The sequence below is a fragment of the Coregonus lavaretus genome (assembly GCF_964263955.1).
Source record: "Coregonus lavaretus genome assembly, chromosome: 10".
In the NCBI taxonomy this organism is placed as follows: domain Eukaryota; kingdom Metazoa; phylum Chordata; class Actinopteri; order Salmoniformes; family Salmonidae; genus Coregonus; species Coregonus lavaretus.
Window position 1 is genome coordinate 19,137,424 of NC_139997.1, and position 144,179 is coordinate 19,281,602.

Sequence of the window (144,179 nt, forward strand, 5' to 3'; positions counted from 1 at the left end):
AGATGAAACGTGGCTGGGTCTTTCAGCATGACAATGATCCCAAACACACCGCCCGGGCAACGAAGGAGTGGCTTCGTAAAGAAGCATTTCAAGGTCCTGGAGTGGCCTAGCCAGTCTCCAGATCTCAACCCCATAGAAAATCTTTGGAGGGAGTTGAAAGTCTGTGTTGCCCAGCGACAGCCCCAAAACATCACTGCTCTAGAGGAGATCTGCATGGAGGAATGGGCCAAAATACCAGCAACAGTGTGTGAAAACCTTGTGAAGACTTACAGAAAACATTTGACCTGTGTCATTGCCAACAAAGGGTATATAACAAAGTATTGAGAAACTTTTGTTATTGACCAAATACTTATTTTCCACCATAATTTGCAAATAAATTAATAAAAAATCCTACAATGTGATTTACTGGAAAAGAAATTCTAATTTTGTCTGTCATAGTTGACGTGTAACTATGATGAAAATTACAGGCCTCTCTCATCTTTTTAAGTGGGAGAACTTGCACAATTGGTGGCTGACTAAATACTTTTTCCCCCCACTGTATATGGAAAGGTGTGTGCCTTTCCAAATCATGTCCAATCAATTGAATTTACCACAGGTGGACTCCAATCAAGTTGTGGAAACATCTCAAGGATGATCATTGGAAACAGGATGCACCTGAGCTCAATTTCGAGTCTCAAAGCAAAGGGTCTGAATACTTATGTAAATAAGGTATTTCTGTATTTTATTTTGAATACATTTGCTAAAATTTCCAAAAACCTGTTTTTGCTTTGTCATTATGGGGTATTGTGTGTGGATTGATGAGGGGAAAAAATAATGTAATCAATTTCAGAATAAGGCTGTAACCTAACAAAATATGGAAAATGTAAATGTGTCTGAATACTTTCCGAATGCACTATATATATATGTATATATATATATATATACAGTGGGGAGAACAAGTATTTGATACACTGCCGATTTTGCAGGTTTTCCTACTTACAAAGCATGTAGAGGTCTGTCATTTTTATCATAGGTACACTTCAACTGTGAGAGACGGAATCTAAAACAAAAATCCAGAAAATCACATTGTATGATTTTAAAGTAATTAATTTGCATTTTATTGCATGACATAAGTATTTGATACATCAGAAAAGCAGAACTTAATATTTGGTACAGAAACCTTTGTTTGCAATTACAGAGATCATAGGTCTTGACCAGGTTTGCACACACTGCAGCAGGGATTTTGACCTTCTCCAGATCCTTCAGGTTTCGGGGCTGTCGCTGGGCAATACAGACTTTCAGCTCCCTCCAAAGATGTTCTATTGGGTTCAGGTCTGGAGACTGGCTAGGCCACTCCAGGACCTTGAGATGCTTCATACGGAGCCACTCCTTAGTTGCCCTGGCTGTGTGTTTCGGGTCGTTGTCATGCTGGAAGACCCAGCCACGACCCATCTTCAATGCTCTTACTGAGGGAAGGAGGTTGTTGGCCAAGATCTTGCGATACATGGCCCCATCCATCCTCCCCTCAATACGGTGCAGTCGACCTGTCCCCTTTGCAGAAAAGCATCCCCAAAGAATGATGTTTCCACCTCCATGCTTCACGGTTGGGATGGTGTTCTTGGGGTTGTACTCATCCTCCTTCTTCCTCCAAACACGGCGAGTGGAGTTTAGACCAAAAAGCTATATTTTTGTCTCATCAGACCACATGACCTTCTCCCATTCCTCCTCTGGATCATCCAGATGGTCATTGGCAAACTTCAGACGTGCCTGGACATGTGCTGGCTTGAGCAGGGGGACCTTGTGTGCGCTGCAGGATTTTAATCCATGACGGCGTAGTGTGTTACTAATGGTTTTCTTTGAGACTGGTCCCAGCTCTCTTCAGGTCATTGACCAGGTCCTGCCGTGTAGTTCTGGGCTGATCCCTCACCTTCCTCATGATCGTTGATGCCCCACGACGTGAGATCTTGCATGGAGCCCCAGACCGAGGGTGATTGACCGTCATCTTGAACTTCTTCCATTTTCTAATAATTGCGCCAACAGTTGTTGCCTTCTCACCAAGCTGCTTGCCTATTGTCCTGTAGCCCATCCCAGCCTTGTGCAGGTCTACAATTTTATCCCTGATGTCCTTACACAGCTCTCTGGTCTTGGCCATTGTGGAGAGGTTGGAGTCTTTTTGATTGAGTGTGTGGACAGGTGTCTTTTATACAGGTAACGAGTTCAAACAGGTGCAGTTAATACAGGTAATGAGTGGAGAACAGGAGGGCTTCTTAAAGAAAAACTAACAGGTCTGTGAGAGCCGGAATTCATACTGGTTGGTAGGTGATCAAATACTTATGTCATGCAATAAAATGCCAATTAATTACTTAAAAATCATACAATGTGATTTTCTGGATTTTTGTTTTAGATTCTGTCTCTCACAGTTGAAGTGTACCTATGATAAAAATGACAGACCTCTACATGCTTTGTAAGTAGGAAAACCTGCAAAATCGGCAGTGTATCAAATACTTGTTCTCCCCACTGTATATATACAGTGGGGAGAACAAGGATTTGATACACTGCCGATTTTGCAGGTTTTCCTACTTACAAAGCATGTAGTGGTCTGTAATTTTTGTCATAGGTACACTTCAACTGTGAGAGACAGAATCTAAAACAAAAATCCAGAAAATCACATTGTATGATTTTTAAGTAATTAATTTGCCTTTTATTGCATGACATAAGTATTTGATACATCAGAAAAGCAGAACTTAATATTTGGTACAGAAACCTTTGTTTGCAATTACAGAGATCATACGTTTCCTGTAGGTCTTGACCAGGTTTGCACACACTGCAGCAGGGATTTTGGCCCCCTCCTCCATACCGACTTTCGACAGATCCTTCAGGTTTCGGGGCTGTCGCTGGGCAATAAGGACTTTCAGCTCCCTCCAAAGATTTTCTATTGGGTTCAGGTCTGGAGACTGGCTAGGCCACTCCAGGACCTTGAGATGCTTCTTACGGAGCCACTCCTTTGTTGCCCTGGCTGTGTGTTTCGGGTCGTTGTCATGATGGAGGACCCAGCCACGACCCATCTTCAATGCTCTTACTGAGGGAAGGAGGTTGTTGGCCAAGATCTCGCGATACATGGCCCCATCCATCCTCCCCTCAATACGGTGCAGTCGTCCTGTCCCATTTGCAGAAAAGCATCCCCAAAGAATGATGTTTCCACCTCCATGCTTCACGGTTGGGATGGTGTTCTTGGGGTTGTACTCATCCTTCTTCTTCCTCCAAACACGGCAAGTGGAGTTTAGACCAAAAAGCTATATTTTTGTCTCATCAGACCACATGACCTTCTCCCATTCCTCCTCTGGATCATCCAGATGGTCATTGGCAAACTTCAGACGGTTCTGGACATGCGCTGGCTTGAGCAGGGGGACCTTGCATGCGCTGCAGGATTTTAATCCATGACGGCGTAGTGTGTTACTAATGGTTTTCTTTGAGACTGTGGTCCCAGCTCTCTTCAGGTCATTGACCAGGTCCTGCCGTGTAGTTCTGGGCTGATCCCTCACCTTCCTCATGATCATTGATGCCCCACGAGGTGAGATCTTGCATGGAGCCCCAGACCGAGGGTGATTGACTGTCATCTTGAACTTCTTCCATTTTCTAATAATTGCGCCAACAGTTGTTGCCTTCTCACCAAGCTGCTTGCCTATTGTCCTGTAGCCCATCCAGCCTTGTGCAGGTCTACAATTTTATCCCCGATGTCCTTACACAGCTCTCTGGTCTTGGCCATTGTGGAGAGGTTGGAGTCTGTTTGATTGAGTGTGTGGACAGGTGTCTTTTATACAGGTAACGAGTTCAAACAGGTGCAGTTAATACAGGTAATAAGTGGAGAACAGGAGGGCTTCTTAAAGAAAAACTAACAGGTCTGTGAGAGACGGAATTCTTACTGGTTGGTAGGTGATCAAATACTTATGTCATGCAATAAAATGCAAATTAATTACTTAAAAATCATACCATGTGATTTTCTGGATTTTTGTTTTAGATTCCGTCTCTCACAGTTGAAGTGTACCTATGATAAAAATTACAGACCTCTACATGCTTTGTAAGTAGGAAAACCTGCAAAATCGGCAGTGTATCAAATACTTGTTCTCCCCACTGTATATATATATGTATATATATATATATGTGTGTATGTAGTAACCAAAAAATTGTTAAACAAATCAAAATATATTTTATATTTGAGAATCTTCAAATAGCCACCCTTTGCCTTAATGACAGCTTTGCACGCTCTTTGTTTTGATTTGTTTCACACTTTGTTGGTTACTACATGATTCCACATGTGTTACTTCATAGTTTTGATGTCTTCACTATTACTCTACAATGTAGAAAATAGTAAAAATAAAGAAAAACCCTTGAATGAGTAGGTTTCTAAAACTTTTGACCGGTATATATATATATTTTGTATACATATATTTTTTTTGGGGGGGGGCATAAAATACTGTAAATACACCAGGCAAATCAGCTCCAAGTGATTTTAATTTGGGAAATCTGTTCCAAAGTATTCCCAACCATAATAAGTGGATATGCACTGAGTATACCAAACATTAGGAACACCTTGTTGACTCCAATTCTTCCGAACAGTTGTGTCAAGTTGACTGGATGTCCTTTACATTTTTCATATTTCAGTTGAACATTTCTCTATTTTTCTTTGTCATTGAGGACTCTCATTATGCTTTACATTTGACTTATTTGTGCGCAACTTCACGGAATGACTTGATTTACTGTTGTAGTAGAGAAGTGTGCCAGGAATGATGTGTGGGTCAGTGACGGCACGCGCCCCTCGCTCATTAGAATATCAATGCACGAGCGAACATCAGTGGCCCTTCCCCCTCTAAATCACACACACACACGCTTTGGAGTGAAGCACTTTTTTTTTTCGATTGGCGCTGCTTGGTAGAAGGGTTCGTTCTCAATAAACAGTAGACTTCAACATCTCTGCGCACTTTACCATTAATTATGAGTCTACTCTGCGTAAAACGGCAGTGCACTCAATAGACTACCCATATTGTTAAGACGTGATTGGTAGGAGATTTTAAATTAATACTTTTAAATTGACTGTAGTCCAATATCCAACAGTAACTGTTTGGGTAATTAGTTAATTTTAATAATACAGGACAAACATATTATCTGAAAGTGGTCAAGGATCTTAAAGTGCATGGTCTAAAGTAGCCTAGTCCTATAGCTTCTAGATAGCACCTTTTTTTCTAAGTGTATAGGCTATAATGGCAATAGGCACGACAGATGCTGGAAATACCCCTGTTGATACCCCCTAAATCAATATGCATTAAGAAAGTAGTGTGCAGTTGCGAAGGACGGTTTGAGAAAACAAAAGTGTGTGGGGACACCGCACGATAGATCATGTGCCATTGATTACCATACAGCTGTTCACATGAAGTTCACACAAAGGCAAAAACTCTAGCCCGCTGCAGGGTCCAGCGAGAGTGCCCCTTCCCCAACTCAACCTCAACAATAAACCCCCGAATATCGCACAATGAAAGGTCTCATCCATAACCTACCCGCACGCGTCTGAGCAATTACAAATTTGGGACTGAAGAATGGGCGGAACGTGCTTTTCTTCCGTACTTCCTTCAGATCGATATTGACCCCCCCCCCCCCCCACACACACACACACACACACACACGCTCGAAGTATAGGCCTTATGTTTTTTTTGCTAATAAATTTAATCAGCAACAAATCCACACACATGATCCGACGTGTCCTGGTTGTCCCTTGGGTCTTACCATGCCCCGCCTCCTGACGCGTGACAGGGGTATAAAACACATTCACTTTCATTAAACACCAGAACCAAAACAAGTGAAGACTTGCGACAAGGACATATGGAAGAGCGAGGCCTTTGCTTGGACTGCTATACCTTTTCATACTTATTTTATGGTGTGACTGCAAGGATTTCTTCTCTCCAACTTTAGCTATTTTAGTTTTTGGGAATACGCGCCTATCACATTTCTATTGGACACAACACATGCAAACACCTGTGGATTGTTGTATAGCTACCAACCAAACACCTGCCAGAAATGGCCTCGCTGCCTCTTAGATGTGTCTTGGCTTTGGCTGTAATGCAAGTGGTAAGTACGAAGTGTAACAATAAGGAACCATTCAATATTGCCTTGCTTTATGCACAGCAGATCTATAATGTCAATTCGCTCTTCTCTTGGCAGGTATCCTCCTCTGGTGTGTTCGAGCTGAAAGTCCATTCGTTCAACACTGCTCACCGCATATGCAGAAGGCATAGGGACTGCCACATCTTTTTCAGAATTTGTCTCAAACACTCAGAGGATGTCATCCATGCGGAGCCACCATGCACTTTTGGAACAGGACACACCAACGTCATCCGGGCAGATCAGACCTCAATTTCCAGCAGCGCTCCTATTAGAATACCGTTCCATTTCAAGTGGCCGGTAAATAATATTTTATACATAAATACTAATGTTAGACAAGGAAATAGAAGTGTTATGTTACTGTATCATTCTTGCATAAACTTTAATCCAGGATTTACCTCTATTCCAGGGAACATTTTCGCTGATCATTGAAGCATGGAACGCAGAAACCCCTACAGAATACACAGGTAAGGTGTTGTTGCAGTAGGCTTATTATAGCCTTTTTTTAACAGCCTACCTTTTACTTTCAAACATTCAATATGTCAATAGGCTACTACAATACTATTTTTCTTATATTTTTCAGACAACCAAAACAACCTGGTCAGCCGCTTGGCTACCAGAAGAAGACTGGCCATAGGCGAGGACTGGTCTCAAGACGTCCACTTCGGAGAGCAGAGCGAGCTGCGCTATTCCTATCACGTATTCTGTGACGAGTACTACTTTGGCGACAGCTGCGCCGAATACTGCAGACCCCGCGACGACACTCTGGGCCACTACACCTGTGACGTGGAGGGGAACAAACAATGTCTGGAGGGCTGGAAGGGAAACTACTGTTCTGATCGTAAGTTCAATCTACTTGGTTAACATCATTGACTTTAGGCTACATTACTGTCCAGACTCAGATGCTGTCAACCAGGTTGTCTCGGTCTGCACTGTATAGGCCTATTGTAAATAGACTGCACAGTGCACGCAATGATTAATTGATGAATGAGGCGAATGTTCTTTTTGGCATTCTCCTTAGTGAAAACAATGAATGCAATTAGAAGGTATCACAAGGGCAGCATATAGACCTGAATGATTGGTGGCAATAATTTTTACATACAGGCCTATATATAATCACACCAATAATTAATCATATGCAACACATTTTAATTCCACATTTTATGAAAATGTTTGTGCTGAGTTATTTCTAAAGTAAGATTACTCTGCCTCAAGGATTTCAATTGAATCCCTTAACCAGCCGTTCTACTCCTTTAGACAGGCATAATTGCATGAGTCTTAAAAGAGCCTTAAAAGTATCTACTTTTATCTCAGAAAGCCCCCTGTAGCGTTGCTTTATAGACTTTATAGTAAGGAAGGCTTGTGGCGTTGGATCTGCCTTTTGTTCCCCTGTAACAAAGGGATAAAGAACCGTGACACACCAGGGACACATGTTGGAGATGCTGTGTGTGTGTGTGTGTGTGTGTGAGTTGCAGGTGTGTGTGAGGCAGAGGGAGAAAAGAAAGTCCTGCTGTCTGTTTCTACGGTGACTTGCTCACCAGCTGCTTGGTTTAATACTTAACAAACAGTTGAAGTCTGAGACGGGGGGCGGGAGGGCCGGGGGGTGGGGTCAGACAGAGTTGGGTGTCTGTGTGTGTTCTGTGATGTAAAGCGGTGGTGGGGGGTGCATTCCCAATCTGCCCATTCATTGTAATCACACCCTCTCCCCCCTCCTCCCACCAGCCATCTGTTCGGCGGACTGCAGTACGAGGCACGGCTACTGCGAGGCCCCTGGGGACTGCAAGTGCAGAATGGGTTGGCAGGGGCCCTTGTGCAACGAGTGTGTGCGCTACCCGGGCTGCCTCCACGGCACCTGCGGCCAGCCGTGGCAGTGCGACTGCAAGGAGGGTTGGGGCGGCCTCTTCTGCGACCAGGACCTCAACTACTGCACCAACCATCGGCCGTGTGCCAATGGTGCCACCTGCACCAACACAGGCCAGGGCAGTTACACCTGTACCTGCCGCCCGGGCTACGGTGGCACCAACTGTGAGCTGGAGACCAATGAGTGCGACAGCAACCCCTGCAAGAACGGAGGCAGCTGCAACGTGAGTAATATTACAGCTTGCAGGAAATAGGGGTAGTTAAATATTGGCTAGGATTTTTTTTAGATGTTCAATTGTGTGTTAATTAAACAATATTTTTTCTCTTAGTTAATTTGGCATGCCATGTTATATATTGTTTTTTTTTACTTAATTGTCCAGTCCATTTGAACGTAAAATGGAAATGTGTCCTTGGCACAAACACAGTGTAACATAACACATTACAGTAATAAACATGTTCAAATAAGACACAATGTCAGAAACATGATCAGTAATCATGGATCATCTATGGATTGTAAAAAGCCAAAGCTCAGTCAAGGTGTCTGCAAGAATTCTCTCGACGTTATCAAAAATACTCGAATGTCAATACTCTCGCTCTTTAGGACCTGGAGAACGACTACTCATGCACCTGCCCCCAGGGCTTCTATGGGAAGAACTGTGAGATCATCGCCATGACGTGTGCCGATGGGCCCTGCTTCAATGGAGGCACATGCATGGAGATGCTGACGGGGGGCTATACTTGCCGTTGCCCTCCCACCTACACTGGCTCCAACTGCGAGAAGAAACTGGACCGCTGCAGCAACAGCCCCTGTCTGAATGGTGAGTCTGACTGCAGTGGATCACGCTCAAATTCAAGTATATCGTTTATTTGCCATTTGCAGGTATTAAAGTAGTACCTACATTGGAATGCTTTGTTGGAGCTCTCTCACATATAGTACAGTACATACACATGTACAGTAAAAAGATAATAAATAGTCATCAGAGAGCACAGCTGAACACTGTATGCTGGAAACACTCGGTTTGATATTTTAACCAATCTTTCTTAAACATAAATACCGAACTTGTTTTTGCATGGATAGGTTTTAACAGCTAGGACTGCTATTTCTTGTCCCGGAATCCCGCTTAACTGACAGGTTAAAGTCTGCTTGAAAGAGCCGCTAACCAAGCTAAGCTGCTAGCCATCAAGCTAACTAAGTTAGTCCCAGATGAGTTTTCCAATGGAGCCCTCTTTGTCTGGAGAAGTAAATGAACGGTTCCAGCGTTGTAGGAGCGCTATCTACTACGCTTTTTTTTGGGACAAATTGGATAACTCAGATATCCAATGCGGCAATTGTTTGCTTGCCGAGGATTATAGGCTTGAGTTGGCTTACTTGATCATGCAGGTTGCCATCCTACGTAAGAAACTGTGGAAAACGCAGAGTGGAATGTTTACCTTTTCTACTCCGATATCTAGACGGCGTTCGCGCTTGTTGGATGCATCTCCACCTTGTCGTTTGTCATTATCCGACTGGCCGGTGTGGCACGGAGTTTGTTCGCCAGGGGAGCCATCTCGTGCCTCTCCATCTGATAGCGGAGTCGAAGGAGTGCAGCTAGAGGAGCATGGTAATCAACGATTTCGAAGTCGACATCGGCAACCTTCCGTCCCTGCTCTGGATCGAGTTGGGCTTCTCCATCTGTCAGAGGCCTGCGCTGGGAGCTACGGGCTCAAGTTATCCTGCCTCTGGCCCGTGCTTAAAGGGTTCTCCGAATCCTGTGAAATGTGGGTGGATTTCCTCGTCTTTCTCGCCAGCTCCATGGTAAGAAATGTGACTGCCTGGTGCAAAAACAATGTCCTATCCCGGAGCTCGAGTAAATTACATTACTAAGCTGCTTCCGAATGTACCAAGGCAGGACATGGACATCGATTCTATCATAGTCCATGTGGGTTTTAATGACATTATGAAGGGCAGCTCTGACCAGTTGACACATATTATTGCAGCTCAATGGGTGTAACTTTTGTTGACAATTTCGATACCTTTTGGAAACAAAAAACGTTTTATAAGGAGGATGGGATCCACCCAAATAATTTGGGTTCCTGGATCCTTTCACAGCATTATAAGGCTGTGTTGAGGCAATGACTTATCAATGACCGAAGCCCAGCTCAGTTAATTCCTACCATTGTGTCGCTGAGTCATCATAATGCTTTAGCAAACGTACAGTGTACCAGGGGCATTGGTAGACGCAATGTAAATAAAATAATTTATGTCCATCTAAGTGCCCAGAATGCCTCTGCTGATCCTACAGCTATTGTATGCAGCAATCATGTGCCTATGAACCAGATTTATGCTGTTAGCACTGAGGCGGTGTGCCCTAGTAGGAAGTCCACAGAGTGCAGATCACCCTGCACTAACATAAATAACATGAGAATATCTACTTCTGTCAAGCTTCCCAGTAAAGCAATGAAAACAAGCAAGCATCCCAGAAAAGTGCTCAAAATAGCCCACATTAACATATGTAGCTTAAGAAACAAGGTTCATGTCATTAATAACTTGCTAGTAACAGATGACATTCATATTCTGACTATCTCTGAAACTCACTTTGACAATACCTTTGATGATACAGTGGTAGCAAGGTTATAACATTTACAGAAAACACAGAAATGCCAGTGGTGGAGGTGTTGCTGTTTATATTCAGAAGATTAGAGAGGATCTCATGTTCAATACTGTTGAAGTAATATGGCTACAGGTTCATCTGCCTCACCTAAAGCCCATTCTTTAATGATTTTTTCATTGGCAAGATTAGCAAATGTAGTCATGACATGCCAGCAACAAACACTGACACTACACATTCAAGTATATCTGACCAGATTATGAAAGACAAGAATTGTAATTTTGAATTCCATAAAGTGAGTGTGGAAGAGGTGAAAAAAAGTATTGTTGCCTATCAACAATGACAAGCCACCGGGGTCTGAGGATAATAGCGGACTATATTGCCACTCCTATTTGCCATATCTTCAATTTAAGCCTACTTGAAAGTGTGTGCCCTCAGGCCTGGAGGGAAGCAAAAGTCATTCCGCTACCTAAGAATAGTAAAGCCTCCTTTACTGGCTCAAATAGCAATAGAAAAGCTTTTGACATTATCAATCATAGTCTGCTGCTGGAAGAACGTATGTGGTATGGCTTTACATCTCCCGCTATATTGTGGATAAAGAGTTACCTGTCTAACAGAACACAGAGGGTGTTCTTTAATGGAAGCCTCGCCAACATAATCCAGGTAGAATCAGGAATTCCCCAGGGCAGCTGTCTAGGCCCCTTACTTTTTTCAATCTTTACAAACGACATGCCACTACGCTTTGAGTAAAGCCAGTGTGCCTATGTATGCGGATGACTCAACACTATACACGTCAGCTACTACAGCGACTGAAATGACTGCAACACTTAATAAAGAACTGCAGTTAGTTTCAGAATTGGTGGCAATGTATTAGTTAGTCCTAAATATTTCAAAAACTAAAAGCAAATGGGACAAATCATTCACTAAACCCTAAACCTCAACTAAATCTTGTAATAAATAATGTGGAAATTGAGCAAGTTGAGGTGACTAAACTGCTTGGAGTAACCCTGGTTTGTAAACTGTCATGGTCAAAACATATTGATACAACAGTAGATAAGATGGGGAGAAGTCTGTCTATAATAAAGCGCTGCTCTACCTTCTTCACAGCACTACCAACAAGGCAGGTCCTACAGGCCCTAGTTTTGTCGCACCTGGACTACTGTTCAGTCGTGTGGTCAGGTGCCACAAAGAGAGACTTAGGAAAATTGCAATTGGCTCAGAACAGGGCAGCAAGGCTGGCCCTTGGATGTACACAGAGAGCAAACATTAATAATACGCATGTCAATCTCTCCTGGCTCAAAGTGGAGGAGAGATTGACTTCATCACTACTTGTATTTGTGAGAGGTATTGACATGTTGAAAGCACCGAGCTGTCTGTTTAAACGACTAGCACACAGCTCAGACACCCATGCATACCCCACAAGACATGCCACCAGAGGTCTCTTCACAGTCCCCAAGTCCAGAACAGACTATGGGAGATGCACAGTACTACATAGAGCCATGACTACATGGAACTCTATTCCACATCAGGTAACTGATAAAAGCAGTAGAATCAGATTTATTTAAAAAAGATACAAATACACCTTGTGGAACAGCGGGGACTGTGGAGCAACACAAACATAGGCACAGACACATGCATACACACATATGCCCCGTGTAGCTCAGTTGGTAGAGCATGGCGCTTGCAACGCCAGGGTTGTGGGTTCGATTCCCACGGGGGGCCAGTATAAAAAATAAAAAAATAAAAAATGTATGCACTCACTAACTGTAAGTCGCTCTGGATAAAAGCGTCTGCTAAATGACTAAAAAAATACATTAAATGTTTTAAAAAAGAACAAAAAATATGTATATATATGATAACATAACGCACTATACACACACGTACACATGGATTTTGTGTTGTAGATATGTGGTAGTGGAGTAGGGGCTCGAGGGCACACACTTATTAGTGTGTTGTGAAATCTGTTATGAATGTATTGTAATGTTTTAAAAATTTTATAACTGCCTTCACTTTGCCGGACCCCAGGAAGAGTAGCTGCTGCCTTGGCAACAGCTAATGGGGATCCATAATAAATACAAATACTAATAGAAGTGGTAAGATAATAAAACAATGTGCACAAGTGCCAAAAGTAGGAGAAAAACAGCAGCCAGGTTGCTTGGTTTAAAAGGCGGATTGCACTGGGATTAAAGCTATTCTTGAACTTGGTAGTGGAGGTCTTGATGCTCCTGTAACCAGCCCAGATGGTAGCTGGGAGAACAGAGCACTCGCAGGGTGGCTGGGGTCTTTAGTCTTTTGGGCCCTAGTAAGGGATCTGCCTACATAGATGGCCTTGATGAAGCGGAGGGTAGTGCCAATGATTCTCTCTGCAGTGTGCGCTACCCTCTGAAACCTTTTGCAGTAATTTGCATTGGTGTTACCATAGCACACAGTGATGGATCCAGCCAGGATGCTCACTACTGTGCATTGGTAGAAGTTGACTTGAGTGCCTGTACTCATGCCAAACGTCTTCAGTAGCCTCAGGAAATAGAGCCGCTGCTATGCCTTCCTGATCACAGCATTTGTGTTGGCTGGCCATGTCAGATCAGATGAGATGGTTATGTCAAGGAATTTAAAACAGTCCACTAGCTCCCCAAAAAAGTGGAAACAGGTGAAAGTGGATGGAGAGGAGCTTGCCTTGGTTCTGGCAACATCTAGTGGTTGAAGTACGCAGCTGCACTTGCTTGGTAGCACAATGAATGAATACATGTTTTCAGGGTATATCAATTAATGAAGTCATGAAGTGCCAACAGCGTGATATCCCATGTACCCCATCTTGTACTACTTCAGAATGTGGTAGGCTGCAGTGTACTAAGTGGAGCCGTATGATATGTTGTCTTCTAGGTGGTGAGTGTCTAGACCTGGGTCAGAGCGTGCTGTGCCGCTGCCGCTCCGGCTTTACCGGTGCCAACTGCCAGGTCAACATCGACGACTGTGCCTCAGCGCCGTGCCAGAATGCCGGCACCTGCCAGGATGGCGTGGATGATTACACCTGTTCGTGCACGTTGGGCTACGCCGGCAAGAACTGTAGCGTGCGCTCAGATGCTTGCGGCCGCGGTGCCAGCGCCCAGCCCTGCCAGAATGGCGGCACCTGCTTCACCCACTTCACGGGGCCTGTGTGCCAGTGCCCGCCGGGTTTCATGGGACCCAGCTGCGAGTTCACGCTGCAGCCCAGCTTCCAGCCCGCCCCCCGACTGACCAATAAACCTTCCTCCACCGCCCTCACAGCCTCCTGCGTCTTGGCGTTATTTGCCCTTGGCCTGGCGACGGGCATCGTGGTGCTGCGGCGGCGCCGGCTGCGTGGCAGGAAGCAGCTGAACGACACGGCGGTGTTCAATGACCTGGAGACAGGGATCAACCGCTTCCCCAGCGAAAGAGAGGCTTTCATGGCGGCTAGCGGCCTGTTCAAGATCAGCAACAGCGACCCACGCCTCAGCATGGCATCACTTGAATCGCTGAGACCCCCAGACGACAGGACGGGCCGGGGACTTGGGGGGGAGCGCCACTCTTTCTCCCCTGGACAGGACTACCTCTGGAGGGGGGACAGCGGGGTTGGGCTGAGATGAGACACTGGCCTGGACCCAAGAAGGACAGAAAGAGGAGACGGGACAGCCACACACCTGGGAAGGGAGGGAGAGACAAAAACTGGGAGGAAGAACAGGGGATCATTAGCACTTATTTTTTTCTCTTTTGAAATGTTAAGTGAATGAAGAAAAGGACGAAAACGGAATGAATGGTTGGAAATTATTCCTCTCATTCTGAAGATAATTTTATGTTGCAAATTTAAACAATAAAGAAAAAACATGTTGGAAAACAACCTTGTGTCGTGAAGAAGAACAGAAAATAACCTCTTGAAGTATGGGAACTTTAGGAAATCTCCTCAGAGAAAGGTCTTCCATGTCAAATATCCCAAAGAGATGACTACCAATACCACATGAACACTGACGTTGGACACTGACCTATCATTGAACTTGCTGCAACACAGTCATATTGACCAAATGACTCTGGAAGAACCATTTAAACCAAATACAGGAAGACCTGATTCTCTGACCTGTACCTGTTGGAAGACAATAGACTGTTATCAATGACCTTCAAGGAGATGAATATATTTGCTGTATTGACTTTTCCCACTGTGTTTTTGTTTGTAAGCTCATTTCACCAGAACTCTGATATTAGCAATTCCAAAAGATAAAACATATATACACTACCAGTCAAAAGTTTTAGAACACTACTCATTCAAGGGTTTTTCTTTATTTTTACTATTTTCTACATTGTAGAATAATAGTGAAGACATAAACTATAAAATAACACATATGGAATCATGCAGTAACCAAAAAAGTGTTAAACAAATCAAAATATATTTTATATTTGAGATTCTTCAAATAGCCACTCTTTGCCTTGATGACAGCTTTGCACACTGTTGGCATTCTCTAAACCAGCTTCATGAGGTTGTCACCTGGAATGCATTTCAATTAACAGGTGTACCTTCTTAAAAGTTAATTTATGGAATTTCATTCCTTCTTAATGCGTTTGAGCCAATCAGTTGTGTTGTGACAAATTAGGGTGGGTATACTGAAGATAGCCCTATTTGGTAGGAATGGAAGACCTAGTTACCTCTGCTGCAGAGGATACGTTCATTAGTTACCAGCCTCAGAAATTGCATCCCAAATAAATGCTTCACAGAGTTCAAGTAACAGACACATTTCAACATCAACTGTTCAGAGGAGACTGTGTGAATCAGGCCTTCATGGTCGAATTGCAGCAAAGAAACCACTACTAAAGGACACCAACAAGAAGAAGAGACATGCTTGGGCCAAGAAACACGAGCAATGGACATTAGACCGGAGGAAATGTGTCCTTTGGTCTGGAGTCCAAATTGGAGATTTTTGGTTCCAACCGCCGTGTCTTTGTGAGAGACGTGGTGTGGGTGAACGGATGATCTCCACATGTGTATTTCCCACCATAAAGCATGGAGAAGGAAGTGTTATGGTGTGGGGGTGCTTTGCTCGTGACACTGTCTGTGATTTATTTAGAATTCAAGGCACACTTAACCGGCATGGCTACCACAACATTCTGCAGCAATACGCCATTCCTTCTGGTTTGGGCGTAGTGGGACTATCATTTGTTTTTCAACAGGACAATGACCCAACACACCTCCAGGCTGTGTAAGGGCTATTTTACCAAGAAGGAGAGGGATGGAGTGCCTCAACCAAATTGAGATGGTTTGGGATGAGTCGGACCACAGAGTGAAGGGAAATCAGCCAACAAGTGCTCAGCATATGTGGGAACTCCTTCAAGACTGTTGGAAAAGCATTCCAGGTGAAGCTGGTTGAGAGAATGCCAAGAGTGTGCAAAGTTGTCATCAACGCAAAGGGTGGCTATTTGAAGAATCTGAAATGTAAAATATGTATTTCTTTGTTTAACACTTTTTTGGTTACTACATGATTCCGTATGTGTTATTTCATAGTTTTGATGTCTTCACTATTATTCTACAATGTAGAAAATAGTTAAAAATAAAGAAAAACCCTTCAATGAGTAGGTGTTCTAAAACTTTTGACCGGTAGTGTATATTTTTAATTTTTTAATTAACTATGATTTTGTCAAACATACATTTCCTAAGATGAAACTATCAGTCGTTATACCATCATTTTATTTATGTTATGTTATTTATTATGTGTAAAAGTTTTGTCCAACATTTTTGCCTTTATTGCCACAAATTCAGAGATATATTTATGTGATCCTAAATAAACAACTTGTTCTACATCTTTGTTATTCTGTGCATTCTAAATACACCAGGAATATTCCGGGGAAATTATTTATGACCTGAAATCAATGAACATGTGACTTTGATACACGGATCATGAGTATTGCTGTTTCTGAAGAACAGCCAGTGTAATTTTATGTTCATGCCAAAGTTTGTTTTGTCAGGCATTTGCTCTCAAAAAAATTATTGTTTGAAGTTTTATTTCGTTGCTGTAAATGTTTGTGATGTGTTGAATAAAAACGATAAAATCATCAGCTTTTGTCACCTATCGATTGAGTATCAACATACAGCAAGCTGTCCCTATGATAGATAAAGGCATACATGTAATTCAATTCAAATTCTGTATTACCATATGCATATTTGGCTGGGTTTGAAAAAAGCCTATAATGAGGGGTTTATGTAAGACGATTGGAATAAAATGTGAGAAGTAACCTGCCATTGCACAATGCACGCAAGGTAGGCCTACCCAATGAGCAAAATTATTCTAAAGCTTGATCAAACACATTTTTCTATAATATTAGCCTACCAGAATCTGTCCCAATTTTTGTCTATGTTGGCTTACCAATCTACAACAATGTTTCGGTCACTTTTTACTACAGTGGTTTGAAAAAGTATTCACTCCCCTTGGCATTTTTCCTATTTTGTTGCCTTACAACCCACCCACCAAAACTCACAGACCAGGCAAGGAGGGCATTAATCAGAGAGGCAACAAAGAGACCAAAGATAACCCTGAAGGAGCTGCAAAGCTCCACAGCTGAGATTGGAGTATCTGTCCATAGGACCACTTTAAGCCGTACACTCCACAAAGCTGGACTTTACAGAAGAGTGGCCAGAAAAAAGCCATTGCTTAAAGAAAAAGATAAGCAAACACGTTTGGTGTTCGCCAGAAGCCACGTGTGAGACTCCCCAAACATATGGAAGAAGGTACTCTGGTCAGATGAAACTAAAATTGAGCTTTTTGGCCATCAAAGAAAACGCTATGTCTGGTGCAAACCCAACACCTCTCATCACGCCTAGAACACCATCCGCACAGTGAAGCATGGTGGTGGCAGCATCATGCTGTGGGGATGTTTTTCATCGGCAGGGACTGGGAAACTGGTCAGAATTGAAGGAATGATGGATGGCGCTAAATACAGGGAAATTCTTGAGGGAATCCTGTTTCAGTCTTCCAGACATTTGAGACTGGGACGGAGGTTCACCTTCCAGCAGGACAATGACCCTAAGCATACTGGTAAAGCAACACTTGAGTGGTTTAAAGGGAAACATTTAAATGTCTTGGAATGGCCTAGTCAAAGCCCAGACCTCAATCCAATTGAGAATCTGTGGTATGACTTAAAGATTGCTGTACACCAGCGGAACCCATCCAACTTGAAGGAGCTGGAGCAGTTTTGCCTTGAAGAATGGGCAAAAATCCCAGTGGCTAGATGTGCCAAGCTTATAGAGACATACCCCAAGAGACTTGCAGCTGTAACTGCTGCATAAGGTGGCTCTACAAAGTATTGACTTTGGGGGGGTGAATAGTTTGGCACGCTCAAATTTTCTGTTTTTTTGTCTTAGTTCATGTCTGTTTCACAATAGAAAATATTTTGCATCTTCAAAGTGGTAGGCATGTTGTGTAAATCAAATGATACAAACCCCCCAAAAAATCCATTTTAATTACAGGTTGTAAGGCAACAAAATAGGAAAATGCCAAGGGGGGTGAATATTTTCGCAAGCCACAGTATATGAGATGCATATACAAGGTGTATACAATATGTATGTTATGAGAGGACATAGTGTCCGTAAAAGGAAGAAGATGCGAGGTGCACTGTGGACTAAAGCTCCGTCCTAAATGGCACCCTATTCCCTATAGTTCACTACTTTTGACCAGGGATCTATGGGTAGTGCACTAGGGAATACCGTGCCATGTCAGATGTAGCCACCACTGCAGCAGCAGCCTCCTGACAGAGACACATGGAGACATGGTGGCTGGGGGATGCTAACTCACTGCCTTACATGGCCACTTGGAAAAAAGGAACGGAACAGAAGAGAGGGAATGAGGGATGAAGGATGAGAAAGAGGAAGAGAACGTGCAGAGGAGGGAGAGTACCCCAGGTGTGGGGGTGATAAGTGATGGGGTTAATAATCCTTGAGGTAGGGTAAACATGCTGCAGCTGGCCATGTGACATCACTAGCTAGATGTTCTGCTCTCCTGGGATGTTTAGGGTATGGGGATACAGGTAACCCAGCGGTAAAGAGCGTTGGGCCAGTAACCTAAAAGTTGCTGGTTCGAATTCCCAAGCCAACTAGCTGAAAAATCTGTTGATGTGCCCTTGTGCAAGGCACTTAACCCTAATTGCTCCTGTAAATCGCTCTGGGTAAAAGCGTCTGCTAAATAATTAAAATGTAAAAAAATGTAAAATTCTGCTCCAAGTTCTTGTCTGCATCTGAAATGGCACCCTATTCCTTATGTAGTGCACCAGAGCGCTATGGTCAAAAGTAATGCACTATATAGGGAATAGGCTGCCATTTTGGACACACACCTTGTAACAAAACTGCATTGACGCTGGCACTAAGACCGCACTCAATGAGCTGCAGTGGTGTAAAGTACTTAAGTAAAAATACTTTAAAGTACTACTTAAGTTGTTTTTTCTGGTATCTGTACTTTACTTTACTATTTATATTTTTGACAACTTTTACTTTTACTTCACTACATTCCTAAAGAAAATAATGTACTTTTCACTCCATTTTCCCTGACACCCAAAAGTACTCGTTACATTTCGAAAGCTTAGCGGGACAGGAAAATGGTCCAATTCACACACATCATGAGAACATCCCTGGTCATCTCTACTGCCTCTTATCTGGCAGACTCACTAAACACAGCAGCTTCGTTTGTAAATTATGTCTGAGTGTTGGAGTGTGCCCCTCGCTATCCGTAAATTTAAAAAACAAGAAAATCGTGCCGTCTGGTTTGCTTAATAGAATGAATGTGAAATTATTTATACTTTTACTTTTACTTTTGGTACTTAAGTATATTTGAGCAATTACATTTACATTTAGTATATTTAAAAACTAATATTTTTTGACTTTTACTCAAGTAGTATTTTACTGGGTGACTTTCACTTTTACTTGAGTAATTTTCTATTAAGGTATCTTTACTTTTACTCAAGTATGATAAGTGGGTACTTTTTCCACCACTGACGAGCTGTATAAGGCTATAAGCAAACAAGAAAATGCTCATCCAGAAGCGGCGCTCCTATTGGCCGGGGACTTTAATGCAGGCAAACTTAAATCTGTTTTACTTAATTTCTACCAGCATGTCACATGTGCAACCAGAGGGAAAACAACTCTAGATCACCTTTACTCCACACACAGAGACGCATACAAAGCTCACCCTCGCCCTCCATTTGGAAAATCTGACCATAATCCTATCCTCCTGATTCTTGTTAACAAGCAAAAACTAAAGCAGGCAGTACCTGTGACTCACTCAATAAAAAAGTAGTCAGATGACGCGAATGCTACGCTACAGGACTGTTTTGCTAGCACAGACTGGAATATGTTCCGGGATTCATCCAATGGCATTGAGGAGTATACCACCTCAGTCACCGGCTTCATCAATAAGTGCATCGACGACGTCGTCCCAACCAGAAGCCATGGATTACAGGCAACATTCACACCGAGCTACAGGCTAGAGCTGCCGCTTTCAAGGAGTGGGACACTAATCCGGACGCTTAAAAGAAATCCCGCTATGCCCTCAGATGAACCATCAAACAGCAAAAGCGTCAATACAGGACTAAGATTGAATCCTACTACACCGGCTCTGATGCTCGTCGGATGTTGCAGGGCTTGCAAACTAATAGGGACCACAAAGGGAAACCCAGCCGCGAGCTGCCCAGTGATGCGAGCCTACCAGACGGGCTAAATGCCTTTTATGCTCGCTTCGAGGCAAGCAACACTGAAGCATGCATGAGAGCACCAGCTGTTCCGGACGACTGTGTGATCACGCTCTATGTAGCCGATGTGAGCAAGACCTTTAAACAGGTCAACATTCACAAGGCCACAGGGCCAGACAGATTACCAGGACGTGTACTCAGAGCGTGCGCGGACCAACTGGCAAGTGTATTCAGTGACATTTTCAACCTCTCCCTGACCGAGTCTGTAATACCTACATGTTTCAAGCAGACCACCATAGTCTCTGTACCCAAGAAAGCTAAGTTAACCTGCCTAAATGACTACCGCCCCGTAGCACTCACGTCGGTAGCCATGAAGTGCTTTGAAAGGCTGGTCATGGCTCACATCAACACCATCATCCCGGAAACCCTAGACACACTCCAATTCGCATACCGCCCCAACAAATCCACATATGACGCAATCTCAATCGCACTCCACACTGCCCTTTCCCACCTGGACAAAAGGAACACCTATGTGAGAATGCTGTTAATTGACTACAGCACAGCATTCAACACCATAGTGCCCACAAAGCTCAACACTATTCTAAGGACCCTGGGACTAAACACCTCCCTCTGCAACTGGATCCTGGACTTCCTGATGGGCCACCCCCCAGGTGGTAAGGGTAGGCAACAACACATCTGCCACGCTGATCCTCAACACGGGGGCCCCTCAGGGGTGCGTGCTTAGTCCCCTCCTGTACTCCCTGTTCATCCACGACTGCGTGGCCAAGCATTATTCCAAAACCATCATTAAGTTTGTTGACGACACAACGGTGGTAGGCCTGATCACTGACAATGATAAGACAGCCTATAGGGAGGAGATCAGAGACCTGGCAGTGTGGTGCCAGGACAACAACCTCTCCCTCAACGTGAGCAAGACAAAGGAGATGATCGTGGACTACAGGAAAAGGAGGGCCGAACACGCCCCCATTCACATCAATGGGGCTGTAGTAGAGCGGGTCGAGAGTTTCAAGTTCCTTGGTGTCCACATCACCAACAAACTATCATGGTCCAAACACACCAAGAAAGTAATGAAGAGGGCACAACAATGCCTTTTCCCCCTCAGGAGACTGAAAAGATTTGGCATGGGTCCCCAGATCCTCAAAAGGTTATACAGCTGCACCATCGAGAGCATCTTGACCGGTTGCATCATCGCCTGGTATGGCAACTGCTAGGCATCCGACCGTAAGGCGCTACAGAGGGTAGTGTGTACAGCCCAGTACATCACTGGGGCCAGGCTTCCTGACATCCAGGTCCTATATACTAGGTGGTGTCAGAGGAAGTCCCAAAAATTGTCAAAGACTCCAGTCACCCAAGTCATAGACTGCTCTCTCTGCTTCAACACGGCAAGCGGTACCTGATCGCCAAGTCTAGGTCCAAAAGGCTCCTTAACAGCTTCTACCCCCAAGCAATAAGACTGCTGAAAAAAAACCCTGCCGGATCTCCGCTAAGCATTAGATCAGATAAACAATAATGTCACCAACTAAAGGGGGACCAGTCGGATCATTTTAGGATATTCCCTTAAGAGAGAATTTTTATGGATTTATGACTGTAAAATCCAGCCACCCAGAAGTTGAACAGGTATCAGGCAGGAAGTTCGATTATTCAGACTACAGAGGAGTTGTGTGGAGAGGAGGCTGATCTTCAACTGGTCTGGAACAATAGAGCTCTGTTCTGTCTGGCTAGGCCACTGATACAGTTTGGAGCAGTTAGATACATGGACATTGATGTTATTACTTTTCTACTCTGATAATATACAGTATACATGTGTGTGTGTTTTTAATATATGTGTGTGTTTTGCAGGAGGATGCCATGCCAGATGAGGTAAACATTGATGACCTGCTAGACCTGGCTAGCAATGAGGAGCGAGTTAAAAAGTTAAAGGTAGGCCCCGCCCACACACATTTGTTCTGATCATGGACTCAGACCAACCAGACTTTGCCAGAGAATTTTACTGCTGGAATTTTGATACAATGAATTCTCTCTTCTATAATCTCTGTTCATCATCAGGAGATCTTTCAGACATGCAGCAACAACACAGAGGTATGTTTTACCCTAATTCTTTATGATATGGAATAATCATGCATATTAAGTCACACCTTTTTATTTAGTCTCTGTACACACGCACACACACTCTCTCTCTCTCTCTCTCTCTCTCTCTCTCTCTCTCTCTCTCTCTCTCTCTCTCTCTCTCTCTCTCTCTCTCTCTCTCTCTTCTCTCTCGCTCACACACACAGTGTCTGACAGCAGCAGTGTCTGACACCTCCTTCCACTGTCACTCCACATGCCTTACAATGACCTTCTGTCCTAGCCTTCTCTCTCTTCCCTCTTTCTTCTCTTCTCTTTTTCCCTCTGTTTCCTGCTGCAATAAATGACCTATTTTGACAAAGGATAGGGCCCACAGTGGCCTGCTCAGGCCCAAATACGCATGCACATGCATCAGAGCATGTGAGCAGAGTTGAGCTGTTGGAAATCCCGCTCATCACTCATACTTTCCTACTGCTCAGCTAAAAACCGCTCCACACTCACAGGAAAATAAACTCCCGCTCCAAATTCGCTCCATTCATTAAATTCACAATTTAAACAACACCCATCTATTTTTGTGACTACCTGGACCTACTAATTGGGTTTTAAGTATTGAAACCAAACCATATGGATTTGAATGAAAAGTATTTGAATAAACATGAAAAGGTGAATGTAAGAAGCGAACATAATTTCAAATAGGCTACATGTCATACTAAACAGCATATAAACACTCTAAATAGGTCAGGAGGCAGACAGGGAGCCTAAGAAGGAACGAAAATGAATTATTTAGACTATTATTAAGGTAAAAGCCTTCAAAGAAATACATTGTGAAGCATTTGCGAGTGCGACACAATAGGCTGGTAGGGACATAAAGGGCTCAGCATTTAAACAACATTTTGTTGTATTAAATCATTATAGTCTATAAATTGCACATATAGGCTGTGACTTAGAATTGAATACAAATTAAACGAAAAATGACTTATTAGTGCCTTTGAATTCATTTTTAGAATTCATTTTTAGAAACACGAGTTTGGCCAGTCTGTGGCTTCAGGCTCATGCCATGGTACCTGGAGAGCCGGCCAGCAGCGGAGAATATCCTCTCCACACTTGCAGAGCCACTGGGGATGCTAAACACCCCTTTGGCCATCCTTGCCAGGTTTCAGATTCCACAATGATTCTTTAGTTGTGGACGCTACATCACCGCACTCCCTCTCTTGCTCTTGGTCCTCATCTTTGTAAGTCACCTTGATGTAGCACCTGTGTGTTTGATCAGTTTTTTATGAAAATATTTAGCGACAAGTAGACTGCCCTGAGCTCATGAAGTGAGCGCTACTGGAGCGAAATTGGAACAGGCGAGAAGGCCAACGCTCCAGCCTTTGGGATGCTTGCTCCACGCTCCAGTCAAATTGGGCACGCTCCAGCTCCGCTCTCATATTCTGGCACGCACGCACGCACGCACGCACGCACGCACGCACGCACGCACACACACACGCACGCACACACACACACACACACACACACACACACACACACACACACACACACACACACACACACACACACACACACACACACACACACACACACACACAACACACACACACACAACACACAACACACAACACACACACACAGAGAAACAGAGGCAGAGGATCTGTATGACTGCTGGGTCATCTCCTCCAGGCTCCAGGCCTAGCTCCAGCAACCCTGACGGGGCTGGGAGATGGAGGCCTTGTCACAGAGTAGACACATGTTGGTTTCAAATCAATATCACAAATGATTGAAGAACAATAAGTGCTGGTTTCCTGGACACCGATTAAGCCGAAATGCTCCATTGAACATGCTTTTTAGTCCAAACCTAGAGCGGCTGGTGTTGAGACTTCAGAGTGCTCTATTTTCCGTCTCCCACTCTCATTCCTATCTATGTATTATCCTACTGAACAAAAATATAAATGCAACATGCAACAATTTCAAAGATTTTACTGAGTTACAGTTCATATGAGGAAATCAGTCAATTGAAATACATTTATTAGGCCCTAATCTATGGATTTCACGACTGAGAATACAGATATCAGGAATACAGCATCTGGGCACAGATACCTTAAAATAAATGGGCCTCACAATGGGCCTCAGGATCTCGTCACGGTATTTCTGTGCAGTCAAATTGCCATCAATAAAATGCAATTGTGTTCGTTGTCCGTAGCTTATGCCTGCCCATACCATAACCCCAAAGCCACCATGGGGCACTCTGTTCACAACGTTGACATCAGCAAACCGCTTGCCCACACGACGCCATACACATGGTCTGCGGTTGTGAGGCCGGTTGGACGTACTACCAAATTCTCTAAAACGACATTGGAGGCGGCTTATGGCAGAGAAATTAACATTACTTTTTCTGGCAACAGCTCTGGTGGACATTCCTGCAGTCAGCATGCCAATTGCACGCTCCATCAACATTTGAGACATCTGTGGCATTGTGTTGTGTGACGAAACTGCACATTTTAGAGGGGCCTTAACTGTGTAATGGTCATGCTGTTTAATCAGCTGCTTGATATGCCACACCTGTCAGGTGGATGAATTATCTTGGCAAAGGAGAAACGCTCACTAACAGGGATGTAAACAAATTTGTGCACAACATTTGAGAGAAATAAGCTTTTTGTGCATATGGATCATTTCTGGGATATTTTATTTCAGCTCATGAAACCAACACTTTACATGTTGCATTTCTATTTTTGTTCAGTGTATGTATCTAATGTGAAAGGGAAAAATACAAAACATTACCGATCACAGGAGGTTGGTGGCACCTTAATTGGGGAGGACAGGCTTGTGGTAAAGGCTGGAGTGGAATAAGTGTAATGGTATCAAATACATCAAACACGTGTTTGATGCCATTCCATTAGCTCCTTTCCAGACATTATTATGAGCTGTCCTCCCCTCAGCAGCCTCCACTGGTACATACATGATGCTACTATGTGTCCCCCCTGCCAGGCCTTCATCGGAGAGCTGTTAGTCAAGCTAGTGGGCCTTCACAAGCAGGAGGAGCTGGCTACCGAGGGCATCGAACACCCCTCCCTCTACAACCACGCCCAGCACCTCCATGAGCCCTACCACTTTAACGGCCTCCACTGCCCCCGCACCCACACCCACCAGACCCTCTGACCTCAACAAACACCTGACATCTGACCTCTGACTAGGGTCGTAAAACTCCGGAAATGTTCCCAAAATACCCAGGTTTTCATAAATTCTGGTTGGCGAATTTCTGGAATCTGGAGGGAATAAGCAGGGAGGAAATCCTCCAAGTATTCCCGGGAATCCTACAATCGGGATTTCTAGAAAACCTGGGAATTTTGGGAACGTTTCCGGAAATGTGTTTCCCAGTCACCTCATTTCATCCCAGTCATCTTGGCAGTGATGACCCCCAACCAGTTTGTCCTCTTGGTTTATACTGCCAACTTTATTTTTGAGTGATTTTCAATGAATTCATCATATTAAAATGGAGGTAAATAAAACATATGTCAATCACTATAGGGCCAGTATTGTCGTTGTTGTTGTCATTCACAAAGACGCTGTAGATAGGCCATTTAGACAAGGTTTTAAAATAACAGCATGGCTAGCCTGGTCTCAGGGCCTGTATTCATACAGCGTCTCAGAATAGCAGTGCTGATCTTGGATCATTTTTGTAATAATGAATAAGGTAAAATGGAGAGAGGGACTTGATCCTAGATCAATAATCCTACTCTTGGACGCTTTATGAATACGGGCCTGGAGAGCTGTATGGGCTTTAGCCAACTCCTCTTTCTATGGTTGTCATGCTTCACGTGCACTGTTCTAAGCAGTTTATCTATGGCTCTAGTTCAAAAAGAGGTGACAGTGTTACTACTCAGGGCATGCATGTGACGTAGCCTACAGTATGTCCTTCCTTCTTATGCACAGGTTTGTCTGCATGACAGGCCAGGGCTGGGTCAGGTATGCACTCTTTTAGGGGGGAATTCCTATGGAGCCAGATAGCTGCCAAAAGGTTGAACGTACGTATTGTTAGGATCGTAAGAAAAGCCATGAGTGAAACATGAAACGAAAACATGACATTTCATCTAAGAACATATAAACACCATGTTACGATTACGGACTAACATTTTAGGCTTGAACAAATCTTGTGCTGCAATTCTGATGTACAATAATACCTTTCACTGTTTTGGCAGATTCATCTCATCAACAAAAAAAAAGTACACTAAATGGCCTATGAGGAGTGCTACGTGAACAAGCATGACACAGTATTTAAAAAAACGGAAGTCAGGGAAACCGGAAAGAGAGATCCTACACATATACAAGATAAAAGTCTCCATTCTCTATTACTCCTCAGTTGAGTTTACTTCACATTTAGGTACAGTGAGGGAAAAAAGTATTTGAGCCCCTGCTGATTTTGTATGTTTGCCCACTGACAAAGAAATGATCAGTCTATAATTTTAATGGTAGGTTTATTTGAATAGTTATGTTATAAATTGATTTGCATTTTAATGAGGGAAATAAGTATTTGACCCCCTCTCAATCAGAAATATTTCTAGCTCCCAGGTGTCTTTTATACAGGTAATGAGCTGAGATTAGGAGCACACTCTAAACTGGGACCATCGTCACCAAGAAAAAAATTGGTAACACATTACACCGTGAAGGACTGAAATCCTGCAGCGCCCGCAAGGCCCCCCTGCTCAAGAAAGCACATATACAGGCCCGTCTGAAGTTTGCCAATGAACATCTGAATGATTCAGAGGAGAACTGGGTGAAAGTGTTGTGGTCAGATGAGACCAAAATCGAGCTCTTTGGCATCAACTCAACTCGCCGTGTTTGGAGGAGGAGGAATTCTGCCTATGACCCCAAGAACACCATCCCCACCATCAAACATTATGCTTTGGGGGTGTTTTTCTGCTAAGGGGACAGGACAACTTCACCGCATCAAAGGGACGATGGACGGCGCCATGTACCGTCAAATCTTGGGTGAGAACCTCCTTCCCTCAGCCAGGGCATTGAAAATGGGTCGTGGATGGGTATTCCAGCATGACAATGACCCAAAACACACGGCCAAGGCAAGCACATTAAGGTCCTGGAGTGGCCTAGCCAGTCTCCAGACCTTAATCCCATAGAAAATCTGTGGAGGGAGCTGAAGGTTTGAGTTGCCAAACGTCAGGCTCGAAACCTTAATGACTTGGAGAAGATCTGCAAAGAGGAGTGTGACAAAATCCCTCCTGAGATGTGTGCAAACCTGGTGGCCAACTACAAAAAACGTCTGACCTCTGTGATTGCCACAAGGGTTTTGCCACCAAGTACTAAGTCATGTTTTGCAGAGGGGTCAAATACTTATTTCCCTCATTAAAATGCAAATCAATTTATAACATTTTTGACATGTGTTTTTCTGGATTTTGTTGTTGTTATTCTGTCTTTCACTGTTCAAATAAACCTACCATTAAAATTATAGACTGATCATGTCTTTGTCAGTGGGCAAACGTACAAAATCAGCAGGGGATCAAATACTTTTTTCCCTCACTGTAGCTAATGTAATGGATTTGTTTGCCAGCGCAAGTCTAGATAGCACTAGCGGTATTATGCCTAGAACAGTAAAGTTTCAGTCCTCTAGGTGTATCTCTACAGCATGGGCATATCTCTGGGTGACGTGGACATACCCATGCATGCACCTTATCAAAATATGACTTATTCAATATTGCACCATCCCATTCTCTGGGCTCTGTCTGCAATCATAACCAGTAGTATATACCAGGAATAATGAAACATGTATAATGAATAATAATATATGTTTGGTGAATCTATGAATTATGTTTGACCACTGGAGTCTTTGCCACTCAAAATATTTTTTTATAGAATATTTTGAAATGTATTTCATCACTCAAAATCTTGCCTAAGCATATTCTGTAGTAGGGGTTCATATGAATTTAAAATAATTTGACATGATTTATATGAATCGGGTCATGAACATATGGACTTTGAAATTAACAAGGGACAGGTTAAACGTAGGCTAAGTCTGGCATAAGCTTATTCCCACACTTTACAATAACTCTGTTGCAGTGGTCTTAGGTAGTCTCCGTATAGGCTATTCGAGACACTGCTGCCCAGTTGAAGAGCTTGTGATCTCCATGCAGCACCACAGCACCATGCGCCTTCGGAAAAGCACCCCTCAACCTCAGAATATGCCCTTCTGGAGGCATGCATCCATAGAGTCATTATACCCTAATGTAGGCCTATTTGCCTACTAGCAGAGCATGCATGATTCGTGCAACTCATCATTCCAACATATTTGAACATTTAATTAATCCTTCAATCAGTTCAGTCAGTATATCATCCATTCTGTCATGTCTGAGTTGCAATAGGAACTAAATCAATGAGAATAGAACAGTCTTATCTATTTGTTTATTGAAATTAATGTGTATTCAAAATGATCTAAATTCTCCAAAGTTCTTTAGCCTATCACTTTAATAATTCAATGTTTAATTCAGGCCTATCCTAATAAAAAATAGGCCTTCAACTTGTAGGCATTGCAATTTAGACCAACATTTTGGGTACTGGGGTCTTGCGGAATAATTTTAGAAGTCTATTTGTGTTTTACAACTGTTTTTATTATAGGCCTCCCCTTAAAGCTCACATGCCTCTAAATATAGCCTCAAAATACATTTTAAACAAAATAGTTGAAGAAGCACATACAGTGGCAGATAGGGAAAACAGTACTGGCAATAAGAATAGGCTATAGATAGTCTTGGCCATTTGATAGATGTGCAAAAGATGATGTGCAAATAGAGATACTGGGGTGCAAATTAGCAAAATATATAACAATATGGGGATGAGGTAGTTGGGTGGGCTAATTTCAGAATGGCTGTGTACAGGTGCAGTGATCGGTAAGCTGCTCTGACAACTGACGCTTAAAGTTAGTGAGGGAGATAAGAGTCTCCAGCTTCAGAGGTTTTTGCAGTTCGTTCCAGTCATTGGCAGCAGAGAACTGGAAGGAATGGCGGCCAAAGGAGGTGTTGGCTTTGGGGATGACCAGTGAGATATACCTGCTGGAGCGCAGACTACGGGTGGGTGTTGCTATGGTGACCAGTGAGCTAAGGTAAGACAGGGATTTGTCTAGCAGTGTTTTATAGATGACCTGGAGCCAGTGGGTTTGGCAATGAATATGTAGTGAGGGCCAGCCAACAAGAGCGTACAGGTCACAATGGTGGGTAGTATATGGGGCTTTGGTGACGAAACGGATGGCACTGTGATAGACTACATCCAATTTGCTGAGTAGAGTGTTGGAGGCTATTTTGTAAATTACATCGCCGAAGTCAAGGATCGGTAGGATAGTCAGTTTTACGAGGGCATGTTTGGCAGCATGAGTGAAGGAGGCTTTGTTGCGAAATAGGAAGCCGATTCTAGATCTAACTTTTATTGGAGATGCTTAATGTGAGTCTGGAAGGAGAGTTTACAGTCTAACCAGACACCTAGGTATTTGTAGTTGTCCACATACTCTAGGTCAGACCCGCCGAGAGTAGTGATTCTAGTCGGGTGGGCGGGTGCAAGCAGCGTTCGGTTGAAGAGCATGCATTTAGTTTTACTAGTGTTTAAGAGCAGTTGGAGGCTACGGAAGGAGTGTTGTATGGCGTTGAAGCTATGTTTCATTATTCCTGGTATATACTACTGGTTATGATTACAGACAGAGCCCAGAGAATGGGATGGTGTAATATTGAATTAGTCATATTTCGATAAGGTACATGCATGGGGATGTCCACTTCACCTAGAGATATGCCCATGCTGTAGAGATACACCTAGCGGACTGAAACATCACTGTTGTAGGCAAAATACAGCTAGTGCTATCTAGACTTGCGCTGGCAAACAAATCCATTACATTAGCTACCTAAATGTGAAGTAACCTCAACAGGAGTAATAGAGAATGGAGATTTTTAACTTGAAAACATGCACAATACCTCTATCTGGATTCCCTGACTTCCGTTTTCTTTATACTGTGTTATGCTTGTTTGAGTAGCACTCCTCACAGGCCGTTTGGTGTAAAAAAAAATTGTTGGTGAGATGAAACTGCCAAAACTCTGAAAAGTATTATTGTAAGTCAGAATTGCAACACAAGATTTGTTCAAGCCTAAAATGTTAGTCTGTAATCGTAACATGGTGTTTGTATGTTCACAGATGAAATTTCACATTTACGTTCATGTTTCACGCATGGCTTTTCTTACGATCCTAACAATTTATGTATGGATTTTCTTACGATCCTAACAATACGTACGCTCAACCTTTTGGCAGGTATCTGGCTCAATAGACCAACTCCATTAATGCCCATGATTTTGGAATGAGATGTTCGACGAGCAGGTGTCCACAGACATTTGTTCATGTAATGCAGGGTTCTTCAATTCTGGTCCTGGAGGGCCGAATCACCTCTGTTTTTCATCCTCTCCTTCTAATCAGGGGCTAATTCAGACCTGGGACATTTACATTTACATTTACGTCATTTAGCAGACGCTCTTATCCAGAGCGACTTACAAATAGGTGCATTCAACTTATAGCCAGTGGGATAACCACTTTACAATGTTTTTCTTTTTTTAAATTGGGGGGGGGGGGGGGGGGTAGAAGGATTACTTTATCCTATCCCAGGTATTCCTTAAAGAGGTGGGGTTTCAAATGTCTCCGGAAGGTGGTGAGTGACTCCGCTGTCCTGGCGTCGTGAGGGAGCTTGTTCCACCATTGGGGTGCCAGAGCAGCGAACAGTTTTGACTGGGCTGAGCGGGAACTATGCTTCCGCAGAGGTAGGGGAGCCAGCAGGCCAGAGGTGGATGAACGCAATGCCCTCGTTTGGGTGTAGGGACTGATCAGAGCCTGAAGGTACGGAGGTGCCGTTCCCCTCACAGCTCCGTAGGCAAGCACCAAGGACTTGTAGCAGATGCGAGCTTCAACTGGAAGCCAGTGGAGTGTGCGGAGGAGCGGGGTGACGTGAGAGAACTTGGGAAGGTTGAACACCAGACGGGCTGCGGCATTCTGGATGAGTTGTAGGGGTTTAATGGCACAGGCAGGGAGCCCAGCCAACAGCGAGTTGCAGTAATCCAGACGGGAGATGACAAGTGCCTGGATTAGGACCTGTGCCGCTTCCTGTGTAAGGCAGGGTCGTACTCTCCGAATGTTGTAGAGCATGAACCTACAGGATCGGGTCACCGCCTTGATGTTAGCGGAGAATGACAGGGTGTTGTCCAGGGTCACGCCAAGGCTCTTCGCACTCTGGGAGGAGGACACAACGGAGTTGTCAACCGTGATGGCGAGATCATGGAACAGGCAGTCCTTCCCCGGGAGGAAGAGCAGCTCCGTCTTGCCAAGGTTCAGCTTGAGGTGGTGATCCGTCATCCATACTTATATGTCTGCCAGACATGCAGAGATGCGATTCGCCACCTGGTTATCAGAAGGGGAAAAGGAGAAGATTAGTTGTGTGTCATCAGCGTAGCAATGATAGGAGAGGCCATGTGAGGATATGACAGAGCCAAGTGACTTGCTGTATAGCGAGAATAGGAGAGGGCCTAGAACTGAGCCCTGGGGGACACCAGTGGTGAGAGCACGTGGTGCGGAGACAGCTTCTCGCCACGCCACTTGGTAGGAGCGACCGGTCAGGTAGGACGCAATCCAAGAGTGAGCCGCGCCAGAGATGCCCAGCTCGGAGAGGGTGGAGAGGAGGATCTGATGGTTCACAGTATCAAAGGCAGCAGACAGGTCTAGAAGGACAAGAGCAGAGGAGAGAGAGTTAGCTTTAGCAGTGCGGAGAGCCTCCGTGACACAGAGAAGAGCAGTCTCAGTTGAATGACCAGTCTTGAAACCTGACTGGTTTGGATCAAGAAGGTCATTCTGAGAGAGATAGCAAGAGAGTTGGCTAAAGACGGCACGCTCAATAGTTTTGGAGAGAAAAGAAAGAAGGGATACTGGTCTGTAGTTGTTGACATCAGAGGGATCGAGTGTTGGTTTTTTGAGAAGGGGTGCAACTCTCGCTCTCTTGAAGACGGAAGGGACATAGCCAGCGGTCAAGGATGAGTTGATCAGCGAGGTGAGGTAAGGGAGAAGGTCACCGGAGATGGTCTGGAGAAGAGAGGAGGGGATAGGGTCAAGCGGGCAGGTTGTTGGGCGGCCTGCCGTCACAAGTCGCAAGATTTTATCTGGAGAGAGAGGGGAGAAAGAAGTCAAAGCATAGGGTAGGGCAGTGTGAGCAGGACCAGCAGTGTCATTTGACTTAACAAACGAGGATCGGATGTCGTCAACCTTCTTCCAGGTGAGTGCAATTAACTACCAGGTAGAAATAAAAAACAGAAGTGTTTCGGCCCTCCAGGACAGGAATTGAAGAACACTGATGTAATGTATCAACATCCTCAACTAATAGAAAGAACAGACATCACCTTCCTCAAGACATCCCCCTTGTGTTGGTTATAGGAAATGATCCAGATGGTCCACAATTCCACCACTAGTGGGCACAGGAGGACAAAATTGATCACTGGTGGTCCAAGAGTTAGAAGCTTACTGTTGTTGAAGTTTGCATGGAATCAACCTAACAGTGATGTTATGCTAAATTGTAAGTATGCACTAAAGTTAACATCTTTCCACTGTAAAGGTTTCTAAGCAAAGCAACCATCTTAAGAAATGTACCCAGCATCTTTGAATATTATCTAAATGTTAGTTCTAGATGTCTGATTCATGACATACTGTGGGCCTCAAAATACTTTTGATTTGTCATGTAAGATATCAAACACACCAGCCCATTATCTGTTCACATGCTCTCTTCTATATTACAAACAGTTTTTAAAAAAATCGGTGTCTTGTATGTTAGACTGACCTCGTGTCAGAGCAGTGAAGGTGATTGTTGAAAAGCTTCACACAGGAAATTTGCTTTGAAGTCCTTGGAAATATTCTCTGTTACTCAGGTCAACTCAGAATGTAGAAGCACAACACAGACTTATCATCTGACCCTCAGACAGACATGAATCTACACACACACACACACACTAAAAAACGTGTGCTGAATAAAAAAAAGAAAGAGGCTTTGCAGAAGAATGTGCTGCTATAAAAAACAGTCTTCCTCCAGTGGTCATGCAATTAGTATAATTTGGAGTCTCCCAGAACATGCGTGTGGGTGTATGTGTGTGTGTGTGTGGGGGGGGGGGGGGCTACAATACAGCCAGAGTCAGGAAGTCGGGTGAGCACAGTGCTCTTCTGAGCCACAGAGGAGATAGAAACACAATCTCGCACACACACACACACTCTGCCACACATACATACAACACACACCGGGATGACATTCCACTGAGACACTACACTACACAAGGTAAGAGGAATTCAGATATTTCTCATATTATGAAAAAGGGTGGCGTACATTGTACTTCTGATTTCTGTACCTCTTGCCGTCCTTTCTCAAAATCTCTAAACGCCTATACAATAATGTATATGTTCAGGTTAGCTTTTTTGTACCACAGTGTGATTGTCTGTGCGCATGTTCTGGTTTTCTCTGAAATACTATGATAAAATACTGTGTCTTTGAGTTTATGAGATATCAACACTTTTGATTGAGAAGGATCCCTACTATAGACTGGAATACAAATGGAAAAACAAACAAATATATGTTTTATAATCAATATGCATTATTTCTAGACTGGGCTGGTAATTCAATTATTTCCATTTGCCTTTCATGTTTCAATCTCCCAAGACTTTAAGAACTAGATACCATATATTTTACTTACCATGTTACATAAAATGTATGCAAGCTTTGGATAAAAGCATCTGCTAAATGGCATATATATACACTGAGTGTACAAAATATTAAGAATACCTTCCTAATATTGAACAACCTCAGTTCATTGGGGCATGGACTCTACAAGGTATCGAAAGCATTCCACATGGATGCTGGCCCATGTTGACTCCAATTCTTTCCACAGTTGTGTCAAGTTGGCTGGATGTCCTTTGGGTGGTGTACCATTCCTGATACACACGGGAAACTGTTGAGTGTGAAAAACCCAGCAGCGTTGCAGTTCCTGACACAAACCGGTGTGCCTGTTCAAAGGCACTTCAATATTTTGTGTTGCCCATTCACCCTCTGAATGGCACAGATACACAATCCATGTCTCAATTGTCTCAAGGCTTAAAAATCCTTATTTAACCTGTCTCCTCCCCTTTATCTACACTGATTGAAGTGGATTTAACAAGTGACATCAATAAGGGATCATAGCTTTCACCTTGATTCACCTGGGCAGTCTATTTCATGGAAAGAGTAGGTGTTCATAATGTTTGGTACAGAGTGTATGTTTTCATTATTATATGTTATATTATGTATTTGCATGGGTATTTTTGGACAAAACTTCTGTGTCCCACTTTATAATAAGTGTACATGACCTAATCCTGTGCATTATACAGTAGTGTATGGTAAACATTGTTATATACAGTGAGGGAAAAAAGTATTTGATCCCCTGCTGATTTTGTATGTTTGCCCACTGACAAAGACATGATCAGTCTATAATTTTAATGGTAGGTTTATTTGAACAGTGAGAGACAGAATAACAACAAAAAAATCCAGAAAAACGCATGTCAAAAATGTTATAAATTTATTTGCATTTTAATGAGGGAAATAAGTATTTGACCCCTCTACAAAACACGACTTAGTACTTGGTGGCAAAACCCTTGTTGGCAATCACAGAGGTCAGACGTTTCTTGTAGTTGGCCACCAGGTTTGCACACATCTCAGGAGGGATTTTGTTCCACTCCTCTTTGCAGATCTTCTCCAAGTCATTAAGGTTTCGAGGCTGACGTTTGGCAACTCGAACCTTCAGCTCCCTCCACAGATTTTCTGTGGGATTAAGGTCTGGAGACTGGCTACTCCAGGACCTTAATGTGCTTCTTCTTGAGCCACTCCTTTGTTGCCTTGGCCGTGTGTTTTGGGTCATTGTCATGCTGGAATACCCATCCACGACCCATTTTCAATGCCCTGGCTGAGGGAAGGAGGTTCTCACCCAAGATTTGATGGTACATGGCCCCGTCCATCATCCCTTTGATGCGGTGAAGTTGTCCTGTCCCCTTAGCAGAAAAACACCCCCAAAGCATAATGTTTCCACCTCCATGTTTGACGGTGGGGATGGTGTTCTTGGGGTCATAGGCACCATTCCTCCTCCTCCAAACACGCCAAGTTGAGTTGATGCCAAAGAGCTCAATTTTGGTCTCATCTGACCACAACACTTTCACCCAGTTCTCCTCTGAATCATTCAGATGTTCATTGGCAAACTTCAGACGGCCCTGTATATGTGCTGTCTTGAGCAGGGGGACCTTGCGGGCGCTGCAGGATTTCAGTCCTTCACGGCGTAGTGTGTTACCAGTTGTTTTCTTGGTGACTATGGTCCCAGCTGCCTTGAGATCATTGACAAGATCCTCCCTTGTAGTTCTGGGCTGATTCCTCACCGTTCTCATGATCATTGCAACTCCACGAGGTGAGATCTTGCATGGAGCCCCAGGCAGAGGGAGATTGACAGTTATTTTGTGTTTCTTCCATTTGCGAATAATCGCACCAACTGTTGTCACCTTCTCACCAAGCTGCTTGGCGATGGTCTTGTAGCCCATTCCAGCCTTGTGTAGGTCTACAATCTTGTCCCTGACATCCTTGGAGAGCTCTTTGGTCTTGGCCATGGTGGAGAGTTTGGAATCTGATTGATTGATTGCTTCTGTGGACAGGTGTCTTTTATACAGGTAACAAACTGAGATTAGGAGCACTCCCTTTAAGATTGTGCTCCAAATCTCAACTCGTTACCTGTATAAAAGACACCTGGGAACCAGAAATCTTTCTGATTGAGAGGGGGTCAAATACTTATTTCCCTCATTAAAATGCAAATCAATTCATAACATTTTTGACATGCGTTCTTCTGGATTTTTTTGTTGTTATTCTGTCTCACTGTTCAAATAAACCTACCATTACAATTATGTGGTCCTCTGTAGCTCAATTGGTAGAGCATGGCGCCTGTAACGCCAGGGTAGTGGGTTCGATCCCCGGGACCACCCATACGTAAAAATGTATGCGCACATGACTGTAAGTCGCTTTGGATAAAAACGTCTGCTAAATGGCATATTATTATTATTATTACTAAGTTATGTTTTGCAGAGGGGCCAAATACTTATTTCCCTCATTAAAATGCAAATCAATTTATAACATTTTTGACATGCGTTTTTCTGGATTTTTTTGTTGTTATTCTGTCTCTCACTGTTCAAATAAACCTACCATTAAAATTATAGACTGATCATGTCTTTGTCAGTGGGCAAACGTACAAAATCAACAGGGGATCAAATACTTTTTTCCCTCACTGTATATATTTAATATATAAAATATATATATATATATTTAAACACTACCAGTCAAAAGGGGTTTTCTTTATTTTTACTATTTTCTACATTGTAGAATAATAGTGAAGACATCAAAACTATGAAATAACATATGGAATCATGTAGTAACCAAAAAAGTGTTAAACAAATCCAAATATATTTAATATTAGAGATTCTTCAAATAGCCACCCTTTGCCTTGATGACAGCTTTGCACACTCTTGGCATTCTCTCAACCAGCTTCACGTGGAATGCTTTTCCAACAGTCTTGAAGGAGTTCCCACATATGCTGAGCACTTGTTGGCTGCTTTTCCTTCACTCTGCGGTCCGACTCATCCCAAAACATCTCAATTTGGTTGACTCACTCACCCTACTTGTAGAGAAATGCCAATGCCATCCTCCTCTTTCATGTTGCCTAAACAGTCTATGACTCTGTCATACAGTACACACGTTTCGATTTTGTTGTCCTAGGCTACCTGGCTAAAATACTTGCTCACTAGCCTAACTTCCATTCATGGGCAACGATACGCCCGGCCAGCTAGTTAACATTAGCATACTACATCTAGCTACATGTTGAACTTCCATCCTCTCAGGCCAGGGGCACAATGTATGATTTATGGTTGGATCAGAATCACTGTTATAATCATTGGCCAGTACGGAGAATTAAGTAAAACCACAAGTCAAAAATCCTTATCTCCATCGATGGCTAATTTAGGAAAGGGCCGATTTTAGCTAGCTACTTAGTCACAGGAGGACAACAACACAACGAGATGCAACCATTCAAGTTTTGTTCTGTCAATAATGACGTTTGTCTTGGGATTTGATTAGTCTGAAGCCAAATCCAAACAGTCTTCCCTTGACACTTTTTTTGGTGTGCCAGGACCATTCACAGCTGAGCTCACTCAGTTTAGCTTAACGCTGATTGTCTATTCTTTTTTTTACCAAGGGAGGCCAAATGCTCGCTGGATTCCCTTGCATTCAATACTACGGGTGGCAACAATGTCCTACTCTTTTGAACCAGACAGCATCAGATAGATACGGTGCACATACTGAGACAGAGGGGCACTGTTTAGTTCGATCGGATGCTTTCTCCGGTGAGATACATTCAGCTTCTTGCGAATTGAAGGACTATTTTGAAACACAGAGATACGAAAGATACATTATTTTCTTTCTTTTTTTCTTGGTAAATTTTTTGGGGAAGCCTGGCTTCCCTTGGCATCCAAGAATACATGCCTCTGAGTATATGATTGGTACCATGCCCAACTTAGGCACTACATACAAAGCATGTGTGGTGGTCTACGGTGTCCATATTAGTACAGCCTCTGTCTCAGTAGGACTTCAATACATAGTGGTCACCTATTTGTCTGTCCTTATATGTTGGTGGAGGGCAAGTGAGTTCAATCAGTAAACACTGATTATGAGAATTATATGTAACTTTGAACCACTGCTCTCTAAAGACGTACAGAAACCTAAAACAATTGAAGATCTTAGAGCATTAGATCCTACATAATGTACATGGGTTAAACAGGTGGTTGTAAATGTACTGTACAGGTGAGAGTCATTATGTACTGTATTGAATATCTACTGGTAACTGCCAAAATAATGGAAACACTTGAGTAAATGATAATAATAATAATAATATGCCATTTAGCAGACGCTTTTATCCAAAGCGACTTACAGTCATGCGTGCATACATTTTTTTTGTGTATGGGTGGTCCCGGGGATCGAACCCACTACCTTGGCGTTTCAAGCGCCGTGCTCTACCAGCTGAGCTACAGAGGACCTAAATGAGGGATACACAGTATATTGAAAGCAGGTGATTCCACACAGGTGTGCTTCCTGAGTTAATTAAGTAATTAACATCCCATCATACTTAGGGTCAAGTATAAAAATGCTGGGCAGGCCACTATTTTGGCTACCATGGCTATGCCCCCATATGATAACAATGACCCCCATCCACAGGGCAAAAGTGATCACTGAATGGTGGGATGAGCATGAAAACGATGTAAACCCTAAGCCATGGCCATCTTATCACCAGATCTCAACCCAATTGAACGCTTATGGGAGATTCTGGAGCGGTGCCTGAGACAGCGTTTTCCACCACCATCAACAAAACACCAAATTATGACATTTCTTGTGGAAGATTGGTGTCACATCCCTCCAATAGAGTTCCAGACAAGGTGCATTGGAGGTATTCTAGCTCGTGGTGGTCCAATGCCCTATTAAGACACTTTATGTTGGTGTTTCCTTTATTTTGGCAGTTACCTTTACATTACTATAACACATGTTGTACTGTCGTAACTTGAAAGAGCTGTTGGGTAAACATCTGTGTTTGTATTTTAGCTCTGAGTAAAGTCTATACTGAATAGTATAATTGCAACAGTTCCTATGCTATTAGAATATTCTGTAGATCTTCGAGTACAACATTACTCTCCCATTCATTCTGGTTTTAGCTTTAATTTTCTGTTCAACCTTTTCCAGCACACTCCTATTGAGCTCTTGGTATTGGTAGCCTAACTAGCTTGTTCAAATGATCTGTGATCTCATTCTCTGTTCTAACTAAGTGGCCTTGTGTCTTTGCAGTATTTGATTCCTGAGCACAAGCATTTTAATGCCTATCCTTAAGAACCTCCCGGGGAGAAACCATGGGAATGGTGACCTCATCCTGCCCAGGTTAAACTTGGACCTGAACCCCTTCGAGGAGGTGGACCTTGAGGAAGAGAGGAATGAGGGTGACCCCCCCATTTTGGGGGTCCGTGGAGGAAGAATCTTCCAGCGCAGGTCGTCACGTGACGGGGAAGAGGAGGAGAATGAGGTGAACACGGAGAGGCATGGCCCCGAGGCCCCTAAAGGAGGAGGGGGGAGGCCCCTGAGGGGAACCCTCGAGCGGCTGTGCGGCTCTTCGCCCCTGAAGACCCTGGGGAAGCTGGGGAAGGGGCTGCGTATGTCGGGGTGCAGCGTGTGGGGGACCAGCCCATCCCAGCGATGCCACACAGACCCCCACTCGCCCCAGCCAGAGAAAGAGAAGAGGAAGGGCCTCCGCAGGAGCTCAGAGGAGATCATGACCCTGCTCCGGTAAGAGGGAGGGGTTGCTGATCTAGGATCAGTTATGCCTTTTAGATCACAATGAAGATTGCATGGACAGGGAGAACCTGATCCTAGATCAGCATTCCCACTCTGAGATGCTTTATAAATATGGGCTCAGAGCTACAGATTAACATAAATGTAATCTCTATATATAATATGACTCAGAAACTATTTTAATTCGTCATGTCTAGACCAAAGAGCTTTCGTTGTGTTCCTTTAATTACTGATTTGCTTGGCTATCCAATCCCGGCAAACTGATTTTCCTGTTACCGGGTAGGACTGAGACCCCCTATCAAGCCGTAACAAAATGACGGAAATGCTCACAGCATATAGCATAATCATTTCCTAATTGGTTATGTAATATAACAATTTTCCATGAGTTACCATGTTAATGCACAGAACTGCCTTTGTTTGCTAATACTATGGTGTGTACCTAAGCACTATTTATAAACATTGTTTTCACTTTGACTGCTGCCCTCAGGTAGAGCCAGCAATCAAATATACCAATCTGGAATGCTTAGAGCTACAATCACCTCTCAAGCATTTAAATACCTGCTTATTTATTGCATATGATGCCTAGTCTAGATATGGTGGTCACATGTTAACATTGAACTCTACAGTATTTGGTAACAATTATGTATCACATTCCCTTTATATTTTAGATGGTACCTTAATTTCCACACAATATCTCAGACTCTGGGAATCCACACATAGCCATTCTTGCCCTTCAAAGTCCTACTGTGACATAATATAGTTCCGATCCTCTCCTGATGGTTCTCTTCTGCTTGTAGATTTGCAGGGCGGCGGAAGCAGACGCAGCACAGAGAGAGCCTGCCCTGTGGTGACCTGAGCACCGACAGCGAGGCTGAGTCCTGCCACCGTCCCTCCTTCCTCAGGATGGTCAGCCTTGCCAAGCTGAAGAGGGAGTCCCTGTCGGACCACAACTCCCAGGAGACCGAGGAGGAGCTGGAGGAGGAGCCACCAGTGGTAATACCCAGGGAACCTCTCTCAGGTATACAAGGCGCTCCAAAACAAACCAATCGGGAGGGGAGATATGGTATGTTTCCTGCAGGTCCAACCAATCACAGCGCACCTAATCTGAAACATCTGAATCATGGAAGGGTCAGTGCAGGTTACTTCTGTCTGTGGCATGAGCACCTTAGACCTCCAACAGTAAGTGTTTGTAAGTTTCAGTGTTTACTTTACGAGTCAGGAACTTCCTGGTCAGGTCCTGCAGTACTTCTTCCCCCAATCCCACGCTGCTTTCTGATGAGCTGTGAGCAATCCCCGGACCCCGAGTCATCGGGCTCAATCAGCACCAGACTGTGAAAGACGGAAATGACTGACTTCCTCCCACTGCAGATCCCTTTAGATAGATCTACATCCAGAGCTACTGTTCGTGGAGCTCAATATGGACCAAAACAGACAAGGGACAATCAAAGGACAGTGTAGTACATTGCATGTTCACAACAATCCAAAATGCCAGGTCAAGAGATACTCAATATCACACATATCACCACCCTTCAATTTGTCAATGTTGATATTTCACACACAATATAGCCTTTTTCTCTTCACTTACCCCACACGTTTATACCCATACAGTAATACTCTGTACAAACCAATAGACTAAACAGTATGACATTGATTCCTCTCTCTCTTCTTCCCTCTCTTCCCTCAGTTCTGGAGATCCTGCAGCTGGTCAACCAGAGGGACCTCCTCCTGGCCGACACACACATCCAGGAGCTGGAGCGTGAGTACGAGCTGATGGCCCTCCTGCCCCACCCCCCCACACCTCCATCCACTCTTCCCAGAGTGACCCATCACGGGTCCTTCGACGACCCCTCCAGCCCCAATGTGTCACGGGACGCCAGCCGTCGCAAGGCCAAGGATGTGGAGTTGCTGTACGAGGCCCTTCAGAAGGAGATGTGGGACGTCGTGAGGGAGTCCCTCCGACAGCCAACGGCCGGGCCCAAACTGGGGCTGGTGGTGCTGGTCATCCAGCAGGAGGAGCAGGCCGACACCGCCCAGGCACAGAAAGAGGAGACCCAGCCCCTGAGGGAGGACCTCCAGCCCCATCCTAGCCAGCGGCCTCGTCAGTTCAAGCTGAAATGGCGGCAGGCGGTGGGGGAGGCATCTGACTGGAGCCTGCCCCAGCAGGTGAAAACTCAGGCAGGGCAGCTAGCCTCGTACCTGGAGCGGCTGAGGGGCCGCATGGTGGACGACCTTGATGCGGCGCGGAGGAACGTTGTGTCGGTCTACCCGGAGGAGTTCCAGGCCTTCCAGGTGTACGTGCAGAGCTACCACCGGGCGGTGGTCCGACGCCTGAACATCATCACCAGCTCCCAGCTGCAGATCACTGATGTCTACTCCCTGCTGGACTGGTTCTACAACATCTACAACAGGTCAGTGTCAGAACTCATATTATAACAACATTAAGCGAAAACAGATTTTTATACATTTTTGTACATTTATTAAAAATAAAAAACTGAAATACCTTTTTTACAAAAGTATTCAGACCCTTTGCTACGAGACTCGAAATTGAGCTCAGGTGCATCCTGTTTCCATTGATCATCCTTGAGATGTTTCTACAACTTGATTGGAGTCCACCTGTGGTAAATTCAATTGATTGGACATAATTTGGAAAGGCACACATCTGTCTATATAAGGTCCCACAGTTGGAAAAACCAAGCCATGAGGTCGAAGGAGTTGTCTGTAAAAAATGACTGCAGCATTGAAGGTCCCCAAGAACACAGTGGCCTCCATCATTCTTAAATGGAAGAAGTTTGGAACCACCAAGACTCTTCCTAGAGCTGGCCGCCCGGTTAAACTGAGCAATCAGGAGAGAAGGGCCTTGGTCAGGGAGGTGACCAAGAACCCAATGGTCACTCTGACAGAGCTCCATAGTTCCTCTGTGGAGATAGGAGAACCTTCCAGAAGGACAACCATCTCTGCAGCACTCCACCAATCAGGCCTTTATGGTAGAGTGGCCAGACGGAAGCCACTCCTTAGTAAAAGGCACATGACAGCCTGCTTGGAGTTTCCCAAAAGGCACCTAAAGACTCTAAGACCATGAGAAACAAGATTCTCTGGTCTGATGAAACCAAGATTGAACTCTTTGGTCTGATTGCCAAGCGTTATGTCTGGAGGAAACCTTGCACCATCCCTATGGTGAAGCATGGTGGTGGCAGCATCATGCTGTGGGGATGTTTTTCAGCAGCAGGGACTGGGAGACTAGTCAGGATCAAGGCAAATATGAATGGAGCAAAGTACTGAGAGATCCTTGATGAAAACCTGCTCCAGAGCGTTCGGTACCTCAGACTGGGGCGAAGGTTCACCTTCCAAAAGGACAACGACCCTAAGCACACAGCCAAGACAACGCAGGAGTGGCTTCGGGACAAGTCTCTGAATGTCCATGAGTGGCCCAGCCAGAGCCCGGATTTGAACCCGATCGAACATCTTTGGAGAGACCTGAAAATAGCTGTGCAGCAACACTCCCCATTCAACCTGACAGAGCTTGAGAGGATCTGCAGAGAAGAATGGGAGAAACTCCCCAAATACAGGTGTGCCAAGCTTGTAGCGTCATACCCAAGAAGACTTGAGGTTGTAATCGCTGCCAAAGGTGCTTCAACAAAGTACTGAATAAAGGGTCTGAATACTTACATAAAATATATTCTTTATTTTTATTTTTATAAATTAGCAAAAATGTATACAAACCTGTTTTTGCTTTGTCATTATTGGGTATTGTGTGTAGATTGATGATGAAAAAAAAACAATTTAATCATTTTTAGAATAAGGCTGTAACCTAACAAAATGTGGAAAAGGTCAATGGGTCTGAATACTTTCCGAAGGCACTGTAAGAACATTTAGTAAGTCCATGTACGTGTATATGAACATATAGATCTTTACAGGTATTCAATCAGATCTGAAATGTGAGACTTTAATGAATAGTGACACACAGTAGCACTTCTTCACTTTCCCTCTCGTCTTTTCAAGGGATGTCCTGGGCACCGTTGGCACGAAAACCCCTATTAACTACTCCCCACTGGAACCCCTACTGCATCGAGATACAGTGGACCGACTGGAACAGGACTGCCTGAACACTGTCAGGGTAAAATCATACTTCCTTTAATACTGAACACTGTCAGGTGACAACTTTCCCACTGATAGAGGTAATGTTTCTGGCACTAATCTAATGGTAATGGAACTGCCTATGCTTGGATAGACAGTGGACTTCATGGTTGTGTGGGTTCTGTTGTTTATCTCAGGAGAAGGTGACCACAGAGCTCACTCAGGTTCTGGATGAGGAGGAGAGGCGGTGGGCCCAAATGCTGCACGTAGAGGAGTACCAATCCAATCTGGCCCGCTCCATCATCCAGGTCTGTCACACTGTCACTCAGAGACACTACTGTACAGTATATCTGTAGGTCACAATTACCAAGCCAGTATGGTGACACCAGAATGTCCAAATTGGACATTGTGGCAAAGAACTCTAAGACATTTGTAAATCTCCCATGAATATTCAGGAATTACCTATTTTGGCTGGTTGGATTTTGAAGTTCCTACCCTTATCAGTGTGTATGTGTGTGGCTGTAACAGAGACTGAAGGTGGACCTGGACAGATCCACAACTGTAAGCCCGTTTCTGGGGGCCAGGGTGGCCCGCTGCAGTCTAAATGGACTGTCTGACTTCCTGTACAGGTGAGGAGAAGATGTACTTATAGAGACATGGACAATGAGTATATTCAATCAACAACCTGTATGTAAATCGATATATGGATTTAATTTCATAATGTTACTGTGTGTCCAGTTTCCAGAGAAAAGTGGAGATGTTCCATGAGACCCAGGCTGAGTTTGGGGACCGGGGTGATGGATACATCTCCAGGACCATCGCTCTGGTCAACTGTTGTCCTCCTCTGAGGTAGATACCAAGACAGAGAAGTCATCTCTTGTGGCAACTGTGTTGACTGATGCTCCATTCAAATGCTCATTGAAAACGTGTATTTTCCAGTTGGTGAAGTCGTAAATGCGACAAGAGAGCATTCAAGTACATAGACCAATGAGTTAGCTAGATAATCCAGCCCGCTAGCTAAACTTGCTAACATTGTGAATAATAAGTTAACTATCTTGCTAAAGTTAACATGGTCAAACTAGGTTATCCACATGATTAAGGTTGTAAATGGTTCAAATGGTTTTTACATGTCAGAAATACGATCATTCCGAGACCAACAGTGTTTGCATTCCAATTTTTGTGTAGGTCCTTTGTACGGCGCTGCAGGCAGTGTGACCCACAGGGCAGTGAGGAGTCCACACAGAGCGCTAACTCCTCCCTGGACAGGATCGTTAACCAATCAGGGAGGGTTCTGACAGAAAAACTATTTGAGCACATCAGGGTGAGGCAATGTGCTTTTTAAAGTGTTACATCCTCTTTTGGTAGAGTGGTAAAACTGTTTTCCTTACAATTTATCGATACAAAATATTTATAAATTTATCGAAACATTCCTTCCCCAATACACAACTCACCAAGTCCACACTTATTCATGACTGATCAAACACAAACAAACATGCTCTAACGTTAGCACAAATGTTTTGCAATAGGAGAAGCTGTTCATGTGAATGAAAGCTGTGCATTTCTATTCCAGCCGTTCTGTGACAAGCTGGTGAAGAGGAAGTGGCTAAACAACACTGAGGCCTTTGAGGCCATCGAAGCAAGCATCAAGCAACACTTTAAGAAGTTCAGAAGAATGGACTGCCCACCTTATCAGGTATCCACCAATGACCACATAACTGACACGATAACATGTTGCGGGAAATACATAAAATAATACATATTTGCCCTTTTTATCCCAATATTCATTGTTTATCAACACTTATATTGCAATTGAGGGACTGAATGGTTGATTAGTTGATTATTTGATTGACAGATACTGGTAGGGGAGGTACACAGGCGGGTCCTGGTGGAGTATGTGCGTGCGATCATGCGAGGACGGATCATCTGCACATCATCGAAGATGAGGAAGAGGATGGCGTTCCGACTTCAGGACGAGGCCAAGCAGCTCAAAGGACTCTTCAAAGACCTGGTCAGTCATCCCTCTGATTTATGGTCATAATGACCACAAACGTATAGTTATGAATATAACTACTGTTCCCTGAGGGAGGGAACAGGGTATAACAAACTATGGGGAGTCAACGACCAATCTAATTCACCTGAAGAAAACTGAAATCTCGCCCAACGGGCCAATGAATGCCAAGCCCTCCCTTGGAAGCCCCGCCTTCCTGGCTATAATACCGGGGCTTGCATTTATTTCCTCAATTCAGTACCGCTCTTCAGCGAGCCCAAAACCCCTGACGGCGCAGGGCCAAAATGTGTTATACCTTGTTCCCTCCTTCAGCGAACAGTAGTTATATTCATAACTTTATGTTCCCTTTCAGTCAGTCACTCGTTATAACATACACGATATATACAAAAGTATGTGGACACCCCTTCAAATTAGTGGATTCGGCAATTTCAGCCACACCTGTTGCTGACAAGTGTATAAATTTGAGCGCACAACCATGCAATCTCAATAGTCAAACAATGGCAGTAGAATAGCCTTACTAAAGAGCTCATTGACTTTCAACGTGGAACCGTCATAGGATACCACCTTTCCAACAAGTCAGTTCGTCCCATTTCTGCCCTGCTAGAGCTGCCCCGGTCAACTGTAAGTGCTGTTATTGTGAAGTGGAAATATCTAGGAGCAACAACAACTCAGCCGCGATGCGGTAGGCCACAAACGCTCAAAGAATGGGACTGCCGAGTGCTGAAGCGCATAGCGCGTAAAAACGACTCAGTCCTCGGTTGCAACACTCAATACCGAGTTCCAAATTGCCCCTGGAAACAATTTGAGCACAAGAACTCTTAGTCGGGAGCTTCATTAAATGGGTTTTCATGGCCGAGCATCCGCACACAAGCCTAAGGTCACCATGCACAATGCCAAGCGTTGGCTGGAGTGGTGTATCACACTTCACCACTCTGGAGCAGTGGAAACGCATTCTCTGGAGTGATGAATCACGCTTCACCATCTGGCAGTCCGACGTACTAATCTGGGTTTGAGGATGCCAGGAGAACGCAACCTGCCCGATAGCATAGTGCCAACTGTAAAGTTTGGTGGAGGAGGAGTAATGGTATGGGGCTGTTTTTCATGGTTTGGGCTAGGCCACTTAGTTCCAGTGAATGGAAATCTTAACGCTATAGCATACAATGACATTCTAGACGATTCTGTGCTTCCAACTTTGTGGCAACAGTTTGGGGAAGGCCCTTTCCTGTTTCAGCATGACAATGCCCCTGTGCACAAAGTGAGGTCCATACAGAAATGGTTTGTCGAGATCGGTGTTGAAGAACTTGACTGGGCTGCACAGAGCTCTGACCTCAACCCCATCGAACACATTTGGGATGAATTGGAACGCCGACTGCGAGCCAGGCCTAATTGCCCAACATCAATGCCCGACCTCATTAATGCTCTTGTGGCTGAATGGAAGCAAGTCCCCGCAGCAATGTTCCAACATCTAGTGGAAAGCCTTCCCAGAAGAGTGGATGCTGTTATAGCAGCAAACGGGGGACCAACTCCATATTAATGCCCATGATTTTGGAATGAGATGTTCGACGAGCAGGTGTCCACATACTTTTGGTAATGTAGTGTACTATGGGGACATACAATCACGCCCCAAGCCATCTCTCGAGGGTACCAAACTAGGATGCCCAGGGCAGCCCAAGCACAAAGGTTCCACCACCTCAAAAAGGGGGTACAGAAGCCACCTTTTTCCCTAATACTTACCCGAGAAGTCTGAACTGTCAGAGCCCCATATAGGGAACCAGAACCTGCTGCAACTTGGCTATACACACTTACATGATTCCCCTGCAGCCCAGGTCCATAGACCCCATGGTTCCAAAAACAATACTTACCTTGCAAGCCTGAAATGTCAGAACTCGTACAAGGAACCGAATGTCCAAAACAACAGACCACCTGTTGTGACTTGGTAAAGTGCAGACGTGCTGCATAGCATTGACCAGAGTTGATGAACTACGGCAGCCCGAGGCTCAATCCCACAGAAAACCTGCTGTAACCTGGAAACTGTATATTTGTGCGCTGCCACGGCAGCCCAAGGCTAAAACCCACAGGGTACTGTGGTAACCTGGATAAATGCACAACCTGCGCGCTGCGTAACTGTCACGCCCTGGCTCTGGGGACTATGTTATGTTGAGCCAGGGTGTGTAAGTCTATGTTTAATTTTCTATGTTGGTCTGAGTGACTCCCAATCAGAGGCAACGAGTGTCAGCTGGGTGTCTCTGATTGGGAGCCATATTTAACTGTTTGTCTTGCACTTTGTGTTTTGTGGTTTCTTGTTCCTTTTGGTTTGTTTATCGAAGGACTTCACGTTTCGTTCTTTGTTTTGATCGTGTGATCTAGTCAATAAATATAAATATGTTCACCCGCAACGCTGCGCCTTGGTCCTCCTCCTTAAGCGATCGTGACAGAAGAAACCACCAAGACCAGACCAAGCAGCGTGTCCAGGAGCCATCGCTAATAGATCTCCGTGGCAGCTTCGACTGGGTCAAGCCCATTGAGGAGCTGAGTGACGAGGGTTGGAGACAGAGGAGCGAGAGGTGGGCGAGAATGTTGGAGGCCTGGTCCACGGGGAGGAGAGACCCCCAGAAATTTTTTAGGGGGGGGCTCACGACGTCGGGGCAGCAGGAGGCCGCTATGGAGCGGTCCAGCGGGGTTGCAGAGGAGGCCGCCAGGTTACGGGGGCCACTGGTAGAAGAGGGGATGGAAGGTGTAGAGGCACGGCGAGAGGTACTGGCGTGTGTTGCCAGTCCGGTCCGGCCCGTTCCAGATCCCGGTGTAGAGCCAGTGGTGTGTGTCCCCAGTACGGTCCGGTCTATTCCTGCTCCCCGCACCAAACCTACGGTGTGCGTCGACAGCCCAGCCCGGCCCGTTCCTGCGCTCCGCACCGAGTCTGTGGTGCGCGTCGCCAGCCCAGTTCGGCCCATCCAAGCTTCCCGCACCAAGCCAGTGGTGTGCGTCGTCAGTCCGGCACGGCCCGTTCCTGCTCTCCGCACCAAGTCTGTGGTGCGCGTCGCCAGCCCGGTCCGGCCCGTCCAAGCTCCCCGCACCAAGCCAGTGGTGTGCGTCGTCAGCCCAGCCCGGCCCGTTCCTGCGCTCCGCACCAAGTCTGTGGTGCGCGTCGCCAGCCCAGTCCGGCCCATCCAAGCTTCCCGCACCAAGCCAGTGGTGTGCGTCGTCAGTCCGGCACGGCCCGTTCCTGCTCTCCGCACCAAGTCTGTGGTGCGCGTCGCCAGCCCGGTCCGGCCCGTCCAAGCTCCCCGCACCGGGTCAGTGGTGCGCGTCGTCAGCCCGGTCCGGCTCATTCCTGCTCCCCGCACCAAGTCAGGGGTGCGCTTCGTCAGCCCGGTCCGGCCCGTTCCTCCTCCACGCATCAAGCCAGGGGTGTGCGTCGTCAGTCCAGCACAACCCGTGCCTGGGTCATGTCCGGAGCCGGATCCGCCGCCGAGGCGGAGTGCCCACCCGGTCCCTCCCCTGTTGTGGTTATTTGGCGCGGCCGGAGTCCCCGCCTTTGGGGGGGGGTACTGTCACGCCCTGGCTCTGGGGACTATGTTATGTTGAGCCAGGGTGTGTAAGTCTATGTTTAATTTTCTATGTTGGTCTGAGTGACTCCCAATCAGAGGCAACGAGTGTCAGCTGGGTGTCTCTGATTGGGAGCCATATTTAACTGTTTGTCTTGCACTTTGTGTTTTGTGGTTTCTTGTTCCTTTTGGTTTGTTTATCGAAGGACTTCACGTTTCGTTCTTTGTTTTGATCGTGTGATCTAGTCAATAAATATAAATATGTTCACCCGCAACGCTGCGCCTTGGTCCTCCTCCTTAAGCGATCGTGACAGTAACACTCACAGCAGTTACATCCAAGCGATAAAACCTCACGAAGGTATGTCGGGAACCCCAACTTGCTGCAGCACAGATATCACCGATCGTCATGCCCCTGAACAATGCCCAAGCAGTCGCCACACCCTTAGTGGCGTGAGCACGCACACCGCTAGGCAACCCTTGTCCTTTGTTGGGAGAAAGCGCCCTACCCCGAGCTGGATTAGCGAAACAGACAAAAAGCTGGTCACAAACACAGATATCCTTGGTCCTATCCATATACAGTACGTGCGTAAAGCGCGCACCAGACACAGGCCATGCAACCTCCATTGTTCATTGGAGGAGGTGAGAAAGGGAACAGCTCGAAAGCACGGAAGGGTTGTACTGATAGCACGTAGAAATCCCCAACTCACTAGGCAGACGCCAAGGCCATGAGCAGGGCAGTCTTGTAGGAAAGGACCTTCAGGTCCACAGACTACAATGGTTCAAACGGAGGCTCACACAGAGCATCTGGGACCATAGCCAGGTCCGTGCCATAGGCTTAGACACTGGCCTGAGTTGACGCAAGCCTTTTAGGAACCACTCAACCAGAGGATGAGACCCCGGGGTAGAGCCGTCAATCCCTACATGACAGCCGACTGTATAGTCGTAATCACGTTCGAGGGTAAACCCCTAGCCATCAGATTTAACCTTTCAGGAGCCAAACCCCTGCGGTCGTGGGTGCCAAACTTTACCGTGTGCCTGGGACCATAGACCTGATGACACGGAACCCTCCAAGGGTCCCTGCCCAACAGGCGGATGATCTCTGGGAACCAGGGTTGTCTGGGCCAACGGGGAGCCACCAGAATCAACAACAGACCTTCCTGATGGACCATCGCATAGAGCAGGATCTGAGGCCACTGATACGCCAAAGCGTTAGTTCCCAATGGAGCGTCTAGATCCATCATTGAGAAGAACAGACAAGAATGCATGTTTTCTCGCGATGCGTAAGATCTATGTCAGTCCTGCCAAACCGGTCCCATATCTGGGCAACCACCGAGGGGTGCAGTCTCCGCTCTGTAGAGATAGGACCACCCCCTGGAAAGCAGAGCCGCACCCATGTTGAGAGATCCGGGAAGATACATCGCCCTAAGCAACAGGAAATGCGCACTGCTCCATACGAACAGATAATGGTACAGGTTTAAGAGAGAGAGAGGCTGCATCCCCTCCTGTCTGTTGATGTACGCCACCACCGTCCTGTTGTCGGACCTTACCAATACATGCTGGCCCTCCAACATCGGAAGGAAACAGCTCAGCCCTAGAAACAGTCAGTAGCTCTAGGTAATTGATATGCAGCGCCCTTTGCGCTGTTGACCAAATCCCTCTTCCTGAGCAGCCCACACACAGCACTCCCCATCCCAGTAAGGATGCATCGGTTGTGATCACCCTGCGAGACAGTACCCGGCCCATGAGAACCCCCTGCAACAACAGTCCCTCCAAGGAATCAACGCCCTTAGGCATGACTGGGATACCTTGAGCAGCTGATGGCAGTGGCGAGATGCGTCCAGACGCGTAGAAGTCACCCAGCACTAATACAAAAGCATCAACAGAAGTCCCAGAGGCACCACAGCTATCATAGAGGCCATCAGACCCAATAACCATAGGCACAAGCAAAAATACACTGAGTGCCCAAGCTGAAACTGCCAGACAGAGCCGGAATGCTACCCTTCACTGTTGGGATAAAAACGCAAGTCCAGAACGAGACCCAGAAACTGAATGCGCTGAGCTGGAGTCAAACAACTGTGATTCACTATGAACCCCAGAGACTGAATATAAGAAACCAGCATGGCAGTGTGGAGCTCCACCTGTTTCCTCGATTCCGCTACGACCAGCCAATCGTCCAGATATGCCAATACTCTGATCCCCTGGAACAGCACCGGTGCCAAAGCCACCTCCACCACCATAGAAAAGGTGTGGGGAGATAGGGAAAGCCCAAAAGGCAGGACCAGAAACTTAGGGCACACCCTCAAAATGAAACTTCAGAAACTTTCTGTGGGGAGGATGTATAGCCACATGAAAATGAAGAACCCCTGTACCCCCTCATCACCATGATGAAACTGTGCATGCCCACCACTGGACAGAGCATGCTGCCAGTCTCCCATACCTTATCTCCTGAAGAGGCAGAGCGCCACCCTGAGGACTTGGATATTCTTTTTTTTAATCATGCTTGTTTTCATATCCACCACTCTTGACAACCGTGTGTCTGAATGTGGGGAAGGAACTGGTTTTATTATGCCCACACCTGGATGATAACACACTGTCAATACTCCTGATCACCAACGAATCTTGGGTAGAAACAATGTGCTTTCTTGGTACCTCCGTTCTGATACCCAGCCCACACCGGGTTCGGGGACTTGCCCCATTGACCGAGCCTCTTAGAAGCACTGTTGCCACAGTAAATGCTTGGGGAGGAGGGCCCCACTGAGCAACCACCATCGCCCCCATACTTTCCCCCCACTGCCAGGATAGTACAGCGGGACAGACACAGCACAAAATCAGCCGTAGCATGTATTTCATCGAGAAGCTCTGAAACCGGCTTCCACGCCTCCACGGTCTTATTTAGCTCCTGCAGCAAATCGATATGATACATCTGCAGCATTGTGACCACATTCAACGACAGGGCCGTCACACCCTCAGCCTGGTATATTTTGTCCAGCTGATCCGCCGAGAACCGGCACTGTGTATTTGGAAGCACTGTGCTAGAATTAGCCCCCTTGTTAGCCTCTGGAGCTAAGTAACGTGCCAGCTTTCCATCAATCGGCAGTGTGTAAATGAACCCTGCCTCCTCCATACCCTCTACATTATTGAGCTCACCATAACCTGGTAGCACCAGCCTGGTTGAATGAGGGGATTCCCAGGTCATCGGCAAAATCTTTAAACGGGTAAGCGACGCTTCACCGCTGCATGGACAGGAGGTAAATACCTTCCCCCAAACCTGGAGGAACTCCGCTGTGGGGGAGAAGACGGCCAATCCACCCCAGGTGATCTGCCATCCTACAACACAGCTCCATCAAAGGTTCATTAACCACCAATGGTTCACTCTCCCCCGCTGAATCCAAAACCAGGGCTTTAGGCTCCCTGTACTGATGTCATCCGATTCAGACTCTGAGAACCCTCCAGAGCCAACCAGGGATAGTATATCATCCCTGGAATCTGGAGTCTGAACACTGCCTGAGAAACCGGAATGAGCCTCACTCAGCTGGGATGAAAACCCTATCAACTCTAACCACCGCTGCTGCTCTCTCCCGGAAAACCTCCTGGGTGTGTTTCCACCCCAGGCAAACAGGACTGCACTCGCGAGTATCTTTACTTTTCATTGTGAAACCACATGCCCTAGGGCACGGTTGGAGGTTCAAATCATCTGGTTAGCCTTTTTGAACTTACTCTTAGCACTGGCCCTCTTTCCCAAGCTTTCAGCAAACAGAAAAAACGATACCAAGAGCCAAAACTCGCAATATCTAGGGGGACGAGTACGCTCTCCCCACTAACAGACACCTAAGTCGGAGCTGAATCTGAATCTCGAGTCCCGGCATCCATTGGCCCGTTTCATTTTCAGTTTTCTTCAGGTGAATAGGATTGGTCGTTGACTCCCCATAGCATGTTATACAGAGTAACCGACTGAAAAGGAACAACTATCTGAACGCAGTAAGACGATTAAGCTTAACACTCCCAACAATTGTTTGGTAAACCCTAAGCGTGCATTTATAACAGACCTCTAACAGCATACGATACGCATTTGTGCCAATTTTGTTTGAAATTGGTTAAGTGAATGCTGAGGTGCTGAGGGAACATAGGGCAGACCCTGTCAGTCTTTCCACTGAGAAACCTTTATCGTAACAGTTGAGCTGAACTTTCTTTCTACACTTCTGACACTTTCTTTCTTCATTCACGTCTGATCGGTTTATCTAAAAAAAATAAACAGATGACTTCCCTATACTCTTCATTGACCTTGTTCTGAAAAATCACTTAGAAGCAGATTTTTAAAATATATTGTTTTAAAGATGAAACAAAAGGACTTGGGCTGAGGAATGCAGAGGCCTGTCTGTTACGAATGGTGCCGTGACCCTGGGGGTCGCCAGGTCAGGCATAACTCAGACAGTGTTGATACGGGGCAGAAGGCTGAAGAATGGCCACTGTCAGCGAGATGGAGATGAATGAGTGCAGGCCTACGTTAGTGTTAGCCAGGGGGTGGGAGATTGTGAGGAACTGGGTCTGCCAGCATGGCATTTGCCCCTCTCCGAGAGCCAGTTCAAACAAATGTCTGTCACCTCGGGCTGACAACAGGAAGTCTCTGTGTTCTGTGGAACTTCCTGTTCCTGTCAGCTGGAAGACTTTGATGTGTTTCTGGGTAGCCTTGATGGCCTTTCGCTTGAGAAGCAGAACGAGGCATCTGTGGGAACTGGGGGTTGAATTCGTTTATAATCGCTGTCTAAAAGGGAAGAGGCTATTTTTAGTGGATGGAGAGGTTAAGCTGTGTTAGCACACTGCACGCTGTTGTCTTTCTTTCTGAGAAAGTAGGTCTGAAAAACATACAGCTCACAAAAAAAGTACTCTCTTAGAAAATATTATTCATAAAGGGTTCTTCAGCTGTCCCTGTATGAGACACCTTTATTGGTTCCAGGTAGAACCATTTCAACAAAGAACGTTTAACACTAGAACCATTTTCCCCATACAGTCCCGGACAGTTCCTTTGACGCTCTTGCCACTTTAGAGCATATTTACAAATGGTGCGAGAAGCTCCAGCCTTTTTTTCCATTTAAGTCAATCGTTATGATGCTTATGAATATCAGCGGGATGAAAGCTTCGCTACAGTTCAGTGAGACAATCACCACACCGACCGACTCCAGATAGTGATGTGCGTATCCCATTGGTAGACGGCCTTAGATACAGAACAGCAGTGTTCCTCTGATTTGTCTAATTAACGCATTTTGAAATGTAGAAGGCCTGCTTTTTACCACCGGCAACGGAGATAAAAAGAGACCAAATCAATCAGGTTTTCAAACTGAGCTCAAATACTAGTCGAAGTTGTGCTTCAATAAAGAGCTAGAGATGGGTTGTAAACTAAAGGGTATTTAAAAGGCTTGAATGTACGTGAAATCAGAGCCATAGTCTGACAAGCAAGAGCGAAGTCTTCCTTTGGGGATTATTTAAAAAATAAATACAAAAATGTGGCTACTGAACAGATCTGTTATAACATGACTTAAACCAGGAAGTCAGGAGAGCATGATCTGTTTCTCTCGTTCAAGTAGTGTGACATACACAAGACACATGGCCATATTAAAACACTAATCTGTGTCCCAGCACACACACTCACACACACACACACACATGCTCACACACAGAAACTACACACACACATGCACACACACACACACACTGAATGAGCTGAGGCAGCAGTCCTGTGTCTCAGTGCAGCCTCAATCTTTTATGTATTATTTGTATTCCATTCAAAGTCAGGTCCTTGGTCCCGCGTGCCAGCGTGCCAGCGTTATCACTCTGTGGATCTCCCCTGTCAATCAGCGATTACAATCAATCATTATTCCTGAAAACCCACCACATCGAGAGTCCAGAGGGTAGTAAAATATTTACTGTGTAGAAATTGACTAGATATCCATCTCTTAAGTGATATTTGCCTACTTAATAAAAAAACTGCTGAATTCAGTGTTTCATTGACAATGCAATGGCTAGACAGGGCCCTAGTGTACATCAGACCAGGGCCATGTCCGAATACCCATACTTGTGTTCTAAATAGTAGGCATTTTGGATATGCAAAAAAAGTATGTTTTATAGTATGTGACATTTAGAAAATGTAGTATGCTTTAACACTAGAACCGCCTGGCCTTTCAGCCTATAAGTACCTGCTAGAGAACGTTGCTGGTCTCCTTTAGCATACGCATCAGATGCATATCAACCCGCAAGGTGTGCAAACATAAGCACCAACGATTGATAAAGAGTGCATAAATCAAATCACATTTTATTTGTCACATGCGCCGAATACAACAGGTGTAGACCTTACCGTGAAATGCTTACTTACAAGCCCTTAACCAACAATGCAGTTTTAAGAAAAATATGATTTCTTAAAAATATTTACTAAATACACTACCGTTCATAAGTTTGGGGTCAGTTAGAAATTTCCCTGTTTTCGAAAGAAAAGCAGAAAAAAATGATCATCAAATTGATCAGAAATACAGTGTAGACATTGTTAACGTTGTAAATGGCTATTGTAGCTGGGAACGGCTGATTATTAATGGAATATCTAGATAGGCGTACAGTCCTGTGTTCCAATGGCACGTTGTGTTTGCTAATCCAAGTTTATCATTTTAAAAGGCTAATTGATCATTAGAAAACCCTTTTGCAATTATGTTAGCACAGCTGAAAACTGTTGTGCTGATTAAAGAAGCAATAAAACTGGCCTTTTTGAGACTAGTTGAGTATCTGGAGCATCAGCAATTGTGGGTTCGATTACAGGCTCAAAATGGCCAGAAACAAAGAACTTTCTTCTGAAACTCGTCAGTCTATTCTTGTTCTGAGAAATGAAGGCTATTCTATGCGAGAAATTGCCAAGTGACGGAAGATCTTGTACAACGCTGTGTACTACTCCCTTCACAGAACAGCGCAAACTGGCTCTAACCAGAATAGAAAGAGGAGTGGGAGGCCCCGGTGCACAATTGAGCAAGAGGACAAATACATTAGAGTGTCTAGTTTGAGAAACAGGCGCCTCACAGGTCCTCAACTGGCAGCTTCATTAAATAGTACCCGCAAAAAAACAGTCTCAACGTCAACAGTGAAGAGGCGACTCCGGGATGCTGACCTTCTAGGCAGAGTTGCAAAGAAAAAGCCATATCTCAGACTGCCCATCTTAATATTTTATTTTTATTGGCCAGTCTGAGATATGGCTTTTTCTTTGCAACTCTGCCTAGAAGGTCAGCATCCCGGAGTCGCCTTTTAACTGTTGACGCTGAGACTGGTGTTTTGCGTTTATATTCTTGTTCAGTATATACACTGCTCAAAAAAATAAAGGGAACACTAAAATAACACATCCTAGATCTGAATGAATGAAATAATCTTATTAAATACCTTTTTCTTTACATAGTTGAATGTGCTGACAACAAAATCACACAAAAATGATCAATGGAAATCAAATGTATCAACCCATGGAGGTCTGGATTTGGAGTCACACTCAAAATTAAAGTGGAAAACCACACTACAGGCTGATCCAACTTTGATGTAATGTCCTTAAAACAAGTCAAAATGAGGCTCAGTAGTGTGTGTGGCCTCCATGTGCCTGTATGACCTCCCTACAACGCCTGGGCATGCTCCTGATGAGGTGGCAGATGGTCTCCTGAGGGATCTCCTCCCAGACCTGGACTAAAGCATCCGCCAACTCCTGGACAGTCTGTGGTGCAACGTGGCGTTGGTGGATGGAGCGAGACATGATGTCCCAGATGTGCTCAATTGGATTCACGTCTGGGGAACGGGCGGGCCAGTCCATAGCATCAATGCCTTCCTATTGCAGGAACTGCTGACACACTCCAGCCACATGAGGTCTAGCATTGTCTTGCATTAGGAGGAACCCAGGGCCAACCGCACCAGCATATGGTCTCACAAGGGGTCTGAGGATCTCATCTCGGTACCTAATGGCAGTCAGGCTACCTCTGGCGAGCACATGGAGGGCTGTGCGGCCCCCCAAAGAAATGCCACCCCACACCATGACTGACCCACCGCCAAACCGGTCATGCTGGAGGATGTTGCAGGCAGCAGAACGTTCTCCACGGCATCTCCAGACTCTGTCACGTCTGTCACATGTGCTCAGTGTGAACCTGCTTTCATCTGTGAAGAGCACAGGGCGCCAGTGGCGAATTTGCCAATCTTGGTGTTCTCTGGCAAATGCCAAACGTCCTGCACGGTGTTGGGCTGTAAGCACAACCCCCACCTGTGGACGTCGGGCCCTCATACCACCCTCATGGAGTCTGCTTCTGACCGTTTGAGCAGACACATGCACATTTGTGGCCTGCTGGAGGTCATTTTGCAGGGCTCTGGCAGTGCTCCTCCTGCTCCTCCTTGCACAAAGGCGGAGGTAGCAGTCCTGCTGCTGGGTTGTTGCCCTCCTACGGCCTCCTCCACGTCTCCTGATGTACTGGCCTGTTTTCTGGTAGCGCCTCCATGCTCTGGACACTACGCTGACAGACACAGCAAACCTTCTTGCCACAGCTCGCATTGATGTGCCATCCTGGATGAGCTGCACTACCTGAGCCACTTGTGTGGGTTGTAGACTCCGTCTCATGCTACCACTAGAGTGAAAGCACCGCCAGCATTCAAAAGTGACCAAAACATCAGCCAGGAAGCATAGGAACTGAGAAGTGGTCTGTGGTCACCACCTGCAGAACCACTCCTTTATTGGGGGTGTCTTGCTAATTGCCTATAATTTCCACCTGTTGTCTATTCCATTTGCACAACAGCATGTGACATTTATTGTCAATCAGTGTTGCTTCCTAAGTGGACAGTTTGATTTCACAGAAGTGTGATTGACTTGGAGTTACATTGTGTTGTTTAAGTGTTCCCTTTATTTTTTTCAGCAGTGTATATAGGCTACACACTATGTGGTTGGAATAATACTGTGAAATTGTGAAAATGATGATAATGCCCTTTTAGTGTAAGAGCTGTTTGAAAAGACTGCCTGAAATTTTAGCTTGTTTTGCTGGGATGGAGGTTTGGCCTGCCTGGTGACATCCCCGGGCAGTAAATTAGCTAATAGACCAATAAGAAAGACAGTTCCAGTTTTCCCCTCCCAACTCAGACCCCTCCCAGACAGTCCTAGCTAAATTGCTCTTTGCTAAGAAGCTATTTTTGTTGATTTTTTTAAACATTTGAATTGAGAGCAATCACAGTAAAGTACTTAATTGATACCCAGAAACGATTTGATATTGAGATAAAAACGGCTGCATTGGACCTTTACCACCAAAACCGCCATAGGCCAATGGCCACTGACGTTTGATTTTGTAAATAAATAAAAAACGGCAAAGAAAAAGCTATGTCCTGCTCCTTCCCTGACTTTTTCTAAATGTTTATATTTACACTTTTTTAATCACAAACAGAAAAGTATTTAGAGCCTTTTTACCTGTTATTTTCACACCTATTCCCAATTTAACCAGCCAAGACAATGCGCTGTAGGACGTTGGTACCCAGCCAGGCGCTAATGTGTCTCTCTCTCCTCACTGAATGAATGACAAATGGATGAATGGGAGATAATTGTGCACGTTACTTCACAATTTTATTTAAATTAGGCTCAACTGAATGATATGGAGGGTGAAGAGGTTGATTTAATTTAAATGAGTTTGTGTTATGTCTATTTATCAGTTTTGGCGCTAATGTTTATAGCAAATAATTTGACAGCGCACCTTGTGGGTTGATATCATTCTTTTTTACGTTTTAGAAGCTGATACGGGACTGTTTTATTTAGTGGCGCAGTGGTCTAAGGCACTGCATCGCAGTGCTAGCTGTGCCACTAGAGATCCTGGTTCGAATCCAGGCTCTGTCGTAGCCGGCCGCGACCGGGAGACTCATGGGGCGGCGCACAATTGGCCCAGCGTCGTCCAGGGTAGGGGAGGGAATGGCCGGCAGGGATGTAGCTCAGTTGGTAGAGCATGGTGTTTGCAACGCCAGGGTTGTGGGTTCGATTCCCACGGGGGGCCAGTATGAAAAATAAAATAATGTATGCACTCACTAACTGTAAGTCGCTCTGGATAAGAGCGTCTGCTAAATGACTAAAATGTAAATGTAAAAATGTACTAAGCAAAGTTATTGTAAGGGAAACGAAACATGCTATGTGTTGCTGTAGACCTTTAGAATAATGCAAAACATAACATATCCTTGACGCTATCTGAGTTGATGAGCAAGGGGAAGCAAACATGCCAGTCAGCCTGCGCAGTCGGCCTATATAAACTACCCCTAAACTATACCGAAACTAATTTCACACATAAGAGTCAGCCTAAAGACAATAGTTGTTTCATTGTTCCCCTCTAATCAGGGACTGATTTAGACCTGGGACACCAAATGGGAGCAATTAATTATCAGTTCGAACAGAAAACCAGCAGGCTCCGGACCTAGTAGGGTAAGAGTTGAATATCCCTGGCCTATAGCCTATTTTCGACACCACTTCAAGCCAATGACGCATTAACATTCCAACAGTCTAATAAATAGGATAATATATAGAACCTAGATTTCATATATGCTTTCGGAAGAAGAATAATTTGGTTGTGTTTATGAAGGTCTTAGGTATCATTAGAATACTAAAAAACTATTATTTCAAAGAACATAATAGTATTTTCGTTAGATTATGTTACTCTAGGCTAAAAGTAAAAACAAAAAAAACCACCAGTTCAAGAGTTAAATCCATCACAAACAAATCCATTATAATTTTGTTTTGGCAGATCTAAAGAAACACTGTGGAAATAAGAAAACAACTGAAAAGCATATTTTAAGTTTATTATGTTCCTAGTCTTTGTTTTTATTAGCCAGAGCAATTTGGTTGCATGAGTGGGCATGTGCTGAATGCATGGACAGTGTGGATATTCTTGGAAAAAGTGATACTATATAGAAATCAGAACGTTTTATTTGCTTGTGACTCTGAAGGAGGATTTGATAAAGTGGTGCTCCTTTCCCTGCATCTGCCAATTCCAAGCTGCGCCTATCTCTTCATGTACAATTTGACAACCCATAATAGTCACTCATCAGACTATTGTCAATTTAATCATGTCTTTAGGCTGACTCTTATGTGTGAAATTAGTTTCGGTATAGTTTAGGCGTAGTTTATATAGGCCGGCTGCGCAGGCTGACTGGCATGTTTGCTTCCCCTTGCTCATCAACTCGGATAGCGTCAAGGGTATGTTTGCATTATTCTAAAGGCCTACAGCAACACATAGCATGTTTCGTTTCCCTTACAATAACTTTGCTTAGTAATAGAGTTATAGTAAATAAAACAGTCCCGTAACAGCTTCTAAAACGTAAAAGAGAATGATATCAACCTGCAAGGTGCGCTGTCAAATTATCTGCTATAAACATTAGTGCCAACACTGATAAATAGACATAACACAAACTCATTAAATTAAATTAACCTCTTCACCCTCCTTATCATTCAGTTGAGCCTAATTTAAATAAAATTGTGAAGTAATGTGCACAATTATCTCCCATCCATCCATTTGTCGTTCAGTCATTCAGTGAGGAGAGAGAGACACATTAGCGCCTGGCTGGGTACCAACGTCCTACAGCGCATTGTCTTGGCTGGTTAAGTTGGGAATAGATGTGAGAAAAAAAACAGGTAAAAAGGCTCTAAATACTTTTCTGTTTGTGATTTAAAAATTCGGACAAATGAGCCATGTAAAATACAAACATTTAGAAAAAGTCAGGAATGGAGCAGGACATAGCTTTTTCTTAGCCGTTTTTTTTATTTATTTACAAAATCAAACGTCAGTGGCCATTGGCCTATGGCGGTTCTGGTGGTAAAGGTCCAATGCAGCCGTTTTCATCTCAATATCAAATAATTTCTGGGTATCAATTAAGTACCTTACTGTGATTGCTCTCAATTAAAATGGTAAAAAAATATATAAAACAAATAGCTTCTTAGCAAAGAGCAATTTACCTAGGACTGTCTGGGAGTGATCTGAGTTGGGAGGGGAAAACTGTAACTCTCTTTCTTATTGGTCTATTAGCTAATTTACTGCCCGGGGATGTCACCAGCAGTCTTTTCAAACAGCTCTTACACTAAAAGGGCATTATCAGCATTTTCACAATTTCACAGTATTATTCCAACCTCATAGTGTGTAGCCTAAATATATACTGAACAAGAATATAAACGCAACATGCAACAATTTCAACGATTTTACTGAGTTACAGTTCATATAAGGAAATCAGTCAATTGAAATAAATTCATTAGGCCCTAATCTATGGATTTTCACATGACTGGGCAGGGGCACTCACTTCACATGACTGGGCACTCACTTGGGAGCCAGACCCACCCACTGGGGAGCCAGGCCCAGCCAATCAGAATGAGTTTTTCCTCACAAAAGGGCTTTATTAAAGACAGAAATACTCCTGTTTCATCAGCTGTCCGGGTGGCTGGTCTCAGACAATCCCACAGGTGAAGAAGCTGGATGTGGAGGTCTTGGGCTGGAGTGGTTAATGTGGTCTGCGGTTGTGAGGCCAGTTGGACGTACTGCCAAATTCCCTAAAATGACGTTGGAGGCGGCTTATGGTAGATAATTGAACATTCCTGCAGTCAGCATTCCAATTGCACGCTCCCTCAAAAGTTCAGACATCTGTGGCATTGTGTTGTGTGACAAAACTGCACATTTTAGAGTGGCCTTTTATTGTCCCCAGCACAAGGTGCACATGTGTAATGATCATGCTATTTAATCAGCTTCTTGATATGCCACACCTGTCAGGTGGATGGATTACCTTGGCAAAGGAGAAATGCTCATTAGCAGGGATGTAAACAAATTTGTGCACAGATTTTGAGAGAAATACACTTTTTGTGCGTATGGAAAATTTCAGGGATCCTTTATTTCAGCTCATGAAACATGGGACCAACACTGTATTTTTGTTCAGTATATATATATATATATATATATATATATATATATATATATATATATATATAGACACAGGGAAAATACGTTTTTGACTGCACTGGGCCTTTAAAGAACCCTTTGGGTTCTACCTGGAACCAAAAAGGGTTTTCCAACAAGGGCAGTCAAATAACCCTTTATGGTCCTAGATAACACCTTTTATTCTAAGGTGCATGGATTTTGGTGCATGATGTTGGTATTAAAGTAAAGGTTCACCCATTTTGAATATTATATTGTTTTTGTGCATCTCTGATATATGTTCTATCGATTCCCTGGGTCATTTCATGTTTTCATGTTATATGAGTTATTGGCGTTCAAGCAGGCAGAAATCCGGCCGTTTGACGTAGCACCGTAACAAAGTCTCTCTCACTACACTGGAAGTTAATAGGAATACGACTTTTACATCGCGAAAACGTCTATCATACATGTCAGATTTCAATACTGGCCGATGTCATAACTCGGGATGATGTCTTCTCTCGAGTGAGCCATTGATCATATTTTTTGCGATATTCCTACCTTGAGAAATGTGTAATTTAACGGAGCGTCTAGCCCATTTTTCCTATTTGTCTGCCTCTTTAGTCCAGGGTGCATTGCATGGTGCTGTTGTCAGCGATACTATAGAAAGGAGATAGGAATCCAATGAATGACGAACCGTATAACGCCCCACCCAGCAGACTGTCGACCAATCGCGTTCACGTTGCCATGCTGTGTCACGCAGTTGCTAAACTAATCGTCACGCAATCCCTTCTCAATATCAGTGTATGTGTCGAGAAACGTGTTTATTTTCTTCTTAAGTACGTAATGTCACGATTCCAAAGATATACAATACTACACATAGCAAGTGAATTATCTCATATTTCTGAAAATATTTGTTCTAAATTGATAGTGCAGCTAACTATCTACGTTACATGCTAATATTGTCTTTGGTATTATTGTGTGTAGCTACGTTTGCTAGCTAACTAGCTACGTAGCTAGCTAGCCAGTCAGCCCATAGAGAGAGCATTGCATTGTGGATTTTGTAGTCGATTTGAGCTGCAACAGATTTCCACAACAATTTTCCATGTTGCTACCAACCTTATTATAACGCCAAAATGAAACATTTGTCTACAAAAAACATTGTTCTCACATATTAGTGATATTTAACACTGTACATTAAAGGAATGAGTGGTTTTGGGTGGATTTTTCCTTTAATGTCTGTGGGTATGTCGACAGAGAGATCTTTTGTCTGAAAATTATGGATTGAGATAATCGTTTTTCAATAGGAGTCATCCGTTGATGGCTAATGGACAACAGAAATGATTGACCTTTGTACTTACAGTATGCAACTGGTCCAGAAAAATAAAATGAGCTAAACCTTTTAAGGACAAAAACGGACAATGAAAAATGTATGCGTTTTCAAATGCTTTCATATGTTTCTGTGTGGCCATTCGTGTTACACATTTTTATGATGATTGGTCTTATATCTCCTCTCTCAGGAGTCAGGATCCTCTTGGCTGGACAGTGTCCTCGCTCATCTGGCTGACATCATTCTACTGGAGGACACTCCGTCCATCCAGATGGAGGTTGCTGTTCTGGTGAAGGAGTTTCCAGACATACGGTAAAGGTTTCAATCATTCGGGGAATACAGTATAGAGCAGTGTTTAGAAAGTCCAGAGTTGGGAAACAATGATATACAGTGAACGAATTTGCCAAGTGTCATTCATTGGTCACCATTTCCTATATATGCAATGCCACAGTACACAGAACCTACATTCCACGGTGCAGTTTCATAAGTGTTGTTTTTGGCGTGTAGACAAAGGTGCACAATTCAAGTCCACATATACACTGAGTGTATAAAACACTAGGAACACCTTCCTACTATTGAATTGCACCCCCCTTTCCCCTCAGAACAGCCTAAATTTCCACAGGGATGCTGGTCCGTGTTGACTCCAATGCTTCTCACAGTTGTGTCAAGTTGGCTGGATGTTCTTTGGTTGGTGGACCATTCTTAAATACATACGGGAAACTGTTGAGCGTGAAAAATGCAGCAATGTTACAGTTGTTGAGACACTCAAACCGATGCGTCTAGCATACTACCATACCCCGTTCAATGGCACTTCAAACCTTTGTCTTGCCAATTCACCCTCTGAATGGCACACATGCACAATCCATGTCTCAATTGTCTCAAGGCTTTAAAATCCTTCTTTAACCTGTCTCCTCCCCTTCATCTACACTGATTGAAGTGGATTTAACAAGTGACATTAATAAGGGATCATAGCTTTCACCTGGTCAGTCTATATCATGGAAAGAGCAGGTGTTCGTAATGTTTTGTGCACTCAGTGTAGTCTTTCTTTTGACACAATGGGTCAACACAAGGAAAAGAAGCACAGAAACATACTTACATTAACCCTGCTATTCTTGGAGAGGACCAAGGGGATGTTTTGAGTGGCAGAGGCTGGGGAGCCTCACAAGGTACTGTCCCTGGCCCCTCGTTGTTTGTGTGTTTCGTGGGGTGAGCTGCTGGCCGGCTAGCTGGCAGCGTACCCAATGTGTGACGCATGACGCGTGGCCCGGGAGACAGGAAGCTGCTGCGGAGTATTTCCTGTTCCTGCCACCCTGCGGGAGACAGTCTGGTGCCATGCTCTGGAATCAAATGATGGAGCGAGAGGAGGTCGATACGATCTTAACTCATTCAGGCACAAGGAGTGCCTGCAAGTAGCTGCCTTTTGTTGTCTTGCTCGCAACTGGTATTTTCAGAGATCAAAGTCTGCAGTTCACCACTGGGACTCCCCCATATGTCCCATTAGTTCCTACATCAGCCCTTCATCCCCCCCATCCACTGTTTACCACCTTTGTTTACTGGCTCGGTCAGCTTCACCCCACCCTTCATTGCTTTGTGAACAAATACTTATCCTTGTTCATATTGAAACATGTACCGGGTGAAGACAATTAAGGTTTTGTCACATCTTTGTTGAATCGTGTCCAATTGGCGTGAAATATACATTATCTTTTATCAATAGATCAACTGAACATAATAAGTCATGGCCCTTTGCTCTGCATAATTGAATCATGAATCAGCATCAAAACCACTGAAACGCACTAACACCAGTCTCTATCTTCCCTCCCTTTCCTCCCCCTCTCTCCCTCCCTTCATCCTCCCTGCAGGAAGAAGCACATCTCCACCCTGCTGAACGTGCGGGGGATGATGCATCAGGCGGAGCGCCAGGAGATCCTGAACATAGTCAGAGACTTCGAGAGCAGTGACAGCTCTGCCCTGCTATGCAGGGATCACGTCCTCTTCTCAGACATCCCCGTCACCTCCGAGGTGCACTGCATCAACCTGGGCCTCATCCGCGTTGCCATGACCCTTGCCAACTGGTTTTCAGAGGCCCGGCCTCGACGGCACCGCAGGAGAACCCCCAGGAACAGAACCACGCTGCCACCGGAACCCCCGACCGAGGAGAAGGATATGGATGATGATTGACTTCAAGGAAAATTATATGGAGCGCATAGTGTTTGGTAGAGCAGAGGTTCACCCGTAACACTCGTAATTCTGTATCGATGTGTTCATTTTTATGACTAATTAATACTGATGGAGCGTAATGATTAAATTGTTTGGCTTTCTGCTGTAAATAACAGAGGTAGAGGTTTGTTGTTGACGACAATTTGATGAGCACTCAATCCTAAAATCTGTCATATTATGTGCTGCAACTACTACTATGGGGCGGAATCACACAAATACTGTGAAACGTACTACTACTGATAAGAAATGAAAGTCTCCAAAGAAACGTGAAAATATCAAATACCGCTTTTAATTAATCTGTTAATTGACTCCTCACTCATTTACAGACATTTCAATGGAATGCGATAAAATTAACTTGATCTCAGGTACCACACGTACAAGCTCACCTACTGCACCTCGAGCTCAGATATTTCTTCCATGTTTAGAATGAGTACCAGTACACAGTTGTATTGCTTGAATTGATTTTAAGGCACACTTGAAACACAGATTTTGTATCATCTATGAATTTATCACTTCAATGGTTTTGTAAACCTTATTGGGTAACACTTTACATTAAGGCAGTGTTTCTTGATCCTGGTCCTGGGGACAAAAGGGTGTACATTTCTAACACACTTGATCCAACTAATCAACTCATCATCAAGCATTTCGATGTGAATCAGGTGTGTTAGTGCTAGGGCAAAAACAAAAATTTGCACCCCTTTGGGTCCCCAGGACCAGGATTGAGAAATACTGCATTAAGGTATACTTTATACGTGAATATTTAGTTAATAAACTGTTAATTATTAGTTTAACGATAGCTTACAGCTAACCAATGTGTTATAACTGTTTATAACTTTTATAACTATCTATAAATTAACAATTAATTGTTTATCAACTACTTGGGAAAAGGGGGTACCTAGTCAACACAACTGAATGTATTCCACCGAAATGTGTCTTCCGCATTTAACCCGACCCAGGAGACTGCGTGAATCAGGCCTTCATGTTCGAATTGCTGCAAAGAAACCAATACTAAAGGACACCAATAAGAAGAAGAGACTTGCTTGGTCCAAGAAACAATGAACAATGGACATTAGACTGGTGGAAATCTGTCCTTTGGTCTGATGAGTCCAAATTTGAGACTTTTGGTTCCAACCGGCGTGTCTTTGTGAGACGCAGAGTAGGTGAACGGATGATCTCTGCATGTGTGGTTCCCACAGTGAACCATGGAGGAGGAGGTGTGATGGTGTGGGGGTGCTTTGCTGGTGACACTGTCAGTGATTTATTTAGAATTCAAGGCACACTTAACCAGCATGGCTACCACAGCATTCTGCAGCGATACGCCATCCCATCTGGTTTGCACTTAGTGGGACTATCATTTGTTTTTCAACAGGACAATGACCCAACACACCTCCAGGCTGTGTAAGGGCTATTTGACCAAGAAGGAGAGTGATGGAGTGCTGCATCAGATGACCTAGCCTCCACAATCCCCCGACCTCAACCCAATTGAGATGGTTTGGGATGAGTTGGACCGCAGAGTGAAGGAAAAGCAGCCAACAAGTGTTCAGCATATGTGGGAACTCCTTCAAGACTGTTGGAAAAGCATTCCTCATGAAGCTGGTTGAGAGAATGCCAAGAGTGTGCAAAGCTGTCAGCAAGGCAAAGGGTGGCTACTTTGAAGAATCTAAAATCTAAAATATATTTTGATTTGTTTAGCACTTTTTTGGTTACTAAATTATTCCATATGTGTTATTTCATAGTTTTGATGTCTTCACTATTATTCTACAATGTAGAAGATAGTAAAAATGAGTAGGTGTGTCCAAACTTTTGACTGGTACTGTATATACACATCTGTTGTTTGCCTCTCTGTGTGCGGGTGTTATGGCAGCTATTGTATGTCCATTTGGGTTCCGCCATGGCTCCTATATGGGGCTTGGCTGCAAAGGGAAACTGAAGGGTCGTACCTCCAGACACGTCCGAGGGGATGTTTTGTGGTAAACAAAGGCTTCGTGTTGTCTGCACCGTGGTGGCAAACGGATGCTTTTATTGGAGCCAAGTTCACGCCACGCACTAGGAGGGAACTTCCGTTTTGCTGGTCGGAGTTCAGCCACGGTGGATCTTTTTCAAGTTTGATAAACACTCATGGGCTGTTAAAAACAAGTCAGGCAATCTCAGTATGGGTTATGTGCTGTTTGTTCTCTTCACACACTCCCTAAATTGGCCTGCATCTCTGAAAGCCTATGTCACTACTCACTACATGTCTATGTGTAGCTTTCGTTCCCTTTTCCATAGGAAAATTAAATTACATGGCAGCAAATTCTATATGCAGAGCAGATGATTCATATTGACCACTTGAACATCCTGGTTTTACAATGCTGACCAATAGCACACAGTGTCCCACTTCCCTACTGTGAGTGTTCATGACTCACCTGCACCAGACTGCCTGGTCCTGGAGGGTTGCAGCAGACCTACCAGGGTAAGTAAAACAAGCCTTGCACGAGCCTGAACGGTGCATAGGAGCAGGAGCCTGTTTCTGTAGCGTGAGGCAGTTTAATGTACAAGTACACACCCTGGACAGGACGCTAGTCTATCACAGGGCCTTACCCCCAATCTACATTACATGACCAAAAGTATGGGGACACCTGCTCGTCGAACATCTCATTCCAAAATCATGGGCATTAATATGGAGTTGGTCCCCGGTTTGCTACTATAACAGCCTCCACTCTTCTGCGAAGGCTTTCCACTAGATGTTGGAACATTGCTGTGGGGACTTGCTTCCATTCAGCCACAAGAGCATTGATGTTGGGCGATTAGGCCTGGCTCGCAGTCGGCGTTCCAATTAATCCCAAATGTGTTCGATGGGATTGAGGTCAGGGCTCTGTGCAGGCCAGTCAAGTTCTTCCACACTGATCTCGACAAACCATTTCTGTATGGACCTCGCTTTATGCATGGGGGCATTGTCATGCTGAAACAGGAAAGGGCCTTCCCCAAACTGTTGCCACAAAGTTGGAAGCACAGAATCGTCTAGAATGTCATTGTATGCTGTAGCGTTAAGATGTCCCTGGACTGGAACTAAGGGGCCTAGCCCGAACCATGAAAAACAGCCCCAGAACATTATTCTTCCTCCACCAAACTTTACAGTTGGCACTATGTATTGGGGCAGGTAGCGTTCTTCTGGCATCCGCCAAACCCAGATTTTTGAAACCCTATGGGTAAGCAATAGAGTCAGGAGTGGAGTATGGCATCCATATTACAAAGTCTTCAGTTGTCAGACAACCTCACAGTCAGGTCAAAGGCTGCGCTGTTATTTGAAACAAAGAGGAAAGGTTAGTCTACAGACTTCATTCCCTATGCTTAGAATAACAGACATGATAGTTACCGTCCATAGCATTCTTATCTCCCCTGTCAGCTCACTTTGTCTGTCATGTCTGCCATGTCTCTCCTCACTCTTCCTCTGACTGGGATTGTCATCAATCATTTCCTAATCCTCCCCCTTTCACAGTTTTGAGGTTTTCTCTCTGTTTGTGTGTCAGGTTTGCCACATACAGTAGTCTCCCCAGGCCAGTGATGTGATAGGAAGCCGCATCTGAGGTGAGTCGGCCATAACGTGGAATAAACAGTTGAAGTCGGAAGTTTACATACACCTTAGCCAAATACATTTAAACTCAGTTTTTCACAATTCCTGACATTTAATCCTAGTAGAAATTCCCTGTCTTAGGTCAGTTAGGATCACCCCTTTATTTTAAGAATGTGAAATGTCAGAATAATTGTAGAGAGAATTATTTATTTAAGCTTTTATTTATTTCATCACATTCCCAGTGAGTCAGAAGTTTACATACACTCAATTAGTATTTGGTAGCATTGCCTTTAAATTGTTTAACTTGGGTCAAACTTTTTGGGTAGCCTTCCACAAGCTTCCCACAATAAGTTGGGTGAATTTTGGTCCATTCATCCTGACAGAGCTGGTGTAACTGAGTCAGGTTTGTAGGCCTCCTTGCTCGCACATGCTTTTTCAGTTCTGCCCACAAATGTTCTATAGGATTGAGGTCAGGGCTTTGTGATGGCCACTCCAATACCTTGACTTCGTTGTCCTTAAGCCATTTTGCCACAACTTTGGAAGTATGCTTGGGGTCATTGTCCATTTAGAAGACCCATTTGCGACCAAGTTTTAACTTCCTGACTGATGTCTTGAGATGTTGCTTCAATATATCCACATCATTTTCCTTCCTCATGATGCCATCTATTTTGTGAAGTGCACCAGTCCCTCCTGCAGCAAAGCACCCGCACAGCATGATGCTGCCACCCCTGAGCTTCACGGTTGGGATGGTGTTCTTCGGCTTGCAAGCATCCCCCTTTTTCCTTCAAACATAACGATGGTCATTATGGCCAAACAGTTCTATTTTTGTTTCATCAGACCAGACCAGAGGACATTTCTCCAAAAACTACGATCTTTGTCCCAATGTGCAGTTGCAAACCGTAGTCTGGCTTTTTTATGGCGGTTTTGGAGCAGTGGCTTCTTCCTTGCTGAGCGGCCTTTCAGGTAATGTCGATATAGGACTTGTTTCACTGCGAATATAGATACTTTTGTACTTGATTCCTCCAGCATCTTCACAAGGTCCTTTGCTGTTGTTCTGGGATTGATTTGCACTTTTCGCACCAAAGTACGTTAATCTCTAGGAGACAGAACGTGTCTCCTTCCTGAGCGGTATGACGGCTGCGTGGTCCCATGGTGTTTATACTTGCGTACTATTGTTTATACAGATGATCGTGGTACCATCAGGCGTTTGGAAATTGCTCCTAAGGATGAACCAGACTTGTGGACGTCTACAATTTTTTTTCTGAGGTCTTGGCTGATTTCTTTTGATTTTCGCATGATGTCAAGCAAAGAGGCACTGAGTTTGAAGGTAGGCCTTGAAATACATCCACAGGTACAACTCCAATTGACTCAAATGATGTCAATTATCCTATCAGAAGCTTCTAAAGCCATGACATCAAGCTGTTTAAAGGCACAGTCACCTTAGTGTATGTGAACTTCTGACCCACTGGAATTGTGATACAGTGAATTATAAGTGAAATAATCTGTCTGTAAACAATTGTGGGAAAATTACCTGTGTCATGCACAAAGTAGATGTCCGAACCGACTTGCCAAAACTATAGTTTGTTAACAAGAAATGTGAGGAGTGGTTGAAAAACGAGTTTTAATGACTCCAACCTAAGTGTATGTAAACTTCCGACTTCAACTGTACCTGCAATACAGACCTAAACAAGGTGAGAGAAATACTTGTACTACGATTGAATTTTAGCCTAACTTTCACTGTATCTTTCTGCCAATGGTTCTTGCGTCTTGCCTCCTGTCACTATGCTAAGTAAACACTATGGGTGACATTTTCCTAACCAAAACAAGTTACTCATACTGAGCTTGCAATTGCAGCGTCACTGCGAGGGTACGTTTAGAACAGAAATGTCCACCTATATTGACCTAAGATAAATAATAGGCACGACTTTTGCTCACAATTAAACGATTATAAGCTTTGATCAAAGCTTCAGCTTAGCCAGTCCCTGTTGATTGGGCCTAACCCTTTAGCTGTAGCCATTTTAGCTTCAATGCTAACCCTGTTGAAACATCCAAACTGTACAGAACACTGTGAGACTAGGCTATTTGACCTAGAAAAGCACATTGTTTTGTCCATTTAGGCAAGTCTTGTGAAGGACAGGAAGTAAATCAATTTAAGTTTGGCACTGCTTTGAATGTTGAGCTTGGCAGGCTGACTCTAATTCATATGGATATCTAACGGCATCAACATACATCCTTTCATATACCTAGAACACTACGGACACGGATGCCACCGGTGCGTATTCCAGGCAAGAACCAACCTTTTTGGCAGAGGCAGGCAGGAGGGGCAGGAACCAAACGAGCTCATGTACATGGAGGTTCCCACTGATCAGGCCCTTTAATGGCGGAACAGCAACAGAACATTACAATGAAGTCCCTGGGAAGAACTACCCAGCTTCCTCCTAATTAATACGGGCCAGCACTGGAAAACACATCTGACGTTAATCACCAACAATCCACTGTTTGTTTTCGTTACAAAGCCTCAACCGCCTCCCCCTCTCTTTTTCCGCTCGATGGATACAAATGTTCATGGTTTGGTTCCTCAAATGTTTTCGTTTTGTTTGTTTGCTCTGGAGTTGCCTGGCTGTATTGAGGAGGGAGAGAAGGGGTCGGCCCAGTCTGGAGCACAGCAAACCTCTATTCCCATTTGATTATAAGTACAAGCTTCTGGTCTGAGTGTGCCTCAGGGTTGAGTTCTGTCTACCTACTGGGCACACACTGGTTGAATCAACGTTGTTTCAACATTATTTGTCAAAGTATTGTGACGTGAAATCAACTTGGAAAATACATTGGATTTGAAAAAAGTCATCAACCAGTACCATTTTCAACCAGCGTTGTCAACATTGAAATTAAGGTAAAACTTCAACTAAAATACATTGACTTAACCTGACTAACTGGTTGTTACATCAATCTAATTTCACCATAATCATCAGAGCTATGTATACATACATCCTTTCATATACCTAGAACACTACGGACACGGATGCCACCGGTGCGTATTCCAGGCAAGGACCAACCTTTTTGGCAGAGGCAGGCAGGTAGGGGCAGGAACCAAACGAGCTCATGTACATGGAGGTTCCCACTGATCAGGCCCTTTAATGGCAGAACAGCAACAGAACATTACAATGAAGTCCCTGGGAAGAACTACCCAGCTTCCTCCTAATTAATTCTAGCACTGTCGGAGCTAGAAGCACAAGCATTTCGCTAAACCCGCAATAACATCTGCTAAACACATGTATGTGACAAATAACATTTGATTTGATTGAAATTGCATTGAAAATTCCATATAGAAACGTAAAAAATATTTTCATCCTGTTTACAACAATGTTTACAACGCTGGTTGAAGAGAGATGAAAACAGTACTGGTTGATTAAGTTTTTCAAATCCAATGTATTTTTCATGTTGATTCCACGTCACAATACATTAACAAATTACATTGAAACAACGTTGATTCAACCAGTGTGTGCCCAGTGGGCACTCTTTCTCTCCTAGTGGGTGACGGCCCAGCAGGGCAGGGTTGTGGCATCAACTGCCTGTAGATTGCATAACAACATTCCTATAAACAACACATCACAATGCAGCCCGCCATAACACGCCACGCCACAGGCCGACAGAGGAAGACTCAATAGAACCCCATGTCCTCTTCCACTACTGTATACGTCTGCTCTGCGTCTGTCAGGATGGCTACCCACTTGAATCAAAACAATAGGGCACTTCGTCAAACCCGATGGGATGTCCTGATTTATGTTATCACAGTGTATCCATCAGGTTACTCTTTATTTAGCCCTGTAGGAGACGTATGGTTCCGTAACCTGTGAACTGAGAATAAGTCTCATTGTGCATACCAAATGGCACTCTATTCCCTATACAGTGCACTGCTTTTACTAATACTGAGCTTGCAATAGGGCTCCCTGGTCAAAAGTATTGCACTTTAAATGGAATACGGTGCCATTTGGGATGCTGCAGCCTCAGTGTTTTTCTCGGGATTCCTGGCTGGTGGACCACCCACCCTGTTTGTGTCAGTATCCATGTCCACCTTAAATTATTACCCTTGACCAGAATATGAGAAGCAGATGTACACTTTTGTTCAGAGGGCATCGTAAAATAACCTTGATAAAATCTAATCTGACTTAGACGTCTTACGCAAGTGTTCTCTCTAAGACTAAATCATGTAAGCCACAAAGTCATTCTTGTTTTTAAAATGTGTGTCATGTCATGCACAAAAATACATATTCATTGTGAAAACGGATCAAACTCAATATGAGAACATACAGAAGGATAAGGAAAACTATAAACAACCGTATCAAAAATAAGCTCAGGGTTTAATAATAAGTAATTAATTGCTTTACTTTGTTAATTGTGTTGACATTTTTTCTACACAAGAATCAATTCTGGCTTGAGGGTAATTCATAATTCTGTCAAAGTGAGAGAGATCGCCCATATTTCTAAAATAATAATACAATGCCCCGATACACAAGACCGAATTGATCAAAGTATATGTTCCAATAAATATTTTGTTGGGCCTGAGTTGCGTGATGTCACTGACACTGTAAACATCCAAAGCGGTTGGGATATTTGTTTTCCTTTGAGTCAATTGTTTTGACATTCGCATAATAGTGAGAAAAAAAAAGAGGTATGCTTTATTCATCCTGCATGCTTTATTTACGCGACCACATCCCCTGTCCTTAGAGACCTGGCTGCCATACAGGAGTCTACATTCATCACACACAGGACAGACCACCTCACCTCCTTTTCATAATGCAAACAGGAGCTCAAATGTATAGAAATACAATCTATTGCACAATGATATTATTTATATGGCCAAAATACTCTGTTGGGGTCCAACACTGTCTTTTTATTTTGGGGCGTTTAACTCTTAATATTTTCTGTATTTTATTGAAGACAGGGAGGTGACAGGAGAGGTAGGAGAGATACACTCCACTACCTAATTATTTGGACAATGAAGCGAAAACGTTTAATTTGGCTCTATACACCAACATTTTGGATTTGAGATCAAATGTTTTATATGAGGTGACAGTACAGAATGTCACCTTTTATTTGAGGATATTTTCATTCATATCTGTTATACCGTTTAGAAATGAATGCACTTTATGTATCTAGTCCCTCCATTTGAAGGTGTCATAAGTATTTGGTCAAAAGTTTAGTATTTGGTCCCATATTCCATGCAATGACTACATCAAGCCTGTGACTCTACGAGCTTGTTGGATGCATTTGCAGTTTATTTTGGTTGTGTTTCGGATTATGTGGTGCCCAATATAAATTTATGGTAAATAATAATGCATTGTGTCATTTTGGAGTCACTTTTATTGTAAATAAGAATAGAATATGTTTCTGAACACCTACATTCATGTGGATGCTATCATGATTACGGATAATCATGAATAATGATGAGTGAAAAAGTTAAACTATTCCTTTAGGTCATCAAACTGTCCAAACCTTAACACTGTAAAGGTCATCCCTTTTCCATGTCTCTTTTGAGAAAGAGATTGTATCTCAATTGGACAAACTTAAAGGGATAGTTCACCCAAATTACAAAATTACATTTGTTTCCTTACCCTGTAAGCAGTCTTTAGAGAAGGAGAGACAGCAATCCATGCTATGGTGTATGAAAAATGTATGCACTCACTAACTGTAAGTCGCTCTGGATAAGAGTGTCTGCTAAATGACTAAAATGTAAAATGTAATGGTGTAGTTTACCTGGCTGCTATCCCCAAATGCTAACTTTAGCATTTTTGTCCAAACACCAATGCAAGTCAATATAAAGTCAAAATTAGCAGGTTTTAAATTACCATCTTATCATCTTAAAGTAACTTAATTAAGCTACACAAACAATTTATATACATTTTTTGGGATGATTTGGCCATGACATTCACTTTATTTTCAGCTTTAACCCTTTAACTGTCTCTTCTTGAAAAACATGTAGAAAAAATTATTTCACCTTAAATTCCTATTACTAACAACTCAGATAAGAACTTCCAATAGTTCTTTTTTTTTTACTTGATGTTTATTTTGGAAATAACAGAGCTCTACCAGGCCATTGAGAAGTAAAAACAGGGTCATACCAGCAATGCTACAGTGGCTTGCAAAAGTATTGACCCCCTTGGCATTTTCCCAATTTTGTTGTCTTACAACCTGGAATTAAATTTGATTTTTTGGGGGGTTGTATCATTTGCTTTACACAACATGCCTACCACTTTGAAGAAGCAAAATATTTTTTCTTATGAAACAAACATGAAATAAGACAAGAAAACAGAAAACTTGAGCCTGCATAAGTAGCCCCCCCCCCCCCCCCCTCTACAAAGTATAGACTTTGTAGAGCCACCTTTTGCAGCAATTACAGCTGCAAGTCTATTGGGGTATGTCTCTATAAGCTTGGCACATCTAGCCACAGGGATTTTTGCCCATTCTTCAAGGCAAAACTGCTCCAGCTCCTTCAAGTTGGATGGGTTCCGCTGGTGTACAGCAATCTTTAAGTCTTACCCATGATTCTCAATTGGATTGAGATCTGGGCTTTGACTAGGCCATTCCAAGACATTTAAATGTTTCCCCTTAAACCACTCAAGTATTGCTTTAGCAGTATGCTTAGGGTCATTGTCCTGCTGGAAGTTGAACCTCCATCCCAGTCTCAAACGTCTGGAAGACTGAAGCAGGTTTCCCTCAAGAATTTCCCTGTATTTAGCGCCATCCCCATCATTCCTTCAATTCTGACCAGTTTCCCAGTCCCTGCCGATGAAAAACATCCCCACAGCATAATGGTGCCACCACCATGCTTCACTGTGGGGATGGTGTTCTTGGGGTGATGAGAGGTGTTGGGTTTGCACCAGACATAGCGTTTTCCTTGATGGCCAAAAAGCTCAATTTTAGTTTCATCTGACCAGAGTACCTTCTTCCATATGTTTAGGGAGTCTCCCACATGCCTTTTGGCAAACACCGAACGTGTTTGCTTATTATTTTCTTTAAGCAATGGCTTTTTTCTGGCCACTCTTCCGTAAAGCCCAGCTATGTGGAGTGTATGGCTTAAAGTGGTCCTATGGACAGATACTCCAATCTCCGCTGTGGAGCTTTGCTGCTCCTTCAGGGTTATCTTTGGTCTCTTTGTTGCCTCTCTGATTAATGCCCTCCTTGCCTGGTCTGTGAGTTTTGGTGGGCGACCCTCTCTTGGCAGGTTTGTTGTGGTGCCATATTTTTTAATAATGGATTTAATGGTGCTCCGTGGGATGTTCAAAGTTTCAGATCTTTTTTTATAACCCAACCCTGATCTGTACTTCTCCACAACTTTGTCCCTGACTTGTTTGGAGAGCACCTTGGTCTTCATGGTGCCGCTTCTTTGGTGGTGCCCCTTGCTTAGTGGTGTTGGGGGGCCTTTCCGAACAGGTGTATATGTACTGAGATCATGTGACACTTAAATAAAGTTCACCTGTGTGCAATCGAACTAATTATGTGACTTCTGAAGGTAATTGGTTGCACCAGATCTTATTTAGAGGCTTCATAGCAAAGGGGGTGAATACATATGCACGCATCACTTTTCCATTATTTATTTTTTTGAATTTTTGGAAACTAGTAATTTTTTTCATTTCACTTCACCAATTTGGAATATTTTGTGTATGTCCATTACATTGAAATCCAAATAAAAATCCATTTAAATTACAGGTTGTAATGCAACAAAATAGGAAAAACGCCAAGGGGGATGAATACTTTTGCAAGGCACTGTATATTAGAAGGGCAATTTGCATAGCAGTTTTACTAATCTCAACAATATTACAAAAATTACTTTAGGTCTGCTTCAATGGTTTTATAGGTAGGTAAGCATAGTTAAATGAGGACTTATGTCAAATGTTTACAAATTATGGTAATTTTGTATGTTCAACATAAATATTCAATTACACTAACCACATTTCCATACACAGTTTTTATGTGAGTAAAGTAAATCTGTGATTGAAACAGAACGTTTCGGTACAGTTTTATAAATGCCGACAGATAATTTGTTCATTCGACATGGTAGGATCTTTTTGTGTAGGTAAAATGAATTATGCGATAAATGCTGGTGGTAACGCTTTTATGCACAAATATTGATATAATAAGAATCATATCTAGGTAAATTTGGAGTCCCGCGATGACATGTTGTGTGGTCCTCCCACTACAACTCGTCAGGAAAGCATGCAGTTTATTAGGCTACAGATTAAATAAATCATGATGAACTTCACAGGGTGGTGAAAGTGCAAGGTGATGAACTTGATGCTCCTTTCTGATAAATATTGAGGGTCTTATTCTGGTAATGTGATCACTGATGCTTCACTGCAGTTTGACAAATAAAAATTATCTTGCTCTTTTGTCCATAATAATCTCATCATGTAGGCTATATATACACTGAACAAAAATATAAACGCAATATGCAAAGTGTTGGTCCCATGTTTCATGAGCTGAAATAAAAGATCCCAGAAGTTTTCCATGCGCACAAAAAGCTTATTTCTCTCAAATTCGGTGCACAAATTTGTTTACATCCCTGTTAGTGAGCATTTCTCCTTTGCCAAGATAATCCTTCCACCTAACAGGTGTGGCATATCAAGAGGCTGATTAAACAGCATGATCATTATGCAGGTGCACCTTGTACTGGGGACAATAAAAGGCCACTCTAAAATGTGCAGTTTTGTCACACAACACAATGCCACAGATGTCTCAAGGTTTGAGGGAGCTTGCATTGGCATGCTGACTGCAGGAATGTCCACCAGAGCTCAAATCAAATCAAATTGTATTTGCCACATGCACTGAATACAACAGGTGTAGACATTACAGTGAAATGCTTACTTACAAGCCCTTAACCAACAATGCAGTAAAAAAAAGAGGTAAGTCAACAAAAAAAATAGATAAGTAAATATTTTAAAAAAAGAGAAAGAGCAGCAGTAAAATAAGATAACAGTCGGGAGGCTATATACAGGGGGTACCAGTACAGAGTCAATGTGCGGGGGCACCGATTAGTCGAGGTAATTGAGGTAATATGCACATGTGGGTAGAATTAAAGTGACTATGCATTAATAATCAACAGAGTAGCAGCAGCGTAAAAGGGGGGATGGGGTGGGCTGTTGGGCAATGCAAATAGTCCGGGTAGCCATGATTAGCTGTTCAGGAGTCTTATGGATTGAGGGTAGAAGCTGTTAAGAAGCCTTTTGGACCTAGACTTGGCGCTCCGGTACCACTTGCCGTGCGGTAGCAGAGAGAACAGTATATGACTAGGGTGGCTGGATACTTTGATCATTTTAGGGCCTTCCTTTGACACCGCCTGGTATAGAGGTCCTGGATGGCAGGAAGCTTGGCCCCAGTGATGTACTGGGCCGTACGCACTACCCTCTGTAGTGCGTTGCGGTCGGAGGCCGAGCAGTTGCCATACAAGGTGGTGATGCAACTAGTCAGGATGCTCTCGATGGTGCAGCTGTATAACTTTTTTAGGATCTGAGGACCCATGCCAAATATTTTCAGTCTCCTGAGGGGGAATAGGCTTTGTCATGCCCTCTTCACAACTGTCTTGGTGTGTTTGGACCATGATAGTTTGTTGGTGATGTGGACACCAAGGAACTTGAAGCTCTCAACCTGTTCCACCACAGCCCTGTCGATGAGAATGGGGGCGTGCTCAGTCCTCTTTTTTTTCCTGTAGTCCACAATCATCTCCTTTGTCTTGATCACATTGAGGGAGAGGTTGTTATCCTGGCACCACATGGCCACGTCTCTGACCTCCTCCTTATAGGCTGTGTCATCATTGTCGGTGATCAGGCTTACCACTATTGTGTCGTTGGAAAACTTAATGATGGTGTTGGAGTCGTACAAGGCCATGCAGTCATGGGTGAACAGGGAGTACAGGAGGGGACTGAGCACGCACCCCTGAGGGGCCCCCGTGTTGAGGATCAGCGTGGCAGATGTGTTGTTACCTACCCTTACCACCTGGGGGCAGCCCGTCAGGAAGTCCAGTATCCAGTTGCAGAGGGAGATGTTTAGTCCCAGGGTCCTTAGCTTAGTGATGAGCTTTGAGGGCACTATGGTGTTGAACGCTGAGCTGTAGTCAATGAATAGCATTCTCACGTAGGTGTTCCTCTTGTCCAGGTGGGAAAAGGCAGTGTGGAGTGCAATATAGATTGCATCATCTGTGGATCTGTTGGGGTGGTATGCAAATTGGAGTGGGTCTAGGGTTTCTGGGATAATGGTGTTGATTTGAGCCATGACCAGCCTTTCAAAGCACTTCATGGCTACAGACGTGAGTGCTACGGGTCGGTAGTCATTTAGGCAGGTTATCTTAGTGTTCTTGGGCACAGGGACTATGGTGGTCTGCTTGAAACATGTTGGTATTATAGACTCAGTCAGGGACATGTTGAAAATGTCAGTGAAGACACTTGCCAGTTGGTCAGCACATGCTCGGAGTACACGTCCTGGTAATCCGTCTGGCCCTGCGGCCTTGTGAATGTTGACCTGCTTAAAAGTCTTACTCACATCGGCTACAGAGAGCGTGATCACATAGCCATCCGGAACAGTTGATGCTCTCATGCATGCTTCAGTGTTGCTTGCCTCGAAGCGAGCATAGAATTGATTTAGCTCATCTGGTAGGCTTGTGTCACTGGGCAGCTCACGGCTGTGCTTCCCTTTGTAGTCTGTAATAGTTTTCAAGCCCTGCAAAACCAACCTCATAAGAGGTTTGAAAAATAGGTTCTATTTGACTCAACGTTCCATGACGTACACTAATGCATTGTTGCAGAATAGATGGATGCAGTTCTTGGTAGTCCAAAAATATTGATAATCACAGCTAGCCTGGTACATTGTTTGCTGCCTCCATTCAGGATGCACTGTTTCAGTTTCAATTAACCAATATTCCGGACAAAACAGACGAATGTAACTAAGGCTGGGAATGTCAGTACAATCAAACTAGCAAGGGCAATGATCACAAGCCAGTCATAACGTGGCTAACTGGCTAACTGGAGTATCAATTTATAGAGCAAGCTAAAAACACGGAGCCTAATGTTAGCAAGATAGCTAGCTAGCTAGCTAGCTGCTAGGAGGATGTTATGTAATGCCATTGGAGGAGTGGGTGAGTGACTGACTTTTTCCTTTCATATCGTTTTTCGGTGGCTATACACAGCTAGAGATGCAGGTGTCATTTGGTTAGCTAGCAAGAACTTGAACGATTATAATCCAGTTAGCATATATCTTGCGTTTGCAAATTCACTCTGGCTATCTACTCCGATTTCAGAGCACTCTCGTCTGAGAGTGCCAGAGGGCAGAACAACTAAGTAATTTACGAACGTGCAACACCTACTGAAGATGACCGGTGTCAGTAAACGTAGAAAAAGCTAGTCAAGAACACTCTAGATAACATGTAAACAGCCTAACCAGCTCTGCTATGGCGAGATAAATTGTCAGAGTGAGGTGTTCTCTCATTTGTGTCTGGAAGTAGCTAGCAAGCTAGCCAACTTTAGCCAGTCAGCTTGGGTGCTTGGTTGGGACAAGCATGCATTGGCAGGCAAGCTGCAGAAGGATAAGGAGGCTAACATTCCCCATCGTTTATCAGTGCAATTTTGACGGCCAACTAGCTGAAAACATTTGAGAGGGTTTATCTAATGTTCCTTCGTTAGATTTTAGCTCATTTTGCTCTGGCTAGCATTGGTTGTTGATCTTGTTGTTGATGTGCATAACTGAGGGAGAGAGAGCCTACCTTTTCATGGTTGTTTGATCAAGGAACTACACTGGACTTTGTGCAAACTGGAAACCACATATCCTGAGGCCGCATTTATTGTAGCTGGGGATTTTAACAAAGCAAATTTCAGGAAAACGCTACCGAAGTTCTATCAACACATTGCCTGTAGTACTCACGCTACAAAAACTCTCAACCATTGTTACTCTCCCTTCCGGGATATCTACAAGGCCCTCCCTTCGGCAAATCAGATCATGTCTCCATTCTGCTCCTCCCTTACTATAGGCAGAAACTCAAACAGGAAGTACCCGTGCTAAGGTCTATTCAATGCTGGTCTGAACAATCAGAATCCATGCTTCAAGATTATTTTGATCATGCGGACTCGGATATGTTCCGGGTTGCCTCTGAGAATAACATTGACGTATACACGGACACAGTGACTGAGCTCATCAGGAAGTGTATAGGGGATGTTGTTCCCACTGTGACTATAAAAACCTACCTAAACCAAAAACCGTGGATAGATGGCTGCATTCGCGCAAAACTGAAAGCGCGAACCACCGCATTTAACCACGGCAAGGTGACTGGGAATATGGTTGAATGCAAACAGTGTAATTATTCCCTCCATAAGGCAATCAAACAGGCATAACGTCAGTACAGAGACAATGTGGAGTCGCAATTCAACGGCTCAGACACGAGACGTAGGTGGCAGGGTCTACAGACAATCACAGATTACAAAGGGAAAACCAGCTACGTTGTGGTCAACGACGTCTTGCTTCTGGACAAGCTAAACACATTCTTCACCCGCTTTGAGGATAACACAGTGCCACCGACGTGGTCCGCTCCCAAGGACTGTGGGCTCTCGTTCTCCTTGGCCGACGTGAGTAAGCCATTTAAGCGTGTTAACGGTATCCCTAGCTGCGTCCTCAGAGTATGCGCAGACCAGCTGGCTGGAGTGTTTACGGACATATTAAATCTCTCCCTATCCCATTCTGCTGTCGCCACTTGCTTCAAGATGTCCACCATAGTTCCTGTACCCAAGAAAGCAAAGGTAACTGAACTAAATAACTATCGCCCCGTAGCACTCACTTCTGTCATCATGAAGTGCTTTGAGAGGCTAATTAAGGATCATATCACCTCCAACTTACCTGACACCCTGGACCCACTTCAATTTGCATACAGCCCCAATAGATCCACAGATGATGCAATCGCCTTCGCACTGCACACTGCCCTATCCCATCTGGACAAGAGGTATACCTATGTAAGAATGCTGTTCATTGACTACAGCTCAGCCTTCAACACCATAGTACCCTCAAAGCTCATCATTAAGGTCGGGGCCCTGGGTCTGAACCCCGCCCTGTGGAACTGTGTCCTGGACTTCCTGACAGGCCGCCCCCAGGTAGTGAAGGTAGGAAACAACACCTCCACTACGCTGATCGTCAACACAGTGGCCCCACAAGGGTGCGTGCTCAGCCCCCTCATGTACTCCATGTTCTATCATGACTGTGTGGCCACGCAAGCCTCTAACTCAATCATCAAGTTTGCAGACGACACAACAGTAGTAGGCCTGATTACCAACAATGACGAGACAGCCTACAGGGAGGAGGTGAGGGCCCTGTCAGAGTGGTGCCAGGAAAATAACCTCTCCCTCAACGTCAACAAAACGAAGGAGCTGATCGTGGACTTCAGGAGACAACAGAGAGAGCACGCCCCTATTCACATCGACGGGACCGCAGTGGAGAAGGTGAAAAGCTTCAAGTTCCTCGGCGTACACATCACTGACAATCGGAAATGGTCCACCCACACAGACAGTGTGGTGAAGAAGGCGCAACAGCGCCTCTTCAATCTCAGGAGGCTGAAGAAATTTGGCTTGGCCCCTAAGACCCTCACAAACTTTTACAGATGTACAATTGAGAGCATCCTGTCCGGTTGTCCGGGGCGGCAGGTAGCTTAGTGGGTAAGAGCGTTGTGCCAGTAACCGAAAGGTCGCTGGTTCTAATCCCCGAGCCGACTAGGTGAAAAATCTGTCGATGTGCCCTTGAGCAAGGCACTTAACCCTAATTGCTCCTGTAAGTCGCTCTGGATAAGAGCGTCTGCTAAATGATGTAAATGTAAATGTAAATGTTGTATCACCGCCTGGTACGGCAACTGCACTGCCCGCAACTGTAGGGCTCTCCAGAGGGTGGTGCGGTCTGCCCAACGCATCACCGGGGGAACACTGCCTGCCCTCCAGGACACCTACAGCACCCAATGTTACAGGAAGGCCAAAAAGATAATCAAGGACATCAACCACCCGAGCCACGGCCTCTTCACCCCGCTATCATCCAGAAGGCGAGGTCAGAACAGGTTCATCAAAGCTGGGACCGAGAGACTGAAAAACAGCTTCTATCTCAAGGCCATCAGACTGTTAAATAGCCATCACTAGCCGGCTACCACCCGGTGACTCAACCCTGCACCTTAGAGGCTGTCACTTTAATAATGTTTACATACTGTTTAACTCATTTCATATGTATATACTGTATTCTACTGTATTTTTGTCAATGCCACTCATACATTGGTCGTCCTAATATTTATATATTTTTTAATTCCATTCTTTTACTTTTAGATTTGTGTTTATTGTTGTGAATTGTTAGATACTACTGCACTGTTGGAGCTAGGAACACAAGCATTTCGCTACACCCGCAATAACATCTGCTAAATATGTGTATGTGACCAATAAAAATGTGATTTGAATAGGACTGTAAAGTTCACAAATGTAAGAGGACCCCCGTGTTGATTACATATTTGAAGAAATCCATTCATGTGTATTTTGTGGCTTTTGTGCTAATTAGATCTAATAATCTAAAGTCATGCTGTTGCAACTGCCTGTAAACTCACAGTCCAGTTCAAAGTGAATGATGGCAGGCCCTTGTGGAAAATGGCTTGTTTGTATAAAGGCCTACTGTAGCTCTGATTGGCTATTGCGCACCGGTCTGTGTATACTCCAGTCCTGGACAAGACAGATGTTGGTTTTATTTATTGCAGTGTCTATTAATTGTCCAAACGCATGGCCGCTTTCCCACTCTACATTGCTATAGAATTTTCACAAATGCCTTGGTATACATAATTCCCAAATAATTTATGAAAACGTGACAATGACCATATCTAAGTGGTCGCTTGTCAGAAAATGTTTTAAAAAGTGTCATTTCCTTCCTGGGGGTGTATCTGAACAGATTTTAATAAGATTTCATGTTGCTAAAATGCTGTCATATCCACTTTAAGTGCAACAATGTTTCACACACATAAGTTATTTCCAAAGCGATGGCTAACAACAGCAAGCACACTGCAGTAAAAAACACAGTCCCACTCATCAGATGATGATCTTTTGAAACTTAACTTCTTGTTGATAGTTATTCTTGAAAAGGGAGAAGCTAACAAATTAGCAGCAACATCCTCTTTGCATTTTTCTGGTCTCGGTCTTGACTCGGTCTCGGACCCCTTGTCCCCCTCCCGGTCTCGGTCTTGACGTGGTCTCGAACACAACACTGCTATTTATCATCTTAAATTTGTATTTTAAACCTAACCCTAACTAATGAAGGCCAAGTTGGATGCGTTGGTCCAATAGACCTTCCGCGCATTTGGGAGGAAGTGTCTGGGAACGATATCAAGATTAAAGTGACTAACATGACTTCACTTTAGAGTATGTGCCATCCTTCAGCACAACATGTTCCCCTTTATAAAGCACGATTATATCATATTTGATATATGTGGGTTATGTCACATTTAACATTGGTGATTATGTCACACAGTTATGCCACATTTATGAACCGTTTATAAAGCATGACATACGGTTATAGATGCTTTGTAACACATTTATGTAGTGCTTATGAAGGCTTTATGAGCTGCATGTCATTTAAAGCGGGACCAAAAGGGTCATAGTAGCCTATGTGACATTTTGAAAATCAAGTAGACCTATACTTTAAATGCCTGGATGTCATTTTCATTTCGGCATTGATAACAGCTGATAATCAGATATGGGGATGTGCTACCAAAATTAACCAATAACGCGAAACAACGCATTCTCAGTGTGCGAGAACATTTTATAGTGTGTGAATTTTCGAAAATCAAGTATGGTTTAAATGCCAGGGTGTTATAGGCTACTCATTTTGGCTCTTCGTCTATAGTAGAATTCAATACACACATTTCCACAATGCATTGGAAGAGGTGGGCTGCGAGTGATAGGCCTAGGCCCTAGTTCTCTTCAAGTAGCCAAACAACAAAACTAGGCTACTTAATTGGGAAGATGCCGAATAGCGAAGCTAAGTATGGCATCGTAGGCTACATTTTGAAAACAAATAATTGTTATTTTTTATTTATCCAAAGTGGATTTCTGTTTTCTCATTGAATAGGCCTAGTGTTTCTTGTTCTCTTGGCCTTCATCAGAGCTTTTAAACTAAATACTAAACCATCTTTTGATTTCTGAATGTGTCGGCCCCGGGGACTCAGGATGTGGCTGTGTTATGATGTCATGTTAATCAGGCCTTTTGATTTGAACATATGGTTTGTTTGAATTTTGTAGGCTACCTATTTAATTATTTAATTTATGGATCAAGCCTTAGTAGTCATTCTGATCTCGTTCCAAATGATCAGTGCTTTAGTTTATGTTGCTGTTCAGCGTTTCTGAACTTTTTTCTGTGCAATAGCCTTTTGATTTGAACATTTGAAAAGTGTATGTGTGTGTACTAGTTTATTTGTTTTAATTGATATATGTTACAGCACTTTGGTTTCACTAATGTTGAAATGGAACCAAGTGATCTGTTTCTGTCTTCAGACCTTTTTAAATAGGATAGATGGGCTATATGGAATACGGTATAGGTCGAATGTGATTGTCTGCCTATAACCTGCCTGAGTAGGCCTATAACTCAAGTGACTGTGCTGTCAGATCTTTAATGGAAAACAGGGTGGACAAACGGACATCCTCAATGGCTGTGTATTCATTATGGATCATAAGGGGAAGTCCATGGGCCATGCTAGGGGGCTGTAGTTCTCACCTTTACACTTAGTCAGGAATTTGAGTTTTTCTAATCCCTCTACGCCAACATTTGAAACGGTGAACTAAAAGGAAAGCTACAGTATGTGGGCAAGTAAACAAAGTGATATTGTGATATTCTCTGTGAAGTCATAAGAATAGCAGTCTGAGACCCTCTTCCTGAACCTCATGAACCTAATGACAAATGAGGTCAGTAGATTTGTGTTTGTTGATGTTAGCTGGTTTATTACGTTGTCAAAAAATGTATATTACATTTGATAAACACTCCTACTACAGGACTCTTTTGTTGCTGAGAATTTTCCTGTGTGATTTACATAAATTCACTGAAAACCGCACTACCCTGCATTAATAACCAAGTGGGAAGGTGGTATTTACCACATACGACTAGGAAAAGTCCACTTGAACGCCCCTCAACTGGTAATTACTAGTGGGAAACTCGTCTATCATCCCTGACCTCCAACTTCTCCCACATGCTGACCTCTGACGTCCCCTACTAAGGATATTACCTGGATAACAGCATTTTCGGCCGTTAAAGGGATAATCCACCCCCAGAAAAAGAAATCTTGAAACTCCTGTTAATTTGGTGAAAGCTTATGTTCTATCAGTGGGTAAAATAAAACTTTTCACCATGATTTAACTTCTTTGTGGTCGGTCTGTGAAATCAGGAAATCGTTTAGGAACGTGTCATAGCTATATAGTTCTGTCACTGGAGATAACACACCATCACATTTCATAAAGCTTATGAAAACAATTACCTGCACTCCAGATTGCCAAATCAGCCAATAGATGGTATGGGCATACTTGTCTAGAACACATCCATCCATCTATATCGTCATGACAAAGTGTATATTTTGTCCAAATGTCCTCAAAGTACACAGTGCGCCGTCAGATTAATAGTCTCTTCCTTCAACTACCATGCTGGAAAGGCGGTTTCCTCCTCTCATCTCCTTGCTAGCAGACTTGCCGGCCCGTTGGAAACATTGCCATAGCAACCGCACTGACTCAAAGTTTTGAACTAGAAATACAATCTCTACCAACTTCAACATGGTGAGATTGTAACTCCTAAATTGATAGTGCAGTTTGTTTCAGGGATTTTACAACTAGCTAACTACTTCACATCCTTGACTTTGGTATTAGTATGTGTAGGCAGATATGTTTTCTAGCTAGCTACAGTGAGGGAAAAAAGTATTTGATCCCCTGCTGATTTTGTACGTTTGCCCACTGACAAAGACATGATCAGTCTATAATTTTAATGGTAGGTTTATTTGAACAGTGAGAGACAGAATAACAACAAAAAAATCCAGAAAAACACATGTCAAAAATGTTATAAATTGATTTGCATTTTAATGAGGGAAAAAAGTATTTGACCCCTCTGCAAAACATGACTTAGTACTTGGTGGCAAAACCCTTGTTGGCAATCACAGAGGTCAGACGTTTCTTGTAGTTGGCCACCAGGTTTGCACACATCCAGTGGCGGCTCCTGAAAAAATTCTCAGGGGGGGCAATTTTTCTGATGATTTAGGTGACCTACACACATTTTAAAAAAGATATGTCCAGCAACAACATGAAGACAGGGGCAGCATATAAGTCAATACCAGAAGCATTTATTGACTGATCTCAAAAGTGTTGGCTTACCAGGGTTGGTGGAGCCCTCAGTTTCATCTTTGCCTCGCAAAGCTAACTCAAACACTCCGCAAAACTTCACACACTGGATTAGCCGGCTGAGGATGTGGCGGTTCTTGCTAATGTCGTAGTAAATATATTTGTTATAGTGAATATGGAATATGATATGTTGAGTAAAATGTTGTGCTAAGATCTATTTAGGTCAGGAGCTGGTTATAAGTTCTGTTCCTATCCAATAACAATGGACAAAAGGGTCCTATCTTGTCAGCCTTGTCAGCAGGTGGCCAAGGACAACACCCACGCCATAGGCCTCTCAGTTCTTCCAACTCACGAGTTCTTGCTCTGAGGACACACACACACACACACACAAACACACACACACACACATCATCACTGTTAAACACACACACACACACACACACACACACACACACACACATCATCACTGTTAAACACACACACACACACACACACACAAAAATCCCCTCTCTTAGGCTGAACATTTGAAGACAGAGAACCCGACTCAGAGCCAATGCAACAGTGACAGTAGCCTGGAGGGGACCTCGCCCAACTCATCAGGACCAATCAGAAGATCAGAACTACTAGATTCAACCTACTTCATTTATTGCATAAAATGTCTGCACACAATGTTTCGGGGCTCTCTTCAGATAATAATAATAATAATAATAATATGCCATTTAGCAGACGCTTTTATCCAAAGCGACTTACAGTCATGCGTGCATACATTTTTGTGTATGGGTGGTCCCGGGGATCGAACCCACTACCTTGGCGTTACAAGCGCCATGCTCTACCAGCTGAGCTACAGAAAGTGGATACTCATGGATGCGCATCGCAATTGTAAAATGTCAACACAATTGGAGACACCACGTCATTTTTGGAGACATGTTATTGACAGTAAACTATTGTAGATGCGACTGCTAACTAAATAAAACATTTTAGCTGGCTAGCTAATCATCTTAGCTAAATGTGGGGCAAACAATTCAGTTATTTACCGTTAATTTGAGGGATTGGGGTGAAAGAAATCGAGTTACATAGTGATACTTTACGATATACTGTATTGACAATATCGCAATATTTTAGCGCTAGTTGGCTGTACCTGCACCAAAACACCATTATTGTTCCTTCATAGCTTGTTCTCAATCTTTTCACATTGGGAGCCAATTTGTTTTCAGCACTTTTATTTCCATGACTGATCAAAACTCGTTCTCATGGCTTTCTGATCCCTCTGCAACAGACATATGGTGCGCAATAAAATCACAGTATCGAATCGCAATACGTATAGAATCATGAGACTCGCAATGCTGATGCATATATCTTATCGTGAGGTTCCTGGCAATTCCCAGCCCAAGTTCATTTGCCACAACAAATCTCTTCGCTAGCAAACGCGATGTCTTCTCCAAAACGGCAATGTGTCTCCAGCAATGTTTACTTTTTTGACGTTCTATGGCATCTCCACTTTCCAAGCATATATGACCACATGTAATATTTTGGTAAGTGATGCAAATAGTGAACTATGTAGGGCCAGGATGTAAAATATATGTAGCTGCAGCAATTTCTCTTATCTGATATGGTAAGTAATGGGGCTTAATTTATAGCTCCCTAAGAGTTTGACGAACGGGTCCGTGCACGCGATTCCAGATATCTTTACCTCTGAATAAACTGCCTTTATTATACCATATCCACCCTGTCCAAAGTCTCTACTTGGTCTCAGTTCTCCAGTAAACTTGTGATTATCAACACTAACCTCATCGTTGTGGCGGCGGACAGCTAGCCTGTATCCCTCATCAAGTTGAGTGGCAATGTTATTTTTCCGTTCGTACCAATTTTTGGAAAATCCTCGGGTGTAGGACTTTCCGCCTTTAGTAGAAACCTGTTGAATTATTAAATTTGGTCTGGGAGGTCCTAATTGTTTCGTTGCCAATTTATCTTCATTTGTTCGCCGACAAAAAGGAACTTCTTTCAAAGACACAATCCGCTCTTTTCTCAGTTACGTTCATGGTTACGTTACGTTACGTATGACGAAAGCGCGTAAGTGCAAGCCCTCAGACACCCATAGAGATTGTATTGAAGGCTCTGAAATTTGAAAAAAATAGATTTTACATTAGAGGCTATGAGAGACTTCTGGGCGATTTTCAACCTGACTGAAATCGCCCCAAAAGGGGGGGGAGCCATTTGAAGCACGACTTTAGCCTGATTCGACATTTAGTGGCAGTGTGGCACTGTGGCAGATCAGACGTATAGATTACAACACTGATAACTACTGTTGCCGTGATATAATTGATTAGAAAAAAAATCCCTTCCTTTTCCCGTTTGGCAGTGCGTCGCCCATATCGCCCTATTGAACAGGCCGCCCCTGCACACATCTCAAGAGGGATTTTGTCCCACACCTATTTGCAGATCTTCTCCAAGTCATTAAGGTTTCGAGCCTGACGTTTGGCAACTCGAACCTTCAGCTCCCTCCACAGATTTTCTATGGGATTAAGGTCTGGAGACTGGCTAGGCCACTCCAGGACCTTAATGTGCTTCTTCTTGAGCCACTCCTTTGTTGCCTTGGCCGTGTGTTTTGGGTCATTGTCATGCTGGAATACCCATCCACGACCCATTTTCAATGCCCTGGCTGAGGGAAATCACCCAAGATTTGACGGTACATGGCCCCGTCCATCGTCCCTTTGATGCGGTGAAGTTGTCCTGTCCCCTTAGCAGAAAAACACCCCCAAAGCATAATGTTTCCACCTCCATGTTTGACGGTGGGGATGGTGTTCTTGGGGTCATAGGCAGCATTCCTCCTCCTCCAAACACGGCGAGTTGAGTTGATGCCAAAGAGCTCGATTTTGGTCTCATCTGACCACAACACTTTCACCCAATTCTCCTCTGAATCATTCAGATGTTCATTGGCAAACTTCATACGGCCCTGTATATGTGCTTTCTTGAGCAGGGGGACCTTGCGGGCGCTGCAGGATTTCAGTCCTTTACAGCGTAGTGTGTTACCAATTGTTTTCTTGGTGACTATGGTCCCAGCTGCCTTGAGATCATTGACAAGATCCTCCCGTGTAGTTCTGGGCTGATTCCTCACCGTTCTCATGATCATTGCAACTCCACGAGGTGAGATCTTGCATGGAGCCCCAGGCCGATGGAAATTGACAGTTATTTTGTGTTTCTTCCTTTTACTAATAATCGCACCAACTGTTGTCACCTTCTCACCAAGCTGCTTGGCGGTGGTCTTGTAGCCCATTCCAGCCTTGTGTAGGTCTACAATCTTGTCCCTGACATCCTTGGAGAGCTCTTTGGTCTTGGCCATGGTGGAGAGTTTGGAATCTGATTGATTGATTGCTTCTGTGGACAGGTGTCTTTTATACAGGTAACAAACTGAGATTAGGAGCACTCCCTTTAAGAGTGTGCTCCTAATCTCAGCTCGTTACCTGTATAAAAGACACCTGGGAGCCAGAAATCTTTCTGATTGAGAGGGGGTCAAATACTTATTTCCCTCATTAAAATGCAAATCAATTTATAACATTTTTGACATGCGTTTTTATGGATTTTTTTGTTGTTAGTCTGTCTCTCACTGTTCAAATAAACCTACCATTAAAATTATAGACTGATCATTTCTTTGTCAGTGGGCAAACGTACAAAATCAGCAGGGGATCAAATACTTTTTTCCCTCACTGTACCTAGCTAGCCAGCCAGCCTGTCCATAGAGAGAGCATTGTGGGGTTTGTAGTTGACTTGCGCTCAAACAGATTTCCATATCAATTTTCACGTTGCTTCCTACCTTATTATAACTACTTTATTATTTTTTCACAACATATTGTTCTCACATATTTGCCATTATTTAACAATATAAATCATAGGAATTTGTGGTTTTGAGTGGATTATTCCTTTAAATACAACAAAAGGCAATCTATTAATATGGTTTTTGAACACAATTATTTGTTAGCAAGCATGATAGCTGTACTTTTTGTTTATGGTTGACACCGCTTGTATTCCATTAGCCAATCGGTGTATCTCAACAAGTTCAAAGCATGTGAATTTATCCAACTTGTATTTACTACTTCACAACTGAAAATTGCCACGTTCCCACTTAGTTATGAACACAGCATAGCACATGGTTATATTAACATTGCACTTTTCATGTAGCCTACTTTTGTCCAGCTAATAGCCTAACTGCTGATCAAGCAACATTGTGGACTAAACGTTCAAATCCTGTTGCTGCAGGATTATTTAGCTACGACAATAGTAGGCAAATTAAGATTCCACACCTGTACAGCAAATATGTCTGTACGGTGAAAGATGTCCTCTTTTTACTTCTCCTTAATGTTTAATGTGACCTTTCCTTTAAAGCTGCTTTAGGCGGAGTGTCTGAGTTGTTAAATGGAGCTAATAGCTAGATAAAGAGTACGATAAAGAAAGTTGTTCTCTAAGAAGCCTCCCCCGCTGTGTTTTGTTTTTTAACGTTCACCTGCCTCCAAGAAATGCGTCTGTTTCTGCAGAACAACATATTTATTGGCGCGACCTGATCCCAGGAAAGGAAACTACTTTGCATGGTAAGAAAGAAGTCTGGAACACAAACAATGGTGGCTGTCGTGAAATATGGGAACAGGGCCTCACCTTTGGCTCTGTGTGCTTTTCTCCTCCTGCCTTATTTACGTAAGCAAGGTTGTGCTCCCTGCTCTCTCGAGGCGTTGCAGGAAGCCCAAACCTGAGGTAGAATCCAGGGTAAACTCACAGCATTAAACCCCCAGTGTGATCCTTATCGGAGATCTCCGAGCTGAGAGCACCATGCACTCAGCTTGCCACTTCCCCCTCCTGTGGAGACGTGCTGACCTATGGAACTCTTTGGCATCCTCGCTAAAGTCAGCCGACGTGGAACTACTAATTGGTTGTATTCATTAGGGCACACATAACAAAACATTATGCAATGGAAAACAAAAACGATTGTTTCTTAGTTTCAAGTTTCAGGTTTTATTGTCACGTGCACAAATGTCTTTCTTGGAAGCTATTTCCCAACAATGCAGTAATCAATATCAGTAGTACTATAAAAAAAAAAGTAAAGTAGAATAGAAATAAGAAGAACACAAGAAAATAAGTAAGCTATTTACAGGGTCAGTTCCAGGGTCAGTGCCAATACCATATTTACAATGTGCAGGGATACTGGAGTGGTAGATATGTACAGTATAGGGGTAAGGTGACTAGGCATCAGGATATGTGATAAACAGAGTAGCAGCATATATGATGATTGTATGTGAGTGTGTGTAGAGTCAGTATGAAAGTGTGTGCATGTTTTGTGTGTGTGAGCAAATGAAGTGTGTGTGTGTGTGTGTTGGCGTGTCAGTGTGAGTGTGTCTGAGTGAGTGTGTAGTCCTGTGTGTGTGTGTGTGTGTGTGTTGGCGTGTCAGTGTGAGTGTGTCTGAGTGAGTGTGTAGCATAGAGTCAGTGCAAAAATAAAAAATAAAATAGATGGGTCAATGCAGATAGTCCGTGTAGACATTTTGGTAGCTATTTAGCAGTCTTTGGGAATAGAAGCTGTTCAGGAGCCTGCTGGTGTCAGACTTGTTGCTTGCCGTGCGGAAGCAGAGCACAGTCTATGGCGTGGGTGGCTGGAGTCTTTAACAATTTTCCAGGCCTTCCTTTCACACTGCCTGATATAGAGGTCCTGGATGGCAGGGAGCTCGGCCCCAGTGATGTACTGGGCTGTCCGCACCACCCTCTGTAGCCATACAAAGTAGTGATGCAGCCACTAAAGATGCTCTCAATGGTGCAGCTGTAGAACTGTGTGTGTGTGTGTGGACCATTTAAGTCCTTAGTGATTTGGACACCGAGGAACTTGACAGCTCGACCCACTCCACTGCAGCCCCGACGATCAGCTCTTTGGTCTTACTGACGTTAAGGGAGAGGTTGTTGTCCTGACACCATACTGCCAGGTCACTGACTTCCTCCCTGTAGGCTGTCTCATCCTCACTGGTAATCAGGCCTATCACTGCCATGTCGTCAGCAAACTTGATGATGGTGTTGGAGTCGTGTGTGGCCACGCAGTCATGGGTGAACAGGGAGTACAGGAGGGGACTAAGCACACACCCCTGTGGGGCCCATGTGTTGCGCCACAAATGCCGGAATAGCCATTTGTGGCGCATACTCTGAGTCCACACAACCTCAATGCTCTTCCACAGTTTACAATGAGACCACAAGACCTTTGACACGGGTGCCTACTCATCTTCTTCTTTTGTCTCCGAAACTGGAAGGTATTCCCCTTTCTGTGTTTTTTCTCCTTCTCTCCCTCTTTCCTTTTTTTCCTCTCTGTCTGTCTTCCTCCCTGTCCCTCTTATCTAAGAATGCTAAGATGTATTGATGTGAATGTTTGTTAAACCAGTGAGGGAATGCATGCATTGCTGAATGCTTACACCAGTTTGGCTGGTAGTGATATTACAAACACAGCTCATTGTCACTGCCCAGAGGCTAGAAGAAGCAGAGTACAGCAATGAAGGCTAAGATGCTAAATCAATTATTTCCAAAGTTGTTTGCAGTGTGACACACCTAAAATATATATTTTTACATTCTTATGAGCCTCTAAATGAACAGAATTATGTTTCTCTTTTCTTGTCACTTAAAGCCACAATCCACAGGATTTCCTGCTGATCAATTATGATAGCCTATATGTAACTGGTGTGAAATGGCTAGCTAGTTACCGGTACGCGCTAGTAGCATTTCAATTGGTGACGTCACTCACTCTGAGACCTTGAAGTAGTTGTTTCCCTTTCTCTGCAAGGGCCATGGCTTTTGTGGAGCGATAGGTAATGATGCTTCATGGGAGGCAGATGTCGATGTGTTCAGGGGGTGCCTGGTTCGAGCAACAGGTTGGGGCAAGGAGAGGGACGGAAGCAACACTGTTACATATAGATTGATTTTACCCAATTTTTCTCCCCAATTTCGTGATATCCAATTTGTAGTTATGATCTTGTCTCATCGCTGCAACTCCCCAACGGGTTCAGGAGAGGCGAAGGTCGAGACATGCGTCCTCCAAATCATGACCCGCCAATCCGCAATGCTTCTTAACACACTGCTCGCTTAGCCTGGAAGCCAGTCGCACCAATGTGTCGGAGGAAACACAGTTCTACTTGCACCCGAAGTCAGCTTGAAGGCGCCCGACCCGCCATAAGGAGTTGCTAGAGCGTGATGAGCCAAGGAAAGCCTCCTGGACGGCGCTGGCCCAATTATGCACCGCCCTATGGGGCTCCTGGCCTCGGCCGGCTGTGTAGTGGCGCCTTAGCACTGCGATGCAGTGCCTTAGACTGCTACGCCACTTGGGAGGCCCACATAGATGGATGTTTTAAGAATAAACATGGTAAATGTCTCATTAAATCAGTACAAGGTAGGCCTATCTCAGAGTCAGTCAAGAGTAGCCAAGTAGTTCAGTTCTCACTATTGGCCTTTCCAAGCATTTTTGTCACATTCTTGAACACTGAGTAAACATATATAATCTACATTTTCAGACAACATGACACAGATGACAACAGGTCACACAATAGATAGAGCCATATACACCACAGGCTATAGATCTGACATCACAATATGAAGGTCCCCCATGCCCATACAATCTTATTCATTATGATCTAAAAGGGGAAATGTATCCTAGATCACCACTCTAAGATGCTTTATGAATACAGGCCCAGATATGATGGGATAGCCAGTCAGAGGGTACTTGGTTCTCTGGCAGTAGAAAGTGAAAGCAACACACTGCTACCATCTGCTGGAAGCTTTAAAGCACTGCAGGCTTGGGCACCTGCTGTGTAGACGAAGGCCCTGTTTGAATACATCCTTCCTTCCATCCTTTCACCCTTCCTTGAAGTAATCACCGATCTAACATCAAGATTTCCACAGCATTCATTTCACCAATTCATATAAGCTCAAGGGAGGGAGGAAGGGAGGAAGGAAGGGAGGAAGGAAGGATGCATGTTATGAGTATTTGAACAAGGTCCATACCTGAATAGGAAAGGATCCCAATCTACCTATTGGTTGCTCTAGCACCAATATCACCAAACTCATGGGTTAGTATTTTTGGTTAGCATTTTTGTCACATTCTTGAACACTGAGTAAACATATATAATCTACATTTTCAGACAACATGACACAGATGACAACAGGTCACACAATAGATAGAGCCATATACACCACAGGCTATAGATCTGACATCACAATATGAAGGTCCCCCATGCCCATACAATCTTATTCATTATGATCTAAAAGGGGAAATGTATCCTAGATCACCACTCTAAGATGCTTTATGAATACAGGCCCAGATATGATGGGATAGCCAGTCAGAGGGTACTTGGTTCTCTGGCAGTAGAAAGTGAAAGCAACACACTGCTACCATCTGCTGGAAGCTTTAAAGCACTGCAGGCTTGGGCACCTGCTGTGTAGACGAAGGCCCTGTTTGAATACATCCTTCCTTCCATCCTTTCACCCTTCTTTGAAGTAATCACCGATCTAACATCAAGATTTCCACAGCATTCATTTCACCAATTCATATAAGCTCAAGGGAGGGAGGAAGGGAGGAAGGAAGGGAGGAAGGAAGGATGCATGTTATGAGTATTTGAACAAGGTCCATACCTGAATAGGAAAGGATCCCAATCTACCTATTGGTTGCTCTAGCACCAATATCACCAAACTCATGGGTTAGTATGTGCTGATAGACCATGCTGCATTTAGACATGGTTTACGTCCCAAATGGCACCCTATTCCCTATAGTGCACTACTATTGACTAGAGCCTGGCATAGGGTCAGCCGCGGTGCAGCAGCACTGGATGGAGAGCAATTTAGGGTTAAGTGCCTTGCTAAAGGGCACAATGGCATTGGTTTGTACCTGGGATCAGATACCACAACCTGGCCTCAAGGCAATTTGTAGGATTTGGTTTATAAATTTGTGTCCCTTCATTTAGTACGATATGTTACTTTACGCTATGAATGGAATAGCGGTGGTAAATGATAATACAAATACTTCTTACCCGATCAATCGTACAATATCATACTTTTGTTTCTGTCTTAAATAAAGATGCAGTCCGGGATTTTAAGCACTTACAAATTATTGTACGAATTGGAATTAGTAACATATCATAAGAATTGCAACAAAAAAATTATAATTGCAGGAGGTAACATACGAAATGGATGACGTGGTACACAATTGTGCACAATTTTCTCTAACCCGTTTTGGCTCGTGAGCACTACTTTCAAAACTACTGGCTGAAATTATACAAAAGCACTGGAGAATCACTTTAAGTAACCAGACCACTAATCCATTCGTAATTTAACATATAATACTAAATGGAGGGATACAAATGTACGCAACATATCCTATGTCTGTTTAATGTGGTCAGGCTGGACATCAGCAGCCCTCCCGCTACCAGTTCAATTCCCTTTTTTAAAATCTCCCGACCCTTGGCTTGAACCAGCAACCTTCCGGCTGCTGTTGCCACCCTCCATATTGACATAATACTCGTCCACATACAGTATGACATACAGACATTTTCCCACCCTATGTCTTTGGTAGATTTGAGGGAGGGCGCTTGAGTGAACACTGGTCATTACAAGACACTAAACAGTAGCCTGAGGTATAAACAACTGTAGAGTTGCCAAATTCTTTACCGAAACCCTGGTTAACTGTTAGATCCTATCCTTCCCTGGGACAGCTGAACATGCCATATTGCACTCCCACCCACACCCCTAAATCAAAATTCCCAACAATAAATACTGTATATTTAGCCTACTCAGCCAGTGCATGAGTGCACAAGTTAAAATATCAACATTATTCTTACATAGGCCGCTTGACTGTTATAACCGTGTACTTACACATTGTTACATAGTCTACTCACAACTGTGATAGGCTTGATGGTATAACACATAACATATGTTTTCCTTATATGATTAAAGATGTGCAAACATTCGAATCCCCTCACTTCTCAATTATACACTGTAAAACTATTGTTTAATATCAGGCTATAGGCCACAATATCAGGCTATAGTTCTGATTTTATCTGCTACACAGTTCTAACTAGCCTAGTTCAAGTCTACAAAGCTGTCCAATTAACTAAACTTGTGGAATAATTTATTCACATGAATCTTCATATCATAAGAAAAGGCTATCGATTTCATTCGATTTTGACATATATTGGTCCTTCTGTAGCCTACAAGAATCCCAATTTGTGCACCAGCTGTGGAGTGCTGTCTTTGGTTGGGAGAAGCCAAAAAATGATGGATGGATTGGAAAGCGTGGCGGGGTGTGTTGTTTGTTTATTTATCTAAATACTGGTTTAGGCTTTAGCTAACCACTCAGATGATATCACCGATCGTAGGCTACTGGGTATAAGAAATATTGAAAATGGGTCATTGGTTTAAACACAGACTTTCCCTCTTCCGTTTTGGGTAGGTTTATTTTACGCTCAAGTTAACGCTCGTAGGTACGTTTTCGGTCGGTGGATGTGTCAGTCAGCGTCTCTGACGGAAGAAGTGGCGCATCGCAACCGTCAGCACTATCGGGTTATGAACAATTCGGTGTTTTTCATGCGAGATACCCTCTGTTTTCCCGCGGATTAATGCAATCGTCGTCGGTTGCATGCTGGACAGCGATGGGGAATTGATAGATAATAAAGTAGCCTATTATTATGATAAACGGAGACGCTCTTCCCAAAGCCGTGTATTTGTTGTATATGCCGAAATGAGGCAGGGGGCGGAAAGTCGCCACAGAAACATTGGGTTTTGGCCAAACATCCCCATGTTTCAGCCCATAATTGACGTTTAATCGTGGGTTTGCGTTGCTTTTGGTGCAAAATTACCGAATTGAGCGAATTTTGCAAGAGAAATGCAGCTTGCTTGAGGACACCCCAGATATCGGTTGGCTGCTGCTGCCATGACAGGCAGAGGTCTCCTCTCGACCACGGCTTCGCCGGTTGGAGAATAAGCAGGTTGATTGGGACGTGGTCTCAGCTGCGGAACTGTCAATGTCGGATGTTATTATTAGTGGAGCCTGATCCTGTAAATATAAGCGCAAACATACAGTAATTCGGGAAAAACTCAGGGAAAATGTCTTCTCGTTCTGCATTACCGTCTGGAAACGACAGGGGCACGGACCATGTAAGTGCAATAAGTATCCCCATCATTTGAGTGTGTATGCAGAAATTATGCATCCTATGTAGAGTATAGAAATATGGTTAATAACATGGCGCCTTGCATTCACCATATTTATTTGTAGTGCATGGGACTAATTATTATATGGTGCGCATTTTGGTTGTTAAAAAAAAGGAGCCTGGGTGGGAATTTAGCATAGCAGGTTATCTCAAAATGGGCCGTATCCTTGAACGTCTAAACAGAAAATGAGCTGATGGCTGTAGGCAAACAGCCCGGGATGAATCCATCCACATACGGTAACACTCAGTGGATATGCGCAGAAGCTCATACTAAGAACCGTCACCTCTTATTATAGCTGTAAAGATAGTGATGTCACATATTGCCCGTGTATTCCCCTTGTGTGGCGAAACGCCGTTATGACTGGCATACTGTCGCACCTACAACCATTCGGAATAATAAAAACGAGAAAAAGTCCCTAGTCAGGTTGATTTTAAGATAACTTTTTTTCGATTATCGCATACAATGTTGTGCAAAATGCAATCCATTGCTGGGTATAGCGGTGGACTAGCCAGAGCTAGGGGTGTAACAGCGGAGAGGCATCCGCTAGGCTACAGTAGCAGTAGGGCCTGCACAAGCAACAATGGATATGTACAGTATGTAGGCCTATGTGTGTGTGTGTGTGTGTGTGTGTGTGTGTGTGTGTGTGTGTGTGTGTGTGTGTATGTAGAGTATTTTTGTATCTATCCATCCATCTATCTATGCACTTGTGGGGGTTCCTCTTTAGATGTGATTCCATAAATAGTAATTTCTCTGCTGAAATTATGTGTGTTAATCGAGGACCTGTCTGATGAAGCAATCTGTTATTATTCCCAGGCCCAAATCTTTGTGTGGAGACCATGTCTACATTCCAAATGGCACCCTATTCCCCATATAGTGCACTACTTTTGACCAGAGCCCCATGGGCTTCTTCACTATATATACTGAACAAAAATATAAATGCAACAATTTCAACGATTTTACTGAGTTACAGTTCAAATAAGGAAATGTCAATTGAAATAAATTCATTAGGCCCTAATCAATGGATTTCACATGATTGAGCAGGGGCGCAGCCATGGGTGGGCCTGGGAGGGCATAGGCCCACCAACTTGAAAGCCAGGCCCATCCACTTGGGAGCCAGGCCCAGCCAATCAGAATGAGTTTTTCCCCACAAAAGGGCTTTATTACAGACATAAATACTCCTCAGTTTCATCAGTTGTCTGGTTGTCTGGTCTCAGATGATCCCGCAGGTGATGAAGCCGGAAGTGGAGGTCCTGGGCTAGCATGGTTACACGTGGTCTGCGGTTGTGAGGACGGTTGGACGTACTGCCAAATTCTCTAAAATGACATTGGAGGTGGCTTATGGTAGAGAAATTAACATTAAATTATCTGGCAAGAGCTCTGGTGGACATTCCTGCAGTCAGCATGCCAATTGCACGCTCCCTCAAAATTTGAAACATCTGTGGCATTGTGTTGTGTGACAAAACTGCACATTTTAGACTGGCCTTTTATTGTCCCCAGCACAAGGTGCACCTGTGTATTGATCATGCTGTTTAACCAACTTCTTGATATGCCACACCTGTCAGGTGGATGGATTATCTTGGCAAAGGAGAAATGCTCACTAACAGGGATTTAAACAAATTTGTGTTCAACATTTGAGAGAAGTAAGCTTTTTTGCCAATGGAAAACTTCTGAGATCTTTTATTTCAGCTCATGAAACATGGGATCAACACATTTTACATGTTGCCTTTATATTTTTGTTCAGTATAGTTCACTACTTTTGACCAGATTGGCCCTATTCAAAAGTAGTGCACTATAAAGGGAATAGGGTGCCAGTTGGGGCACACTCCATATCCCCGCTTCCTCTGCTCTCACCAATCACCACCCCTCTGATGCTCCTTCCTCTCAGTCCAGTTGGGAATGGTGAGGAAGGGGGATTATACAACATGATAACACAGTGATACCAATCTGAAGGGGCTGTGATGCTGTTCTAAAAGATAATTAAAGAGTGAGAGAGGGGTGCATGTGTAAGATTTGGACAGGGAGGAGTGATCAGAGTGATAACAGATTAGGGGTGGCTTTATAAAAAAAAAAAAAGGGTTGCAAAATGGACATAGGGGGGTTACGATATGGGTTTTCATTATATCAAACATCTAAGAGTAGGAGTGCTGATCTCGGATCAGGTCCATCCAGTCCATAATAATCCGATTTATTATGGTCTTAAAGGCCAAACTGATCCTAGATCAGAATTTACACTGATATACGGACCACGGTCATTAACCTTTTACTGCAGTGGGCTAAATCAGGGTCACACAGAGTGGTAGTCTTAAGCAAATCTACTTTTAAACAAAAGTATACACATCACACACATGGTTATGGCCTTAAAAAATTAAGAAACCTTTAGATATAGAGTTGAAATGTATTCAATTTTGAGTTTGCATGCCATTATTACACTTTATATACATCATAGAAGATTTAAATATAACAAAACCGTTTGACATACACTACCGTCAAAAGTTTTAGAACACTTAAGGGTTTTTCTTTATTCTTACTCTTTTCTACATTGTAGAATTATAGTGAAGACATCAACACTATGAAATAACACATATAGAATCATATAGTAACCAAAAAAGTGTTAAACAAATCAAAATATATTTTATATTTGAGATTCTTCAAATAGCCACCCTTTGCCTTGATGACAGCTTTGCACACTCATGGTATTCTCTCAACCAGCTTCACCTGGAATTATTTTCCAACAGTCTTGAAGGAGGTCCCACATATGCTGAGCACTTGTTGGCTGCTTTTCCTTCACTCTGCGGTCCGACTCATCCCAAACCATCTCAATTTGGTTGAGGTCGGGGGATTGTGGAGGTCAGGTCATCTAATGCAGCACTCCACTCTCCTTCTTGGTAAAATAGCCCTTACACAGCCTGGAGGTGTGTTGGGTCATTGTCCTGTTGAAAAACAAATGATAGTCCCACTAATATATTTCGATTTGTTTAACACTTTTTTGGTTACTACATGATTCCATATGTGTTATTTCATAGTTTTGATGTCTTCACTATAATTCTACAATGTAGAAAATAGTAAAAATTACAAAAAACCCTTGAATGAGTAGGTGTTCTAAAACTTTTGACCGGTAGTGTAGAAACACCAGATTTTCGGCGGGTTTTTTGAAATAATCGTTATTAATTATGAAATTATAAAAAATATTAATAACAGTCCACCCATGAGGCCACTAGAGGGCGATTTGGTCATTTGAAGGGAAGGGTGGGCCAGGCTGGGGTTGGACAGTGAACTGTGCACCGATATTAAACCTCATGGTAACACTTTACTTAAAGCATCCCGTTATAATGCACTATGATGCAGCTATAATGCTTGTCATGAGCATGTATGACCCCTTTATAATGTCTTAGAATCATCTCGTAATGATCCTGACTAAATAACAGCCAGTTTGAGCAAAGCTCACATTCATAGTCAATTCAACATAGTTTAGACTCGATGTTGGGAATGTACAAATGTATACATATACATCAGTCCGAAATCACCAAGAAGATTAACTCTAAAGTTCCTCATCCTGTGTGCATCTGGTACGTAGTCTCCTCCTCATTTTGTTTTTCATTGATTCCTTGCTTTCTCTCTCCTCACTATGAGTGGTGCACTCCCTGTTTTACTTTTCGGGGGTTGGTGAGTGAGGGTGTGGGAAGGGATGGTGGGGAAGGCAGAGAGCAGGAGGACATGTTGAGGGGATGGAAGTGGCCACACCAGATACTGACTGTTACTTTTGATTTTGACCCCCCCCTTTGTTCAGGGACACATTATTCAATTTCTGTTAGTCACATATCTCTGGAACTTGTTCAGTTTACGTCTCAGTTGTTGAATCTTGTTATGTTCATACAAATATTTACACATGTTAAGTTTGCTGAAAATAAATGCAGTTGACAGTGAGAGGACGTTTCTTCTTTTGCTGAGTTTACTAGAGTATATTACAGTCTGAAAGAAATTAAAGTAAATACTACAGTATACTACAATCAGCAAGAACACTACATTAATGACTAAAGTATACACTACAGATCTATTTTACTACAGTATTTATACTATAGTTAACTGTAAATACTACAGTGTACTACAGTATAGTACAGTACATTCTACAGTGAATACTACAGCAAAGTCCACAAAAACACTACATGAATACTACAATATTTTTACCATAGTATACTATAGTATTTATTCATGTGGGCGGTCATGTACAGTGAACTCCAAAAATATTGGGACTGTGACACATTTTTTGTTGTTTTGGCTCTGTACTCCAGCACTTTGGATTTGAAATTATACAATGACTATGAGGTAAAAGTGCAGACTGTCAGCCTTAATTTGAGGGTGGTTTCATGAACTGTTTAGAAATTACTGCACTTTTTGTACATAGTCCTCCCATTTTAGGGGACCAAAAGTATTGGGACAAATTCACTTATATGTGTATTCAAGTAGTAAAAAATGAAGTATTTGGTCCCATATTCATAGCATGCAATGACTACATCAAGCTTGTGACGCTACACATTTGTTGGATGCATTTCTATTTGTTTTGGTTGTGTTTCAGATTATTTTGTGCCCAATAGACATGCTAACCTCTCACCATTACAATAACATGGGAGGTTAGCATGATATTTGTGTGTATAATTTCAAATATCTCTCTCTCTCTCTCTCTCTCTCTCTCTCTCTCTCTCTCTCTCTCTCTCTCTCTCTCTCTCTCTCTCTCTCTCTCTCTCTCTCTCTCTCTCTCTCTCTCTCTCTCTCTCTCTCTCTCTCTCTCTCCCTCTCTGCCTCTCTCTCGGTTTTTCTTTCAGTCCTTTCTCTGGCATCTCATTCCCTCTGTTTTGAGCCCTGCTTCTGTTTGGTCACATGACAAGGTGCTGCATCATACTAAAACACATGTATCTTTGTTCCTGTAAAAAACACATTTTTTTTTTTTTTAAATCTTACGCTTTGCTGCCTACCTAACTGAAAATTTGCCATAACTCAAGCTTTGGACTGAATCTTCACAGCACCTAGGTCGAAAGCTGTTGGGTTCTGGGATGGAGCACTTACCAGCATGTGATGCATACCAGACCTGGGTTCAAATTGTATTTGAAATCATTTAAAATACTTTAGCTGTGCTTGATTGAGCTTGCCTCTTGCAATGGAACCAATAGAAAACTCAAAAAAGTGCAACCACTGCCCAAATGGCACCCCACGCAGTCTAAAGCAAACGCTCAAATATTTGAAAGATTTCAAATAGTATTTGAACCCTGGTTTTATGAAAACTAGCTCAGTATTTGTAGGACTCATGTGACTAGTCACCTCATTCAGTTGTACCTTTGTCCCAGGTATCAGAGAGATCAGACAAGATGTTCTATGAATAGTAGTATTTATCATGACATATTCTTGTGTTCACCTAGAAATGAATGATCTCATGTATTTCTATACACAAAGCTGCACTAGGGCCATGCTCAGTAGGCAAACAGTGTGGAACATTCCACAACATTGAGCCCCGTTGAACACAACCTAGGTATGATGATGTCCAAATCAACGATAATATACAAAATTAGAATATAATTTCAGTGAAGAACTATGGTGTACCAGCAGTCCTGGGTGTTGCTTTCAGGGCCTTAAGCCCCCACCTATGAACAAATAGATCTAGGGAAAACACTGATGTGACATTATCTTAGTTAGATCAGTTCACTCTCAGTAATACCCTGCCATATTAGAGAGCCAGAGCCACCATGCTATAATGGCAGAGCAGTCCTGTAGAGTACAGTGGTACCTTAAACACTACCATGCCGAGCTGAGCCAAGCATAACTGTACTGGCCTGGTTACACATCCACCATAGTTAGTTGCTGAAAATGTGCTGGAAGGGGCCATATGAAAATAAAATTCCTTCCATCTGAGCCAGCACAGTAGTGTGGTTCAGGTCAGCAGTTGGTACAGTAGTGTAAAAGAGCTATTGGTGTCTCAGTTGTCTTGTATCATTTTCACCCCACTAGGCTGATCCGAGCTGTACTGGGCTGGCCTAGTTATGCAGCCACCATAGTTGGTGGAACCGTACTGGAGAAAGCAATGTGAAAATAAAATATCAGAGCCAGCTAAGTATGGTTCAGGTCTGCACGATAGTGTGAAAAGGGTCTTGGCGTTCCCAGGCTTTGCGTGGTAGTGGTAATGGGGGCGCTGGTGGTGACCCCCTCTCCCCTCTCCTCTCCCCCCCAGCATGTGTCACTAGCCGGCAGTCGCTCAGACAAGGGCACCACTCTGTCCAGCCGCTCGTTGGGCGCCCGTTGCAGGAACTCCATCGCCTCCTGCTCCGACGAGACTCCGCACATCGGCAACTACCGCCTGCTCAAGACCATCGGCAAGGGCAACTTCGCCAAGGTCAAGCTGGCCCGCCACATCCTGACGGGCAAGGAGGTGAGGCTGGGGCATGGGGAGAGTGGTGGTTGGGGGCTTGTTGGGTAATGGATATGATGCAGAGGAGGAGTAGTGGTCTTAGAAAGCAGAAATATAATGAAATAGTGTCTATTTTTATGGTAGTGGGTTATAGTTAGGGCATGGATGAATGCATGGGGCCCAATCCCAAATTGACCCCTAGACCCAGCATAGCTGGAAGCTTCACCATATTGTTTATACCAAGCAAATTCTCTCAGATCTCCACAAGTGCATAGGGTGTAAAGTCTAGGGGTTGATTTGGGATTGGGCTGTTGTCTTGATTGGGTGGGTGGGGGGGGGGGGGTTGTGGTTCTTTATTCAGATGGATCCCCATTAGCTTTGGTCTAAGCGACCCCTTGTCTTCCTGGGGTCAATGATTAGAGTATGGCTGGGTGCAGTGCTAAAATAGACGGTTGGGGAGGGATAGGCTTGACTGGAATGTGGAAATAAAGAAGTGGGACATTGGTTCTGGGGCGTCTGGCCATGGATAGGAAAATAATGAATGTAAGTCGGGATATTATTTGTCATAGCTGAAGCTTGTTGGAGAAAGCTATGTTTTACTACTGGGTTGTTTTCATCTTCTCATTGTGCTTTTTTGTAAAATGTAATTTTTTTACTTCCTCTGACCCCAAGTTCTCCTCATGTCTCCTCCAGGTTGCAATAAAAATCATTGACAAAACTCAGCTGAATCCAACCAGCCTACAAAAGGTGAGTCTTGGCCATTTACTTTTTTATCAAGCTGTGTTTTATCAGTCACAGTGGACATGACCATAATAAACGCTTAATAAACACTTAATAAATGCTTAATAAACTCCCTCCTTACCCCAACACACTATCACAGCTTATTGTGAAATAGACATAAATTACTTATTCGAAATTCTTGACAGGCACACGAAAAAGTCCAACGCATTTTGTGTGTATTACATGATTTTCTTTCTTCATAACGCATTTGTGTACATTACACTAATTACAATTTGTTAACGTTAGCTAGGCTAGCTAGGTGGCTAATGTTAGCTAGGTTAGGGGTTAGGGTTAGGGCTAGTTAACATGCTAGCTAAGTAGTTAAAGGGTTAGGTTTAGGAGTTAGATTAAAGGGTTAAGGTTAGGGGAAGGGTTAGCTAGCATACTAAGTAGGTGCAAAGTAGCTGAAAAGTAATAAGTAGTTGCAAAGTAGTTAATTGGCTAAAATTATCCAGATTCAAACACACAACCTTTGGGTTGCTAAATGTTGACGTTATATGCCCACCAATCCTCCCCGACCAACCTCCCTCCTATCAGAGAGAGAGAGCGAGAGAGCGAGAGAGCGAGAGAGAGAGAGAGAGAGAGAGAGAGAGAGAGAGAGAGAGAGAGAGAGAGAGAGAGAGAGAGAGAGAGAGAGAGAGAGAGAGAGAGAGAGAGAGAGAGAGAGAGAGAGAGAGAGAGAGAGAGAGAGAGAGAGAGAGAGAGAGATATTTGAAATTATACACACAAATATCATGCTAACCTCCCATGTTATTGTAATGGTGAGAGGTTAGCATGTCTATTGGGCACAAAATAATCTGAAACACAACCAAAACAAATAGAAATGCATCCAACAAATGTGTAGCGTCACAAGCTTGATGTAGTCATTGCATGCTATGAATATGGGACCAAATACTTCATTTTTTACTACTTGAATACACATATAAGTGAATTTGTCCCAATACTTTTGGTCCCCTAAAATGGGAGGACTATGTACAAAAAGTGCAGTAATTTCTAAACAGTTCATGAAACCACCCTCAAATTAAGGCTGACAGTCTGCACTTTTACCTCATAGTCATTGTATAATTTCAAATCCAAAGTGCTGGAGTACAGAGCCAAAACAACAAAAAATGTGTCACAGTCCCAATATTTTTGGAGTTCACTGTACATGACCGCCCACATGAATAAATACTATAGTATACTATGGTAAAAATATTGTAGTATTCATGTAGTGTTTTTGTGGACTTTGCTGTAGTATTCACTGTAGAATGTACTGTACTATACTGTAGTACACTGTAGTATTTACAGTTAACTATAGTATAAATACTGTAGTAAAATAGATCTGTAGTGTATACTTTAGTCATTAATGTAGTGTTCTTGCTGATTGTAGTATACTGTAGTATTTACTTTAATTTCTTTCAGACTGTAATATACTCTAGTAAACTCAGCAAAAGAAGAAACGTCCTCTCACTGTCAACTGCATTTATTTTCAGCAAACTTAACATGTGTAAATATTTGTATGAACATAACAAGATTCAACAACTGAGACGTAAACTGAACAAGTTCCAGAGATATGTGACTAACAGAAATTGAATAATGTGTCCCTGAACAAAGGGGGGGGTCAAAATCAAAAGTAACAGTCAGTATCTGGTGTGGCCACCAGCTTCATTAAGTACTGCAGTGCATCTCCTCCTCATGGGCTGCACCAGATTTGCCAGTTCTTGCTGTGAGATGTTACCCCACTCTTCCACCAAGGCACCTGCAAGTTCCCAGAATTTCTGGGGGGAATGGCCCTAGCCCTCACCCTCCGATCCAACAGGTCCTAGACGTGCTCAATGGGATTGAGGTCCGGGCTCTTCGCTGGCCATGGCAGAACACTGACATTCCTGTCTTGCAGGAAATCACGCACAGAATGAGCAGTATGGCTGGTGGCATTGTCATGCTGGAGGGTCATGTCAGGATGAGCCTGCAGGAAGGGTACCACATGAGGGAGGAGGATGTCTTCCCTGTAACGCACAGCGTTGAGATGGCCTGCAATGACAACAAGCTCAGTCCGATGATGCTGTGACACACCGCCCCAGACCATGACCGACCCTCCACCTCCAAAACGATCCCGCTCCAGAGTACAGGCCTCGGTGTAACGCTCATTCCTTCGACGATAAACGCGAATCCGACCATCACCCCTGGTTAGACAAAACCGCGACTCGTCAGTGAAGAGCACTTTTTGCAAGTCCTGTCTGGTTCAGCGGCGGTGGGTTTGTGCCCATAGGTGACGTTGTTACCGGTGATGTCTGGTGAGAACCTGCCTTACAACAGGCCTACAAGCCCTCAGTCCAGCCTCTCTCAGCCTATTGCGTACAGTCAGAGCACTGATGGAGGGATTGTGCGTTCCTGGTGTAACTCGGGCAGTTGTTGTTGTCATCCTGTACCTGTCCCGCAGGTGTAATGTTCGGATGTACCGATCCTGTGCAGGTGTTGTTACACGTGCCACTGCGAGGACGATCAGCTGTCCGTCCTGTCTCCCTGTAGTGCTGTCTTAGGCATCTCACAGTACGGACATTGCAATTTATTGCCCTGGCCACATCTGCAGTCCTCATGCCTCCTTGCAGCATGCCTAAGGCATGTTCACGCAGATGAGCAGGGACCCTAGGCATCTTTCTTTTGGTGTTTTTCAGAGTCAGTAGAAAGGCCTCTTTAGTGTCCTAAGTTTTCATAACTGTGACCTTAATTGCCTACCGTCTGTAAGCTGTTAGTGTCTTAACGACCGTTCCACAGGTGCATGTTCATTAATTGTTTATGGTTCATTGAACAAGCATGGGAAACAGTGTGTAAACCCTTTACAATGAAGATCTGTTAAGTTATTTGGATTTTTACTAATTATCTTTGAAAGACAGGGTCCTGAAAAAGGGACATTTCTTTTTTTGCTGAGTTTATTTACTGTAGTGTTTTTGTGGATTTACTGTAGTATTTATATGGAAGCCCTGAAGCCCAAGGCAAAAAAGAAAAGTCGACTCTTGAAATTATCTTGTCCGAAATAACTTAATATCTCATTCGAATGACTTAGTATTTTGTTCAAATGACTTAGTATCTCGTTTGAAATTATTAAAAAGTTAATTTGTCTAATTAGCCCTAATTTGTTATACAGCGCCAGTTGTGCTTGTCAGACCGTTGCTGCAGCCATTCATTCACTGATTCCACCATTTATATGATTATTAATTGACAGTTTGATAGGGCTGCTTTTGAATGTAGATTTCACGGTTTTACCAATTTGACTTCAGATTCTGATGTTTATCCATGTTTCTTCAAAAGTCAAATTTCAAAGTTGCTCAAAACTTCAACATTTAACGTTTGGATAAACGTGGATAAACATCAGAATCTGAAGTCAAATTGGTAAAACCGTGAGATCTTGTTGGCCCACTTACATGCTCTGGCATTCAAAGCAGCCCTGCTTTAAATGGCTGCAGCAAAGGTCTGACAAGCACAACTGGCGCTGCATAACAAATTAGGCCTAATTAGACAAAAGAACAATGAAGTCGTTTGAACAAGATAATAAGTTGTTCAAACAACTTAGTATCTCATTCAAACAACTTAGTATCTTGTTTGAACTAAAAAAACATTACTAAGTGGTTCGAATGAGATACTAAGTTGTTCGGACGAGATCATTCCAAGAGTCTTTTGGCCAATATTATTTACTATAGTATTTACTATAGTGTTTTTGTTGTATTATCTTTGACATAGAAGTGGAGGCTTTCTCCTTAAGGAAACCTACTGGAGAAATACCAGAAGAGCACATTTTCCATAACCGGTAGGTAGGTAGGTAGGTCTGGGGTCGAAACGGATAGTTAAGAGCTTCTGCTCTTTTCTATATAGTATACAGCCTACAATGCACCGTACTACAGTATACAATACTGAAAGGGACAACAATCAAAGGAGTAAACATGTGATCAATGTGCTTCTTCTTGCCTTTGGGCTGGGTCAGGCCAGAGCACTTCGTCAACATCACAAGCAATATTGTCCCTCCTGAGGCAACGGGGGAAGAAGCCTCTTGTGTGCCGTATCCAGCCCTGACACGATTCCTCACCTATATCACCACAGGCTAAATCCATGGCTTGCAGCAGATTTACTCTGGTGTAGGGTTGTCAATCATACACTTTCCATCTCCAAGAGGAGAAAAACTCCTCAATCGGATTCAGGAAAGGCGAGTATGGAGGGAGGTACAAGTTCATAAACTGCCCATTGATGTTAAACCATTCCCTTACCTGAGCAGCTCGGTGGAAACTGACATTGTCCCACACTATCACATAGGTGGGAATGGGATTCTCATTTAGCTCTTGACCCTGCTGCTCTTGAACCTGCTGCTCAAATAAAATATCTCTTAGATTGGCAATAAATCTTAGAAGGTACTGGGTGTTATATGGCCCGAGTGTAACATGGTGATGTAGAACACCATGGTTGCTGATAGCAGCACAGATTGTGACATTGCCACCTCGTTGACCAGGGACTTCAACAATGGCCCGCTGTCCAATCATTTTTCGGCCTCTCCTTCTCCTCTTTGTTAGATTGAAGCCTGCTTCATCGACAAAGATGAACTCATGGGGTCTGTCCAAGGATTCCAAGTCAAATATTGTCTGTGTAGAAATACAATATACTGTATGTAGGATTTTGTAAGTCGTACAGAGACAGTGCTATACTGTAGAGTACAATTAGGCCTACTGTATGCACTTCTGATTCACATACATTGTATGTACTGAAGAGTAATGTCATTCACATAGTATGTGTTAGTACTGTAGACAATCTGGATTACAGTAAATGTTTCTGAATGTACACTTACTTGCACATACTGAGCTCGCAGTTCTTTCACCCTTGGTGAGTTGCGCTCAAAAGGTACTCTGTATACTTGTTTCATTCGCATCCTGTTACGATGGAGGACACGGTCAATTGTGGAAATGCTCACACTGTCGATTCCATGGAAGTGTGTGTTGTCTTGTGTCACTCGTTCCTGGATTTCTCTGAGTCGTATTGCATTATCTTGAAGGACCATGCCAACTATAACGGCCTCTTGCTCCTGAGTGAATATAGCTGTCCTTCCACCTGCATGTGGCAGCCTTGCAATTCTACAAAAAGTAGTTGTGCAGTTACAAAACATATTCATGCAGTACAATACATACAGTGATTAACTTTACAAATGTCTATTGAAACAGCTGCATATAGTGTAGTACAGTAAATTTGCAATTACAAAAATACAGTAGTATACTGTACCTGTTCTCTTCTCTGAATGTCCTTACTATGGTGGACACAGAAAATCGGCTCAAATTGGGTTGCACTCGTAAGTCCTGCTTCCCTCATTGTCAGTCCATGGACAAGAACATGGTCTATGACTGTTGCTCGAATTTCATCAGATATTTCCACTCTTTGTCTTCCTCTTCCTCTTTGTCCTCCTCTTCCTCTTTCTTGCCCTCCTCCTCCTCTTCCTCCTCGTCGCCCACCTCGCATACGCACTCGTCCTCGTCTTCTCACATTGTTTCTTCTATCCATTCTCAGACTTTCTCCTTCCCACCTTCAACATTTACATTTTACATTTTAGTCATTTAGCAGACGCTCTTATCCAGAGCGACTTACAGTTAGCGCATACATTATTTTATCGAACCCACAACCCTGGCGTTGCAAACGCCATGCTCTACCAACTGAGCTACATCCCCTGCCGGCCATTCCCTCCCCTACCCTGGACGACGCTGGGCCAATTGTGCGCCGCCCCATGGGTCTCCCGGTCGCGGCCGGCTACGACAGAGCCTGGATTCGAACCAGGATCTCTAGTGGCACAGCTAGCACTGCGATGCAGTGCCTTAGACCACTGCGCCACTCGGGAGACAACCTGTTTGCTCTCTGAACTGGTTTATATTGGTTGTGTCGCATCATTTGAAACAGGTTAAATCAATTTTGAGTGGTTGTATTCAATCAATGACATGTGTTCTCTATTTGTATTTGATTGTTGCCACTTGTGTTTACCAGTATGGATGCATTAGAGTGCAGAATGTGTTTTGAGAATGAGAATGTGTTTAGAGTTTTGCTGAAAAGTCTAAGTGAGATCTGCAAATTGTGTTTTACCATGTGAAATGGTTTAAGGTATTAACAACAGACTTCATAATTAGCTAAATGAGTCCAGGTAACTGAGAACTTTGTTCAGCCAATGGGTTTTAGTTTTTTAGCAATTGAGAAAAACTGTAATACACACCGCCTTTGGATTTGAGGTTGTATATATTTGTTGTTGTTGTGAAAGCAGCCATTATGTTTTGTAGTTGGCGTTGCAAGTGTATCTTTGGGAATGCTGAGGTGTGTAACTGTGAGGGACTTTGATGTTTGTCCGAATGATGAAGAGAGAACACAAAGGGTTTTTACCAGAACCAGAATGGTGGACAAACGGGCTAGTTGTTCCTGTGCATAAATGGAAGACCCACGATGGACACTCAGGGTTTGCTGTGCATGAATTGAAGGGTATAGGCAAAATGTCTGACAATCAGGGTCCATTGACTCTTGGGCTATGTTCCAATGTCCATACTAGCACACCGCTTTGAATTAGGGTGACCAGATGTCCCCGAACTCTAAAGTGAGGCTTATATTTTAATAATCAAACTGTATATATTCAGATTTGTATGTAAAAATGATGTCTATCCCTGTACCAAACACGTTTTCTCCTACGGCATTGTAACCACCACATGAACAACCATGCCCATGACCATAAAGTTCATCCAACAGCAGATGCTACCAAACTTGGGTGATTGGAAAATTACTACATAGGCTAAGATCAAGAAAACTGTGGAGGGGTCATCCATTTCTGTGTTATAATGAATACAAGTATTTGAAAGGAGATATTGCCTCATTCTAGTATATGGATATTGGAACAGAGCCTTGGACAAAAAAAAGGGGGGTGAGGCAGTAGTTGCAGTCACCACGCCTAAGAATTCCCAATGCTTGAAAAACCCTGGACTCATCACATGCAAGTCTCTTGATCCTATAATCCAACTACCTCACTCACAATACTGAATTTTTACTTACAGTAGTTCAATATTTCACAGGTCACTCACTATGGGCAGCATTTAACATGCAACACAAACGTGCAATAGTCAGAGTAAAAAAAAAAAGAGAAAATGCATGGACATAAAGACATATACATTAACTTATACTGCACATGGTAACATTGACTCATAACCCCCCACATGCATGCATGCAAGTACACACACACACACACACTATGTCGACTTGGAGCTGAGACGGGTTAGTCAGAGGTCCGGGCTGCTCTGTAGATGGGCTCAGAGCATGTGTATGATCCTCTCTCTCTCTCTCTCTCTCTCTCTCTCTCTCTCTCTCTCTCTCTCTCTCTCTCTCTCTCTCTCTCTCTCTCTCGCTCTCTCTCTCGCTCTCTCTCTCTCCTCGTTTTCTCTCTCTCTCTCCTCGTTTTCTCTCTCTATCTCTCTCTCTCTCTCTCTCTCTCTCGCTCTCTCTCTCTCCCCATCGCTCTCTCTCCCCTCCTCGTTTTCTCTCTCTCGCTTTTTTTCTCCCTCCTCTCTCTCTCCCCCTCTCCCCCTCTCTCTACCCTCCTGGCTCTGTGGCGGCATACATGATCTCCGCCACCGGGGGGTATGAAGTGAACAGACCGGAAGGAGCCAATCAAGGATGAAATAATTGTTCATAATGGTGCTGTGTGTATGTACAGTATGTAGGGAAGATTGTGTTGGACTGGGAGAACGTCTGTTACATTCAGCTACACATCATGGTTTTGGTTGACTATGGGACCATCTTATATGTCCTAGTGTCATCATAGTGGGTTTGATTCCTACTGGGGCCACCAATACGGAAATGTATGCACGCATGACTGTAAGTCACTATGGATAAAAAATGTTTTCTAAATGGCAGACAGTCCTCACCATACTGTATGTATTTGGGCAGTGAAGCAATTTTTTATTATTCTGTCTCTATACTCCAGCATTTTGGATTTGAGATGAAATGTGACCGACCGCCTCGATTCGGTCTTATGTAGCAACATTTGAAATTGTGGGTAAAAGTAGAGACTCAGAGCTAGAAAATGGTATATCATACACTGCAGTTGAGGAACAATGGGAAAGTAATTCTGCTTTGAAAGTTGATAAACTTGTAACCCCACTTTTGAGAAAATGGCCCTTGAATGTTTTGGTACACTTACTGGACAGCTCGTCTTTGTCTACACCCATGTGTTTTTTGGCAGAAATGCCTTCAGGAACATGTGAACTTTCATGTGCCTTAATAATAAACTTGTATGCCATCTGTAAATACGAATACAATTGTTAAATTACGAGCCTAGTTGGTTTAGCCATGGAAAAAGACAGGAACCTTCCCGCTAGCCATGATCAGCTGAGAAAATGGATGGGCTGGACATGCCGAGAGATGAGTTCGGATTGGTCTGCCATGTAGCACGCTTCGGTCTATAACATGAGCTGGTCAGTATGTGTAGGTAATCCTTTCTAACGCAGCGTTTTTGAACGATATCACGTAGTAGACCTACAAAAGTGTTTTTCTGGAGGACCGAGTTTTGAAATCAGTGGCATGCCCGGTGGAATTAGGGTATGATAGCTAAGGAGATGGAGAAAATTCTGCCGTTTGATTGCAAATATGCAGAGGCAGTCGAAAAGAGATCACACAGAAGGCTGTTGTATAAAACACCTGTCTCCGGATTACATCTTCAAACTAAGGGCAACCATGGCATCCGTGACAGAGAGTGAGAAGCATCCATCCATGTATACGGGTAAGAGAGTCTAGTTAGCTACATTTTCAGATATTATACATTTCTAATTTTGTCAGAAAGTCGTTTTCATTTCAAGTTAAAGCGCTCGCAAGCTAATGTTACATGTATGATCTATGTAGTAATATTATTCATATCTCAGAGTCAGTTGCATTGCTAGTTATAGCCTAATGTTAGCTAGCTAGCTAACATTGAACCTGATTGGTTAGCTACCTGCAGATTCATGCAGGGTATTAGAGTTATGAGTTGGGATTATGGTTAATTGTTTAGCTAGCTAGCTACATGTCTAAACAAAAGACTCTACTATGCAAGTAACCATTTCACTACACCTTCTGTATCCTGTGCATGTGACAAATCAACTTTGATTTTATTTGATATAATGTGAAGAACATGACCTGCACCAAAGTCAAATTAGGATATAACGTTAGACCAATGAGACAGTGTCCACATTCAAAAATTCTCTGGTAGAATGCCCTGCTTTTATTTGGTCACACTCACAACCGTAAGCTATTTCTGTAATTGGCTTGCCATTAACTTGTAAATAATGATCTTGTTGTGAGTTTATTTTCCTGTAATAATGAAAACAAATTAGCTAAAATGAAGACGTTGTCAGCTACAGTGAGGGAAAAAAGTATTTGATCCCCTGCTGATTTTGTACGTTTGCCCACTGACAAAGAAATGATCAGTCTATAATTTTAATGGTAGGTTTATTTGAACAGTGAGAGACAGAATAACAACAAAAAAATCCAGAAAAACGCATGTCAAAAATGTTATACATTGATTTGCATTTTAATGAGGGAAATAAGTATTTGACCCCTCTGCAAAACATGACTTAGTACTTGGTGGCAAAACCCTTGTTGGCAATCACAGAGGTCAGACGTTTCTTGTAGTTGGCCACCAGGTTTGCACACATCTCAGGAGGGATTTTGTCCCACACCTCTTTGCAGATCTTCTCCAAGTCATTAAGGTTTCGAGGCTGACGTTTGGCAACTCGAACCTTCAGCTCCCTCCACAGATTTTCTATGGGATTAAGGTCTGGAGACTGGCTAGGCCACTCCAGGACCTTAATGTGCTTCTTCTTGAGCCACTCCTTTGTTGCCTTGGCCGTGTGTTTTGGGTCATTGTCATGCTGGAATACCCATCCACGACCCATTTTCAATGCCCTGGCTGAGGGAAGGAGGTTCTCACCCAAGATTTGACGGTACATGGCCCCGTCCATCGTCCCTTTGATGCGGTGAAGTTGTCCTGTCCCCTTAGCAGAAAAACACCCCCAAAGCATAATGTTTCCACCTCCATGTTTGACGGTGGCGATGGTGTTCTTGAGGTCATAGGCAGCATTCCTCCTCCTCCAAACACGGCGAGTTGAGTTGATGCCAAAGAGCTCCATTTTGGTCTCATCTGACCACAACACTTTCACCCAGTTCTCCTCTGAATCATTCAGATGTTCATTGGCAAACTTCAGACGGGCATGTATATGTGCTTTTTTGAGCAGGGGGACCATGCGGGCGCTGCAGGATTTCAGTCCTTCACGGCGTAATGTGTTACCAATTGTTTTCTTGGTGACTATGGTCCCAGCTGCCTTGAGATCATTGACAAGATCCTCCCGTGTAGTTCTGGGCTGATTCCATTGCAACTTCACGAGTGACATTCAGATAATATTTGTATCAGGGTGCATAAAACATTACTTTAATTTCGCAAGAATGTTGACAGAACAGCCCTTCTGAGTTCTTTAAAGGTTCCCAGAACAATTCATTAGGTTGTGAAAACGGAATGGGTACCAGACCTGGCGCCAGAATGAATCAGCTGGAAGGGCATTCGATTTCCGTAAGGGGGAAAGTTTTTTCACGGGACCTCGTATGTGTTCACGCGCTTGCGCATTCACTGTTGTGGTCCTCTGTAGCTCAATTGGTAGAGCATGGCGCTTGTAACGCCAGGGTAGTGGGTTCGATCCCCGGTACCACCCATACGAAAAAATGTATGCACACATGACTGTAAGTCGCTTTGGATAAAAGCGTCTGCTAAATGGCATATTATTATATTATTACTGTTTTTTAGGTCTGCATATTATTCCCATATAAACGCGTTGGGCTTATACTGGACAGATTTTGGCGAGAGTGAGCCCTCTCGCTTCGCCTCTTCCTCTGCTGAAACTATATCACCGGAGAAAGCATCCGAGTGAGCGAAACAGCGCCCCTCTACATGTAGCCAATGTATCTGATGCTGTCTGGCCAGAAATAGTATGACATGCCATGTTCTTGCAGTGTTGTAGTACCGGTCTCGAGTCCGTTCTCAAGACCACATATTGAGTGACTCGGTCTTGTCTCGGTGTCGAATACATTTGTATTCGGTCTTGACTCGGTCTCTTACAGTGAGGACTCGCAATTCTTCCCAAGACCAGCGGAGTAAAAAATTCATAATTATCAGCTTCCATTCAGTCAAGGCATAAAACCGCTTCGCCAGGCCAAAAATATACACTCCTTACTTGAAACATTAATATCTTGACAACCTTTATATCTATTATAGACATGTTTGCGCAGTGGAGAACCTATAGGCCTTCAATGTGTGACAGGTTTGTGATTCTGAAAGGACAGCAACCGTAATACCAGCGCACTCGTGTAGTTCAGTGCAGTTTTTGTAAAACACAAAGAGCCAGTGGTGTACTGGAGGATATACGCAGGTATAAGCCATATACCCACTTTTTTTTTCAGTGGGCATTGCTTATACTCATTTCTTAATTCCTACTGATGCGTATCTAAGTAGTGTAGTGGAGGTATACGACTTATCAATTACGTAGTACAATAGAGAAATCATGCACAAAGTAGCCTACACAATCGCAAAGCATGTGAAATATATTCACATGCGCGCCATACACAAAGCCTAGTTTCAGTGGAATATCATCTGCAGGCAGCAAGTGTGCAGCTCTCAACTGGTTTTAGCATAGAGCTGCTCACAGAAAAAGGACATCGGTAGCCGGTAGGGTAGGAAAGACGTTTCAACTTATCTACCAGTAAATGCTAACTAAGGCAACAATGGGTATGCAAACCAGATATTGAAAAAGTTTAGTCCGAAGTGTTGGTTAGTAGCCTATTTGTGATGCACTATTGTCATCATGTGCTGTTTGCATCAGGGGCATAGACATGGATGGGCCTGGGTGGACAGAGGCCCACCCACTGGGGAGCCAGGCCCTGACAGGCCCACCCAATCAGATTGATGTGGTTTAAGCATTGTTGTGGACTTAGACCACCAAAAGTTTTGTATTTTTTCTATATATAAAAAAAGGTGTGATTTTGAGAGTGAAAATCTGAAGAATCTATAGGAAAAACATTTCCTTCATTAGGTGGGCCGTTTGGGAACTTTTTAGCAAAATTAGAGCATACCCACTTCTCCAGGCACCACTACACCACTGCATAGGGCCGATGGAAAGACAACAGTCACATACAGCATGATGTTAAAGGATAAGCAGTCCATAAACTCGGACATAATAAGCCAGTAGGTCCCAATCATAAGAATACAAAAACACAACCATGAAGCATTTCCCAATCGAAATGTACAACTATTACTCCCTGTAAACATTTCACGTTTAGCACACAAAGTAACCAGTGACCTAAAGTTTAAAGTGGAACTGACAGCATTTTAACTACTTTGGAGATATGAAACAAACAGACAATCATAATATCAGTAAAAAATATATCAAATTCCCAGTTTATGCTACAAAGCCAACTTCATAAGAGGTTTTAAAAATAGGTTCTATTTGACTCAATGTTCCATGATGTACACTAAGGCATAGATGGCAGAATAGATGGATGGAGTTCAATGCATGATTAATATAATTCACCAATACATTTCTTGGTAGTCCAAAAAATATTGCTATCGGGTTGAAAATCACAGCTGGCCAGGTACATTGTTTGCTGCCTCCATTCGGGATGCACTGTTTAGGTTTCAATGACTCAATATTCTGGACAAAAAAAAGAGATGAATGTAACTAAGGCTGGGAACGTCAGAACAATCAAACTAGCAAGGGCAATGATCACAAGTCAGTCATAATGTGGATAATAGGCTAACGTATCTATACTGAACAAAAATATAAACACAGCAGTAAAGTGTTGGTCCCATGTTTCATAAACTGAAATTAAAGATCCCATACGCACAAAAAGCTTATTTCTCTCAGATATTGTGCACAAATTTGTTTACATGCCTGTCAGTGAACATTTCACCTTTGCCAAGATAATCCATCCACATGACAGGTGTGGCATATCAAGAAGCTGTTTAAACAGCATGATCATTACACAGGTGCACCTTGTGCTGGGGAAAATAAAAGGCCACTGTGTGCAATTGGCATGCTACCATAAGCCGCCTCCAACATCATTTTGGAGAATTTGGCAGTACGTCCAACCGGCCTCACAACCGCAGACCACGTGTAACCTGCCAGCCCAGGACCTCCACATCCGGCTTCTTCACCTGCGGGATCTTCTGAGACCAGCCACTCAGACAGCTGATGAAACCGAGAAGTATTTCTGTCTGTAATAAAGCCCTTTTGTTGGGACAAACTCATTCTGATTGGCTGGGCCTGGCTCCGAAGTGGGTGGGTCTATGCCCTCCCAGGCACACCCATGGCTGCACCCCTGCCCATTCATGTGAAATCGATAGATTACGGCCTAATTAATATATTTCAATTGACTGATTTCCTTATATGAACTGTAACTCAGTAAAATCGTTGAAATTGTTGCATGTCGCGTTTATATTTTCGTTCAGTATAAATGATCAATATTTCAATATTTTATTTGGACGGCCAAGGAGGTACACTAGGGCAGGCCAGGCCCTCTAACGCCGGCCCTGATGGGTACATTACAAGAGATAGGTTCCCGAAACACAACATCGGTCCAGTTGTGAATACATTCTCATAACGTTTACATCAGGGTGCACAAAATATTCCCTCAGTGTTCTTACAATGCTATTCCTATTTTCCCAAAATGATACAATTAAGTTCTGAACAGTCCAATTTAGGTTTCTTTCATGTGTTAGTGTTCTCTTATTATTGATGAAGGTACTTGTACAACACATATGACAATTATTTGGAATCACATGACAATTTATTAGACATTTATTGTACAAACATAGTTTTACCGTATTTTATTGATAGTCACAAACAGGGATCGAACCTGGGAGCTTTGGAGTGTTATGTGTGGACAATACCCTAATAAAATATAATGGTTAGAAGATTGAAATGAGGGCCTCCTGAGTGGCGCAGCGGTCTAAGGTACTGCATTGCAGTGCTTGAGGTGTCACTACAGACCCGGGTTCGATCCCAGGCTTTGACGCAGCTGGCCATGACTGGGAGACCCATGAGACGGTGCACAATTAGCCCAGCGTCGTCTGGGTTAGGGGAGGGTTTTGTCCCATCGCGCTATAGCAACTCCTTGTGGCAGGCTGGGCGCATGCACGTTGACTTCGGTCGTACAGTGTTTCCTCTGACACATTTGTGCGGCTGGCTTCCGGGTTAAGCGAGCAGTGTGTCAAGAAGCAGTGCGGCTTGGCAGGGTCGTGTTTCGGAGGATGCATGGCTCTCGACCTTCGCCTCTCATGAGTCTGTACGGGAGTTGCAGTGATGGGACAAGACTGTAACTACCAATTGGATATCACTAAAGAAGATTGAAATTACATTTGTTTAAAAGTTTGGCAACTTCATATAATGTTACATTACACATCAATATTATTACACAAACTTTATAAGAGTCTTGCAGGATTGTTTCTTGTTTGTTGTTATAGGTGATAGTAGTAATACAGTGGGGGAAAAAGTATTTAGTCAGCCACCAATTGTGCAAGTTCTCCCACTTAAAAAGATGAGAACGGCCTGTCATTTTCATCATAGGTACACGTCAACTATGACAGACAAATTGAGAATTTTTTTCTCCAGAAAATCACATTGTAAGATTTTTAATGAATTTATTTGCAAATTATGGTGGAAAATAAGTATTTGGTCACCTACAAACAAGCAAGATTTCTGGCTCTCACAGACCTGTAACTTCTTCTTTAAGAGGCTCCTCTGTCCTCCACTCGTTACCTGTATTAATGGCACCTGTTTGAACTTATCAGTATAAAAGACACCTGTCCACAACCTCAAACAGTCACACTCCAAACTCCACTATGGCCAAGACCAAAGAGCTGTCAAAGGACACCAGAAACAAAATTGTAGACCTGCACCAGGCTGGGAAGACTGAATCTGCAATGGGTAAGCAGCTTGGTTTGAAGAAATCAACTGTGGGAGCAATTATTAGGAAATGGAAGACATACAAGACCACTGATAATCTCCCTCGATCTGGGGCTCCACGCAAGATCTCACCCCGTGGGGTCAAAATGATCACAAGAACGGTGAGCAAAAATCCCAGAACCACACGGGGGGACCTAGTGAATGACCTGCAGAGAGCTGGGACCAAAGTAACAAAGCCTACCATCAGTAACACACTATGCCGCCAGGGACTAAAATCCTGCAGTGCCAGACGTGTCCCCCTGCTTAAGCCAGTACATGTCCAGGCCCATCTGAAGTTTGCTAGAGTGCATTTGGATGATCCAGAAGAGGATTGGGAGAATGTCATATGGTCAGATGAAACCAAAATATAACTTTTTGGTAAAAACTCAACTCGTCGTGTTTGGAGGACAAAGAATGCTGAGTTGTATCCAAAGAACACCATACCTACTGTGAAGCATGGGGGTGGAAACATCATGCTTTGGGGCTGTTTTTCTGCAAAGGGACCAGGACGACTGATCCGTGTAAAGGAAATAATGAATGGGGCCATGTATCGTGAGATTTTGAGTGAAAACCTCCTTCCATCAGCAAGGGCATTGAAGATTAAACGTGGCTGGGTCTTTTAGCATGACAATGATCCCAAACACACCGCCCGGGCAATGAAGGAGTGGCTTCGTAAGAAGCATTTCAAGGTCCTGGAGTGGCCTAGCCAGTCTCCAGATCTCAACCCCATAGAAAATCTTTGGAGGGAGTTGAAAGTCCGTGTTGCCCAGCAACAGCCCCAAAACACCACTGCTCTAGAGGAGATCTGCATGGAGGAATGGGCCAAAATACCAGCAACAGTGTGTGAAAACCTTCTGAAGACTTACATAAAACGTTTGACCTGTGTCATTGCCAACAAAGGGTATATAACAAAGTTTTGAGAAACTTTTGTTATTGACCAAATACTTATTTTCCACCATAATTTGCAAATAAATTCATAAAAAATCCTACAATGTGATTTTCTGGAGAAAAAAAATTCTCATTTTGTCTGTCATAGTTGACGTGTACCTATGATGAAAATTACAGGCCTCTCTCATCTTTTTAAGTGGGAGAACTTGCACAATTGGTGGCTGACTAAATAGTTTTTTTCCCCACTGTATCTTCATCAACATTAGCTGAATATTCCAGGAATGTTTTTTTTTTTAGAACAACTCCTATTGCGGCAACATTTTATTGCCGAAGTATGTTCAGGGAACGTTATTAGAACCATCATTTCATAACGTCACACTATAACTTTATGAGAGGGATGTAGCTCAGTTGATAGAGCATGGCGTTTGCAACGCCAGGGTTGTGGGTTCGATTCCCACAGGGGGTATGAAAAAATTATAATGTATGCACTAACTAACTGTAAGTCGCTCTGGATAAGAGCGTCTGCTAAATGACGTAAATGTAAATGTAAAATTGTAGGAATATTCCCTACTTGTTGTTATGGGTGTTTTGAATAACATATCCATCAACATTAGCAGAATGTTCCTGTAATGTTTCCTCAGAACCACTTCTATTGCACCCACATTTTGTTGCGGCAGTAAGTTCTAAGAACATTACCGGAACATTGTGTTATTACTTTCCCTGGCAACTTAATGAGAACCTTAGGGGAATGTTCTGTGGTAATTTCTACAGAAGTTCTGAACAACATTTTAGTGAATGTTAGGAGAATATTCCAAGGATATTTCATTTAAAACATAAAAAAATCAACAATTGTTAGCAAAAACATTATTTGAATGGGATTTTATCATCCAAATGATAAAAACTAGAACTTAATGGGAATCTTAGGTAATGTTCTGGGAATGTTCCCAGTTTGCTGGGTAGATACATAAAGTGCTTTTCATGGCTTAATGGTAAAACCGATATGAAAATACCCTCAAATAAAAAGTACGGTCTCCTCATAATTTGATCTCAAATCCAAAATGCTGTAAACCAAAATAAAAAAGTATGTAGCTTCACTCTCCATATGGTGAGGACTGTATTATATTATGTATGTAATCTATGAGGCTTTAAATGATGATTCCTACCAATATACCTTATAACATTTGGACCTATTCCCTTTATTTTTGATCTCTTGTACTTTTTATCTCTTTGAGAATATACACTACCAGTCAAAAGTTTTAGGACACCTACTCATTCAAGGGTTTTTCTTTATTTTTACTATTTTCTATTTTGTAGAATAATAGTGAAGACATCAAAACTATGAAATAACACAGATGGAATCATGTAGTAACAAAAAAGTGTTAAACAAATCAAAATATATTTCCCACATATGCTGAGCACTTGTTGGCTGCTTTTCCTTCACTCTGCCGTCCGACTCATCCCAAACCATCTCAATTTGGTTGAGGTCGGGGGATTTTGGAGGCCAGGTCATCTGATTTTTTATTTTTTTATTTCACCTTTATTTAACCAGGTAAGCCAGTTGAGAACAGGTTCTCATTTACAACTGCGACCTGGCCAAGATAAAGCAAAGCAGTGCAATAAAAACAACACAGAGTTACATATGGGGTAAAAAACTTAAAGTCAAAAATACAACAGAAAATATATATACAGTGTGTGCAAATGTAGCAAGTTATGGAGGTAAGGCAATAAATAGGCTATAGTGCAGAATAATTACAATAGTATTAACACTGGAATGCTAGATGTGCAAGAGATTATGTGCAAATAGAGATACTGGGGTGCAAAAGAGCAAAATAAATAACAATATAGGGATGAGGTAGTTGGGTGGGCTAATTTCAGATGGGCTGTGTACAGGTGCAGTGATCGGTAAGGTGCTCTGACAACTGATGCTTAAAGTTATTGAGGGAGATAAGAGTCTCCAGCTTCAGAGATTTTTGCAATTCGTTCCAGTCATTGGCAGCAGAGAACTGGAAGGAATGGCGGCCAAAGGAGGTGTTGGCTTTGGGAATGACCAGTGAGATATACCTGCTGGAGCGCAGACTACGGGTGGGTGCTGCTATGGTGACCAATGAGCTAAGATAAGGCGGGGATTTGCCTAGCAGTGATTTATAGATGGCCTGGAGCCAGTGGGTTTGACGACGAACATGTAGTGAGGACCAGCCAACAAGAGCGTACAGGTCACAGTGGTGGGTAGTGTATGGGGCTTTGGAGACAAAACGGATGGCACTGTGATAGACTACATCCAATTTGCTGGGTAGAGTGTTGGAGGCTATTTTGTAAATGACATCGCCGAAGTCAAGGATCGGTAGGATAGTCAGTTTTACGAGGGCATGTTTGGCAGCATGAGTGAAGGAGGCTTTGTTGCGAAATAGGAAGCCGATTCTAGATTTAACTTTGGATTGGAGATTCTTTATGTGAGTCTGGAAGTTGAGTTTACAGTCTAACCAGACACCTAGGTATTTGTAGTTGTCCACATACTCTAGGTCAGACCCGTCGAGAGTGGTGATTCTAGTCGGGTGGGCGGGTGCCAGCAGCGTTCGATTGAAAAGCATGCATTTAGTTTTACTAGTGTTTAAGAGCAGTTGGAGGCTACTGAAGGATTGTTGTATGGCATTGAAGCTCGTTTGGAGGTTTGTTAACACAGTGTCCAATGAAGGGCCAGATGTATACAAAATGGTGTCGTCTGCGTAGAGGTGGATCTGAGAGTCACCAGCAGCAAGAGCGACATCATTGATATACACGGAGAAAAGTGTCGGCCCAAGAATTGAACCCTGTGGCACCCCCATAGAGACTGCCATAGGTCCAGACAACAGGCCCTCCGATTTGACACACTGAACTCTATCTGAGAAGTAGTTGGTGAACCAGGCGAGGCAGTCATTTGAGAAACCAAGGCTATTTAGTCTGCCAATAAGAATGCGGTGGTTGACAGAGTCGAAAGCCTTGGCCAGGTCGATGAAGACGGCTGCACAGTACTGTCTATTATCAATCGCGGTTATAATATCGTTTAGGACCTTGAGCGTGGCTGAAGTGCACCCGTGACCAGCTCGGAAACCGGATTGCATAGCGGAGAAGGTACGGTGGTATTCGAAATGGTCGGTGATCTGTTTGTTAACTTGGCTTTCAAATACTTTCGAAAGGCAGGGCAGGATGGATATAGGTCTGTAGCAGTTTGGATCTAGAGTGTCACCCCCTTTGAAGAGGGATGACCGCGGCAGCTTTCCAATCTCTGGGGATCTCAGACGTTATGAAAGAGAGGTTGAACAGACTAGTAATAGGGGTTGCGACAATTTCGGCGGCTAGTTTTAGAAAGAAAGGGTCCAGATTGTCTAGCCCAGCTGATTTGTAGGGGTCCAGATTTTGCAGCGCTTTCAAAACATCAGCTGTCTGAATTTGTGTGAAGGAGAAGCGGGGGGGGGCATGGGCAAGTTGCAGCAGAGGGTGCAGAGTTGGTGGCCGGGTTAGTGGTAGCCAGATGGAAAGCATGGCCAGCTGTAGCAAAATGCTTGTTGAAATTCTCGATTATTGTAGATTTATCGGTGGTGATAGTGTTTCCTAGCCTCAGTGCAGTGGGCAGCTGGGAGGAAGTGCTCTTATTCTCCATGGACTTTACAGTGTCCCAAAACTTTTTGGAGTTAGTGCTACAGGATGCACATTTCTGTTTGAAAAAGTTAGCCTTTGCTTTCCTGACTGCTTGTGTATATTGGTTCCTAACTTCCCTGAAAAGTTGCATATCGCGGGGGCTATTTGATGCTAATGCTGTACGCCACAGGATGTTTTTGTGCTGGTCAAGGGCAGTCAAGTCTGAGGAGAACCAGGGGCTATATCGGTTCTTAGTTCTGTATTTTTTGAATGGGGCATGTTTATTTAAGATTGAGAGGAAATTACTTTTAAGGAACAACCAGGCATCCTCTACTGACGGAATGAGATCTATATCCATCCAGGATACCTGGGCCAGGTCAATTAGGAAGGCCTGCTCGCTAAAGTGTTTTAGGGAGCGTTTGACAGTGATGAGGGGTGGTCGTTTGACCGCGGACCCGTTACGGACGCAGGCAATAAGGCAGTGATCGCTGAGATCCTGGTTGAAGACAGCTGAGGTGTATTTAGAGGGTAAGTTAGTCAGGATGATATCTATGAGGGTACCCATGTTTACGGATTTAGGGTTGTACCTGGTAGGTTCGTTGATAATTTGCGTGAGGTTGAGGGCATCTAGCTTGGATTGTAGGATGGCTGGGGTATTAAGCATATCCCAATTTAGGTCACCAAGCAGTACAAACTCTGAGGATAAATGGGGGGCAATCAATTCACATATGGTGTCCAGGGCACAGCTGGGGGCTGAGGGGGGTCTGTAGCAAGCGGCAACAGTGAGAGACTTATTTCTGGAAAGGTGGATTTTTAGAAGTAGAAGCTCAAACTGTTTGGGCACAGACCTGGATAGTATGATAGAGCTCTGCAGGCTATCTCTACAGTAGATTGCAACTCCACCCCCTTTGGCAGTTCTATCTAGACGGAAAATGTTATAGTTGGGGATGGAAATTTCAGAATTTTTGGTGGCCTTCCTGAGCCAGGATTCAGACACTGCTAGAACATCAGGGTTGGCAGAGTGTGCTAACGCAGTGAATAACTCAAACTTAGGAAGTAGACTTCTGATATTTATGTGCAAGAAACCAAGACTTTTGCGATTACAGAAGTCATCAAATGATAGCGCCTGGGGAGTAGGAGTGATACTGAGGGCTGCAGGGCCTGGGTTAGCCTCTACATCACCAGAGGAACAGAGGAGGACTAGAATAAGGATACGGCTAAAGGCTTTAAGAACTGGTCTTCTAGTGCGTTGGGTACATAGAATAAAGGGGGCAGATTTCCGGGTGTTATAGAAAAGATTCAGGGCATTATGTACAGACAAGGATATGGAAGGATGTGAGTAAAGTGGAGGTAAACCTAAGCGTTGGGTAACAATGAAAGAGATAGCATCGCTGGAGGCATCAATTGAGTCGGTCTCCGCGTGTATAGGGGGAGGGGCAAAGGAGCTATCTAAGGCAGGTTTAGCTAGGCAGCACTCCATCACTCCCCTTCTTGGTAAAATAGCCTTTACACAGCCTGGCGGTGTGTTGGGTCATTGTCCTGTTGAAAAACAAATAGTAGTCCCACTAAGCCCAAACCAGATGGGATGGCGTATTGCTGCAGAATGCTGTGGTAGCCATACTGGTTAAGTTCTAAATAAATCACAGAGAGTGTCACCAGCAAAGCACCCCCACACCATAGCACCCCCTCCTCCACGCTTTACGGTGGGAAATACACATGCGGAGATCATCCGTCGGCGGTTGGAACCTAAAATCTCCAAAGGACACATTTCCTCCGGTCTAATGTCCATTGCTCGTGTTTCTTGGCCCAAGCAAGTCTCTTCTTATTATTGGTGTCCTTTAGTAGTGGTTTCTTTGCAGCAATTCGACCATGAAGGCCTGATTCACACAGTCTTCTCTGAACAGTTGATGTTGAGATGTGTCTGTTACATTTATTTGGGCTTCAATTTCTGAGGCTGGTAACTCTAATGAACTTATCCTCTGCAGCAGAGGTAACTCTGGGTCTTCCATTCCTGTGGCGGTCTTCATGAGAGCCAGTTTCATCATAGTGCTTGATGGTTTTTGCGACTGCCCTTGAAGAAACTTTCAAAGTTCTTGAAATGTTCCGTATTGACTGGCCTCCATGTCTTAAAGTAATGATGGACTGTCATTTCTCTTTGCTTATTTGACCTGTTCTTACCGTAATATGGACTTGGTCTTTTACCAAAGAGGGCTATCTTCTGTATACCCCCCCCCTACCTTGTCACAACACAACTGATTGGCTGAAACGCATTAAGAAGGAAAGAAATTCCACAAATTAACTTTTAAGAAGGCACACCTGTTAATTGAAATGCATTCCAGGTGACTACCTCATGAAGCTGGTTGAGAGAATGCCAATAGTGTGCAAAGCTGTCATCAAGGTAAAGGGTGGCTACTTTGAAGAATCTCAAATATAAAATATATTTTGATTTGTTTAACAGTTTTTTTGGTTACTACATGATTCCATATGTGTTATTTCATAGTTTTGATTTCTTCACTATTATTCTACAATGTAGAAAAACCCTTGAATGAGTAGGTGTTCTAAAACATTTGACCAGTAGTGTACAGTATAGGATAATTCAAAATTGATGATCTTTCAGCTGGCCACTGCATAAGTTCTAATTCATGGCTACTATGTCTTTCCCTTGAGTTGCAATGTTCTTGCCTGAATGGCGGGTCTTACCAGGATCTGTGATCATACGCAGGCCTATGCCTTCCTTCATAAATCCTCCTCAATTCTCTCGCTTATCTTCGATTGGGCGGCTGTGTGAGAGAGGACACTGATTGGGTGGCTGTGTGAGACCAAGCAATGCAATTGGGCCATTGTTGGAGAAAACACTATCTATCGGATTGGGCCTAGATTGACAAAAGAGGGCCGGGATTGGCTAGGGATGGGGGAGAGCGCTCTACAATTGGCCAGCGATGATAGCAGGCTGCTTTACATACCCGTGGTCTAGAGAAAATCCTCAATACAGAAAACATGAAAGAGACCGTATTAGCATAATCTGGCCTGTTATGCATGAAGAAGGAAGGGGTAGAGGGAAAGAGAGAGAGGAGAGATAAGGGGGGGGGTTAGAGAGAGTGGCGCGTTAGGTTAGTGTTAATGCTATCTAGAGGTAGTCAGAACTGTGTCAATTGAAGTACTTGCACTAATAAGCCTTGTCTCACAAGATGGGTATACAACTGACCAAATCAAATATATCTGTAAATTCACCCTGTATACTGAATGTTCATGTTATATCAGTGACAGTAGGTCAGATAGGCGATTGTGGTAGTGATTGGGCTGGGGCATGTTTGGTCAGTGGAATTCTGGGATTTCTGGACAACGACGACGAGACACATTGGCGGGTGGCATCATCGTATCCTGTGATTCCCTCTGGCACAGCTGGAGGGGCAGGGAAGGGCCTAGTCTTAATTCCTGGGTCGCTATGGCAACAGTGACATTGGGCATCGCCAGAGAAAAGACTGAGAAAATAAGGGATTGAATGAAGAAGGAAACAGAGGGAGAGAGAGAAAGAGGGGAAGGATTGAGGATAGAAAAGCTTATCATGCTATCTTTTTCCTTAGTCTGACTTGATGACGTGGGGGAGTTGCTGCTGATTTGAAACGATGGCCTTTATGTTAAGGGACCTTAAAGTTATTGTGAACCAGATGAGCCAGATGGATGGTTCAAATTGAATCTTCTGCTTTATGACAAAGCATTTTAACATTCCTCCAAAACTCTAAGTGTAGGCCTACAGCAAATGTTGAAAAAATAATTGTACACATTGCTATAACATCTACTATCTGTTGAAGACCCCATATGAATGTATTATTTGTATTCTATTCACTTCTAACACACTTCCTTCTGCCTTTCACAGCTCTTTCGAGAGGTTCGGATAATGAAAGGTTTAAATCATCCAAACATAGGTAAGGGCCTGCATTAAGGATCTGTTGTTATACAGTGCATTCGGAAAGTATTCAGACCCCTTGACTTTTTCCACATTTTGTTACGTTACAGCCTTATTCTGAAATGGATTAAATTAATTTGTTTCCTCATCAATCTACACACAATACCCCATAATGACAGTGAAAACTGGTTTTTAGAATTTTTTGCAAATGTATTAAAAAATAACAAACAGACATACCTTATTTATATAAGTATTCAGACCCTTTGTTATGAGACTCGAAATTGAGCTCAGGTGCATACTGTTTCCATTGATCATCCTTGAGATGTTTCTACAACTTGATTGGAGTCCACCTGTGGTAAATTCAATTGATTGGACATGATTCTCTATGTAAGGTCCCACAGTTGACAGTGCATGTCAGAGCAAAAACCAAGCCATGAGGTCGAAGGAATTGTCCGTAGAGCTCCGAGACAGGATTGTGTCGAGGCACAGATCTGGGGAAGGGTACCAAAACATTTATGCTGCATTGAAGGTTCCCAATAACACAGTGGCCGCCATCATTCTCAAATGGAAGAAGTTTGGAACCACCAAGACTCTTCCTTGAGCTGGCCGCCCGGCCAAACTGAGCAATCGGGGGAGAAGGCCCTTGGTCAGAGAGGTGACCAAGAACCCGATGGTCACTCTGACAGAGCTCAAGAGTTCCTCTGTGGAGATGGGAGAACATTCCAGAAGGACAACCATCTCTGCAGCACTCCACCAATCAGGCCTTTATGGTAGAGTGGCCAGAAGGAAGCCACTCCTCAGTAAAAGGCACATGACAGCCCGCTTGGAGTTTGCCAAAAGGCACCTAAAGGACTCTCAGACCATGAGAAACAAGATTTTCTGGTCTGATGAAACCAAGATTGAACTCTTTGGCCTGAATGCCAAGCGTCACATCTGGAGGAAACCTGGCACCATCTCTACAGTGAATCATGGTGGTGGCAGCATCATGCTGTGGGGATGTTTTTCAGCGGCAGGGACTGGGAGACTAGTCAGGGTCGAGGGAAAATGAACGGAGCAAAGTACAGAGTGATCCTTGATGAAAACCTGCTCCAGAGCGCTCAGGGCCTCAGACGGGGGTGAAGGTTCACCTTCCAACAGGACATCGACCCTAAGCACATAGCCAAGACAATGCAGGAGTGGCTTCGGGACGAGTCTCTGAATGTCAATGAGTGGCCCAGCCAGAGCCCGGACTTGAACCCGATCGAACATCTCTGGAGAGACCTGAAAATAGCTGTGCAGCGACGCTCCCCATCCAACCTGACAGAGCTTGAGAGGATCTGCAGAGAAGAATGGGAGAAACTCCCCAAATACAGGTGTGCCAAGCTTGTAGCGTCATACCCAAGAAGACTCGAGGCTGTAATCGCTGCCTAAGGTGCTAAGTAAAGGGTCTGAATACTTAAATAAATGTGACATTTCAGTATTTGTTATTTTATAACTTTGCTAAAATTTATAAAAACCGGTTTTGGTTTGTTATTATGGGGTATTGTGTGTAGATTGATGAAGAAAGAAAACAATTTAATCAATTTTAGAATAAGGCTGTAACTTATCAAAATGTGGAAAAAGTAAAGGGGTCTGAATACTTTCCGAATGCACTGTATGTATGTGTGTGTGTGTGTGTGTGGGTGTGTGTTTGTGTGTGTGGGTGTGTGTGTGGGTGTGTGGGTGGGTGGGTGGGTGGGTGGGTGGGTGGGTGGGTGTGCATGTGTTTGTTTGTTTATGTTGATACTGTTTATGTTGTATCTATTCTATATTTTTGTCAAGCATTTGTGCTAGTATGTACTCAACTGTACCACATCACTCTATGTCCATATGTAGGCTACTACAGGACTCTATATTTATGCTGTGGCCATGTTGTGTACTGTACTTGTAGTCTGCAGTCAATGTGCAGTATATGAGTCCATCTTGTTTGTATATAGTATAGTATACACTGAGTATACCAAACATTAGCAACCTTCCTACTATTGAGTTGCAGTTCTTGCTCCTGGCATCTACTACCATGCCCCGTTCAAAGGCACTTCAATATTTTGTCTTGCCCATTCACCCTCTGAATGGCACACATACAAAATCCATGTCTCAATTGTCTCAAGGCTTAAAAATCCTTCTTTATCCTGTCTCCACCCCTTCTTCTGCACTGATTGAAGTGGATTTAACAAGTCACATCAAAAAGGGATCATAGCTTTCACCTGGATTCAGCTAGTCAGTCTATGTCATGGAAAGAGCAGGTGTTCATAGTGTTTGTATACTCAGTGTAGTAGTGTGTGTAGTTTAAATGGCCCATTCCTGTCTCATCTACCCAGACGGCAGGCTTTTGTCTAGGCCCCTCACTGTGTTTAATAGACTGATACACTACACTACATTACACTACACTGCACATACAGTAGCTAGCTAGGCCCGGGGATAGAGGGTGGAGAGGGGGGTGGGGAACAGGATTTTCTAAAGCTGAAATGTCATATGAAAAAAATAAAAGAAAAAAGAATGCCATTATACTGAACCGACGTCATGCCCCACCGTATTTAGCAGGCCGAGACAGAGATGTCTGTTTTTTAACGATAGGGGATTTTATGTATTCATTATTTGTAATCTGATTTTATTTGTGCCTACTACAGTGCAGCTGTTCGAGGTGATTGAGACGGATAAGACCCTTTATCTTATCATGGAGTATGCCAGTGGAGGTGGGTGCATCTGCCTTCCTGTCTGTTTCAATAGACCTAGCTACTGTCTCTCCGTAATGGCTGATTAGCTTGTTTTTGATTAACGGGGAAAAAGTATAAATAAACCAATGGAGATGACTCAAAATCATAACCTAATGCAATGGTTGTACATTACGTACTCCTACTGTATATGTATGTAAACATAACATTATGTTGCATATTTTACCATTGGTGTTCTACGAAATGATATTATAAATGTAGGGGGGGAGTGTGGTAATAGGTTTATGGCTTATGACCGGGGTTTTAGTGGCCAGGGAGAATATTTCTACAAGCATGAAATGTCATTAGGATAATATCTAGGAGGCAGCAGGCCACAGCCCCACAGTCTCTATCATGATAACATTAGTGTTAGGTCTTTGATATTAGCTACTGGTTGAAAATACAGAATATTCTACGAGTACAATATGGAGTACAATACGAGTACAGTACGAGTATAATATGGAGCCAGGAAAGGGTTTAAGCAAGATTGAGTGTACAGTATAATACATTGAAACATATTTTGTCACATATCTCCCTCATCATCATGTTGACCACTCTTCTTTTTTTCAGGTGAAGTGTTTGACTACCTCGTATCTCATGGGAGAATGAAGGAGATTGAAGCCAGAGCCAAATTCCGGCAGGTATGACGACCACGGTGCCTCACACACCTATATGCTGTCTGTCTGTCTTTGTCTAGTTGGCTGGCTGGCTGGCTGGCTGGCTGGCTGGCTGGCTGGCTGGCTGGCCGGCCGCTAAACTTTCTATCTGTGTCTGTCTGTCCGTCTTTTCTGTCTGTCTGGCTTGCTAGCTAGCTGGCTGCCTGCTAACCTGTCTGGCTGTCTGTCTATCTGCCTGTCTGTATGTACAGTATGTCTGTGTGTCTGGTTGTCTGTCTGTCTGCTAACCTGTCTCTCTGTCCTCCAGATCGTGTCTGCTGTCCACTACTGCCACATGAAGAACATTGTCCACCGAGACTTAAAGGTGAGAATGCAGACATTTTATAGAGCTTGATTGAATAGAAATTTACATTTATATTTTTGTCATTATCCAGAGCGACTTACAGTTAGTGCATTCATCTTAAAATAGCTAGGTGGGACAACCACATATCTAGTGGCAAAAGTAAAAACTGCCGAAAATGCACAGTCAAAGAGGAGAATAATTATTGTCAAGGAAAGTTTTTAATAGAGGCATACTAAGATAAAATAAACGTGCGTGTGTAAACGATAACACATTAGTGCACCAAATGAAGACATTTATTGAAATGAGGGAAGTGAATGCTGGAATTAAACAAATAACTATGCAAATGAGGAAAAGCTGTGCACATTAAGGAAATAGACGCCTGGCTTAAATAGAAGCCTGTCTCTAATACGCAACTGTTGCGTTCAGTGATTTAAGCAAATAAACGCCCGGGCTATTAATTGAAGTTTTACAGGTATTGTGATTATTATTGGATGTTACATCTCTGAACAAAAGCAGAGACAGACAGACCGAATGTGAGTCACTTCTTCTCCCAGTGTTTCTGGTGTACTTATCTATAATATATCCTACAGCCTATAATCCTGTATGACACACTCTCCTTCTCCCCCTCCATCTCTTCCCTCCCTCCATCCCTCTCCCTCCTCTTCCCTCCATACCTGCTCGTCTTCCTCCCTCTGTCCCTCTCCTCCATGCCTTCCTCCCCCCCTCCCTCCTTCTCCTTCTCCTCCTCCCCTCACCCTACCCCTATCCTCCATCCATCCCTTCTCCAGGCCGAGAATCTCCTGCTTGACGCCAACGCCAACATCAAGATCGCCGACTTCGGCTTCAGCAACGAGTTCACACTGGGCAACAAGCTGGACACGTTCTGTGGCTCTCCACCCTACGCCGCCCCGGAACTGTTCCAGGGGAAGAAGTACGACGGGCCCGAGGTGGATGTCTGGAGCCTGGGGGTCATACTGTACACGCTGGTGTCAGGGTCGCTGCCCTTCGACGGGCAGAACCTCAAGGTGTGTGTTTGTTAGAAGTGGACTTCTGGAGCCTGGGAGTCATACTGTATACGCTGGTCAGCGGCTCACTGCCCTTCGGCGTGTGTGGGGAGAGGTGGGGGCAGTGTGTGTCTGTGTGGCAGGTAATCCGAACGCTTCATAGGTTATAGTGTTATAGTGAGTGCAGAGTGCAGAGTGCATTGAGTGCACAATGGGTGTCTTATTTCTATTGTACTGTATGTCTGTGTTGGTGTGCGTCTGGGTTGGCCTGTTGTGTTTGTGTGTTTGACAACTTCTGTTTTCATATGTATTTTGTGTGCTTGACGCCACATATTTGGTGTGTGCTTGACGACTTGTTTTTGGTGTGTGCTTGACAATGTGTTTTTGATCTGTTGTTGACAGTGTGCGTTTGGTGTGTGTTCGGTGTGTACTTAAAGACGTGTGTGTGTGTGTGTTTGTCACTGCCCACAGGAGCTGCGTGAGCACGTCCTGAGGGGAAAGTTGCGCATGCTTTTCTACATGTCCACCGACTGACCCTAACCCTTAACCTCTGACCTTTACCTTGACCTCTCCTCTCTATTGCCCCCTATAGGAGCTTCGTGAGCGCGTCCTGAGGGGGAAGTATCGCGTGCCCTTCTACATGTCCACTGACTGTGAAGGGATCCTACGCCGGTTCCTGGTGCTCAACCCTACCAAGCGCTGCACCCTAGATGTGAGGAGGACCAACCCCCCAACACAAATGCCTGATTCACACTATAGGACCAACCCAAACCGTACTGTGCTGGCTTGGATATTTCCTTTTCACATTGTCCTTTGCTGCGTAGTTTCAGCAATTATAGTGGATTCGTAACTATGCCAGCCCAGTACAGCTCGGCTTTGGCTCGGTTTGGTTTAGCTCAGTAGTGTAAAAGGGGAGTAACAGCAGTATACGTCACACACTAATAGCCCAACATATAATAAAGCACCAAACCACCATAACATGAATATCACCAACACCCCAACACACACACACACACACACCAAATCAAATCAAATATTACACACCAAATCAAATTGGAGTAATCAAGGTGACAGACAGTGACACATTTAATACCGCCTTGCACACTCTTGCCTGCATCTAACTGATCTGGGGCTTAATCATTAGTCCAAACAGTTTCAAAACATTCAGAATGAAAGGTAAACTAAGAAGAATAAAAAATATATAATTAAATATAGCTATCTCTCTCTCTGCTTCTCCTTATATTTTGAAGAAATTAATTTGTTCAAAACTTGTTCAACTATTGTTTTTCTCTCTCTTTGAGTCAACTACTTACCCCACTTCATGCACTACATTGCTAGCTAGCTGTGTTATGCTTTCAGTACTAGATTCATTCTCTGATAGGTTGGAGGACGTCCTCCGGAAGTCATCATAATTACTGTGTAAGTCTATGGAAGGGGGTGAGAACCATTGTATTGAAGTCAATGTACCCAGAGGAGGACCGAAAATAGTGTCCTCCAGCTACACAATGGTGCTACCCTGGTGAGGCTACTGTAGACCTTCATTTCAAAACAGTGTGTTTTAATCAATTATTTTGTGACGTTAATATATTTAGTATAGTTTTATCTAAAAACAATTAACTATTTTTAGGATTCTTAGGATGTTCCTCCCCTTCCTCCTCTGAGGAGCCTTCACTGACACACACACACATTCACACACACACTCACACAATCACACATACACACACACAATTTCCAACTTTAGCTACTCTCTAACATTGAATCTTGTTGTGATGCCACAGCAAGTCATGAAGGACAAGTGGATAAACGCAGGGTATGATGAGGATTCCCTGAAGCCCCATATAGAGCCTGTCGAGGACTACAGTGACGCTACTCGCATAGGTGAGCCAGCTATGACCAGGCCACTGGGTTGCTATCCACCATTTTGGCTCTAAGGACAATGTGTTACTCTTCCATTTTGGCTCTCATGGCATCTTTAGCAAGGTCACTTCATGCCGATTTGACATTCTCATGAAACACATTTCAGATATACACTACCGGTCAAAAGTTTTAGAACACCTACTCATTCAAGGGTTTTTCTTTATTTTTACTATTTTCTACATTGTAGAATAATAGTGAAGACATCAAAACTATGAAATAACACATATGGAATCATGTAGTAACCAAAAAGGTGTTAAACAAATCAAAATATATTTTATATTTGAGATTCTTCAAATAGCCACCATTTACCTTGATGACGGCTTTGCACACTCTTTGCATTCTCTCAACCAGCTTCACCTGGAATGCTTTTCCAAGTTTTGTGGGATTTTATACATATTCTCCCCAAAATGTCATACAGCAGTTAGACACGTGGACAAAGTTAACATAGTGGTGAAGAAAATTGTGACCATAAAGATTGTATTTTTTTGTTGGAAAACCTTGATTTGCTGTTCAGGATGAGGTGAAAACACATCTTATTTATTTCTAACCAGCTTCACCTGGAATGCTTTTCCAACAGTCTTGAAGGAGTTCCCACATATGCTGAGCACTTGTTGGCTGCTTTTCCTTCACTCTTCCGTCCGACTCATCCCAAACCATCTCAATTGGGTTGAGGTTGGAGGATTGTGGAGGCCAGGTCATCTGAAGCAGCACTCCATCACTCTCCTTGGTAAAATAGCCCTTACACGGCCTGTTGAAAAACAAATGATAGTCCCACTAAGCACAAACCAGATGGGATGGCGTATCGCTGCAGAATGCTGTGGTAGCCATGCTGGTTAAGTGTGCCGTGAATTCTAAATCAATCACAGAGAGTGTCACCAGCAAAGCACCCCCACACCATAACACCTCCTCATCCATGCTTTTCGGTGGGAAACACACATGCAGAGATCATTACACGGCCTGTTGAAAAACAAATGATAGTCCCACTAAGCACAAAACAGATGGGATGGCGTATCGCTGCAGAATGCTGTGGTAGCCATGCTGGTTAAGTGTGCCGTGAATTCTAAATAAATCACAGAGAGTGTCACCAGCAAAGCACCCCCACACCATAACACCTCCTCTTCCATGCTTTTCGGTGGGAAACACACATGCGGAGATCATCCGTTCACCCACACCACGTCTCACAAAGACAAGGCGGTTGGAACTAAAAATCTCCAATTTGGACTCCAGACCAAAGGACAAATTTCCACCGGTCTAATGTCCATTGCTCGTGTTTCTTGGCCCAAGCAAGTCTCTTCTTCTTATTGGTGTCCTTTAGTAGTGGTTTCTTTGCAGCAATTCGACCATGAAGGCCTGATTCACATAGTCTCCTCTGAACAGTTGATGTTGATGTGTCTGTTACTTGAACTCTGTGAAGCATTTATTTGGGCTGCACTTTCTGAGGCTGGTAACTGTAATGAACTTATCCTTTGCAGCAGAGGTAACTCTGGGTCTTCCATTCCTGTGGCGGTCCTCATGAGAGCCAGTTTCATCATAGCGCTTGATGGTGTTTGCGACTGGACTTGAAGAAACTTTCATAGTTCTTGAAATGTTCCATATTGACTGACCTTCATGTCTTAAAGTAATGATGGACTGTCATTTCTCTTTGCTTATTTGACCTGTTCTTGCCATAATATGGACTTGGTATTTTACCAAATAGGGCTATCTTCTGTATACCTTGTCACAACACAACTGATTGGCTCAAACGCATTAAGAAGGAAATAAATTCCACAAATTAACTTTTAACAAGACACACCTGTTAATTTAAATGCATTCCAGGTGACTACCACATGAAGCTGGTTGAGAGAATGCCAAGATTGTGCAAAGCTGTCATCAAGGCAAAGGGTGGCTACTTTGAAGAATCTCAAATATAAAATATATTTTGATTTGTTTAACACCTTTTTGGTTACTACATGATTCCATGTGTGTTATTTCATAGTTTTGATGTCTTCACTATTATTCTACAGTGTAGAAAATAGTAAAAATAAAGAAAAACCCTTGAATGAGTAGGTGTTCTAAAACTTTTGTATGTATCTTTAAGTCCTAGTTGAAATCTGTTCATGAAATTCAGCAGGAACATTAGCTTAACATTATTTCCAAAATGTCTGCCTTCTTTTTCCTCATCTCCCCTCATTTGTGGTCCTCAGAGGTGATGGTGGGGATGGGCTTCACTCCAGAGGAGATCAAGGACGCTCTGCTCAACCAGACGTACAACGAGGTCACCGCCACTTATCTACTGCTGGGCCTCAAGAACGAGGTGAGCTGTCTGGGCCTGGCTACCATAGGGCAGCACAAGATATCAATGCACAGCAAGCCATAGTAATCAGTATGTATGATTGATTTAGGTAAGAACGTGTTATTTTGTAAGGACATACTAAAATGTTTATTTGATGAAGAATTCTTTAGGCAAACAATAGAGGTATTTTGATATTTATACAGCCATATTATGTGAATTTGAAGTAAAACAACATACCGGTACACGGAAAGCCACAATGCTCTTGGTGGCTCCACATTCAGTCCATGCAGCTGGCTAACACCCAGGAGGTGGTTGTCTTGGTAACAGGATGGCAGCGAGTCTCGTTCGGCCAGTACCCTGTCCCTGGCACGGATCCGGCCCAGCCCCATCACCAACGGGACCAACAAACACTCCTCGGCCACTGCAGGCTCCTCTTCCTCCTCCTCCTCGCACAGCAAGACCCAGCGCAGCGCCTCCACCTATCACAGGCAGCGGCGGCACAGTGACTTCTGTGAGAGTTCTACTGTGCCTTCTACTGTACATTCTACTGCACCTTCTACTGTACGCTTTTGTCTATTCTAACCCTAACCTTTCTACTGTAGATTTCACTATACTCTACCTTCCCTCACCTGGTCTCATATCTGCCCCATATACTCAGCTCCTGTCCTGGCCGCTGACTAAGTGTGTGTGTGGATGCGTGTGCATATGTGTCTTTGTCCGTGCCTGTGTACACACGCGTGTATATGTGTGTGTGCCTGTGTGTGCACGTGTGTGTAGATGTCTCTGTGTCTGTGTGCCAGTGTTAACATGTGTGTTCGCCGCTCAGGCGGGCCCTCCATGCCGGTCATGCACCCCAAGCGGAGCCCCACCAGCACGGGTGACCGGGAGCTGCGGGAGGGGCGCATGCCACCGCGTAAGGCCAGCTGCAGCGTGATGGGCAGTCGCTCGCTGCCCCCCTCCAGCCCCATGGTCAGCAGTGCTAATAATCCCAACAAGTCAGAGATCCCCGACCGCCGCAAGGAGATGACGGCCACCACAGTGAGGAACAGTGAGGTAGGAAGGGGGGGTTAATAGGGCTGCATTTGAAATGGAACCCTATTCCTCAGTGGAGGCTGCTGAGGGGAGGACGGCTCATAATAATGGCCGGAACGGAGCAAATGGAATGGCATCAAACACATGGAAACCATGTGTTTGATACCATTCCACTGATTCCGCTCCAGCCATTACCACGTGCCCGTCCTCCCCAGTTAAGGTTCCACCAACCTCCTGTGCTGTTCCCTAAGTATTGCATTACTATACAGAGAATAGGATGCCAGGGAATGGGGTGCCATTTAGGATGCACCCTAGGAAAGATTTCTGTTTCTAGCTCTGCGTTTGAAATGGCACCCTATTCCCTAAGTCAGTGGTTACCAGCCTTTTCTGAGTCAAGATCACTTTCTGAGTCAAAATGCAAGCCAAGATCTACCTCTCAGATTTTATTTAAACATGACTTAAAAAAGCCTATGCAACATTAACCTAATAAAAACAGTTCTGTAACAGTGAGGTTTTTGCAGTAGACTATAGGCCCAATACATTATCACTGCATATTGGCTAAGCTTGAATTGCCCTGCCAATGTTGTTCTTCTCAGACCATTTTGAAATTATATTTCAAAATTTGAGGTATATTATCACACTGGTAATAGATCATCATCATCAGCTGAGTGAGCATAATAATTTGCTTTTTATTTTATTTTACTAGACTGATGGCCTGCATCTGATGGTCAGTCGGAGGGAGGGAGGGAGGGAGTTTTTCAAGTTTTTACATTGTGCTGTGTAAAAACGATCTTGGTTGCATCGAAGCTAGCGGTGAGTCTGCCTCTCACCCGACTCACTGTTCCTCCCTCCTCTGAGAAAAGGGGACACAGTTTTCCATCTGATGGCGAAACTCAAGTAGCACTGCATTATGTCTGCCTGTACCAATTCATGCTGTTACTCCTATGACCAGAGAAAGTGAAATATTCCTAGATATTAAAAAAGACACAAGCCGCTAATAATAACAACGCAAGCTTATAGAAACACTTTACTATACTCATTCATTGCAGCTGCAGTGCTGGTTGTAGCGTGAGTGGAAGTAGGGAGAACATGCATTTTATGGCTTATAAAAGTGTTGAACAAAGTGTTGGCAGTGTTGAATAACAACTTAAACATCAACTTACTCTTAAAAACAGCAGCTCTTTACTGTTTGTGTTGAGTTTCACTCTAGTCATGGTTTTAAAAGTTTTGAAATATCACAGCATCAACTTTGCTGTGTGCTCGAGGCTGTGCACACACAGTGATCTGAGATATCTGATTGGCCAGCGGTAAGCCTATAGTTGAGCTTGATTTGCTCTCTCGGCCTGCCGGGTAGGCGGAGTTCTACCTTCAGACACATGAAATGGATCAAAATGGGAATAATTTGCCTTCCCGGTGCTAAGACTGCTGAATCAAGTGCACACCGTCAACAGCGCAAAGCAAAAAAAAAAAATAGGATGGCAAAGCTTGGTTGGTGATCGCTGCCCTAAGTAGTGCATTACTATACAGAGAATAGGGTGCCAGGGAATAGGGTGCCATTTAGTAAATGGTAGCTAGCTATAAGACTCCTGTTAGTACAGATAGGTTTGTATGTAATATTTTCTGGTATATAGGCCGTGTCCGAAATCTGTCTCGCCTACTATTTACTAAAACTACATTGTGTGTACTAATCGTATATACAGTGGCTTGCAAAAGTATTCACCCCCCTTGGCATTTTTCCTATTTTGTTGCCTTACAACCTGGAATTACAATGGATTTTTTGGGGGGTTTGTATCATTTGATTTACCCCCCCCCCCCCCCCCCCCAAAAAAAATAAAAAAATAAATAAAAATAAATACTTTGTAGAGGCACCTTTTGCAGCAATTACAGCTGCAAGTCTCTTGGGGTATGTCTCTATAAGCTTGGCACATCTAGCCACTGGGATTTTTGTCCATTCTTCAAGGCAAAACTGCTCCAGCTCCTTCAAGTTGGATGGGTTCCACTGGTGTACAGCAATCTTTAAGTCATACCACATACTCTTTCTAGGTCTGGGCTTTGACTAGGCCATTCCCAAGACATTTAAATGTTTCCCCTTAAACCACTAGAGTGTTGCTTTAGCAGTATGCTTAGGGCCATTGTCCTGCTGGAAGGTGAACCATGATGCTGCCACCACCATGCTTCACTGTGGGGATGGTGTTCTCGGGGTGATGAGAGGTGTTGGGTTTGCGCCAGACATAGCGTTTTCCTTGATGGCCAAAAAGCTCAATTTTAGTCTCATCTGATCAGAGTACCTTCTTCCATATGTTTGGGGAGTCTTCCACATGCCTTTTGGCGAACACCAAACGTGTTTGCTTATTTTCTTCTTTAAGCAATGGCTTTTTTCTGGCCACTCTTCCGTGAAGCCCAGCTCTGTGGAGTGTACGGCTTAAAGTGGTCCTATGGACAGATACTCCAGTCTCTGCTGTGGAGCTTTGCAGCTCCTTCAGGGTTATCTTTGGTCTCTTTGTTGCCTCTCTGATTAATGCCCTCCTTGCCTGGTCCGTGAGTTTTGGTGGGCGGCCCTCTCTTGGCAGGTTTGTTGAGGTGCCATATTCTTTCCATTTTTTAATAATGGATTTAATGGTGCTCCGTGGGATGTTCAAAGTTTCGGATATTTTTTATAACCCAACCCTGATCTGTACTTCTCCACAACTTTGTCCCAGACCTGTTTGGAGAGCTCCTTCGGCTTCATGGTGCCACTTGCTTGGTGGTGCCCCTTGCTTAGTGGTGTTGCAAACTCTGGGGCCTTTTCAGAACAAGTGTATATATACTGAGATTATGTGACAGATCATGTGACACTTAGATTGCACACAAGTGGACTTTATTTAACTAATTATGTGACTTCTGGAGGTAATTGGTTGCACCAGATCTTATTTAGGGGCTTCATAGCAAAGGGGGTGAATACATATGCACGCACCACTTTTCCGTTATTAATTTTTTAAGAATTTTTTTAAACAAGTTTTTTATTTTATATTTTTTTCTTCACCAATTTGGACTATTTTGTGTATGTCCATTACATGAAATCCAAATAAAAATCCATTTAAATTACAGGTTGTAATGCAACAAAATAGGAAAAACGCCAAGAGGGATGAATACTTTTTTGGGGGAGGTGGGTAGATCAGCTTTTCCTGTGTACTAATCTTACTACATACAATTTAGAACATACTGTTTCATTAAAATGTATGCAGTAAGCAACACATGTCAACATACAAGGCGCACGCATACTGGGAAGGCGTCATCTAATGCGCAATTGGGTTCATTCATTTTTGTGCAGTGCACCCCCTTGTTTGATTATCAGCTGTTGTCACACACAAGTGGGTCTGAATACACAATTCTCTTCCTCAAGAGTATGCACCGAAATCTTAGTCTTAGCCGAAATTAGTGTGACATCTTGGCATTTAAAACTAGAATCCTTAATTGAAGCAATAACAAAACGGTCACCCTGCCTGTATTTTGGTAAAAAGCTGATGGGGTACGATGGGGTACGGTGTAGATCATTAATTTATATGTCCAAAAATGGATGTAGCAACTAAGGAGACCAACTTTAAAGCGTTCAACATTTTCTACATTTCACTTACTATAAAAAGTTATATTTTCACATTCCCAATCAGCCAACTATTTAGAACGCAAGTACGAATATTTGGAAACAGCCATTGAGTACTCCACTTTGGTAGTATGCAGTGACAACTGGTAACTATGATAATGTCTGATTTGGACATTTGTTCTGACCCCGCCCTCTTACTTTCCCAGAACAACATCCCGGGAAGTGCCATGATCCGCCGGAACACATACGTCTGCACGGATCGCTCCAGCACCGACAGACACTCCCTGCTGCAGAATGGCAAGGAGAACAGGTAAAGGACATGGAAGGACAAGGGAGGGAGAGGAAGAGCGAGAGAGAGAGTGTCTCAAAAAGTTGTTTTTAGTTTTGTTGTTTTTTATGTCAACCATGTTATTGTGAAGCCAAAGGCAAATGTCCACTTTGTGTGGACTGTAACGTTTGTCTAACTCTAATTGCTTCTCTCCTCCAGCTCCCTGTCCCACCGCCTGCCCCCCACCTCCCCCTCCACCCTGAGCATCTCCGGGGCCGGGGCCGGGACCGGGACCGGGGCCTCCTCTTCCTCAGGCGAGCGCTGCCGTCTGACACGTGGCTCCACCATCCGGAGCACCTTTCACGGGGGCCAGTTGAGGGACCGGGGCCCGCCCGTCTACTCGGCCCCACCCACCTCCCCCACGCTGTCCCACCACGACGCCAGTCCACTCCCACACGCCCGCAGCCGCGCCACTTCCAACCTCTTTACCAAACTCACCTCCAAACTCACACGCAGGTAAGCGGTCAGCTCCGTAACAGTCACCTCCGTAACAGTCACCTACGTAACGCTCACCGCCAAATGCAGGGGATAATCACATTAGTGAGTAGTAGTAGTCACCTCTGTAAATACTCACAAGCAGGTAGTCTCGGACCAGGGTCATGTTTAGAACGGGAAACAGGGGAGGTAGGCCTCCTACTACCTGAAGTTGTAAGAAGATCACAGATTTTCATTCTCCGTTGCAAAACATTACAGGTCACCGCCCTGGGTCCTCACATTGGAAACGGCACTAAATACGTTTTTACCTTGGCCTGCTGGATCAAGAACAACCGCTTTCCTTGGATT

At 43.6% G+C, this 144,179-nt stretch overlaps 4 protein-coding genes across 4 annotated transcripts in view; all 4 read left to right on the forward strand.

The window, feature by feature from the left end:
• Positions 1–6,048: 6,048 nt before the first annotated feature.
• On the forward strand, positions 6,049–14,182 carry LOC311136422 (delta-like protein B; the record flags this gene model as incomplete). Its single annotated transcript, XM_084170547.1, has 7 exons — positions 6,049–6,099; positions 6,193–6,432; positions 6,542–6,599; positions 6,716–6,973; positions 7,855–8,216; positions 8,594–8,810; positions 13,461–14,182. The coding sequence occupies 7 exons, from the start codon at positions 6,049–6,051 to the stop codon at positions 14,180–14,182; spliced, it is 1,908 nt and encodes a 635-aa protein (XP_084026673.1).
• Positions 14,183–18,422: 4,240 nt separating this feature from the next.
• Positions 18,423–25,493, forward strand: LOC311135853 (protein phosphatase 1 regulatory subunit 14A-like; the record flags this gene model as incomplete). The annotated part of the gene is made up of 4 exons (XM_084169877.1): positions 18,423–18,482; positions 22,113–22,193; positions 22,320–22,352; positions 25,323–25,493. 4 exons carry the CDS (start codon positions 18,423–18,425, stop codon positions 25,491–25,493), a joined length of 345 nt encoding a protein of 114 aa, XP_084026003.1.
• An 8,094-nt stretch (positions 25,494–33,587) lies between these two features.
• On the forward strand, positions 33,588–66,243 carry LOC311136454 (exocyst complex component 3-like protein 2). The gene is made up of 13 exons (XM_084170588.1): positions 33,588–33,675; positions 39,286–39,777; positions 40,581–40,801; positions 41,468–42,191; positions 43,783–43,897; positions 44,055–44,165; positions 44,386–44,486; positions 44,596–44,706; positions 45,043–45,178; positions 45,428–45,550; positions 45,710–45,865; positions 63,842–63,963; positions 65,511–66,243. Exons 2-13 carry the CDS (start codon positions 39,314–39,316, stop codon positions 65,827–65,829), a joined length of 2,703 nt encoding a protein of 900 aa, XP_084026714.1. The 5' UTR covers positions 33,588–33,675; positions 39,286–39,313; the 3' UTR covers positions 65,830–66,243.
• A 32,643-nt stretch (positions 66,244–98,886) lies between these two features.
• Positions 98,887–144,179, forward strand: part of LOC311136455 (MAP/microtubule affinity-regulating kinase 4-like) — a gene marked incomplete at both ends in the record, with an annotated part of 52,115 nt that continues 6,822 nt past the window's right edge. The window contains 15 exons of the mRNA XM_084170589.1: positions 98,887–98,937; positions 105,209–105,406; positions 106,079–106,132; positions 129,545–129,593; positions 132,220–132,285; positions 132,874–132,944; positions 133,228–133,284; positions 134,052–134,288; positions 134,860–134,979; positions 136,046–136,145; positions 138,368–138,477; positions 138,784–138,967; positions 139,283–139,494; positions 143,275–143,378; positions 143,556–143,852. Of these exons, the coding sequence (XP_084026715.1) occupies positions 98,887–98,937; positions 105,209–105,406; positions 106,079–106,132; positions 129,545–129,593; positions 132,220–132,285; positions 132,874–132,944; positions 133,228–133,284; positions 134,052–134,288; positions 134,860–134,979; positions 136,046–136,145; positions 138,368–138,477; positions 138,784–138,967; positions 139,283–139,494; positions 143,275–143,378; positions 143,556–143,852 (1,910 nt within the window). The remainder of the gene's footprint in view (positions 98,938–105,208; positions 105,407–106,078; positions 106,133–129,544; positions 129,594–132,219; positions 132,286–132,873; positions 132,945–133,227; positions 133,285–134,051; positions 134,289–134,859; positions 134,980–136,045; positions 136,146–138,367; positions 138,478–138,783; positions 138,968–139,282; positions 139,495–143,274; positions 143,379–143,555; positions 143,853–144,179) is intronic.

Bases quoted from the DNA above. Each gene is read 5' to 3' on its own strand.
- LOC311136454 (XM_084170588.1), top strand. From the start codon at position 39,314: ATGCCTATCCTTAAGAACCTCCCGGGGAGAAACCATGGGAATGGTGAC. The intron at 42,192-43,782 runs GTCAGTGTCAGA...CGTCTTTTCAAG, and splicing joins TTCTACAACATCTACAACAG to GGATGTCCTGGGCACCGTTG. The intron at 45,179-45,427 runs GTGAGGCAATGT...TTTCTATTCCAG, and splicing joins AACTATTTGAGCACATCAGG to CCGTTCTGTGACAAGCTGGT.